Source organism: Pelophylax lessonae (assembly GCF_965119305.1).
Source record: "Pelophylax lessonae genome assembly, chromosome: 2".
NCBI classification, from domain to species: Eukaryota; Metazoa; Chordata; class Amphibia; order Anura; family Ranidae; genus Pelophylax; species Pelophylax lessonae.
Window position 1 is genome coordinate 60,835,338 of NC_138769.1, and position 144,179 is coordinate 60,979,516.

Here is a 144,179-nt window from a genome sequence, read left to right on the forward strand (position 1 = left end):
ATTGCCCATGCTTGCTCCCGAGCCCTGCTCTCTGTGTCCATAAGACACAGAGAGTAGGGGTTAGCCCTGTCCCCCACTCCCTCTTCACTGGCTGTGATTGACAGCAGTGGGAGCCAATGGCTCCTGCTGCTGCATCTCAGCCAATGAGGAGGGAGAGATCTGGGAGAGCCGCTGCACTCATAGAATGCATGAAGGTAAAAAACATTCAGCCTTTAGAACCACTTTAAAGGCATAGGCTGCTCCTTGACTCTGCGCTCATTTCTGCTGTTTCCTATCTGTTTGAAACAAAGGAAATTGCCATCACCAATGGGATGAGTGACTCCACTGTGTTTTAGTAAAGAGGTAAAGGGCTTCCATTGTGTGGGCTCTTTCTTCTCCTTACCCTAAAATGGGAAGGTCTTCTGGAAATGAACAAATGCTAGATAAATCTGCTTTGCAGTTTTATTGCCGTAAGGCCTGATGAACATATAGAACAAGCTACTGAGCAGTGCTAGTTAACCTCCCTGGCAGTCTGATTATGTCAAAGCGGTACATTGTTTTGCATGGAAATATGTTGTTTTATATTTTAGGCCTGTAATTCTTAGGAATAACTCACTTAAATCTGTCCAAACAAGAGTGTAGTAGACACCCTGGGTATGATAAAGTTTGAAACACGAAATCATAAATTGTAATGTAATAATAATAAATGTCATCAAATTCTTCATTGTTTTCGAAGTGGAGATATTTGATTATGAGGGAGAATCTGTACTCTGACATGACTGTGCCAAAGAATGGAGTGGCAAGTAATGTATTGGATGTCCAATACCACTTCTGCAGCCTCAAGCCTTTCCATAAATATTTTGTATAGATTCTTCTTTAAGATCATTAAAGCTTTTTACCTGTCACAAGCAAGTAAGCTTATTTACTCTATTACTCTATGACTTAAAGCCCAATTGGGTAGGCAGGAAACATGTCAGAGGATGTGGTGTGTAGAGTGGTGCAAGGCTGAGGCCAACTTACGCATGTTAACCATATAGACTGGATAGGATTAAGCTGCTATTTTTCTAAGAAAGCTAACACACTACTGAATGTTGATATTTTCAGCCAGCACCCCATTCCTGAGTGCCAGTAAGACTATGTAAACTCTCCTTTTTTGCTTAGAGCAGCACTAGAGGCATTAGCACGCTATTTCAATAGGTTTTATACTCATATTATGCATGCCTGCCTTTACATGCACATGAATCTAATGGCATCTCAGTCTTAGTCTGTGGGGTTAAATACTGAGTTGGCCCACCCTTTGCAGCTATAACAGCTTCAACTCTTCTGGGAAGGCTGTCCACAATGTTTAGGAGTGTGTCTATGGGAATGTTTGACCATTCTTCCAGAAGCACATTTGTGAGGTCAGGCACTGATGTAGATGAGAAGGCCTTGCTCAGAGACTGCACTTTAATTCATCCCAAAGGTGTTCTATCGGGTTGAAATCAGGACTCTGTGCAGGCCAGTCAAGTTTCTCCACCCCAAACTCACTCATCCATGTCTTTATGGATCTTGCTTGTGCACTAGTGTGCAGTCATGTTGGAACAGAAAGTGGCCATCCGCAAACTGTTCCCACAAAGTTTAGAAATAAAATTGTCCAAAATGTCTTGGTATGCTGGCTAGAAATAAAGGGCAAAGCCCAACCCCTGAATAAAAAAACCCCCACACCATAATCCCCCCTCCACTGAATGATTTGAACCAGTGCACAAAGCAAGGTCCATAAAAGACATGGATGAGCGAGTTTAGGGTGGAGGAATTTGACTGGCTTACACAGAGTCCTGACCTTAGCCCGATAGAACACCTTTGGGATGAAATAGAGCAGAGGCCGTGAGACAGGTCTTCTCATTCACATCAGTACCTGACCTCACAAATGTGCTTCTGGAAGAATGATCAAACATTCACATAGACACACTCCTAAACCTTGTGGACAGCCTTCCCAAATAAGTTGAAGCTGTTATAGCTGCAAAGGGTGGGCAACTCAATATTGAACCCTACGGACGAAGACTGTAATGCCAATAAAGTGCATGTGTGTGTAAAGGCAGGCGTCCCAATACGTTTGGTAATATAATGTATTATAATATTATAGCTGGTTATGTCGAACCCCAGGCAGACACTTTCCCAGAGTGCCCAACACCCTTGGGTAGCTGTACTCCCTGCCATGCATGCCTGTTTGATTAGAAGAGCTGCTGTTTAATTTTATTGAAAGCGGATATTTTGATATTAATGTTTTTACACAAAAATTGATTTATTTATTACGCTGCAAGCTCTGCTATTACAACACAGCTGGAAATGTGAAGCACTGCTGGGATCAATGTTTAATTAAAAAGGCACTACTGATTAATTTTATAAATAGTCAAGCTTTTACAATTAATGTTTTTATGTGTGGGTTATTTATTGTTGGGCACTCTTTGTTATTGCACCATGATTGGGGATTGGAGACCCTGCTGGGACCAATGTTTCCTATGTATAAAAAAAAGTTTTCATTTTGTTAAAAAAAAAAAACATATCCAATAAAAAAAAAAATAACATTTTAAATCAAGCCGTAATGGCAAAGTCACACCAGTCCCATTGTAAAAATAAGGCAAAGGCTTTCCTTCTTATAGGACTTATTCATCACACTGATAAAACATAAAATGGAAGACCATCGAGTCTGCTTGTTTTTTTTTTTTTTTGCTTTTTCGTCTAAGTATAGATCTATGTTTGTCCCATGTATGTTTGAAGCCATTTACTGTTCTTCTAGAAGTTTATTCCAAGTATCAACTACCCTTTTAGTAAAATAATACTTTCTAAAATGTGGTTTTAACTTTCCTCCAGTTAGTTTGAGGTCATACCCCCGTGTTCTTGATTTTGATTTTATATTGCCCTCCGATTTGTGTTTAACTGCCCTCCTGAACCTTATTCACCCCCTTAATGTATTTAATGCCGGGTTCACATATGTGGGAATTGGAAGTGGGTTTCCCGGCATCCAATTCGAATGACATGCCAGTGTGACTATCTCTCCATGGAGCCAATTCACACAGCTCTGGGGCGGCCGTGGACCACATTCCAAAAGGGTTCTATGTGTGTTTGGGTACGGTTCAGGTGCAAATTCAGACCTGATTCACACCTAAACCAGTGAAGAGGAATGCACCAGATCCCATGCTGGGAACCATGGCGGTACATAAGTGAACCCGGCCTCAAGGTTTCAATCACGTCTTCCCTTTCCTTTCTTTCCTCCAGACTGGACATATTAAGTTCCTAAAGTCACTCTCGATATGCTTTATTCCCCCGACCTTTTTCCCTTTTTGTTACTCATCTCTGGACTTGTTCTATTTTATCAATCCAAGCTGTCCAATAAATTATTGATCCAAGCTGTCCAATAAAAATGCTGCAGTGGAGGCTCTCCCCTCGCTGCAGCGTCATAGAAGGGGGCATCTGTCTAAAAGACAAATGTTTCCTTCCAGCCCAGCCCTCTTACCTACAAGGAAAATACATGGGTTTATGTGTATAAGGTTTACCCATAATCCCATGTTTTTCTCACACAGTTAAGTGGGAGAATCTGCTGCTGGTGAAAATGTACTTTTAAACAAGCAAAATAATATCTTACTATGCTATATGTTATAATATAATTTATTTATTTACTGGGAAATTACTGGTTTGAAGTTATAAGTAATGCGTCAGTTAAGCCACCTGCTTGAGTACAGTTTTTGAAAATACAGTAAACTACCTTAAAAACAATACAGTACATAATAATTATTTGTATAATACTTACTTATGGTAAATAACCACTTGTAACCCAGGCCAATTCTGACACTTCTCTCCTACATGTAAAAATCATAATTTTTTGCTAGAAAATTACTCAGAACCCCCAAACATTATATATATATATATATATATATATATATATATATATATATATATATATATATATATACTGTATATGTATATATTAACAGACATCCCAGGGAAAAAAATGGTGGTCATTGCAACTTTTTATGTCACACGGTATTTGCACAGCAAGTTTTTTAAACGTGTTTTTTTAAAAAAAAAAAACTGTTTCATGAATTTAAAAAAAAGTAACACTAAAGTTAGCCTGATTTTGCTGTACAATGTGAAAGATGATGTTACGTCAAGTAAATAGATACCTAACATGTCATGCTTTAACATTGTGCACACTTGTGGAATGGTGACAAACTTCAGTACTCCATAGGCAGCGCTTTAAACATTTTTACAGGTTACATGTTTAGAGTTACAGAAGAGGTCTCATGCTAGAATTATTGCTCCCGCTCTAACGTTCGCGGCAATACCTCACATGTGTGGTTTGATTCTGGCTCTGATACTAGCCTAGTGCCTCACCAGCCACTTCTGGCTCTGATACTAGCCAGTGCCTCACCAGCCACTGACCTCCTCGCATGTCCCTGCTGTGTGTATGCACAGTGAGTTCTCGGAGGAGCATGAGATGACAGGGGCGGTTTGCCTAGGACAGGACACAGGTGAGCTGTGTCGTTGATGCTCATTATCATAGTGACTCTGTACAGCATTGTCTATTGGAGCTGTATAGTGTGTGCTGGGGGCAGACTGAATCTGTATTAGGACAGACCTGAAGTGTGGATATGGGGTGGGCACTTCAAGTCACTGCTGTGTCATCTATTCTCTGCAGTCTCTGACCATCTCCTGTATCATGCCCGCACAGTCTCTGACCATCTCCTGTATCATGCCCGCACAGTCTCTAACCATCTCCTGTATTATGGCCACACAGTCTCTGACTATCTCTTGTATCATGTCTGTACAGTCTCTGACCATCTCCTGCAATAAGGCTGCACAGTCTCTGACCATCACCTGAATCATGTCCACACAGTCTCTGACCATCTCCTGTATTATGGCCATACAGTCTCTGACCATCTCTTGTATCATGTCTACACAGTCTCTGACCATCTCTTGTATCATGTCTACACAGTCTCTGACCATCTCTTGTATTATGGCCGCACAGTCTCTGATCATCTCTTGTATGAGGGCTGCACAGTCTCTGACCATCTCCTGAATCATGTCCGCACAGTCTCTGACCATCTCCTGTATTATGGCTGCACAGACTCTGACCATCTCCTGAATCATGTTCGCACAGTCTCTGACCATCTGCTGTATTATGGATGCACAATCTCTGACCATCTCTTGTATCATGTCTGCACAGTCTCTGACCATCTCTTGTATCCTGTCTGCACAGTCTCTGACCATCTCTTGTATATTGGCCGCACAGTCTCTGACCATCTATTGTATCATGTCCACACAGTCTCGGACCATCTCCTGTATTATGGCAGCACAGTCTCTGACCATGTCCTCTATCATGTCTGCGCAGTCTCTGACCCTCTCCTGTATTATGGCCGCACAGTCTCTGATCATCTCCTGTTTCCTGTTCACACAGTCTTTGACCATCTCTTGTCAGAGAGATGGTCAGAGACTGTACAGACATGATACAAGAGATGGTCAAAGACTGTATGGACACGAAACAAGAGATAGTCAGACTGTGGGGCCATAATACAGGAGATGGTCAGAGACTGTGCGGACATGATACAAGAGATGGTCAGAGACTGTGCAGATATGATACAGGAGATGGTCAGAGAATGTGTGGCCATAACACAGGAGATAGTCAGAGACAGTGCGAACATGATACAGGAGATGATGAGACACTGTGCAGCCATAATACAGCAGATGATCAGAGACTGTGGGGACACGATACAAGAGATGGTTAGAGACATTTACGGACATGATCCAAGAGATGGTCAGATACTATGCGGACATGATACAAGAGATGGTCAGTCTCTTACCATCTCTTGTTTCGTGTCCACACAGTCTTTGACCATCTCTTGTATCATGTCTGTACAGTCTCTGACCATCTCTTGTATCATGTCCGCACAGTCTCTGACAATCTCTTGTATCATGTCCGCAAAGTCTTTAACCATCTCTTGTATCGTGTCCCCACAGTCTCTGATCATCTCCTGTATTATGGCTGCACAGTCTCTCACCATCTCCTGTATCATGTTCACACTGTCTCTGACTATCTCCTGTGTTATGGCCACACAGTCTCTGACCATCTCCTGTATCACGTCAACACAGTCTTTGACCATCTCCTGTATTATGGCCACACAGTCTCTGACCATCTCTTGTATCATGTGAAACAAAGAAACTATCAGCGCAAATAACGATCAGTGATTAAACAGTGTATCCGTGATACAATAATGTAAAATATAAAATGTCATAAAGTGCTAAAAAGGTGCACAAATCCGGCTGCATACACTTAGTTGTGCCAACACCTCACAAACAGGAACAATAAAAATGATATATAATAGTGATGCACCAGAAATACTGTGAAATATATAGAGGATAAATGTGCAAAAATCGTGCATAATCAAATGGTGTCCATAGGTAAATCCTTAGTGTTGCAAATCATCAGTGCAAACAAAGAAAGTCCATTCAATAAATCCTGTTCCCAAATGAAAAACACCTCAGTGAGTGACAAGATCCCTTCAACATATGAGATGGCCTCTCACCTTAATGATAGACCCGGATACACGGGTCAATACCAGCTTGTTGTCCTCAAACAGGAGACAAGTTTAGGGAGGCTATGACCAGCCTCTTACCACCAGGCATCATATGGCATATAAGGGAATAAAAAGGAGATCTAGTGCTCTCTGTTTCAAAAGCTTATCAAAATTTATTAGCCAAGTAATAGCTGTACTCACAAAATGAGGCACTCGGCAGTGCATGCTTGTCAGACTAGGAAGAGATGCAGCGTCAGGTGCGCAGGCTCCGCCCCCCCTACGCATTACATCAGAATGCCTTCACAGCATTGACTTCCTCGGTAGGGGTCGGGGTCTTCTGGCCAAGGACCAGGAAGTCAACGCTGCGAAGGCATTCTGATGTAACGCGTATGGGGGCGGAGCCTGCTTACCTGACACGAAATGGTATTGGGCAAGCATTCCTGTCCTTTCGGAGGGATCTAGAGCAGCGGTCGCCAACCAGTGGTCCACAAGTACATTTTGGTGGTCCCCAGGGGTTTGGACGCAAATCAACTTTGTAAACCTCCCAATGTTGTTTCTAGTGTTGTACTCAATATGCGCTCACAGCAGGGCCAGCCCTACAATGGGTCCCAGTGGGTCCATTGGACCCAGGCGGCAGTTGAGCAGGGGCGGCCGCTGTCCGGCCGCCACCTCTACATCCCACCAGAAAGTCTAGAAACTAGTCAGTGTTTTTGCGGCTGCGGATGGGAATGTACAAAATACACTGGTCCGGCTGCAGCACCGTCTCTGTCTCAGCTCCACAGTTTATCTCCCACTATGCTGCTGGCTGGGGAGCAGATGAGCGGGACGAGTGGCAACGGCATTGGTTTGGAGCAGCGTGGGTGGGCGGGCTGTGGGCATGGCTTGTGGGGTGGAGCCAGGGCGGGGCATGGGTTAGAGAGCAGAACAGGTTTCCAGGCAGCATATAGCACAGCACACAGCACACACCACTTACTTACCACCAGTGCTGCAAGAAGGCTCGGGCACACCACTTTGCCAGCTGGTGAGTGAGTTCTAATAAATATAGGTAATGTGAGTGGCTGGTTTAATTTGTTGTTTTTTTTTAATGTCCAAAATAAAATTCAACCCACACTATGATGTCAAATCAATCAAGTAATACAAATTGCATTCAGCAGCGCTTCCATATGTCTGCACATATCAAGTGTAAATGACTAGAAAGTCCCCAATATTGAGTATAGTCATTGAACAATAAGAACAGAAACCATCATGAAAGTTGTAGTCCATATATTGCTGAAAGAAATTTCAAATCAGCTCAATAAATGTAGCTTGACCATCAGTGGTACTCCCAGTGCTCATATGGGTAAGATTATACTGTATCCTCCACCACACCATCAGTGCCCATTTAATATTGGGGACTTTCTAGTCATTTACACTTGATATGTGCAGACATATGGAAGCGATGCTGAATGCAATTTGTATTACTGGTTTAATGAAAGAAATGACTGGGACATAACCATACCAGGGTACTCTTTATACAGAAGAGACAGAGAAGGCAAGAAAGGAGGAGGAGTGGCCCTGTATGTGAAAGATAGCATTAAATCTAACCTAATACAAGTTGGCGAGGCCAACATAGAGTCAGTTTGGGTTACGTTGCAGTTTGCTAATCATGCAGTAACTCGTGTAGGTGTGATATATAGACCACCTGGTCAAGTTAAAGAACTAGATGATCTACTAGTTGAAGAAATAGCTAAAATGACAATGAAAGGAGAAGTTATCATTATGGGAGATTTCAATCTTCCAGATATAAACTGGAAAACCAAAATAGCAAGTTCTACCAGGAGTACAGATATTCTAAATTCCCTACTGGGGTTGTCTCTGCAACAAGTGGTTGAGGAGCCAACCCGGAGGGAGGCCATTTTGGATTTGGTATTCACAAATGGGGATTCGGTATATGATGTCATTGTAGGTGAAACCTTGGAATCTAGTGATCACCAGTCAGTGTGGTTTAATATAAGAACTGTGAAAGAGTCACACCACACAAAAACAAAAGTTTTAGATTTTAGAAAAACAGACTTTTCAAAAATAAAATTAGTCATAAATGAGTCCTTATCAGACTGGAACGGATTACATGGAGTCCAGGAGAAATGGGACTACTTAAAAGGTGCATTATTGAAGGCAACAGAAAAAGAGACCACTGTGGTACTCAGCAGAAGTGGCCCAAATCATTAAAATAAAAAGCTAGCATTTTGTAATTATAAAAAAACCCAGAGCAATGAAGATAAGGAAATCTACAAGATTAGGCAGAAAGAAGCCAAGCAAGTTATAAGAACTTCTAAAGCACAGGCAGAAGAAAAACTAGCTCAGTCTATGAAAAAGGGGGATAAGACATTCTTCAGATATATAAATGAAAAAAGGAAATTAAAACAAGGAATAACTAAATTAAAAACAAAGGACGGAAGGTATGTAGAAGAGAATAAAGGGCTAGCCGACTGCCTTAATGAATACTTCTGTTCAGTTTTTACAGAAGAAAAAGAAGGAGAAGGACCTCCACTTGAAAGGATGACTAATGAATCATTTGATGCATGTGTCTTTACAGAGGAAGACGTTCTAAGATTGCTGTCTAAAGTGAAGACAAATAAGTCACAGGGTCCTGATGAGATACACCCAAAATTATTAAAAGAGCTTAGTGGTGAGCTGGCAAAACCATTAACAGATTTATTTAACCAATCATTAGTAACAGGAGTCGTCCCGGAAGATTGGAAATTGGCAAATGTCGTGCCCATTCACAAGAAAGGTAGTAGGGAGGAATCGAGCAACTATAGACCAGTGAGTCTGACATCAATAGTAGGCAAATTAATGGAAACCCTATTAAAGGATAGGATTGTGGAACATCTTAAATCCCACGGATTGCAAGATGAAAAACAACATGGGTTTACTTCAGGGAGATCATGTCAAACAAATCTTATAGATTTTTTTGACTGGGTGACTAAAATAATAGACGGTGGAGGTGCAGTAGACATTGCATATCTAGATTTTAGTAAGGCTTTTGACACTGTCCCACATAGAAGACTTATCAAAAAACTGCAGTCATTGAGCATGGACTCCCATATTGTTGAGTGGATTAGGCAGTGGCTGAGTGACAGACAGCAGAGGGTTGTAGTCAATGGAGAACATTCAGAACAAGGTCATGTTACCAGTGGGGTACCTCAGGGATCTGTACTGGGACCAATTTTGTTTAATATCTTCATAAGTGATATTGCAAAAGGCCTCGATGGTAAGGTTTGTCTTTTTGCTGATGACACAAAGATATGTAACAGGGTTGATGTTCCTGGAGGGAAACGCCAAATGGAAAAGGATTTAGGAAAACTAGAAGAATGGTCAGAACTCTGGCAACTGAAATTTAATGTGGATAAGTGCAAGATAATGCACCTGGGGCGTAAAAACCCAAGGGCAGAATATAGAATATTTGACACAGTCCTGACCTCAGTATCTGAGGAAAGGGATTTAGGAGTAATTATTTCAGAAGACTTAAAGGTGGGAAGACAATGTAATAGAGCAGCAAATACAGTGAAGGAGTTTAAGCATGCATGGGATAGGCATAAGGCTATCCTTCATATAAGATAGGGCCAGGGACTATTCATAGGATTCAGATATATTGGGTAGACTAGATGGGCCAAATGGTTCTTATCTGCCGACACATTCTATGTTTCTATGTTTCTATTAAGTGATTGATTTGACATCATAGTGTGGGTTGCATTTTATTTTGGATATTGGATATTTTACAGCAGCTGCTATTAGTGTGATTATATCATATGTTTATAATTTAACATTTATTTGGCTTTTTAGCGCTGGCAGACTCTTTGTCGGTTGTATATCAACAACCAATTTTTTTGTTTTTTTTTTAATGTGTTTACTCAGCTCCTCAGGGCAAGTTTCTCCCACTTGCCGACCGCACTGTAGCCGATTGACGGCTACAGCGCAGCCGGCTAATTCTGGGGGGCCATCATATAGTGGCCCCCGTTTGCACACGTGGAAGTGTCTGATGGCTGGGTCCACAGGACCTAGCGCATCACGGATCCGGGTAAAGGGCAATGACAGCGGCCCTTTACCACCGATGCAACACGAGTGGAGAGAGAGACACCGCAGCAGCATGAGCTGAACCGGCAATGACGCCGGTTTGTTGACAAGGGATCACACGGCCCTTTACTGCGTGATCGCTCCACCCAATGATGGAGCGATCACTTTTCAACAAACCGGCGTCATTACCGGTTCAGCTCATGCTGCTGCAGTGTCTCTCTCTCCTCTCCTCACACACTGCATCTGCATAAATCTTACTTCCTGATAAATGTAATTTTAGTTTTAATAATCATGGATGGATGTGGAGGCCTTTTGGTGGACGTGATTTTTATTTATTTTTTTTTGGGGGGGGCAGCATTTCATGCTTGGACCCAGGCAGCACGTTGACTTGAGCCAGCCCTGGCTGACAGTCAATAATGTCAGCGTGCATTGATACCTGATGCCTCCTCTGCAGTTTCAGCTCCTATGAACTCAGAGGGGGGCGCCGGGAGTAGTGCAGAGAGCAGGAGGTGAAGAAGGAGGGGACTTCCAATGGCAGTGCTGGTCACAGACTGTGGGAGGGAGCACAGGGCTGGATAAAGAGGGGAAATTCAATGATGAATCTGTGTAAGGCAGCAGTGTGATGCAGAGCGCTGGGGGGGGGGAGCAGAGGGGGGCAGAGAGCTGAAGCATTGTGTATATAAGGCAGAAGTGTGATCCAGGGGAAGGGGGGCAGAGAGCCAGAGCATTGGGAGCATAAGGCATGCAAAGTTCATGTTAGTGGTCCGTGAGATTCAAAAACGTGAATTTAGTGGTCTGTGAGGTTTGCAACACAATCACCCATGAGAATAAAAATGCAAATTATCGATAAGCGATATTTATTGGTACAGCAGTGCCAGGCTAATGACAGCTTCCAAGTTCGGCGGCTGGGTGGGGGGAACACACACACAGACTGGAGTCAGACTCGACTGTGCTGTGTGTGCCTGTTCCCATGGAGGTAGACAGGCATTCCTGCAGTTGTGGGCTCCCCCTCCACGGCCCAAGTGACCTGACAGCAGCGCAGGTCCGACATGCCAAGTTCGGCGGCGGGATGCACATGGGAATCGGGACTAATGCTGGGCTGGGTTGCTGGGCAAGTGGTGCCAGCGTGCCCATTCGGTAAGATGGCCCTGATAAAGGAAGAGCTGGGGCAATCTACCCACAGAATATGCAGCAAATCCTTTTCTCCTCATTCTTTATATACTATTTCTATCTGATTTTATGAAGAAGGAAGTGACCTCAGTGTGATAATAGATTCTCCAGAAATGTGATTTCCACCTAGGTGAAATATCTGAAGGGAGTGTGGAACAGTATCGCCCATAGGAAAATCTCCAATTCTTTAAAATTCAGTTTAAAACACCCTGCTCATACAGCAACAATTAGTTTTACATTGACACCTATACTTACTGTATATGCTTATACAAATCCTTCCCTCTGTTTTTTGCCTGTATCTGTACACTGTGCTAGCTATGCTTCACATTGGCCCTGTGATGCCTCTCACTGCTCCCCCCTACCTTCTTCTTTGTGCTTCCTCTCACTGCCCCCCTACCTTTTGCTTTGTGCTTCCTCTCACTGCCCCCCTACCTTCTTTTTTGTGCTTCCTTTCACTGCTCCCCCTACCCTCTGCTTTGTGCTTCTTCTCACTGCCCCCACCACCCCACCGTCTGCTTTGTGTTGCCTCTCAATGCTCCCCCCTACCTTCTGCTTTGTGCCTCCTCTTACTGCTCCAGCCTACCTTCTGCTTCGTGCTTCCTCTTAATGCTCCCCGTTACCTTCTGCTTTGTGCTTCCTCTCACTGCCCCCCCCCACCGTTTGCTTTGTGTTGCCTCTAAATGCCCCCCCCCCCTACCTTCTGCTTTGTGCTTCGCCTCCTCTTACTGCTCCACCCTACCTTCTGCTTCGTGCTTCCTCTCACTGCCCCCCCTACTTTCTGCTTTGTAACTGTAAGGCCACTGTCCTTTCACTAACCCTTGGGGTCTATTTATAAAACATATGCTGTGTGAATATCCCAGGCAAATGAATGTATAATCCTTGTAATTTGTGTTATATGTTTACTTCTTATGATTGTAATCTCCATCTAGTGGCCATAATGTAGTATGTTTCTGCAAAGCCCCTTGTCCGGAAAATACTATACTAGGACCACTAAATGGAAGTGATGATTATAGCAAAAAACATATTACACAAATGACTGGAGTTTTTCTTAAAAAATACTTGCAGCATTACCACAGTGTTTTTTTTTTATCAATAGACCCCTAACTGTTCCATAGCAGGAGCATTGCTGGGGTCAGTCAGTAGCCATTGGTTCATCATTAAAGGGATTGTAAAGGCAGAAGTTTTTTTTATCTTAATGCATTCTATGCATTAAGATAAAAAAAACCTTCTGTGTGCAGTAACCCCCCTCAGCTCCCCTAATACTTACCTGAGCCTTTCTTTATCCAGTGATGTAGCAGGAGTCTCTAAGCTGCCTGGGGCTCCCCTCCTCATTGACTGAGACAACAGTACGGCGCAATTGGCTCCCGCTGCTGTCAATCAAAATCATTCAGCCAATCAATAGAGAGAGGGGGCAGGGCAGGGTAGTGACTCTGTGTTTGAATGGGCACAGAGAGCTGTGACTCGGCTTGGGTGCCCCCATAGTAAGCTGCTTGCTGTGCGGGCACTCAACAGGAGGGAGGGGCCAGAAGCACAAAAGAGGAACCTGAGAAGAGGAGGATCCAGGCTGCTCTGTGCAAAATCAAATGCATAGAGCAGGTAAGTATAACACGTTTGTTATTTTATTTTTTATTGTTTTAAACAAGACTTTACAATCTCTTTAACGGCAATGCAGATAATAAACAGGTATTTCTCATTTATTCTCTATTTTTCTGTAACTTATTGTCATACATCTAATTAACAAGATGTACAATTTAAATACTGTAAATATTTTAGGGTATAAAATATGATCAAACAACCTCATCTAAAGACCACAAACAGAATTGTAGATCTAAGTTTTTGCAATGCAAAACTTTACATAAGTGCGTATGGAAATATAACTTCCTGAACTTTGAATAACTGGTGTTTTCTATAATTGTGTATACTATGTTTGGTATGCTTGTACCTGTCATTTGCTTGACCTAAAAACTTTAATAAAAACTATTTGACATAAGTATCAGTTTTGGATAAACTTGCATTTTAAGACTTTACATTGCTCAATAGTGTTGAGCGAACACGGACTGTATTATTCGTGTTCGTACCGAATAATTGGATTTTTTGTACACGGACACGGACACTTTACTGTATGTTCGGGTAAAAATCCGTGTTCGGTCGTTTTATTTCCGGGTTTTGCATGCTTTGGCGCTCTTTTCATGGCGGGCTTTCAACAGCCAATCAACAATCGTTTAACTGGTGTGCCTTAAGCCATCCCAGCCATGCCTGCAAATGTCTCAGTAGCTGTGATTGGCCGTCTGAAGCATGTGACCAAGTCTTTATAAGTTCGAGGCAGCCGCAGCGGCGTCATTATGCTGCTTAGATTCAGGGACAGAGCACACATCAACGTGCTGGCTGCTGATTAGGGAAAGATAGGCAGGAAAAAACCATTTGTGTCCGGATAGAATTGAGGGACAGGTCGGAGTGTTTAGGCAGGGCGAGTTGTAGGCATTTTAGGGATAGAGTCTGCTGAATTATATAGGGTCAGTGTCTTCTACAAACTACAATCGATATTGCTGTGTGGGGGGTGGGGTCTGCACTCAATCCTGATCTACGATCTCTTCTCAATCCTGTTAGGGACAGAGTCTGCTGAATTTTAGGGAAACTGTGTTCTACAAACTACAATCGATATTGCTGTGTGGTGTGGGATTGGAGATAGGCAGGTGTCAGTGATCCACATCCATTTTTCTGTGTGTGAGCTGCAGTGAACACAATCTTTTTGGGCTGCAGTGAACACAATCTTTTTGGGCTGCAGTGAACACAATCTTTTTGGGCTGCAGTGAACACAATCTTTTTGGGCTGCAGTGAACACAATCTTTTTGGGGTGCAGTGAACAAAATCTTTTTGGGGTGCAGTGAACACAATCCTTTTTGGTGTGCAGTGAACACAATCTTTGTGGGGTGCAGTGAACAAAATCCTTTGTGGGGTGCAGTGAACACAATCTTTTTGGGGTGCAGTGAACAAAATCCTTTTTGGGGTGCAGTGAACAACATCCTTTTTGGGGTGCAGTGAACACAATCTTTTTGGGGTGCAGTGAACAAAATCCTTTGTGGGGTGCAGTGAACACAATCTTTTTGGGGTGCAGTGAACACAATCTTTTTGGGGTGGAGTGAACAACATCCTTTTTGGGGTGCAGTGAACAAAATCCTTTTTGGGGTGCAGTGAACAAAATCATTTTTGGGGTGCAGTGAACACAATCTTTTTGGGGTGCAGTGAACACAATCTTTGTGGGGTGCAGTGAACACAATCTTTTTGGGGTGGAGTGAACAACATCCTTTTTGGGGTGCAGTGAACAACATCCTTTTTGGGGTGCAGTGAACACAATCTTTTTGGGGTGCAGTGAACACAATCTTTGTGGGGTACAGTGAACAGAATCTTTGTGGGGTGCAGTGAACACAATCTTTGGGGGGTACAGTGAACACAATCTTTGTGAGGTGCAGTGAACACAATCTTTGTGGGGTGCAGTGAACACAATCATTGTGGGGTGCAGTGAACTCAATCTTTGTGGGGTACAGTGAACACAATCTCATACTGAAGGTTTGAGGGTGCTGCCTGTTCCATACTCCCCCTACTCCTCATCTAGCCTTTTAGGGGTACAAACAATAGTAATTGGGGCCTAGTGTGGTTGTGTACGTGTGATATACATACACTTTTTTGGGATCATATTTTCTATTCCGCTATTTAATCAAAAACCTTTGGGGATCAGTTAAATTGGGGGATAGTCTGTGTTGGTACGTGTGAGAGAGATCCACCTTTCCAAGTTGTTGGGGTTCATCTCATACTTCTGAAGGTTTGAGGGTGCTGCCTGTTCCATACTCCCCCTACTCCTAGCCTTTTAGGGGTACAAACAATAGTAATTGGGGCCTAGTGTGGTTGTGTACGTGTGATATACATACACTTTTTTGGGATCATATTTTCTATTCCGCTATTTAATCAAAAACCTTTGGGGATCAGTTAAATTGGGGGATAGTCTGTGTTGGTACGTGTGAGAGAGATCCACCTTTCCAAGTTGTTGGGGTTCATCTCATACTTCTGAAGGTTTGAGGGTGCTGCCTGTTCCATACCCCCCCTACTCCTAGCCTTTTAGGGGTACAAACAATAGTAATTGGGGCCTAGTGTGGTTGTGTACGTGTGATATACATACACTTTTTTGGGATCATATTTTCTATTCCGCTATTTAATCAAAAACCTTTGGGGATCAGTTAAATTGGGGGATAGTCTGTGTTGGTACGTGTGAGAGAGATCCACCTTTCCAAGTTGTTGGGGTTCATCTCATACTTCTGAAGGTTTGAGGGTGCTGCCTGTTCCATACTCCCCCTACTCCTAGCCTTTTAGGGGTACAAACAATAGTAATTGGGGCCTAGTGTGGTTGTGTACGTGTGATATACATACACTTTTTTGGGATCATATTTTCTATTCCGCTATTTAATCAAAAACCTTTGGGGATCAGTTAAATTGGGGGATAGTCTGTGTTGGTACGTGTGAGAGAGATCCACCTTTCCAAGTTGTTGAGGTTCATCTCATACTTCTGAAGGTTTGAGGGTGCTGCCTGTTCCATACTCCCCCTACTCCTAGCCTTTTAGGGGTACAAACAATAGTAATTGGGGCCTAGTGTGGTTGTGTACGTGTGATATACATACACTTTTTTGGGATCATATTTTCTATTCCGCTATTTAATCAAAAACCTTTGGGGATCAGTTAAATTGGGGGATAGTCTGTGTTGGTACGTGTGAGAGAGATCCACCTTTCCAAGTTGTTGGGGTTCATCTCATACTTCTGAAGGTTTGAGGGTGCTGCCTGTTCCATACTCCCCCTACTCCTAGCCTTTTAGGGGTACAAACAATAGTAATTGGGGCCTAGTGTGGTTGTGTACGTGTGATATACATACACTTTTTTGGGATCATATTTTCTATTCCGCTATTTAATCAAAAACCTTTGGGGATCAGTTAAATTGGGGGATAGTCTGTGTTGGTACGTGTGAGAGAGATCCACCTTTCCAAGTTGTTGGGGTTCATCTCATACTTCTGAAGGTTTGAGGGTGCTGCCTGTTCCATACCCCCCCTACTCCTAGCCTTTTAGGGGTACAAACAATAGTAATTGGGGCCTAGTGTGGTTGTGTACGTGTGATATACATACACTTTTTTGGGATCATATTTTCTATTCCGCTATTTAATCAAAAACCTTTGGGGATCAGTTAAATTGGGGGATAGTCTGTGTTGGTACGTGTGAGAGAGATCCACCTTTCCAAGTTGTTGGGGTTCATCTCATACTTCTGAAGGTTTGAGGGTGCTGCCTGTTCCATACTCCCCCTACTCCTAGCCTTTTAGGGGTACAAACAATAGTAATTGGGGCCTAGTGTGGTTGTGTACGTGTGATATACATACACTTTTTTGGGATCATATTTTCTATTCCGCTATTTAATCAAAAACCTTTGGGGATCAGTTAAATTGGGGGATAGTCTGTGTTGGTACGTGTGAGAGAGATCCACCTTTCCAAGTTGTTGAGGTTCATCTCATACTTCTGAAGGTTTGAGGGTGCTGCCTGTTCCATACTCCCCCTACTCCTAGCCTTTTAGGGGTACAAACAATAGTAATTGGGGCCTAGTGTGGTTGTGTACGTGTGATATACATACACTTTTTTGGGATCATATTTTCTATTCCGCTATTTAATCAAAAACCTTTGGGGATCAGTTAAATTGGGGGATAGTCTGTGTTGGTACGTGTGAGAGAGATCCACCTTTCCAAGTTGTTGGGGTTCATCTCATACTTCTGAAGGTTTGAGGGTGCTGCCTGTTCCATACTCCCCCTACTCCTAGCCTTTTAGGGGTACAAACAATAGTAATTGGGGCCTAGTGTGGTTGTGTACGTGTGATATACATACACTTTTTTTGGATCATATTTTCTATTCCGCTATTTAATCAAAAACCTTTGGGGATCAGTTAAATTGGGGGATAGTCTGTGTTGGTACGTGTGAGAGAGATCCACCTTTCCAAGTTGTTGAGGTTCATCTCATACTTCTGAAGGTTTGAGGGTGCTGCCTGTTCCATACCCCCCCTACTCCTCATCTAGCCTTTTAGGGGTACAAACAATAGTAATTGGGGCCTAGTGTGGTTGTGTACGTGTGATATACATACACTTTTTTTGGATCATATTTTCTATTCCGCTATTCAATAAAAACCTTTCTAGGGCAAGATCTTAAATTACAGAAATATGAGGAGACCGTCAAATAAGGGCCGTGGCCTGGGTCGTGGTGCTGCTGGTAGAGCTCCTGTTGCAAGGAGAGGACATGGTCGATCTGTGCCAGCTACACGCACAAGTAAAACACCTTCCTCAAGTGTGAGTAGGCGACAGAACCTGCATCAGTATTTGGTAGGGCATCAAACGCCCCTAGAAGTGATGAGGCCAGAACAAGTTGAGGCGATAGTAGATTGGTTTGCTGCTGACAGTGCCTCCAGTTCCTTCACATTGTCTCCCACCCAGTCTACTGCAGAAAGGTCAGAGTTGGCACCTGCAGCCAATGTCCAACCGTCTTTCACCTCACCCCCTTGCAAATCAGGCCAGCAGTCTGAGCCCCAAGCCATACAGCAGTCTCTTATTCTTTTTGAGGACTCTGTCAGCAGGGTTTCCCAGGGCCATCCACCTAGCCCTGCCCCAGAAGTGGAAGAGATTGAGTGCAGCGATGCCCAACCACTTATTTCTCAAGATGAGTACATGCAAGGATCATCGCAGCACGTCTCCGATGATGACGAAACGCAGGTGCCAACTGCTGCGGCGTTCAGCATTGTGGAGACCGACAAGGAGGGCAGGGGTGAAGACTGGGTGGAAGATGATGTGGAGGACGATGAGGTCCTCGACCCCACATGGAATGAACGTCATGCAGGTGAACTGAGTAGTTTGGAGGAAGAGGCGGTGGTCGCACAGAGCCACCAGCACAGCAGAAGAGGGAGCAGGGTGCAGAAGCGGAGCGGCCGTGCCCTAGACACTACGCCCGCTACTGCCCAACGCAGCAAGGGAACGAGCGCACCAAAGTCAGCTCAAAGGAGTTCTCTAGCGTGGAAGTTCTTTAGAAAATGTGCTGATGACAGGACACGAGTGGTTTGCACCCTGTGCAATCAGAGCTTGAAGCGAGGCATGAACCTTCTCAACCTGAGCACAACCTGCATGATCAGGCATCTAAGTGCAAAGCACGAGCTGCAGTGGAGTACACACCTTCAAAACCAAGAAACGTCTCTGGCTCATCCTGCTTCCTCTTCTGCTGCAGTCTCGGCCGCTCCAGCCACATCTGTAGTGATACCGGCACCTGCCACCCCGCAAACAGACGATCTGTCAGCAACACCACCACCTGGGTCACCAACAACCATCTCCACAATGTCCCGTGGAAGCGTTCAGCTTTCCATCTCCCAAACACTTGAGAGGAAGAGGAAGTACCCCCCTACCCACCCGCGATCCCTGGCCCTGAATGCCAGCATTTCAAAATTATTGGCCTTTGAAATGCTGTCATTCCGTCTGGTGGAGACGCACAGTTTTAAAAACCTTATGTCGGTGGCTGTCCCACAGTACGTCGTGCCCAGCCGCCACTACTTTTCCAGGCAAGCCATCCCTTCCCTGCACAACCAAGTGGGGGAAAAAATCAGGTGTGCACTGCGCAACGCCATCTGTGCCAAGGTCCACCTAACTACGGATACGTGGACCAGTAAGCACGGTCAGGGGCGTTATATCTCCCTAACGGCACACTGGGTAAATGCAGTGGCGGATGGGCCTGAGGCGGATAGCAATTTGGCGCATGTCCTTCCACCACCGAGGATTGCAGGGCGCTTCAGTTTGCCTCCTGTTCCTAACTCCTCCTACTCCGCTTCCTCATCCTCTACCGCCTCCTCATCCGGACAGCGTAACACCTTCACCACCAACTTCAGCACGGCCAGGGGTAAACGACAGCAGGCAGTTTTACAACTTGCCTGTTTGGGGGACAAACCACACACCGCGCAGGAGTTGTGGAGGAGCATGGAACAGCAGACAAATGAGTGGTTGCTGCCAGCGAGCCTCAAGCCCGGCCTGGTGGTGTGCGATAACGGGCGAAATCTCATAGCAGCTCTGGGCCTAGCCGGTTTGACGCACATCCCTTGCCTGGCGCATGTGCTGAATTTGGTGGTGCAGAGGTTCCTTAAAAACTACCCCGATATGTCAGAGCTGCTGCAGAAAGTGCGGGCCGTTTGTGCGCACTTTCGGCGTTCTCACCCTGCTGCTGCTCGCCTGGCAGCGCTGCAGCGTAACTTCGGCCTTCCCGCTCACCGCCTCATATGTGACGTGCCCACAAGGTGGAACTCCACCTTGCACATGCTGGAAAGACTGTGCGAGCAGCAGCAGGCCATAGTGGAGTTTCAGCTGCAGCACGCACGCGTGAGTCGCTCTGCGGAACAGCACCACTTCACCACCAATAACTGGGCCTCCATGCGAGACCTGTGTGCCTTGTTGCGCTGTTTTGAGTACTCCACCAACATGGCCAGTGGCAATGACGCCGTTCTCAGCTTAACTATCCCACTTCTATGCCTCCTTGAAAAAACAATTCGGGCGATGATGGAAGAGGATGTGGCACAGGATGAGGAGGAGGAGGAGGATGAAGAGGTAACATTTCCAAGGCTTTCAGGGCAGTCATTCGCAAGGGGCTCCGAGGGTGGGTTCCTGCACACGCAAACGCCAGGGACGCAATTGTCCAGCAGGGGCACAGTTCTGGAGGATGAGGAGGATGAGGAGGAGGAGGAGCTGGAGGAGGAGATGGAACCATGTTCACAGCAGGGTGGCACCCAGGCCAGCTCATGGCCATCACTGGTGCGTGGCTGGGGGGATACAGAGGACACGGACCATACACCTCCCACAGAGGACAGCCTTTCGTTGCCTCTGGGCAGCCTGGCACACATGAGCGATTACATGCTGCAGTGTCTCCACAACGACCGCCGAGTTGCCCACATTCTAACTTGTGCTGATTACTGGGTGGCCACGCTGCTGGATCCCCGTTACAAGGACAACGTACCGTCCTTAATTCACTCACTGGAGCGCGATCGCAAGATGCGCGAGTACAAGCGCACGCTGGTAGACGCCATGCTGCTGGCATTCCCATCTGACAGCGGGGCCACAGTGGAAGCACAAGGCAGAGGAGGAGGAGGAGGAGGTCGCCAACGCAACCAGGGCACCGCCAGCACCTCAGAAGGCAGGGTTAGCATGGCCGAAATGTGGAAAAGCTTTGTCAGCACGCCACAACAAACAGCAGCACCAGCAGCTCAGATGGAACGTCTTAGCAGGAGGCAGCATTTTACCAACATGGTGGAGCAGTATGTGTGCACACGCCTACATGTAGTGAATGACGGGTCTGCCCCCTTCAACTTCTGGGTCTCCAAATTGGGCACATGGCCTGAGCTTGCCCTTTACGCCTTGGAGGTGCTGGCGTGCCCTGCAGCCAGTGTATTATCTGAACGGGTATTTAGCACGGCTGGGGGCGTTATAACAGACAAGCGCAGCCGCCTGTCCAGAGACAATGTGGACAAGCTCACGTTCATTAAAATGAACCAGGCATGGATCCCACGGGACTTTTCCGTACCTTATGCAGAATAGCAATGGATACCGACCTTACCCACCCATTGTTCCATTTTTGCTCTTTCTCACTCTTTTGGGGTGTACCCTCATTTAAAATTTGTGAAAAGAAGCAGTGTTGGCTACCTCGTCCTCCTCCTCAGGGCCAGATTAATGTAGGGGCTATTGGAGCTGCAGCTCCAGGCCCCTACCTTTTATATAGGCCCCGGGTTGGCCATATTCACTGTTACCGCTCTTCTGTCACTTGTAAACACAGAAGTCTGGCTTCTATGCTCGCTTCCCCAGGCAGCACCCTCAGAACCTCCCCACACAGCGTGAAGGCCGGACAAGGAGGGACAGTTGGCGATGCATGGATGTGTTTATGGGCTTCAGAGACAGCATCCCATGTTGAATTAGGCATGCATGGCTGCACCCTTCCTCCTCTGGGTGCATGGCAAGGCACGGCCCTAAGGCCCTTCAAAATCCTCAGCACCAAGCCCATGATGCTGTTAATCCGGCCCTGGTCCTCCTCCACCGCCGCTTCCACCTACACCGCCCATAGGTGTGCGCAGCCTATTGCATTAAGGTGTGCACCCCAAAGTTGAAATACACATGCATGTGTTTGCCAGCAGGGAGAGTAATGTATCGGGGCCATGTACCTGTAGGCAAGGAGAAATAGAGCAGAGCAGGTCCCAGGGAGATCTTTCCCATCTCCTCACTGGCAATGCTATGTGCCCTAGGTGATTAGGGTGTGCCCAGGCACACCCAGCACACCCTGTGCGCACGCCTATGTCACCGCCACATCCACCACCACCTCAACCTCCCTCCTACTCCATATGGGCCTCGTCCTTCAGAGATGAAGAAGAACATTGTTTTATTTTTCTGTTTTTTTTTTGTTGTTTTAAGTTATTTCCCTATCCACATTTGTTTGCAGAGCACTTGCCATGCTCTTAATTACGTTTTGCTGCCATTTGCAGCACTCTAGCCCTTTCCTTTGGTGTTTTAGAGCCATTTTAGTGCCTTAAAGTTCGGGTCCCCATTGACTTCAATGGGGTTCGGTGTCCGGGAAAAGTTCGGTAAAAGTCCGGGACACGGACCCGGACTTTTTTTTAAAGTTCGGCCGAACCCGTCGAACACGGACATCTAGGTGTCCGCTCAACCCTATTGCTCAATTAACTTCCACACTAAGAATGAGTTGGCATATTCCCTAGATGCATAAATACATGATTAAAGTTTGGTAGACATTCAAAAAAAAAAAAAAACTTTGCAAATATTGCAAAGGTGTAATAAATAACCAGTGAGGGTTTCAGTAGTCGGCACAGGGCCACTGATGTTAGAAAATTTATTGAAGAGTTCTAAAATAAATTTTCCAAGCAGCCAGAAGCAAAACACAATTTTTACAAACAGCTGAAAATCACTACATGAGAATAAGAGAGAAAATGGCAAAAGTCAAGTTGTTGTTTGTTGTGCGGCAAAGGCCCACTGCGCTGTGTTCTGGAAGCATGGAAGCGCTCAGCGCTCTTTTTAAGCAGCAGATACAGATTGCTGCCCACCTCACCAAATGAATCAACCTGATTAGCTGTCGAGTGGAAACTGCTGAGGACCCAGTGCTGAGCGGTCACCTTTACACATAACAGAACAGGAAAATTACAGTCTGAAAAAACGCTCAGACACTTATACCAAAATAGCCAAGCCGGTCATTTTCATGAGTGTAGCTTAACACAATCTCATGGCCTCTCAACCTTGCCAGGCAGCATTTCCCACTTGACATGGATAATGCCAAAGAAAAAAAATATGCTACACTGACTTAGTATGTCCTGTATGGTACTGGGCAGTTGTAGGAAAATAAAATCCATAGTCACAAGTGTATTCTCTTATGGAGCTAACCGAGCATATGCAGGGACACAATCAAAAAAAAGTTGTATTTGTTGAAACTGATATTACCTTTTTGTCATATTTTAGCAGCATATTGTGCCATGCTTAATAGAAAGCTTAGAGATATCACATTCACTGTAAATCTAATGCCTAATGTATTCATTCATATAATAATACATTTTTCATTAACCACTTAAGGACCAGGCCTATTTCTGACACTTGTTTACAAGTTAAAATCAATTTTTTTTATATTTAAAAAAAAATTATATATTTATATATATATATATATATATATATATATTTTTTTTTTTATAGAATATTACTTGGAACCTCCAAAACATATTTTTTTTAACAGAGACCCTAGAGAATATAATTGAGATAATTGCAATATTTTATGTCACACCGTATTTGTGCAGCGGTCTTACAAACGCAATTTGTTTTTGAAAAAATACACTTTTTTAAATTAAAAAATAAGAAAACAGTAAAGTTAGCCCAATTTTTTTCCATGATGTGAAATATAATGTTATCTTAAGTAAACAGATACCCAACATGTCATGCTTCAAAATTGCGCATGCTCGTAGAATGGAAACAAACATTGGTACTTAAAAATCTCCATAGGCGATGTTTTAAAAATTTCTACAGGTTACCAGTTTAGAGTTACGGAGGAGGTCTAGTACTATAATTTCTGTTCTTGCTCTAACGATCGTGGTGATACCTCACATGTGTAGTTTGAACACAGTTTACACTATGCGTTCCCTTCTGCGCACGAGCTCGGAGGAACGGGGTGCTTTAAACTGATTTATTTTTTTCTAATTTATTTTACCTTTTATTTTTTATTTTTACACTGTCTTTAAAAAAAAAAAAAAATTGATCACTTTTATACCTATTACAAGGAATGTAAATATCCCTTGTAATAGAAATAAGCAGGACAGGACCTCTTTAATGTGAGATCTGGGGTCAAAAAGACCTCAGATCTCACATCTACGCCAAAAAAAAAAAATCGATCCATCATGAAAAAAAATGGGCCTTTTAAGGCCATTGGGAGGAAGCGACGTACGACATCGCTCCGGTCCTCCAAGGCCAAAGAGTCGATTGGGGGCCAGCTTGATCACTTTTATGTGAAAGAGCTATCTGCTGCCATAACCCTGGTATTTAACATCAAAGTAGCGAAGTAAAACTGCCACGGGTGGTCCGGAAGTGGTTAATAATAATAATGTTAATAATTTATATTGTGTCATCATCTACAACTGTGCTGTACAAAATGATATGCATACCTAATGGCATGCGGTTTGAAACCCAGTACAACATGCAACACAACTGCTTTTTTGCACAACTTCACTTTAACTAAAATGTTTTACTTGTCCCAGCAGCCTATGAAAACAAAAAAATATAATGAATTACCTTTTTTTTACAGAGATGTCTAGTTTCCAGCAATTGTACCAGCACCCTCCTTGTTCTGAGCACCTCCTGTTGTGCTCTGAATAATCTTCTCTTGTTTGAAGGGTTGCTCATGTAGCCTAGTGATGATAAGGTCTCCCATTTCTAAATAGCACTACCTAGTGATGACCAAGAAGGGCTTATCTACATTCTGTAGATAGATACAATTATTTACTACTACTTATGTACTATTTACATACAATTTTTGCAAAAAACATTGAAATAAAAAACATTCATACTTGTGTAGGGCTACAGCCACAGAAGCCACTCAATTTGATGGAGTCCCTGTTCTGCCATGACTCAAGTTGTTCAGTCCCCACTGACAAACCTGTGTAATTTAGGCATTATTTTGCTACCACTCTATAATAATGCACAGAAAATAAGTCACAAGTAGTGATGGACGAACATCGGCCGGGGCGGTTTGCGAACGTCATCCGCAAATTTTCTCAAAAGTCCGCAAACCGCAAGTTCGCGGCGGGCCCCATTGACTTTAATGGGAGGCAAACTTTAAAAACCTTTAGGTCATATTTGCAGCCACAAAAGACGTACTAGCTGTGCACAAATAGTCTCCGCACATGGACAATGTCATAACAGAAGTATTGCAATTGAAAAAGTTGCCCTAAATGTATTTATTTTTTTTACAGCAAAAAATAATTGTATTATTTTTTCATAAATCAGCCAGAACTGACAGCAGCCGGTATTAAATACGTGTCTAATACATATAGGGTCCACTCACACATTTGTAAAATGGGTCCGCATCCATTCCTCAATTTGGCGGAACCTTTACAGACCCATTGTTTTTCATTTCCAGTCTGAAAAATTAGGCATTAACACAGGATAAAGAAGTAAGTGTCGGCCATTCCAGGCTCCAAAATGTAGCCCACATGCGTTTACCTGACAGCTAAGAACGTAGTATTCTGTGGCTGAAGGTACATTAGGCATTCACAGGATACAGAAGTAAGTGTTGGCCATAAAAGGCCCCAAAAATTAGCCCACATGGGTTTAACTGACAGCTAAGAACGTAGTGTATTTGATGGCTAGATGTACATTAGGCATTCACACAGTATACAGAAGTAAGTGTCGGCCTGTATAGGCCCCAAAAATTAGCTCACAAGGGTTTAACTGACAGTAAAGAATGTAGTACAGTATTTGATGGCTAGAGGTACATTAGGCATTCACACAGGATACAGAAGTAAGTGTCGGCCTGTATAGGCCCCAAAAATTAGCCCACATGGGTTTAACTCACAGCTAAGAACGTAGTGTATTTGATGGCTAGAGGTACATTAGACATTCACACAGGCTACAGAAGTAAGTGTCGGCCTGTATAGGCCCCAAAAATTAGCCCACATGGGTTTAACTCACAGCTAAGAACGTAGTGTATTTGAGGGCTAGAGGTACATTAGACATTCACACAGTATACAGAAGTAAGTGTCGGCCTGTATAGGCCCCAAAAATTTGCTCACATGGGTTTAACTGACAGCAAAGAATATAGTGTATTTGATGACTAGAGGTACATTAGGCATTCACAGTATACAGAAGTAAGTGTCGGCCTGTATAGGCCCCAAAAATTAGCCATTCAATGGACATGAAATGCCTTTTATGCCGCTGTATGTAGCGAAGCCAAGGACCAGGAATTGCTGTGGGTGGATGGCGGTCTGGCGGATATTTGTGGCCTGGCATGAGGAATTTCAATGAAACGTGGTCTACTGGTCACATGTGTTGAATTCCTCAGAGATCCATGCCTCATTAATTTTTATAAATGTGAGGTAGTCTACACTGTCATGAGCTAGGCGAGTGCGCTTATCAGTCACGATCCCCCCTGCTGCGCTGAACGTCCTTTTGGACAGGACACTGGACGGGGGGGCAAGCCAACAGTTCCATTGCAAATTGTGCAAGCTCTGGCCAGAGGTCAAGCCTGCCCACCCAGTAGTCCAGGGGTTCATCACTCCTCAGAGCGTCCACATCGGCCGTTAACCCGATATAGTCGGACACCTGTCGGACACCTTTTTTTACGCTCCAACATTTGGGCCTCAGAAGCCTGCCTTTTTCAAGAACAACATGACGACAGGATCATCGAAGGTGGAGTGGAGGACAAATGTGAGGAGAGAGGAGAAGGAGAATAGGCTGGACGGTGAAGGCCTGGAGTGTGGCTTTGTGGGTTCTGACGGTGTTGCTCCCACTGGGCTCGGTGATGGGATTTCGGGTGCCTTCTTAAGGCGGTTGTCCCTAGATGAGTGTTGGGCTTACCGCGACTTATGCGTTGACTGCAAAGGCTGCAGATGGCAACACTGTTGTCAGCAACGGACACATTAAAAAAAGCCCACACTGCGGAGCCATGTGCCGGCGTCCTGGGAGCGCCAGATATGACTGTACATGGTTGATGGCTTGCTCCTGATACATTTGCAGTCTGCTTTGTACCTCTTGTGCAAAGCAAGTTCTGCCTGCCTCTCCTCCCTATCTGCTAGTCCGTCAGATCGCCAGTTCTACAAATAATTGGCCAGTAACTGTTGTCACTGTGTGTAGCACAGTTAACACAGCAAAAGAGGCCAAATTTTTGCAGGACTAAAATACAATCTTAGAAAAGTATACTGTTAAATAACACCTCACTTCAATCTGTGGTATTGGAGGGCCACAGGTTTATTACAACAGTTCTACAAATAATTGGCCAGTAACTGTTGTCACTGTGTGTAGCACTGTTTACACAGCAAGAGGCCAAATTTTTGCAGGACTAAAATACACTCTTAGAAAATTATACTGTTAAATAACACCCCACTTCAATATGTGGTATTGGGGGGTCACTGGTCTATCACACCAGTTGTTCAAAAATTGGCCAGTGAGTTTGGCACTGTGTGTACCAGACTTAACTCAGCAAAAGAGGCAATATTGTTGCAGGACACAAATACACTTGTAAAAGTTTACTCAGATAACCCCCCTCTTCAATATGTGGTATTGGGGGGCCACTGGTCTATCACACCAGTTGTTCAAAAAATTGGCCAGTGAGTTTGGCACTGTGTATACCAGACTTAACTCAGCAAAAGAGGCAATATTGTTGCAGGACACAAATACACTTGTAAAAGTATACTCAGATAACACCCCGCTTCAATCTGTGGTATTGGGGGGGCCATTGGTCTATCACACCAGTTATAATACATTATAAGTGCTTTTGTCACTGTTTGTAGTATTGCTGCAGCAACAGTGCACAATAATACTACTAATCCACTATAATATGCTTTCTACAAAGTATATAATATACTGTGGACCCCCCCCCCCCTATATAGTGCACTGCACAGCAATACCAAAAAAATTGCAGCCCTTTAAATGACTTTTGTGGACATTAACAGATCGATTTGTGTGACGGCTGCCGATCTCTAACTGCCCATAAAGCACAGACTGGATACCTTTCCCTAACCGGAAAAGAGAGTGGACCTATACCAAAAATGGCAGCCCTTTAAATGACTTTTGTGGACATTAACAGAGCGATTTGTGTGACTGCAGTCAATCTCTAACTGCCCCTAAAGCACAGACTGGATACCTGTCCCTTACCTGAAAAGAGACTGGACCTATACCGAAATACCAGCCCTGAAAAGGACTTTTGTGGACATTAACAGAGCGATTTGTGTGACTGCTGCCGATCTCTAACTGCCCCTAAAGCAACGACTGGATATCTGCCCCTAACCTGAAAAGATACTAGTAGGCCTATACCAAAATACCAGCCCTGAAAAGGACTTTTGTGGATCTTAACAGAGCTATTTGTGTCTGGCAATCTCTCCCTGATGCATACAGCTGACCTCTCCCTACGCTGGCAAAAAGCAGAATGTGAAATGGCCGACAGCTCAGGTCTATTTATAGGGTAGGGGGCATGTCCATGTGCTGAAATGTTTTAATTGGCTGTCCCGTTCCACCTGATGGCTGTGTCATGGGTCAAAGTTCTTCTGAACGAAAAAGAAAATGGCGGCGCGGACATGTTCGCGAACATCGGCAAAAGTCAGACTTTTCGCGAATTTTCGAACAAGCAAAATTTGCAGCGAACCGACCGTCGGGCGAACCGCAAGGCCATCCCTACTAGTCACAAGCAACTTAGATTAATTAGATGTATTATGGCAAGGCAAGTAAGACAGTGCATTAATCAATAAACAGACAACCAAACACAATAAAAGATGCTGTACACATACTATGGCAATCAACTGAACTACAGAGATGCTAAACCGAATTTTGACTAATGCAAACAGGGTATAAATTGTCAGCAATAACTGACCCAAAAATAAATGTCTTATAGTGCACACTATGCATACAGCCCTAAGAGTGTATGTGTCCCTGAAAAGGGGTATCCCTTGAAGTAACTATGAAGTTTCTGGCGCTTAGTTTAGTAGTAGTAATCCGGCTATCATTGGGGCCTGTCTGTAACATGATGCACAGGAAGCTGCCCCTTTAAGACTGTACTCAATGGATGGCTGATGGGCTGTTAGGTAAGGAACAGTCTCCATTGGTGTTAACTGGGGGCAGTAAGTGATTAAGCTTGGTAATTCCGCTCACCACTCCTGGTATGCAACCAATCCGGTCTGAAACGCTTGGCAGTCAGCTACCCCAGAAAGCTAAGCCCTCACAATCAAGTCCTAAAGATCAGGTCCTCTCTGATGTGAGCACACATGGCAACAGTTCTCCCCAGCTCTGAACCCTAGACACAATAACTCCCTGTGGCTCAGTCTCTCAGCTCCCTGGGTGCTGAGAAGGACTCAAGGAGCCAATCACTGGTGCAGACGCACGTGGATCCAATGTCTGCCCAGCTCTGGTAACTGCACACAGGCACTAAGCATACTCTGCACAGTAGTTCTGTCCTCTCTCTGGTGTAGTATACAGACTCCAGCAGCAGGTCTGTACTCTCTGGCTCCCTGCACTAGGCTACCAAAACCTCTGGTGTCTTCTCCTCTTCCTGTTTGCAGAGAATAGTGGTCTTTGAAGTCCAAACCCCATAGCCTACATGTCTAGTTTCCCACTGATTGGTCCACTGTATTGCTGCTTGGAGGCAGCTGCGCCTTTCCCTGGTCTCAGAAGAGGAGGCACTCTGTCACTGTGCAGCAGCGGGGGGGGGGGGGTAGCAGGTACAGACACACACAGACTGTACCTGCTGGCTCAAAAGGAGATTACAAAATATCAATATGCATCATTTCATATTTACTTGAAATATTTTGTAGTTTGTATTTAAGACACATGTGTTGTAAATGTGGTGCCCGGAGGTGTCTGTGTCCAGGCCCAGAAGAACACAAGCTGTGATGAACTAGGAGTGCAGAGAGAGGGCACACAGAGGCAAATCCCATGGAACTTGATGCATGTTTTTTTATTGAGAAATTTGGTTGTATGAAAGGGGCGGCAATAGGTTACAGCACATTCAGACAGACAGTCCACAGAGTAGCAATATTGAGCAGCATGGATACACAGTTCGCGGGGGAAGCAATGGGGCACAGCACGGATGAAAAGTTCACAAGGTAGCAATACAGCACAGCATGGATAAACTGTACACGGGTAGTTACTGTATATGGCTTAGCAAGGGGAGATGATCCTCAGGCCGGTAATATAGCATAGCAAGGGGAGATGATCCTCAGGGCATTACTATGGCACAACAATGGTTAATAGTCTATGGAGTGGAAAAGTGGCACAACAAAGAAAAACAGTCCATGAGGCAGCAATAAGGCACAGCAAGGGGAACTTTTGTACAGGGTAGCAAGAAGGAACAGCAAGGATAAATAAGGAGTTGAAGGGTTCAAAGATTCATGCTCCAGAAGTCCAACTGTCCTGGGTAGAGGGTGTGGTGGTCTTGGCATCAGGGGGATCCAGGCTGGGCACTCCGTGGAGGACTCTTTACACACAGCAAAGAGGGCAGGCTGGCCAATCAGTGGATGACCCTGGGCACAGAGCAGAGAGGGTAGGCAGGCCACTCTGTGGAGGGCACACAGCAGGGAGGGCAATCCACTGGGGACTCTGGGCACACAGCAGGGAGGGCAGGCAGGACAATCCATTGAGAACTTTGGGCACACAGTAGTCTTGGACTCCCATGTTGTCATATAGAGAGGGATGATTAATAATTATTATTATAAAATTAATCTCTGCAGCAATAAGTTCAACGATTCTTTCCCAGAGCCACAGCGCCAATATGTTGTGATATATAGATGAGGAGTGATAATTATTGTTAGAAAAATTGTTGCTGAGGCAAGATTAGCTGGCATGAAATGCAAATTCCTCAAATCCAAAAATTTATTTTCCCGCAGCAACTTGGTTCACCCAAAGCGACACATTTATTGGATTTCAGAACATTCCACAAGGTACTTGTAACAGATGACAAAATACAGCAGAGTATTTGTAAATATTACAATGAACAGCAGCCTCCAGAGTCCCATTTGACATTCGTGTTCAAGGAGGAGGAGGCAGTCAGTCAATGTGAGGCCCTATGCGAACAGTCAGTGAGCAGTTCTGTACCTGGAGCTTCAGGAGAAAGGCAGGTTCATGGGCAGGATTCCTCCAGCAGATTTCCTCAAGTCCAGCTTTCTTTAGACCCCCCAGCCAAAACATCTGCAGAGGCCTAGCATCAGTAACATCTCTGAAACAGACACATGAATGCTGCCTGAGGAATAAAGAGCTCTGATCAGATCCTCCAAATATGTACGGTATCTTCTCCCCAATCACACCTCCTGTGCCAGCCTCCTAGGGGTGGGTTAAAGTAAAAAAAATGATTCATAATCCAGTGACTGACTCTTCCATACAGACCTTCTTCAAAATCACGTACAGGCTTAAAGGCTGCCCTGCCGCAGTAAATGTATGTGGGGCAGTCCTTAGGTGGTTAAAGTGAGTGCTTATAATCTCAGCTTAGTAACTGTATAAAAGACACCTGTCCACAAAAGCAATCAATCAGATTCCAATATCTTCACCATGGCCAAGACCAAAGAATTGTCCAAGGATGTCAGGGACAAGATTGTAGACCTACACAAGGTTGGATTGGGCTACAAGACCATCGCCAAGCAGCTTGGTTTGAAGGTGACAACAGTTTTATTTGTAAATGGAAGAAACACAAACTAACTCAATCTCCCTCGGTCTGGGACTCCATGCAAGATCTCACCTCGTGGACTTTTAATGATCATTAGAATGGTAAGGAATCAGCCCAGAACTACAGGGGAGAATATTGTCAATGATCTCAAGGCAGCTGGGACTATAGTCACCAAGAAAACAATTGGTAACACACTAGGCTGTGAAGGACTGAAATCCTGCAGCACCTGCAAGGTCCCCTGCTCAAGAAAGCACATGTACAAGCCCATCTGAAGTTTTCTAATAAACATCTGAATGATTCAGTGGAGAACTGGGTGAAAGTGTTGTGGTCAGATAAGACCAAAATCGAGCTCTTTGGCATAAACTCAACTCACCGTGCCTGGAGGAGGCAGGATTCTGCCTATGACCCCAAGAACACCATCCCCACTGTCAAACATGGAGGTGGAAATATTATGCTTTGGGGTGTTTTTCTGCTAAGGGGACATGACAACTTCACCACATCAAAGGGATGATGGACGGGGCAATGTACTGTCAAATCCTGGGTGAAAACCTACTTCCCTCAGCCAGGGCATTGAAAAGGGGTCGTGGATGGGTATTCCAGCATTACAATGACCCAAAACACAAGGCCAAGGCAACAAAGGAGTGGCTAAAGTAGAAGCACATTAAGGTCTTGGAATGGTCTAGTCAGTTTCTAGACCTTAATCTCATAGAAAATATGTGGAGGGAGCTGAAGGTTCGAGTTACCAAACATCAGCCTCGAAACCTAGACATACATTACTAAGTCATGTTTTGTGAAGGGGCCAAATACTTATTTCACTCATTATCATTATTATTTATTTATTTTATTTTTTAACAATCAAGTTTATTGAAAACATGGAGTACAGTACAGAAATAAAAAAACACGTTATAAGCCAAGGTCACACATGTCAAAACTGTGCAGGAACTATTGCATCACAAAGCTTGAACAAACTGACGTAGCGAAGCAATTGAAGCATACAATAGTCAAGTGTAATATACAGGAGATTAACAAAATAGTGCATAGGCATATGAGAAAAATCTAATAGAAACATAAGATCCTAGGATCAGACAAAACAACGAGCAATTAGCTCTAAAGGGATCGGTTCTGTTAAACAGGCTGAAACAAATTGTCCTCAGAGTTTAAAGATCTATGTTCAAACATTCATACTGAGCTATCAGGACTAGCAGGCGTAGAAACTATCATAACTAAAGCTCAATGAGCTGCACCAGTCCAATTACTGAGCAGGGCTGAAGAAGCACATCGAGGCTACAGTACTAGGTGTAAGAGTACAGTAAGAGATAGAGTATCAAACCTTTTCTTTTGAAAGTCCAAACAGAGCTCCTCTCTCAGATTCCCTTCTGAGTCTCAGGCCAGAGCATTTCTGTGCTCTCTTTCTGTTCATTTAACCACCTCCCACCCGGCCACTACACATATACGGCCGGGTGGGAGTCTCGTCCTTCTGATCGGACGTTCCGGAACATCCTGCAGAAGGAGCGAGATCGCGCCACCGCGGGCACGCGCAGCGGCGCAATTTCGATGTGCCTGTGCCCCTCGGACACATAGCAACAAGTTTTGGCAGGAGGGCCCTGTGATTGGCCCTCCTGATCACATGACGGCTGTGTCCAATCACAAATTGTCCTCAGGGTTTAAAGATCTATGTTCAAACATTCATACTGAGCTATCAGGACTAGCAGGCGTAGAAACTATCATAACTAAAGCTCAATGAGCTGCACCAGTCCAATTACTGAGCAGGGCTGAAGAAGCACATCGAGGCTACAGTACTAGGTGTAAGAGTACAGTAAGAGATAGAGTAGGTAAAGAGTGAGGAAGACAGGAGTCAGAAAGGGTGAGGAATATGAGGGGGCCGGCTCAGGGTAAACCGGGAAAAGATAGGGCATGTTGTGGAGAAGTCTGGGATTCAAGCCAAGGATTCCAGCGGGATAGGAATCCGGGAATTCTGTCATTTGCAAGTGCGCTTACCCTTTCCATTTCACAAATTTCCGAGACTTTCCTCAGCCAATCTGGGACAGAGGGAACAGTGGTGGATTTCCAATGCAAGGGGATAAGGGATCTGGCTGCGTTAATAAGGTGAATGAGCAAGGAGTTCTTGTAGTTGTGGAGTGGTATTGAGCTGAGGTGCAGTAGGCAGAGTTCAGGAGAGAGGGTAACCTCCTCATCTACAATGGACGAGCATAGTGTCTGAATTTTTTGCCAGTAGTTGGAGATGGGCGGGCAGGACCACCAGATATGGATTAAAGTGCCTTTTCTCTTGGCCGCATCTTCAACAGGTATCATCAGAAGCAGGGTACCATCTCTTAATTTTATCAGGTGTGGCATACCACTGTCAGAGTAGTTTGTAAGCAGTTTCCTGCATTTTCGTGCTTAGTGAGCACTTGTGCGTAAGTGTGCAAACCCGTTTCCATTGAGCCTCCGAAATAGGGGTGTTCAACGAGGAGCTCCATCTCTCTCTGAATCTGTCCTGACCAGAATCAGTGTGTTTCTGTAGCCAAGCATAGGTCTGGGAGATAGTCTTCTCAACTCGATCTCCCAGGTGACAGCAGTTTTCAAAGTCACTTAAGGGTCTGCTCACTAGGAGCTTTCTGTTGCAAGAGGTAATTATTATTATTATTATTATTATTATACAGGATTTATATAGCGCCAACAGTTTGCGCAGCACTTTACAATGTGAGGGAAGACAATACAGTTACAATACAATTCAATACAGGAGGAATTAGAGGACTCTGCTCGTCAGAGCTCATTAAAATGCAAATCAATTTATAACTTTTATGAAATGTGTTTTCTGGATTTTTTGTTTGCTATTCTGTCTCTCACTGTTAAAATAAACCTACCATATCAAATACTTTTCCCCCTCACTGTGTATATATATATCTCGTGTGGGAGATTAGCTCACAGGGATCAGTAAGGCCAGCATGCAGGTAATTTCTTTAAAGTCTGGTGGGTTGCCAGCTTTATTTAGCAGAGGTTTGCAAATATGCAAAAACAACAAAACAGTAAAATAAATCCTTGCCGTCCGGCACTAAACTAAACAACAGTTTTTCTCACTATACCATGGGGGGCTGGTCCCCATCACCCACAAAAACAGATGGTAAATCAAACCTTTTCTTTTGAAAGTCCAAACAGAGCTCCTCTCTCAGATTCCCTTCTGAGTCTCAGGCCAGAGCATTTCTGTGCTCTCTTTCTGTTCATTTAACCACCTACCACTCGGCCAGTGTATATATATGGCCGGGTGGGAGTCTCGTCCTTCTGATCAGACGTTCCGGAACGTCCTGCAGAAGGAGCGAGATCGCGCCACCGCGGGCACGCGCAGCGGCGCGATCTCGATGTGCCTGTGTCCCTCGGACATATAGCAACAAGTTTTGGCAGAAGGGCCCTGTGATTGGCTCTCCTGATCACATGACGGCTGTGTCCAATCACAGCTGTCATGTAATGTAAATACAGCCGTTGTAACAGCTTTGATCTCTTCTTCTCCTCACACAGATCCTGTCAGTGAGGAGAAGAATAGAGGATCTGTGCTCACTGATCACAGGGGGGTTCTGTGCTGGCATTTAGAACATTGATTACCAGTGCAGCCCTGAGGGGGGGGTGCCACTAGAGCCACCAGGGATGCCCACCCATGACCACCAGGGATACCCACCATGGCCACCAGGGATGGCAATTAGGGCTCAGTGCTGCCCACCAGTGCCCATTATTGCCATCTATCAGTGCTGCCCACCAGTGCCCATTATTGCCCTCCAGTGCTGCCTATCAGTGCCCATCAGTGCCGATCAGTGCCGCCTATCAGTGCCACCTATCAGTGCCCATCAGTGCCGCCTATCAGTGCTGCCTATCAGTGCCCATCAGCGCTGCCTATCCGTGCCCACCAATGCTGCATATAAATGCTACCTATCAGTGCCACATATCAGTGCCCATCAGTGCTGCATATCAGTGCTACCTATCAGTGCCCATCAGTGCTGCATATCAGTGCCACCCCATCAGTGCCACCCCATCAGTGCCTCCTCATCACTGCCTGTCAGTGCGGCCTCATCAGTGCTCATCAGTGCAGGAAAAAACGTATCTATTTACAAAATTTTACAACATAAACAAAAAACGTTTTTTTTTTTTTTTTTTCAAACGTTTTGGTCTTTTTTTATTTGTGCACCAAAAAAGAAAAAAACCTTGCGGTGATCAAATACCATCAAAAGAAAGCTCTATTTGTGGGAAAAAAATGACATAAATGTGGTTTAGGTACAGTGTTGCATGACCGCGCAATTGTCATTCAAAATGCAACAGCGCTAAAAGCTGAAAATTGGCCTGGGAAGGAAGGGGGTGTAACTGCCCTGTATTGAGGTGATTAAAGTCCACCTGAGCAAGGACTCAGGTTACCCACAATCTCTGGACCGGAACCTAGCCTTTCACAGAGGTTGGAAAAACCCGGGCTGAATTCCGCTTCAGTCTCTCACTACAGAACGTATGCAAGGTAAAATATAGTGATTATCTACTACCTCACCTCGCATACCGTCACAATATATATATATATATATATATATATATATATATATATATATATACACACACACACACACATATATATATATACACAGTATCTCACAAAAGTGACTACACACCTCACATTTTTGTAAATGTAGCACCCTCCTAGGTAGGTGCTAGTGAGCGAGTATAGTTTTGAGCTCTGCCTGCTTACCAGAGGAGCTGCAGGTCATCTATATTGCTCACTGCCTATCAGGGAGCAGGATCTATTGTTGAGGTCTGCTCATTGTGCTCAGTATGCAATTTATTCAGTCTGAAGAGTGTTTCACGCTGGTCCAATAGGGAGGCATATTGGACAGTAGAAGAAAACCTGACGAATGGGTGCATAGGCTTTTGATACAGTCCTGGTGATTCCCAGAGGGCAGGTCGCCTCGGTGCATTCAGGGATAATGTATAAAAGCCAGGAGCACATGTGCTGTGGGGTCTTTGGCTGGAGAGCAGAGTCCCGGAGGGAGGGGGTGGCTGCCTCCTCATCTGTAGTGGTCAAATGTGGTCGCAGGAGTTCATCCTGAGGGCCAGAGGAGCAGTGGAAAGGAGCTGAACCCAGAGGTCCAAAAGAGCTGACTGAAAGGGGAGACACTGGAGACCCTGGGACTACAGTATCGAGAGAACAGGGACTCATGCCAAGGGGCCTGACCTGAGGGGAGCTACCCCTGCTTGTAGGACAGTCAGTGGACGGGTGTCGGCCGAAGAAGGCAGAGAGATACTAGGGAGAGTGTCCTGAAGATAACTAGTTGTTCACCAAGTCATCTTAAGGATAAGAGGCTTAATCCACATTCATCCAAAGTGGCAGGATGAATCAACAGCCTGGCTGTTCCAAATCTATAATAAAGCAGAGAAGATAGGAGTCCTCAATCACTGTGAACAGTTAAAGTTAGAGTATCCCACTCTTTCCTTCTCCTATCCCTATTTTACAATAAACCACAAAACAATCAAATACCCCTGGATTGATTATTGGAGTGTGAGCCAAGGAGAATGAAGGGCTTGTCTTTACTTATGGTGGGGTGCTGGTAACCAGGGGCAACCTACAGAGTCAATATCAAGCAGTCCCTACGGGGGCAGTGCTACATTTGGGGGCTCGTCCGGGATGTACACCTCGGTTACAGAAACAGTTGCTAACGGCAATGGCGGAGCAGTCGCACCAAGTAACAAAATGTCTTTCCAAGTAATGTGCTGGAGTGTCAGTAAAGAAAGTAATGTCTGCTCTACAGTGATCAGTCGAAGTGTGTTGATAAGTCATGATTGCAGCAGTGGTTGCCATGGGCAACAAATGGACATTTACCAAAGAAACAGTATGTTTTCCCAAGTAAACTGCTGGAGGGTTGATGGAGCAGGAATATGCTGTATTGTACAAGAGAACTGTGTCTTCTTTACAGTAATTGGTGCAAGTGTAATTTCAAATGTTGATGGAGAAAGCAGTAACTCGGGACTCAGGGATCGGTGTGTTGGGGGTCATGTCTGTACATGTACTGAGGAAAGTGTTGGCCGTCCAGTTAATGAAAGCGGGACAGGAAAGCACGCACTAAAGAGATGTGCCTTACAGGAGGAGCCACCACCAGAGAGTCAGCTAGTCTGGAGTCGTGGGCGAAGTCGCCGTCCACGAACTGCCAATTTTGAGTGGAGGAGGAGAGCTGAGACATCACTTCCGCCTTTGGGTGTAGCTGAGGAGCAGACACATGTGTGGAGGAGCAAGATGGTGGATGCCGGAGAGAGCATGTTGGTGGAGTACCTTGAGAGCGAGTGGAATCACCAGATTGGATCCTGTGAGACACAGGAGTGCGATTAGTGCCCATTCGAAGACTGGCGTCGTGCAGCGGAGGGTACAAGGAGCATCTTGGGCTGGTATGTAGCCAATGCTTGAATATGTCTATGCAGCTGCAGGCATGGAGCCCGTGTGGGCATTGTGGTGACATGCTAATGCAGGCGGTGCAGAGTGATTGTCGGCTCAGAAGATTGAGTGTGAGCTGGGAGACAGGAGTCACTCGAGAGTTGCTGGCGCCTATGGTGGGCAGAGAAAGAGGAGTGTTGAGAGCACTGCTGGAGCCGGGACCAGCGGCGCAGACCTACACCACTGTATGCCAGGCCAGGGAGACCTGCATCTGGGAGGTTAGATGCACCCAGGTTGTGCAGGCCAAATCGTGGCCGCAAGAAGGGCCAGCAATCCCTGCAAAGGCAGAATCTGTTGCTCTAAAAGTGGCAGAGGGGAATCAATGGGCTCCTGAGAGGAAGGCCTCTATTGCGTCCAGTGAGGAAGAGGCTGGAGCCATTGATCACCCCGTTTCATTGGTCACCCCTTTTCCAGTGTTGATTTTGGTCCCTGGAAGAGGGTATCGATGTATGGAAATCTGAAGAGGAAACTGAATGAGACTGGGGAACAGAGAAGAGGAGCAGCTCTGCAAGACCCAGTTCACTCAATGATGAGACTGAGGGGGTGGTGGTGCGTATGCAACATGACAGGAACTTGGGGTTCTGTGAGGCCTATGCCACGAGGGTCCCAGATCTATCCCCACCTCGCACCTACACCCGGGCTCTGGATCAGAATGAGGCCTAGGCCAGTCTCATCAGAAGAGAGGAGACCCTATACACCCCACCTGGGAGAGAAGACAGACAAAAGTTTCCCAGGTTCTCTAGATGTCAACGCCTAATACAGAAGAAGGTGGCCCTGGAATATGGGTATGACTACACCTACACTCCTCGGGAGATTATGGAGGAGATCAAGGCCAGGAGAGAGGGATGGTGCGATGAGACAGTTTGGGATTTCCTGTACGTTCCCAAGCCATATTGCAATCGGAAGAGGCCAGAGATGTGGGACATTTTCCTATCTGTGAAGGCTAATTGGAACCTAAGACAGTCCATTCATATTGGTCTGGTGGAAGGCCCATTGGCCAGGCTTGGGCTGTTCAGGGTCCGGACTTGCAGGGAAGACCTTTTGGATACCTCATCCTGATTACTACTCTTAAGGATGCAGAGTTCTCACCCTGCTGGAGAGTTAATTGTGTTACAGGGCTGGTTGGCCTGGATGTCCATTAAAAAGGGCCTAGAGGTTCCTGGACCCTCTTTCTTCCCCACCCAACCCCCCACCCCCTACTCCACCCTTCTCCTTCTATAACGCTTTCAGACCCACACAATAATTAGACTTATCATTACCACATCGAATAAGCTAGACAGAGATGCATACAATGGTTGACAACGCTCGTCCTAGTAACCAAGCGTAGCACTCTTTCTTGACAACTACACATATTCCATGCACACTTGACAGCTCTTCTCTTATAGTCCTTAACTCCACTACACAGTGGAATCCCCACTTTAATGAAGACCTCTTGCCTGTTCTTAGCCTTTACCTACGATCACAACGTTACCCACATTTACTCAACTCTCTTAAGTACGTCTCATTAGTCCTTTGGTGCATGGAATTCTACAGAGCTGCTACCCGATGTTTACTTTTTGATGTTATAATGCGATTTTGCCAACTTTTCTACACTTATTATGGCTTGTCGACTTGTTATAAGAGGTTATATTGTTTTAATATCATTCTCTGTACTATTTCATGTTATGCTATATATTTTCAATAAAATGTTGGAAATTAAAAAGGGCTTAGAGAGCCTGAAGAAAGTTCACCAGAAACAAATTGTTGTTGTTAGGGCCGAAAGCCCTATTTCCAAATCCCCTTTCCCTTCTATCCTTGCAAGAGGAATTGGGAATCAACAGAACAACTATCACTGTGCAGTTTTTCATATGGAGGAGGGCCGACCCTCTAACCCATAAAGACTTTCTGTTCAGAGAACTTTGGTAGGCACTTAGCTTTGTGCCCCAGTTGCTACAAGAAGCCATATCCACTGGATATTCAGTCAAGATCCGTTGGGCTAATGGGCCAGGATCACTAGTTGCTAAAGGGACACTTTGTGAAGAGTTTGGGCCAACGGGCCAGGATGGTTGAAGTACAGAAGAAGAGGACACTTTACAAAGATACTTTGCTCAAAGGACACTTTGTGAAGATCCTGTTAGGCCAGTGGGAAGAACTTTGGGAGTTGCTACCTTGGGAGAAGAAGGTAGAGGCTCATTGTCTCTTCAGAAAAGGGGTGCTAGAGTAAAAGGCCCCTTGAAGAGATTTGCAAAAACCACAAGTAAAGCAAAGTTTGCTCAGACTCCAGCAAAATAGCTTATCGCAGAAGAGTATGTGTTACGTCGGTGTTACAGAAGAAGAGGACACTGGACACCAGTCGGGTGGACTCCACATTTCTTTATTCTGAACTTGTGGGTCTGACCATAATAGGAAAGACAGAGAGTCAGTGCCCTAGTGTCTGAGAGGGACTGTGCCTATTATTTAATCAACAACATGGTTCTTAGTAGGAACCAATGGTGAAAGCGTTAGATAGTCAGCTTGGCAGGACTTGTTTATTGTCTATTTTAGGTAATCAACAGAACGTTGAGTCAAGCGTGCCCTTAGGGGGCCTGGTGTGATGAAGATCTCTATGAGGATGTTGCAGTTAGGGATATTGTGGTGAGAAGGTCACCTCTGAGGAGAGGGCAGTCTCACCGTGAGTAGGTAACACTGTACAAATTTGTGTTTAACTTCTGTTTCCTTTGCAGGCTTGCTTAGGACTTCCGGGTCTGGATAGGCCCTCCACTGTTTAATGCAAATTTCTATACAATGTAGATATTGTATTTAGTTAGCTAGATAGGGTCATGCCTTTTACCTGTCAAGCAGATTTTTGTTTGGTGGGGGGTGCATTGGTTTATATGCACCTTGTATGTGTACAAAAATGTGTGAATATTTGTACAGCAGAGATATATATTTTCCAGCACTGCCTTAACCCTCTTGGGCATTGAGTTCACCAGAGCTTCACAGTTTGCCACTGGCATCCTCCTGTTCCACTCCTCCATGACGACATCACAGAGCTGGTGGATGTTAGAGACCTTGCACTCCTACGCCTTCCATTTGAGCATGCCCCACAGATGCTCAATAGGGTTTAGATCTGGAAACATGCTTGTCCAGTCCATCACCTTTCACCTGAGCTTCTTTATCAAGGCAGTGGTTGTCCTGGAAGTGTGTTTGGGGTTGTTATGTTGGAATATTGCCCTGCGGCCCAGTCTCCGAAGGGAGGGGATCGTGCTCTGCTACAGTATGTCACAGTATATGTTGGCATTCATGGTTTCTCAATGAACTGTTTCCAGTGCAGGCAGCACTCATGCAGCCCCAGACCATGACACTCCCACCACCATGCTTGACTGTAGGCAAGACACACTTGACACCATCTTAACCAAATAAGTTTATCTTGGTCTCATCAGACCACGGGACATGTTTGCAGTAATTCATGTCCTTAGTCTGCTTGTCTTCAGCAAACAGTTTTCGGGCTTTCTTGTGCATTATCTTAAGAAGAAGCTTCCTTCTTTGATGACAGCCAAGCAGATTAATTTGATGCAGTGTGCGGCATATGGTCTGAGCACTGACAGGCTGACCCCCCACTCCTTCAACCGATGCAGCAATGCTGGCAGCGCTCATACATCTATTTCCCAAAGACAACCTCTGGATATGACTCTGAGCATGTGCACTCAACTTCTTTGGTTGACCATGGCCTGTTCTGTGAAACCTGTCCTGTTAAACCGCTGTATGGTCTTGGCCACTGTGCTGCAGCTAAGTTTCAGGGTCTTGGCAATCTTCTTATAGCCTAGGCCATCTTTATGTAGAGCAACAATTCTTTTTTCAGATCCTCAGAGAGTTCTTTGCTATGAGGGGCCATGTTGAACTTCCAGCGACTAGTATGAGAAGAGTGAGAGCGATAACACCACATTTAACACACCTGCTCCCTATTCACACCTGAGACCTTGAAACACTAACGAGTCACATGACACCGGGGAGGAAAAATGGCTAATTGGGCCCAATTTGGACATTTTCACTTAGGGGTGTATTCACTTTTGTTGCCAGCCGTATATACAATAATGATTGTGTGTTGAGTTTTTTTGAAGGGACCGCAAATTTACACTGTTATACAAGCTGGACACTCACTACTTTACATTGTAGCAAAGTGTTATTTCTTCAGTGTTGTCACATGAAAAGATATAATAAAATATTTACAAGAATGTAAGGAGTGTACTTAATTTTGTGAGATACTGTGTATATATATATATATATATATATACACTGCTCATAAATATTAAAGGAACACGTTTTAATCAGAGTATAGCATCAAGTCAATTAAACTCCTGGGATATTGCTCTGGTCAGTAAAGTAGAGGGGGTTGTTAATCAGTTTCAGCTGCTTTGGTGTTAATGAAATTAACAGAGGTGCATTAGATGGGAATTGAACACCAGAATTGTCTGGTCGGCCCCTGGCACCCTATACTTTTCACAGATGAGAGCTTTTCACAGACCCTGAGCACATGTGACAGACGTGAAAGGTTCTGGAGAAGCCATGGAGAATGTTATGCTGCCTGTAACATCATTCAGAATGATCGGTTTGGTGGTGGGTCAGTGATGGTCTGCGACATTGTCAGGCAGGCATAGAAGCACGTTGGGGCAAAACAAATTACCGAGTACCATTTTTGAGTTGCTACAATGAAATTTCAGCAAAATAGACTAGCCTGCTGTATATTTTTTTCACTTTGATTTTCGGGGTGTCTTTGAATTCAAAGTTTATAATTTTAATTTCTATCAAACAATGTGGCATCCTTTTGTTCTGAACACATTACCCAGTCAGTATCAGTATAGATATACAGCATTGTATTTTTCCCCATTGAGATTTGATGTGTTTTCAAAGTGTTCCTTTATTTTTTTTGAGCAATGTATACATATATATATATTCTAAAAGAAAGCTTAGCATTTTAAATGCTTCATACTGCTCCTGTATACAATGCAGAAGCAATTGTGACAGGAAGTCAGGTAAATCTGTGGATGTAGTCACAGACAGGAGATACATTTCCACCTGGTTTAGAAAATTCACCAATTACTATAGGGTGTCGGCTGCAGAGGTAGCCAGGACGGCTTAAAGAGGTTGTAAACTTGTTTAAAATTTTTTTTTTTTTTTTTACAACCTGCAAGAGAAAGACATAATGAGCTAGTATGCATCGCATACTAGCTCATTATGAAATACTTACCTTAGAACGAGCCCCCGCCGTGCCGCTCTCTTACCTGTATGACGGGCGACATGACATGTCGCTCGTCTTCCGGGATCGCGGCATCCGGTCATCTGATTGGCCGGAGCCGCGGTGACGTCACTCCCGCGCACGCGCGCGGGAGCCGACGGTCACGGCACGGGGCTCTGAAGGAACGGCACGATCAGCCGTTCCTTCAGAGCGCATGCGCCAGTGACGTCACTGGCTGCATTAAAGGTAAATATCTCCTAAACGGTACATGTTTAGGAGATATTTACAGTACCTATAGGTAAGCCTTATCATAGGCTTACCTATAGGTACAACTTCCTGAGGAGGGTTTACTTCCTCTTTAAGGAAGTTGAAAGGCCTTCAGCTGTTCGGAATAAGGAAGTTAAGGCCTCTATAATTTGTCCAAAGGAAGTCTATTGATTGCTGCCTCCTGACGCTGTGTGAGCTGGGGAGAGGAGGACAGTCAGATGTGTGCCTCCCGACGCTGTGTGAGCATGGGAGAAGGAATGCCCCCTGAAGCTGTGTGAGCATGGGGAAGACCTCCTGGAGCGATGTGCGCTGAGGAGGGTAAAAAGTGTGAAGACTTCTCAAGGTGAGAAAATGAACTATTTCTATGTGGAAGAAATAAATGAACTGTTTGCTATGTGAAGAGACAAACAAAGGGACATGTTCAATGGACATTGGTTGTGTGAAGAAAAAACATGGACTATGGAGTGTCTGCTGTAGGATCAGCAAAGTTTGCCCAACAGTAGGTTGGAGACAGACTTCGTAGGTAGGTTCCTGTATGTGAGAAGGTAGCCGCCCACAGTGGCAAGGATTTATTTTGTGTTTTATTTTATTTTGGATGTTTTTGACGCTTGCACTTGTGTGAAGTAAATTGCAAGAATAAACCAAACTGTTGTTTGCAACCACTTCTCGGCTATCTCCCTGTGTAAACGCACCCCCCCAAGGGGTCATCCACACCCGCCACCGAGCTAATCCCCCACACAATGCTATCATGATCTTGTGTAATGTATAATCTTTATCACTACACTGGAGAATGTGAAAGGTTTTTGAGGTACAACATGTGATCTCTATAGGGCTTTACCTGTGATAAACCTCACACCATGCCTCATGACAGGAATATTCCTGGGTGTTGACTTAAAGCAAGATTAAAGAAAAACATTTGACTCAAAATAATGGCATGATGGCTAAGTGAATCTGGCTACAGGGCAAGCAGCCAAGGAATTTGTGATGTTGCTGCATTCAAAACCTATACGATACATCATTACCAAACCACACAGTAAAAACCCAATAAATGTTTTTTTCCATAAAAGATAGAACCCCCTGGTCTATTCTAGGAAATTAAAGCTAATCAGAAAGTGTAGTTTGCAATGCATTATAAAACAGGAAAAACATAACAACTGCTTTCTTAATGTACTCAGTGGAACCCAATGAGTGAAACATATGTTGCTAACAGCTACTGTTGCTTATTCTCTTTTCCAAGTTTTTTTTTTTGTTTGTTCTTTTCCAAGTACTGTTGCTTATTTTAATGTATGTAGATAAAGCATTCCAAGTCATATGAAGCACAATAAGCAGCTCTTACTGCTGTACCAGCAAATGCATAGGATATATCCTTCTAAGGAGTGTAAAACAGGGGCCATTTGAAAAGGGAGTTTTACTGTCCTACAATCTAGGACAACACTGACCTTTGACATATATTGTGTAGTTACAGAGATGGATATTAACTTCTATTTAAAAAGCAGAATAGCTATAATCAACTGTTCAATATTGCAAAGAACATTTTACAAGAACAGCTTTTTTTTTTTAACGGGAATGTAGATGCGGGGAAGTTGCTTTGTACACGGGCAGATAGGCCGACTGGTTTGAGATGATGGAAAGGCAACGGTAACTCAAATAACCACTCATTACAACCAAGATATGCAGAATACCATCTCTGAATGCACAACACATCGAACCTTGAAGCAGATGGGCTACAGCATCTATTTTCTTAGCACACTTTGGGCCCCTTAGTACCAATTGAGCATCTTTAAACGGCCTACCTAAGTATTGTTGCTGACCAGGACCATGTCCATCCCTTTATGACTAAAGTGTACCCATCTTCTGATGGCTACTTCCGGCGGCATACTGTACTATGTCACAATGCTCAAATCATTTGAAATTGGTTTTTTGAACATGACAATGAGTTCACTGTACTCAAATGGCCTCTTCAGTCACCAGATATCAGTCCAAATGAGCATCCTTTGGGATGTGGTGTATCGGGAGATTTGCATCATGGATGTGCAGGCAACAAATCTGCAGCAACTATATGATGCTATCATGTCAATATGCACCAAAATCTCTGAGGAATGCTTCCAACACCTTGTTGAATCTATGCCACAAATACATAGTTACATAGTTACATAATTAGTGAGGTTGAAAAAAGACATCAGTCCATCCAGTTCAACCTATGATGTGTGTGTGTTTGCTTTTAACCGTACATTGTGTACCCCTGTATGTTGTGGTCTCCAAGGTGCCCATCTAATAGTTTTTTGAAACTATCAATGCTCCCAGCTGATACGACTGCTTGTGGAAGAGAATTCCACATCCTTACCGCTCTTACAGTGAAGAACCCCTTACGCATTTTAAGGTTAAACCGCCTTTCCTCTAGTTTTAGTGAATGGCCATGTGTCTTATTGTATCTCCTCTCTCTGAATAGTTTGTTCCTTATGCTAGGGTCGCCAGTACAGTATTTGTACATTGATATCATATCCCCCCTCAATCGTCTCTTCTCCAGAGAGAATAAGTTCAGTGCTTGTAGTCTTTCCTCATAGCTGATGTCCTCCATTCCCCTAATTATTTTTGTTGCCCTTCTCTGGACTCTTTCCAATTCCAGCACATCCTTCCTGAGGACCGGTGCCCAGAACTGGACAGCATACTCCAAATGTGGCCGGACCAGAGTCTTGTAGAGCGGGAGAATAATCTCTTTATTTCTGGAGTGAATGCCCTTTTTTATACATCCCAGTATTCTGTTGGCTTTGCTTGCAGCGGCTTGGCATTGCATCCCACTGCCAAGCCTGTTGTCTATCAGTACCCCCAAGTCCTTTTCCATCCTAGACTCACCCAGAGGTTCCCCCCCTAGTGAGTAGCTTGCTTTCTGGTTTCTGGCCCCCAAGTGCATTACTTTACATTTTTCAACATTAAACCTCATCTGCCATATAGTTGCCCACCCCGTTATTTTGTTCAGGTCCACTTGTAAGGTTTTCACATCCTGCATAGAAGATATTGGCATGCTTAGTTTAATATCATCCGCAAATACTGAGATTGTACTAGATATCCCCTCCTCTAGATAATTTATGAATAAATTAAACAGGATTGGTCCCAGGACAGAACCCTGGGGGACCCCACTTTCCACACCCGCCCAATCCGAGTACTCCCCATTAATCACCACCCTCTGGACTCTCCCCTGGAGCCAGTTCTCTATCCAGGTACTCACCCTATGGTCCATACCTACCTTCCTTAGTTTGTACAGTAAGCGTTTGTGGGGAACGGTGTCAAAGGCCTTTGCAAAGTCCAGATACACCACATCCACAGGCTTCCCTTTATCTAGGTGGCAGCTCACTTCATCGTAGAAGGTTAATAGATTGGTTTGGCAAGAACGATTTTTCATGAATCCATGCTGATTACTACTAATAATACAGTTTTCATTACTAAAGTCTTGTATGTGGTCCCTTAACATCCCCTCCAAAATCTTGCAGACTACAGATGTTAGGCTGACCGGCCTATAGTTACCCGGGATACATCTCGGCCCCTTTTTAAATATTGGTACCACGTTGGCTTTTTTCCAATCAGCTGGCACCATACCCGTCTGTAAACTATCCTTAAAGATCAAGAATAATGGTCTGGCAATCACCTGGCTGAGCTCTTTCAGAACCCTCGGGTGCAAGCCATCCGGTCCCGGTGATTTATTTATGTTAAGTTTCTCTAGTTTAGATTTAAGTCTATCTTCTGTTAGCCATGGCGGTATTTCCTGAGGCGTGTTGTTTAGTTCGGTCTTACAAGCTAGGTTCGTGTAGCCCCCCGATTCTTTTGTGAAGACTGAAGAGAAGAAATTATTTAACACTTCCGCCTTTTCTCTGTCCTCAGTGGCCATATTTTCTTTGTCATCTTTTATGGGGCCAATGTGTTCTGGCCTCGCTTTCTTACTGTTTATATACTTAAAAAACTTCTTGGGGTTCTTTTTACTCTCCTCCGCTATATGTCTCTCGTGTTCTATTTTAGCCGCCCTGATTTCATCTTTACATTTCTTATTACACTCTTTGTAATGCTTAAATGCTGCCAATGACCCCTCAGCCTTGTATTTTTTGAAGGCCTTTTCTTTAGCACTAATATGCATTTTTATGTTGGAGTTTAGCCACCCAGGGTTTAGCTTTGCTCTTTTAAATTTATTTCCCTTTGGAATGCACTGGCCAATCCCCTTGTTAAGTATGCTCTTGAAGCACTCCCATTTTTCCTCCGTGTTCTTTGTTCCCAGGGTTCTATCCCAATTGATATTTTCTAGCAGCGAGCGCAGTTTTGGGAAATTGGCTCTTTTGAAATTCAGCGTCTTAATATTACCCTTGTGCTTCCTATTACTGTAATTAATACTGAAACTTATTGACTTATGGTCACTGTTTCCTAAGTTGGCCCGTATTTCTATATCCGTGAGCAGGTCTGTATTGTTAGTAATCAGTAGGTCAAGTACCGCATTGCTTCTTGCCGGTGCATTCACCATCTGACCCATGAAATTGTCCTGCAAAACATTTAGGAACTGCCGAGCCTTGGCTGATTGTGCGGTTCCTTCTGCCCAGTCTATATCAGGATAATTAAAGTCCCCCATTATAATGACATTTCCCATCCTTGCTGCCAATCCTATCTGTAAAATGAGGTCCGCCTCCCCCTCCTCCCTCTGGTTGGGGGGCCTATAGCATACGCCCAATATTACCTTCCCCACCATACCTTCCCTTTGAAGCTCTACCCATATGGATTCTGCCTCGTCCTTAGCTCCATTATTAATATCATCCCTCATATTTACCTGTATACTGTTCTTAATATACAAACATACTCCTCCCCCTTTTTTACCTTCTCTATCTCTGCGATAAAGGGAATACCCCTGAATGGTCGCCATCCAGTCATGAGAGCTGTCAAACCAAGTCTCAGTTATCCCCACAAAATCTAAGTCCTCCTCAAACATCAGCAGCTCCAGCTCTCCCATCTTGTTGGCCTGGCTTCTGGCATTGGTATACAAACCTCGTAATTTTGACCGGTTACAAATATCCTCATTTGATGTTTTTAGGCTGCTCTTGTGATTTTTCCTCATACCCCCCCTGGGTATAGGAGCTCCGAACACCCTACTGCTAATGCCCCCATTTCTGCCCTCTGAATCTTGCTTTCCACTGGCTAATTCTACATCTGTACCCTCCCCCCCCATTCCCTAGTTTAAAAGCCCCTCTAACTTTTTGGCCATCCTCGCACCCAGTACGGCTGCACCCACCCCATTTAGGTGCAATCCGTCCCTACCAAAGAGCCGGTGGCCGGCTGAGAAGTCGGCCCAGTTCTCCAGGAACCCGAAACCCTCCTTACTACACCAGCTCCTCAGCCACTCGTTAACTTCCCTAATCTCCCGCTGCCTCTCTGGTGTGGCTCGAGGTACAGGTAGTATTTCGGAAAATACTACCTTGGAGGTCCTTCTCCTCAACTTAGCGCCTAAGTCCCTGAAATCTTTTAGGACTCTCCATCTTCCTCTGCCTATGTCATTGGTACCCACGTGTACCATGACAGCTGGGTCTTCCCCAGCCCCACCCAATAATCTGTTCACCCGATCCGTGATGATTAAGGCGGTTCTGAAGGCAAAAAGGGGTCCAACCTGGTACTAGCAAAGTGTACCTAATAAAGTGGCTGGTGAGTGTATATGCACCTGTGCAATGGAGCACAATAGGTGGGATGAAAAATGGAAACACTGACCCGAATATTAGCACATATGCACTCTGTACAAAGCACATCCCTGATCTCTGTACATAACACATTCCTGGTCATTATTGCCTCTTTAAGATCCTCCCACTGCAACTTGGACACACCCACCATTTGATGCAGTTTAGCGGGGGGTGGCATGGTTGAGATCCCGCAACTATTCTCTGAGGAAAAAAGCCCTGATTGCAAGAAGTTTATGTTTCTGCTCAAGATATAACACCAATATCATATTTTTAACGGTCGCTGCAATATTTTAAAAACCATTTTGTGGGAGAAAAGGTGAGTACAGAACATTTCAATCAGTGTAGTGAATCAATCACTTGTCACTGGTGACTCATCTTTTTAGCAGAGCTAGGAAGAGGAGATTTCTGTGTTGAGGCTCTGGAGAGTTTTATTAGTAGACTATATAAAGGAGGTTAACCTTGAAAGTCAATACAAGGTACCACCTAGTTCCAATCCTTCAAAATGCATTTTCCAAATTTCTACTGTATGGCACCACAAGAGCCAGAATGGGAGTAAATTGCACCACACTGTGCTTTATCATTATCTTTAGGAATGTAGAAATAGTTAAGAATTGCATCCTGTAAGTGCTTAGATTTTAGGCCCCATGGGTACCCTGGAGTAGCATTTTGGCAAATAAAACCCACAGATTGGCATTGAGTATATAAAATGGCATTGGCAAGGTTAGTGTACTTTGATAACAGTTGTAAAAAGTTTACATTAAAGCTGATGGCAGGATATTTGACTATAGCTGCCTGCAGACATAAGATGATATTTGTGGAATCTCAACACTATGTCTGTACACACTTGCTAACCTTTCCAGGCATGCCCTGGTCAATTGAGACTTTCCTAATTGATCAATGCTGTTTTTGCCGAAGATAAGCCAGAACCAGAAAATGTCTGATCATTGCTAATCTCCCCTCTTCCAAAAACACAAAAAATACATTGATCCAAACATGCAGGTTTATAGGCATATAATTCATACAAAAGATTTATTTAGCATTCTGATCATACCCGAATGTCTCATCACCAACTCATGTCCATATGTAAATTCTGACTAGTAGAAAATGCCATCCATAAAAAAGATAAATACGTCTGATGATGTATTCATATAATTTGTGAATCTAAGTAGGCTTTTTTTGCCCAAAAGGTAGGCTTACATTTTAAAATGCATTTACTTTGCTCCATTTAAATTATTTTCTTTCTAAACATTTTCCATAACTCAATAATATCTTCATTAGAAAAATAGGGTGCTCAGACCTTTTTCGATGGCGTACATTAAATCAAACTAATTTCATTTCTCATTTTCATTCTTTGTGGCCATGAAGAGCACAAAGTAAATGGAGCAAAGACTTTAAAAAGTTTTGGTGGCAAGCAGCATTCTCATTATTTAGAAAGTAACACATGGTTTTTAATAAAGAATAGATAAAACTTTATTTCATGGCAAAATAGCAGCATTTCATTAGCCGTGATTGAAAATTATAACAAAGTAGTCATTAGCATTTTGCACTGTTGTGAGGTTAAGATCAAGTCAGCAGTAAAATATTTAAACCTAATTATGCAAATTTAAAACACTGAGCTGTGACTCAAATCAACAGTGTTACAATTAATACATTTGCACTCGATTTCGTAAACCATGCATACTTTATTGTTCTATAATAACAATGTGTCATAAAGACTTTACCTAATGATGTGAGTGGTGCCCATTATCAGCCAGTGTAAAGATGTTTAGAGAAGAAACTTGGATATGAAATTAAGGCTATAAAAATATTTGGGGTTAATTCCAAGAGCAGTGCAAAGTTAGCCAACCACTTTAAATTTATATGATCTTACTTGCAACTTGCAGTCTACGTTTTATAGAAATCGAATCTATATTCCGTATAATGAATTATCAGTGATACCATATTTTGAGTTATTATTGTAGTGTACAATGTAATCCTTAATATGACATACACATTTTACACGCTTTCTCTTCCATAGTTTTTGGTTTTACCCTAAATATATTATTTTGTACTTTAGCCACTAAAGGGAGCCCTCAGTGTCTCAGTTCAATTGATCTGTGTCTCTTTTGATTGGTTTCAAAGGGTCAATCAACTTTACACCTAAAGCCTACCATTAACGGTTCGAATCTCACCTGGTTCAGCAGGGACCAGCCGAGATTTGAACCATGTATGGGAAGGCTGATTGTACACATACATACATCAACTTGGGTACAACCAGCATGCCAGATTTTTACATGCGATCATTGCCGGGGGGGTGGGGGGCTATAACCATTAGCAATAATCACTGTGTTCTCCCGACAAGGACAGCTCCCTGTGCCCTCCCGGCAGGAGAACACATTTACTCCCCGGGAGGGATACCCCCATCAACATTGATGTTGACATTGTGTTGATGGGGAAATCGAGTGATTGCAGAAAATAAATCTGATCATTTATCATGCTTAACTACAGCTTTGCTATCACTAACCACCTGCCTACAGTGCACTTCCATCCCCTTCCTGCCCAGGCCATTTTTCAGCTTTCATTGCTGTCACACTTTGAATGACAATTGCGTGGTCATGCAACACTGTACCCATATGAAATCTTTATAATTTTTTGGGGTCAAATAGAGCTTTCTTTTGATAATATTTAATCACCTCTGGATTTTTGTTTTTTCTAAACAAACGAAAAAAGACCGAAAATGTTGAAAAAAAAATTTAACAAATTTTGCAAAGTAATTTTTCACCTTCACTAATGAGGCTGCACTGATAGGCACTTATAGGCTGTACTGATGGGCACTGATGAAGCTGCACTAATATGCGGCACTGATGTTCACTGATAAGCTGCACTGATGGGCACTGATAGGTGGCACTGATAGACAGCACAGAGGGCCACTGATAGGCACTTATAGGTGGCAATGATGGGCACTGATAAACAGCACTGATGAGGAGGCACTGATAGTTGGCATTGATGGGCACTGATAGGCAGTCCTGATGGGCACTGATTGGCACTTATGAGGCTGCACTGGTAATTAGGGTACTGATGATCATTGCCCTGATTATCAGTGTAGATGTCCCCTGTGAGAATCGCAGCATGTGAAGAGAAGACTGACAATAACCGGCAAGTCTGTTTACACTGTGATCACTGTGGACACGGCTGATCACATGGTAAAGGGCCGCTGCGATTGACCCTTTACCTCTACATGTGATTAGCTGTGTCCAAAAGACACATTGATCACAGAGAGCGCTTGTAGGCGTGGGGGGGGGGCAGGTTTCTTAGAGGACATGGATAGCAAAATTGAGTCAGGATGAGCGCTGCAGCCATTCTCATAAAGCCTTGTATTTTATCAATGAATACCATGGAAGGGATGTACCGCTGCTGGAACACAATGCACAAGGCAGCTGTGTTTTCCATAGTTAACCTTGTCTGTACTGTGCAGGCAGATCTTCATTATCAATTGATTTGAACACTGTCAATGGGTTAAAGGTTTAGAGGCTGGTCTTTTCTGCATTGTATGTTAATGAGGACAAACTTGGGACAGTCTCACTCAAACATTGCTCAAAAAAACTTAAAGTCAGCCATGACACCTCCTCCTGAGAAACATCTAAACAGGTAAGAAAATGTTTTATTTATGTATTTATTTTTTTTAGGCATGCTGTGTGAATGGGAGCACATAACAAACATATAGTGGGGTTTTCTCAAATTTGATTGCAAAAGGGAAAATCTGGTTTAAGCTAATTATATGTGGCTCCAACTTTAGCTGATTCCTGCTGAATTGTCCATAATTCAACTCAAGGATGGCCCTATTAAAAAATCAAAAGATCCAAGTGAAAATGTGTCAGCCGAACAGTAGTTACATCCTATCAGATAGTCCTTGTTCAGTTATTCAAACAGTCACAAATGGTAAACCTGCTTGAATAGACACAGCTAGAGATTTATCGGTAGGTAACAACAAGCATCTTTTATTTCATACCAGCAATTAATTCTCATTTCTAAAATCAAATGATTTATTGGTAAGCAAGCATATGTGTTTGTATTTAGACAGTTACTTTGAGCAGATGTTATGGATATGCTTCAACCTTCTAATTTTGAGTATTTTTGCTATTTACATGAGCTAAATACGTACACAAAATGTAACAGCGATGAAACCTGTGTAACAAAAAGCATAAATGCAGACATATTATATGAGAATAATTGACTACTGTAAAAAAATACAGAAAAGTATAAAGCCTAGATCACATGGTTTGTCACAACTAGGAGAATTGTGGGCGTTTCACATGATTAGAAACCACAAAGAGTCTATTGTTTTCAATTAGACAGACTCTGGTTGGAAGACCTATAGTGAGATCATAGGGTGTGCAAGACAGAAAATGGAAATAGAGCAAAAATGGCAAAGTGTGTTTTAAATGTGGTGCAGGAAATGCGCCCGGAACACCCTATTCTTGTGTGAACGGGCTCTGAGAGGAATCACCACACAGAGTTATGTGAACACTGTTTATATATATTGCAGAAACTGAAAAGGCACAGACAATACAGTTAAAGCAATAGTACTACATACAGTATGTTGTAAACTACATACAGTAGTTCTTCAGGTAGAAAATGTAGTGTTTATCATCAAGGCAGTTTTCCAGCAGTGTCCTGGACACATTTACAGATAACAGAATGCCAGCTGAGCACTTCCCTTGGAGAGGTGATGGTATAACTGAGTTATACTAAGATCTCCAAAAGTCCCTGCTGATATCTGCCTGCCAGTGGGAAACTGTCCTGAGAAGCTGACAGAGAAAAAACTCTGTTTTATTCCCTTGCAATATGCTATACAAATTTGACTTCTTCGGGAAGAGTCAATTTTGAAGTTCAGCTTTGTTTCCCTGCATGTTATAGCCCTTATAGTAATTTCTGTATGTGTTGGCCAAGCTCCTCCACCTATTCGTAGGTGCAGCATGATGCGGTGGCAGAAAACACACAGAACCCTGGTGCAGTAACAGGAATATAGTAAAACAGATGTCCAGCAAAACAAACAGACCCGGTGGGAAGGCATCCCAACTGGGAGCACCCACAAGTTGTAACAGTAAAGTGTCAGAAGAGTAGTGGACCAGAGGTGCTGGCAGCGTATGTCTCGAGGAGTGGAATGCGGCCTCACTAGTCTGCAACCAACGGGAAAACTTTCAGGAAGCATGGAGTGTCCCTGCACTTTCCCTACTCCTCTGGAGCCTTGACACTAAGCACTGTCCCTGACAGACGGTGACCTATCCCTACTTTAGCCACTCGTAAAATGCACATCAAACCCAGTAGCTACAGTCTTAAATATAGACTCTGCCTGGCCCAAGATGGCCACCAAAGTTACATGGGGTGCCAGTATCCAATCAGATAGCTGGCTTCCTGTGACTGAGGAAGCCTATGACTCGAGGAGTGGAATGCAGCCTGGCCAGTCTGCACCCAATGGGATAACTTTCAGGAAGGATGGAGTGTCCTGTCACTTTCCCTACTCCTCCGGAGCCTTGACGCTAAGCACTATCCCTGACAAACGGGGGACATATCCCTACTCTAGCCACTCATAAAATGCACATCAAACCCAGTAGCTAGGGTATTAAATAGACTCTGCCTGACAAAAGATGGCCACCTGACCCAAGATGGCCACCAAAGTTACATCGGGTGCCAGTGTCCAATTGGATAGCTGGCTCCTTGTGACCGAGGAAACCATTGAGGAACTAGGTTCCTCTCAATGCCATCCTACACTTGCATTGCCGCTGCGGACAAGCCCCACTTGCAGTGGAAAAGATAGACCTCCCAACATAACTTTTTACATAGCTGCTGTAAGAGAAGCTCAGTTGGAACCATAAGGCCATTATGTGTTCCTGCTCATACTTATGAGTAAAGGCTCAAAACGGGCATTAGCGTGCATGTGCAAACGTATTAGCATGTGCAAAAGAAGAAATGTGCATATGCACATACACGTAAGTACACGTGCACACACTGGCACCAAACAGCCTATTTAGGCTGGACTGTGGTATGAACAGATTGCTGAGGGGTCTTCAGTTAGTTCCTGTTTTACCTGTGCCTTGACCGGCTACATCTGCCTACCCATGCTTGACCCGGCTTGCCCTTGACCAATCTCAGGATTCCTGCCTGCCTATTGTGACCTCGATTTGTACTCTAAATCTGCTCCTGTCTTGTGCTTCTGTGCCTCTCTGCCCAACTGTGTACCACCTCTGGCCTGACTCTTCCTCTATGGTATGTTCATGTACCTTTGCTGCCTGACTGTTGATGACCTTTTGGCTTGTGTCCTGGCTACGCTCCTGCCTGCTGATCAAGCTTCACCATGTTCCATTCCCTGGTTCCTGCCTGGTGATCCATGATCATCTGCTTCCTGCAAACCTCAGCTGGCACATCCTGGTATACCGGCCCTCGTGCCACTCTTTTCCTCACACTTCCTGTCATCGCTACCAGGGGTTTTGGACAAGAGAAGCCCCCTCTACTGCTCGATCTCCACCAGGTATTTGACAGCTGCTGGGTTGCTGACATCACATCCAACTTGGTGGCACCCAGCAGCAGCCTCAGAGCTTGTGGCTGTCTACACAAGGGTGCCTTTTAAAAGGTAAATAGAATGCATGATATATGCTTAAAGCAAATATAAACTTATGGGAAGATTGTTGTTGAAATGAATCTGGTTCTGGCAACAAGATCTCTTTAACCCTTTAACCCCTTCACGACTGAGTAACACATATTGGATATGTGACATCTGGGAAACGGGCTTTATTCCTGGGCTCTGCATATACTGTATGCGCTCCTGTATTTGCACCAGGGCCGGAGTGGGACTAATTTTCAGCCCTGGAGTTTCATACCTTAGACCGGCCCACTTTAGTTCAGGACTGACTATATTAAAAATAATGTAATTAAAACCTCAGAATATAAGTTTGCAATGGCGCACTGTTCTCTACAGCCTTGTAATTCATTGTATTTTTCAAAAAAACTGTGGAATGGCAGAGCCAGCAGAGCATGCATTGATTATAGTAAAGCGTCAGCGAGATGGTAGAGCCAGAAGGGCATACATAGACTATAGCATAGTGTCAGTGAGATGGCAGAGCCACCAGTGCATACATAGACTATAATGCAGTGTCAGCGAGATGGTAGAGCCAGCAGGGCATAGACTATAGCACAGTGTCAGTGTGTGAGATGACAGAGCCACCAGGGCATACATAGATTATAATGCAGTGTCAGTGAGATGGCAGAGCCACCAGGGCATACATAGACTATAATGCAGTGTCAGTGAGATGGTAGATCCACCAGGGCATACATAGACTATAGCATAGTGTCAGTGAGATAGCAGAGCCACCAGGGCATACATAGAATATAGCACAGTGTCAGTGAGATGGCAGAGCCAGCAGGGCATAGACTATAGCACAGTGTCAGTGAGATAGCAGAGCCACCAGGGCATACATAGACTATAGCACAGTGTCATTGAGATGGCAGAGCCACCAGGGCATACATAGACTATAGTACAGTGTCAGTGAGATGGCAGAGCCAGCAGGGCATAGACTATAGCACAGTGTCAGTGAGATGGCAGAGCCAGCAGGGCATAGACTATAGCACAGTGTCAGTGAGATGGCAGAGCCAGCAGGGCTTCGACTATAGCGCAGTGTCAGTGAGATGGCAGAGCCAGCAGGGCATACATAGATTATAGCACAGTGTCAGTGAGATGGCAGAGCCACCAGGGCATACATAGACTATAGTACAGTGTCAGTGAGATGGCAGAGCCAGCAGGGCATACATAGATTATAATGCAGTGTCAGCGAGATGGTAGAGCCAGCAGGGCATACATAGACTATAGCGCAGTGTCAGTGAGATGGCAGAGCCACCAGGGTATACATAGAATATAGCAGGGCATACATAGATTATAATGCAGTGTCAGTGAGATGGTAGAGCCACCAGGGCATACATAGACTATAGCACAGTGTCAGTGAGATGGCAGAGCCACCAGGGCATACATAGAATATAGCAGGGCATTCCTAGATTATAATGCAGTGTCAGCGAGATGGCAGAGCCACCAGGGCATACATAGACTATAGCATAGTGTCAGTGGGATGGCAGAGCCAGCAGGGCATAAATAGACTATAGCGCAGTGTCAGTGAGATGGCAGAGCCAGCAGGGCATAGACTATAGCACAGTGTCAGTGAGATGGCAGAGCCACCAGGGCATACATAGAATATAGCAGGGCATACATAGATTATAGTGCAGAGCCAGCAGGGCATCTCGCTGGCACTGCACTATAATCTATGTATGCCCTGCTATATTCTATGTATGCTCTGGTGGCTCTGCCATCTCACTGACGTTGCGCTATAGTCTATGTATGTCCTGGTGGCTCTGCCATCTCACTGACACTGTGCTACAGTCTATGCCCTGCTGGCTCTGCCATCTCACTGACACTGTGCTACAGTCTATGCCCTGCTGGCTCTGCCATCTCACTGACACTGTGCTATAGTCTATGCTCTGGTGGCTCTGCCATCTCACTGACGTTGCGCCATATTCTATGTATGCCCTGGTGGCTCTGCCATCTCACTGACATTGCGCTATAGCCTATGTATGCCCTGCTGGCTCTGACATCTCATTGACACTGTACGGTATTATATAGTACAGTGTCAATGAGATGTCAGAGCCAGCAGGGCATACATAGGCTATAGCGCAATGTCAGTGAGATGGCAGAGCCAGCAGAGCATACATAGGTTATACAGTAGTGCGTGTGGTGACAGTGGAATACATCTCAGGCGGGTGTTCAGGTGGCTCTTTAATACCCCTCCCCTGCACAAAAAGCATCCAACATCTCCCCTCAGATAACACAGGCTGGGCCGCCATCATCCCCCCACCTAATCCCCTTCCAACCCCCCAGTGTCACTCACAGCTGGCCCGGTACTCCTCTCCCCATCTGCTATCTCTCTATTTCCGCCTCCTCCTGCGTCATCACTGGCCCACACGGAACACCAGCGGCATCTCGCTACTAGAGCGAAGGCTGGAGGCTGCGCTAACCTCCAATCCCGCATTCATCCCTGTGTGCTCTCTCCAGAGTGGAGGCCTCTAGAGGCTGGATGAAGAGACTGGCATAATGCCGTAATTCTCCCATTGACCGGTGTTCCGTGAGAATTACCTACCCCGTGAAAATTACCTACCCCTCGTCACTTCCGGCCAGAAAGAGCTGAGCAGCGCAGCACTGCGCATGCTCAGAGCCCCGGATACGTGATGGAAGAACAGAGGAGCTTACTAGTGCGCATGCGCACTAGTATGAAACGATCACGGTGTACCGTGAGAAAAACCTACCGACGCGGCGCTTACATAAAACAGCTGTGCGGCAATACGAATCATCTCCGCTCCTGTCCCGGTCACTTCCCTGCTCTCGGCAAGTAACTATAAAAGCGGCTTTCGGCTCCGTGATTTATGTTTTCATACAGCCGCTGCCGCTTTTATATTTACTATCCGAGATCAGGGAAGTGACCGGGACAGGAGCGGAGATGATTCGTATTGCAGCCCAGCTGTTTTAATGTAACCGCCGCATTACATACAGTGCGGAGAACCGGAAGTGACGAGGGGTAGGTAATTCTCACGGGTAGGTAATTCTCACGGAACACCGGCAGAAGGATTTAGAGTTAAGGAAAAAAAAACAGTAACGGGCAGCCCAATTGGCAGGTATGAAAGACCAGCCCACCGGGAATTCTCCCGGTGCTCCCAATCAGCCAATACGGGCCTGATTTGCACTGTAAGTTTTCCTTATTACACATTCCCAGCACTGAAACTGAGCTGGTACTGAGTGCTCTGTGTCTTGTACTTATGATCGGAAGCTGGGAGAAACGACTCTCGATCACACGATCACTGTAATCACTGTAATAGCCTGTGATTCACTATCACAGTGATCATTAATTCTACAGCCCACACCTGTGTTGTTTCTCTTCTGTGAAGAGGAAAAGATATTACATTGTACCTAGTCTAGTGAGTGTCAGTACCAGTGTAATGCCCCGTACACACGTTCCGATAATCATACGATAAAACTCGCTTTCGACCTGATTGCACGTTAATCTCATCGTTAGTACACAGCTTTTGACAGCCGATCACGACAGTTCATCCAACAAAATCCGAAGGGACAAACAGGAAAACTTCTGTCGTACGATAGCCCCGCGAATGACAATCGTTTCATCAGTACACTATGCGCTCGCTAAAAATCGATCGACAAACACCGCGCATGATCAGAAACACTAAAATAGCACGGAAAAAGCCTGGCTGCCATTGTTTTTGTTTTGCACCATCTGATACGTAGCTAAGCAACCAGGAAGCTTTTCCAGAATCGTACAACAAAAATCATATGGTTTGTACGCATTGTTGAATTCGATGTTAGTATCATGCAACAATATGCGAACGATAAGTCGTCCGATTATCTGAACGTGTGTACGGGGCTTAAGTGTCAGTCAGTTAGCGTCAGTGTAAGTGGCAATTAGTAGCAGTGTGTCAGGGTCAGTGTCAATGTGTCAAAGAAATGCATGCTAGTGTTTCTTGGTCCTACTACGGACACAAAGAACAAATTATACACTTAAATATGATATGGCTGCAATCACCAGGAATAGACATGTAGCGTTACCCCTGCAAGAGCCGCTTTAATAATTGTGCCCGGGTCTCTCACTGAATGATCCACAGCCAGTTACACTTTATTTTCATACAGCCAGGTGCACACACTCTTCCACTCGTCCCCAATACCCTGTCTAGGGGATGTGTTTTTTATTTTATTTTGGAGAACTTGGAAAGAAGAAGGGAATTAGTAGGATACTAGAAATTAACTATTCACAAGCGAGGACAACTTCTTCAATAGAATTGAGTGGCAGATGTTTAGTAATGATGTCGCAAACCTAAATTTCGCCGAACCGGCGAACCGGGCGAACCGCCATAGACTTCAATAGGCAGGCGAATTTTAAAACACACAGGGACTCTTTCTGGCCACAATAGTGATGGAAAAGTTGTTTCAAGGGGACTAACACCTGGACTGTGGCATGCCGGAGGGGGATCCATGGCAAAACTCCCATGGAAAATTACGTAGTTGACGCAGAGTCGGGTTTTGATCCATAAAGGGCATAAATCACCTAACGCATGAGCCTACAGGCATTGCGCATGAGCGTCCAGTAACGTGGCAAAAAAATACCCAGCTCCACAGAGGCTGTCCTAGCACCCCGGTCATACAAATACTCGTTGACCGCTTTTTCTTGTTGGAGCAGGCGGTCGAACATTAGCAGTGTTGAATTCCAACGTGTCGGGCTGTCGCAAATCAAGCGCCTCACTGGCATGTTGTTTCGCCGCTGAATATCTGCAAAGTGCGCCATGGCCGTGTAGGAACGCCTGAAATGGCCACACACCTTCCTGGCCTGCTTGAGGACGTCCTGTAAGCCTGGGTACTTCTGCACAAAGCGTTGTACAATCAGATTCAACACATGTGCCATGCACGGCACATGTGTCAACTTGCCCAAATTCAATGCCGCCAACAAATTGCTTCCGTTGTCACACACCACTTTGCTGATCTCCAGTTGGTGCGGGGTCAGCCACTGATCCACCTGTGCGTTTAGGGCGGACAGTAGTGCTGCTCCGGTGTGACTCTCTGCTTTCAGGCAAGCCAACCCCAAGACAGCGTAACACTGTCGTATCCGGCATGTGGAATAGCCCCTGGGGAGCTGGGGGGGGTGCAGTTGGTGTGGAGCAAGACGCAACAGCAGAAGAGGACTCAGCCGAGGAGGTTAGCAAAGAGGATGGAGTAGGAGGAGTAGAGGAGGTGGCAGCAGGCCTGCCTGCAAGTCGTGGCGGTTTCACCAACTCCTCTGCAGCAGAGCCACGCATTCCATGCTTGGCAGCTGCCAGCAGGTTTACCAAATGCGCAGTGTAAGTGATATACCTGCCCTGACCGTGCTTTGCAGACCAGCTATCAGTGGTCAGATGGACCCTTGCCCCAACACTGTGTGCCAGACGTGACATGATTTCATTTTCCACAATAGAGTACAGGTTGGGGATTGCCTTTTGTGAAAAATAATTTCGGCCGGGTACCTTCCACTGCGGTGTCCCAATAGCGACAAATTTTTTGAAGGCCTTGTATGGTAAAAGCTGGCGGGCTAAGAGTTCAGACAAGCCAGCTGTCAGACGCCGGGCAACGGGGTGACTCTGTGAGATTGGCTTCTTACGCTCAAACATTTCCTTGACAGACACCTGACTGTGGGCAGGTGAGCAGGAACTGCTGAAGGTGAGAGGCGGAGGGGCGGGTTGTTGATAGGGGGCATGGAGGACAGCAGTGGTTGACGTGGCTGAAGATGCTGGACCAGGAGGAGGATGGTGGCTTTCAGTTTGTACGCTGCTTTTACTCATGTGTTGATCCCATAGGCGTTTGTGATGCGAGATCATGTGCCTTCGCAAAGCAGTTGTACCTAGGTGGGTGTTGGACTTCCCACGACTCAGTTTCTTTGGACACAGGTTACAAATGGCATCGCTGATATCAGAGGCAGACACACAAAAAAAATGCCACACTGCTGAGCTTTGCAAGGACGGCATTCTGGTGGTGGCAACAGCTTGCGTTGATTGGCGTGCTGTCTGGCTGACCCCGGGTGCCGAATCTACATGCTGTCTGACTGCGCCACTAGCTCCTTGCGATGACCTCCTCCCCCTGCTTCCAACTCGTCTCCTCCTCTCTGTCTCCCCATCTGAACTTTCCCCCTCTTCTTCTGCTCTTCGAGCAGGCACCCAGGTGACATCCACAGACACATCGTCATCATCAGCCGCTTCACTTGACAACTCAGCAAAGGCAGCAGCAGCAGGTACAACATCATCATCATCATCACAATGTACGTCCATGTGTATAATGCTGCCTGACTGAGACATATCCCCGTTATCTACATCCTCTGGCACTAATAGTTGCGCATCACTTATTTCTTCCAACTGATGTGAAAATAACTCCTCTGACGGATCAAGTGAAGCGGCTGTGGTGCTAGTGTTGGTGGTGGTGCCGGCGGGCTGGCGAGTGGTAAATTGAGAGGTGCCCGAAGCTGAGCTGGAGGAGGATGGTGCATTAAGGTTCCGAGCGGAAGCTGTAGACGATTGGGTGTCCTGTGTAAGCCAGTCAACTATGTCCTCAGAATTTTTTGAGTTCAGGGTCTGTGGTGGCCTCTGAACACTGGGCATTATTCTAGGGCCTAAGGAAATCACAGCACCACGACCACGACGGCCCTTGCGGGGTGGCCTGCCTCTGCCTGTCATTTTTTTTTTTAATGTGTTGTACTATGAGTGCAAGGTGCTGTGCCACCCTATAGGAGTGTTGGGCAGTGGGTACAGTACACTCTGTGGACCTGACAGTCACTGGCAGCCCAGGCAACTGCAATTATAAAAAAATATATATATTTTTAATTTGCAAGCTGCTGTGCGACCGTATATATCAGTGGTGGGTGGGCAGTGGCACAGTACACTCTCTGTGGACCTGACAGTCACTGGCAGCCCAGGCAACTGCAATTATAAAAAAATATATATATTTTTAATTTGCAAGCTGCTGTGCCACCGTATATATCAGTGGTGGGTGGGCAGTGGCACAGTACACTCTCTGTGGACCTGACAGTCACTGGCACCCAGGCAACTGCAATTATAAAAAAAATATATATTTTTTTACTTTGCAAGCTGCTGTGCCACCGTATATATCAGTGGTGGGTGGGCAGTGGCACAGTACACTCTCTGTGGACCTGACAGTCACTGGCAGCCCAGACAACTGCAATTATAAAAAAATATATATATTTTTAATTTGCAAGCTGCTGTGCCACCGTATATATCAGTGGTGGGTGGGCACGCAGTGGCACTGCAGTGGGCACAGTACACTCTGTGGACCTGACAGTCACTGGCACCCAGGCAACTGCAATTATAAAAAAAATATATATATTTTTACTTTGCAAGCTGCTGTGCCACCGTATATATATCAGTGGTGGGTGGGCACGCAGTGGCACTACAGTGGGCACAGTACACTCTGTGGACCTGACAGTCACTGGCAGCCCAGGCAACTGCAATAATAAAAAATGTATATATTTTTTTTTAATTTGCAACAAGATGCTGTGCCACCGTATATATATCAGTGGTGGGCAGTGCACTGCAGTGGGTACAGTACACTCTGTGGACCTGACACAGCACTCACTGCAATTATGACAGAGGAAAAAAAAATATTTTTTAAAATGCACGGTACTGTGCCTGTGCCACCCGAAATGAGTGTGGTGTGCACACAGTACAGTCTGTGGTGGGTCTGTGGCCTCTCACACACAGCGGGCAGGCAACTGCAGTGTACAATATATATATATATTGTAAGGGATTAGCTCGGTGGTAGGCGTGGATGACCCCTTTGGGGGTGCGTTTTCACAGAGAGATAGCCGAGCAGAGGTTGAAAACAAGACTGATTTATTCATGCAATTTACTTCACACAATTGCAAGCGTCAAAACAGCCAAAATAAAATAAAAGACAAAATAAATCCTTGCCTCTGTGGGCGGCTACCTTCTCACGCTGGAACCTACCTAAGAAGTCTTCCCAACCTACTGTTGGGCCGACACTGCTGATCCTACAGCAGACACTCAAATGTCCATTTGTTTGCTTTTCACACAGCACAAACATTGTCCATTGAACATGTCCCTTTGTTTTCTTTCACACAGCACATGTTCATTTATAACAGGATCCTTTACTCTTCAGATTCTTCACATTGAACACAGTTCATTTAACAGGTCCCTTTACTCTTCACACTCTTCACATGGAACACTTTGTCTTCTCACCTTTGAGACGTCTTCACTCGTGGTTACCCTCCTTAGCTTCACATCGCTGTAGGGGGTCTTCTCCCATGCTCACCAGCTTGTCGGGAGGCACACATCCGACTGTCCCCCTCTCCCAGCCCACACGGCGACAGGAGGCAGCAGTCCTTCTCCCATGCCCACACGGCGTCGGGAGGTACACGTATGTCTGTCCTCCTCTCCCAGCCCACACGGCGACAGGAGGCAGCACTCAATAGATTTTCTCTGGACAAATTATAGAGGCCTTGATCTCCTCATTCTGAACAGCTGAATGGTTTTCAACTTCCTGCTGGCTCTTTTTGCAGCCAACACCCTATAGTATCAGTGAACTTTTCAAAGCAGGTGGGAATGTGTCTCCTCTCAGTGACTACATTCCCAGATTTAGCTGACTTCCTGTCACATACCCCCCCCTCTTGTTTCAACCCTAGGGTTGGGACACATATTTCCAGGCACGCATGTGTCAGGCACTGCTGACTCACTGATAAGCCTCCTATTATCCTCAAGCTTCCGGATGAAACTGTTTCTGTCATCTTCACTGACAGATTTCTCATAAATGCCACACAGTTTGTCTCTCATCTCATATACACATTCTTCAACTGCATTTTTGGCATAATTTTGCTCCTTCTCGTTTCTGTCATCTTCATTGACAGCTTTCTCATAAATGTCAGACAGCTTGTCCCTCATAACCGTCTGTCCAATCCACCATGGAGGACCGTGATCCATAGGCAACTCAATTGGGCTAGTCTTAATGTCTTCAACATTCTTAAGACGCCTCTCTCTGCAATCCATAAATGTTTTCCACAAAACTTTGAGAACCTTTGCTTCACTAAGCTTTGTTCCAAGTAGGGACTCTTGACATCCCTCTGTGACTTGAGTTGCCTCTCCATACAGCTGTACACAATCATTGACTTTTTGTTGTAAAAGGGAATGATTTTCCTTCTTGAGCTTTGCTTGCTCTAAGATGCTGTGCAGAGGATTTTCCAATTGAGACAACAGGCTGTCACACATTTCTTCAAAGTGACCCCTGTTCCTTTTCCCAGAGATATCAATATCATTCAAACATTTCATATTCATAGGCAGATCTGAAGCATTTGCACTCATCAACTTCTTAAACTTTTCGCCCTCCTGAGCGAGTCGCAGTAAAGGCCTACTATTTGATTTGATATTCAGTTTATATTTCTTGCCAAACTCTTCACAGAAGTAGCCAACCAGAACATCATCAACTTTCCTTCCACCAACATAGGGGTTAAAGGCAACAACACAGTTGAACCCAGCGATCTGGGTGGTATCCATTATAGACCTCCTCTCTGCATCAGTGAAGAAGCATGGAACTGCAACACATTCTTTTACAGGTTTCTTCAATGCACTTTCTGCTGAACTATTTGACCGCTCAAGGTCACCTAGTTCTTTTTCTCTATCTGAATTCCACATGGAATGCATCTCAAGATCACGATCAAACTTCTGCCACCCGTCTTTCACCAGTTCCATTTTGGAAACACTCCCTGAAAGGCACTTATTCATTTGCTTCACGTTTTCACCAACAGCCTTAGTTTTCCCCACTAGGTTTTCAGCCTGAACTGAGAAATCATCACATTTCTTACTCAGCTCCTTTGTTTGCTGAAGTTCTAATGATACATTTTCCAATGCTTGAAGTTTTTGAAGGAACGGTTTATTCCAAAGGGGTGATTCAAGCCACATGTCATCACATTTCTGAGGCTCACTCAGGACAGACCCCAAAACACTGATCCTTTTAAAAACTGCATCAGGCACACTATCCCCTCTTTGGGACAGATCCTCTGTTGCCTGGAATTCCTCTTCCAGTTCCTGCAACGGAATCTTCATCTCTTCTACTTGCTGTTCTAAGGCTCGCTTAGACTTTTCTAGCTCCTGAACGCTTTTCACAACATCATCCTTGGAGCGGACCAAATCTTCCATCTCTGTACACAGCTGTTTGTTAACTCTTTCTAGTTTAACATTACACTCTAGAGCTTCCTCCAAAGAGCGAGCCAAGAACAGGGCTTTGCTCTCGTTATCACGCGCCTCCGCTTCTGCGCGGTCGCGTTCTTCTGCATATTTTGCAGACACAGTCTTCTCTTCACCAAGCATCTGATCAAACTTCTTTTTCACATCTTCAACACACTGTAATGAACCAACGCTTTCTTCCATGCGTTTTTTCATATCCGCTATCTGAGCTTGCAATGTTGCGACTTGCTCTGATAGGTTTTTCTTTGCTTCCGCCTCCTCTTTTAATTGTTCCAGGAAGCCATTTTTCTCATCTTCCATTTGTTTGAGCTTTGTGCTAAAACTCAGCCTTTTACACCTCTCTTCCTGTAAGAGTTCCTGCGTGTCTTGCAGCTGCGATTCCAAGATAGAAAAATCTTCCGCAATTTCTCTAGATTTGCTGTCTGCTTGAGAAAGCCGATTTGTGACACTGTCCAACTCAACCTGCAATCGGTTTGCCTTCTCTAACAGCTTAGCACACAATCGGTCACCTTCTGACACCTTGACTTGCGATTCCAGAAGCCGTGCCTCTACTTTTTCCCTCTTATGTTCACAATCTCCTTTTCCCTGCATAAGAGCCTTCACCTCATTGGCTAGTTTCTGGGAATGAGACTGTAATTCTGCCACACAGGCTTCTTTCTCCTTTAACTGCTGCTGGAAACGTTGGGCTTCACCTTTCCAACTTTCACAGTCTGCACGTAATTCATCTACCACATTGCTCAAAGTGGTGAGCTCATACACAGTACTCAGTAATTTAGCCTCTCTTTCACTTTTCTCGTTGTCGCTGAGAGACAATGTCGTTTTCAGAGCGACATTCTGTTCCTGCGACTCCTGCAGGTCTATTTTTGTAACTTCCAAACACTGAAGACTTTTTTCCAGCTGATTACGCAACTCCAACATTTCACACATACTTTGCTTCTGCAAAGTCTGAATTTCAATTTCCTTTTCCATGAGGATGGTATCTTTCTCCTTTATAGTGTCTTGACATTTTTGCAACTCGACCAAAAGAAGAGCAGTGGATTCTTCCCACTGTAACACATGAGACTTGAGTAGTTCATTCATTTCCTGCAAGTTTCTATGCTCCATTTTAAGCAATTCCAAGGCTTGTTCCTTTTCTTCCATTTTCCGTTGCAAGGCATCCAACTCAGCCCTGCACACATACTCGGTTTCTTCCAAACCGATGGCCTCCATTGGCTGCTGGCGTCTCTGTTTCCAGCCTGCCATGCTCTCTTGATGAGCCTTTTGTTGAGCTGCAAAGCTCCGCTGAAAATCCGCATTTGCCTGCTGTTGAGCTGCATTTGCCTGCTGTTGAGCTGTATTTGATATAATCAGTTGTTTCAACATCTCCTCCATTTTGAGCTTACTTTTCATCTGAGCACACTGCGTCTCCATAGCAGTTTCATCAGTGTTGCTAGGGACAACAACCTTCCTCTTTAGTAGACTCTCTTTAGGCATGGATGGGGCTGGTTCAGACGGTAACATCCCCTCCATCCATAGAATCCGGTCTCTCATTTCATCTATCTTTGCATTCTTCAGGCGTTTTGAACGCCCCATCTTCAATAACTCCACAAACAAATTTTTCACAGTCCAGCAAAAAATTTTCAGACCACTGTCTCTTTAACACATGTAGTTTTTCTCTCTCTTGCAAGATCTCTTTTCCTGCACACACAGTTTGTGCGGTCCCTTGCACCAGACACAACAAAGTTCATCAAAAATGTTGAGACCGCTGTCTCTTTAAAACACGTTTTTTTTTTTTTTTTTTTTCTTTCAGGATCTTCTCTCCTGCACACATAGATTGTGCAATCTCATGCACCAGACAAAGTTCATCAAACATGTGCACTTCCTTGCAGGGATCTCTGCTTATGCCCACTGCATACCTCCACCATATGTAAGGGATTAGCTCGGTGGTAGGCGTGGATGACCCCTTTGGGGGTGCGTTTTCACAGAGAGATAGCCGAGCAGAGGTTGAAAACAAGACTGATTTATTCATGCAATTTACTTCACACAATTGCAAGCGTCAAAACAGCCAAAATAAAATAAAAGACAAAATAAATCCTTGCCTCTGTGGGCGGCTACCTTCTCACGCTGGAACCTACCTAAGAAGTCTTCCCAACCTACTGTTGGGCCGACACTGCTGATCCTACAGCAGACACTCAAATGTCCATTTGTTTGCTTTTCACACAGCACAAACATTGTCCATTGAACATGTCCCTTTGTTTTCTTTCACACAGCACATGTTCATTTATAACAGGATCCTTTACTCTTCAGATTCTTCACATTGAACACAGTTCATTTAACAGGTCCCTTTACTCTTCACACTCTTCACATGGAACACTTTGTCTTCTCACCTTTGAGACGTCTTCACTCGTGGTTACCCTCCTTAGCTTCACATCGCTGTAGGGGGTCTTCTCCCATGCTCACCAGCTTGTCGGGAGGCACACATCCGACTGTCCCCCTCTCCCAGCCCACACGGCGACAGGAGGCAGCAGTCCTTCTCCCATGCCCACACGGCGTCGGGAGGTACACGTATGTCTGTCCTCCTCTCCCAGCCCACACGGCGACAGGAGGCAGCACTCAATAGATTTTCTCTGGACAAATTATAGAGGCCTTGATCTCCTCATTCTGAACAGCTGAATGGTTTTCAACTTCCTGCTGGCTCTTTTTGCAGCCAACACCCTATAGTATCAGTGAACTTTTCAAAGCAGGTGGGAATGTGTCTCCTCTCAGTGACTACATTCCCAGATTTAGCTGACTTCCTGTCACAATATATATATATATATATATATATATATATATATATATATAAAAAGAAAAAAACTCAATTACCAGCCCTTAAAAGGGCTTTTGGGGACACAAGATATATATATATATATATATATATATATATATATATATATATAAAAAATCCTCAATTACCAGCCCTTAAAAGGGCTTTTGGGGACACTAGATATATATATATATATATATATATATATATATATATATATATAAAAATTACACAAATACCAGCCCTTAGAAGGGCTTTTTGGGGTGCTGTCAGGAATAGGATGCTGTCCTTACAGCAGTAGTGGACCAAGAACACTGACTAGAAGGACCAGGAACACTGACAACTGTTCCTAGCTATTAACAGCAGCAGCAGCAGCTCTCCCTGCTCTCACTAACACACACTGCTTCAGAATGATCTAAGATGGATGCTGCCCTTGCTTATTTATAGGAGGTGGGAGGGTGTGGGAGGGAGGTATGCTGATTGGCTGGAAATGTTCCTGCTGACTGTGAAGTTCAGGGTCAAAGTTTGCCTCAATGATGTATTATAGGGGGCGGACCGAACATCGCATATGTTCGCCCGCAGCGGCGAACGCGAACATGCTAAGTTCGCTGGGGAACTGTCCGCCGGCGAATAGTTCGGTACACCTCTAATGTTTAGTAGCACTATGCAGCAGGCTGTACAGAATAAAGCAAGTCCCTTTGTAGCAGAAGGAATCTAGTATACCTTGCTTCTTCAAGACACTAGCCAGTATCCCTTTTAGCTTACACCCAGTAAGCTGACTTATGCTGACTAGCACAAAGAGGGAGGTTTTAGCAACAACAGTCTCTAGGATTCTTTTAGGGGGTCTATATTCACAAGGCCCTGGACACAGGTCACCTTCCTCCGTGATACCAGATAAGATGTGCGGACATCCTCCCTCAGTCAGCTTGCAAGAGAACCATGGGTTGTAGCTTCAGTGTTTCAGGCCCTCAGGTCTCCTACCTGAGGCCGCATGGCAGTCTGTGCTGGGGAGAGGCAACAGCCCTCTCCCCACCTGTGACTCTCCCTGTAGAGGAGGGCTGGACTGAACCACGAGCCCATGTGCTCCTCAGATAAAAATACAGTCACCAAGTATACCTTGGGGCTCATCCCCTTCCAATTGGCCAGGGCTGTAAAGACATCTGATGCTCTCATCTGCTAGATTTCCAATCACTATCCAGTAAACTCCATTGCTACTGAATCAGTATGAAACCTCCAGACAGCATGAGCAGCACCAGAGCACACTGAGCAGCCTCTGCTAAACAATCTCAGCTCTCTGTTAAGCAGAAAGCACATCATTTTTCCTGGCTGTCTCCCTGTTAAGCAGAGAAACCAAAAACTATATACACTATCTCTATCACCTAACTAGGAGGGCGCTACAGACACATTTATTGTGCAGGTTTTTTTAGTGGTTTTATACAGTTAAATATAAAAAATGTATGTTTTACTATTTGGGGACAGTTTTCCTTTGCTAATAAAACAAAACCAGGAGATATCCATTAACATTAACCACCAATCCCAATCTGTTGAAAAAAAAAAACAAAAAAAACAAGGCATAATTTAGCTGGATACACTAAGTAGTTACAATTAGGGTTGAGCGGACACCTAGATGTCCGTGTTCGACGGGTTCGGCCGAACTTTAAAAAAAAGTCCGGGTCCGTGTCCCGGACTTTTACCGAACTTTTCCCGGACACCGAACCCCATTGAAGTCAATGGGGACCCGAACTTTAAGGCACTAAAATGGCTCTAAAACACCAAAGGAAAGGGCTAGAGTGCTGCAAATGGCAGCAAAACGTAATTAAGAGCATGGCAAGTGCTCTGCAAACAAATGTGGATAGGGAAATAACTTAAAACAACAAAAAAAAAACAGAAAAATAAAACAATGTTCTTCTTCATCTCTGAAGGACGAGGCCCATATGGAGTAGGAGGGAGTTTGAGGTGGTGGTGGATGTGGCGGTGACATAGGCATGCGCACAGGGTGTGCCGGGTGTGCCTGGGCACACCCTAATCACCTAGGGCACATAGCATTTCCAGTGAGGAGATGGGAAAGATCTCCCTCGGACCTGCTCTGCTCTATTTCTCTTTGCCTACAGGTACATGGCCCCGATACATTACTCTCCCTGCTGGCAAACACATGCATGTGTATTTCAACTTTGGGGTGCACACCTTAATGCAATAGGCTGCGCACACCTTTGGGTGGTGTAGGTGGAAGCGGCGGTGGAGGAGGACCAGGGCCGGATTAAGAGCATCATGGGCTTGGTGCTGAGGATTTTGAAGGGCCTTAAGGGCCGTGCCTTGGCATGCACCCAGAGGAGGAAGGGTGCAGCCATGCATGCCTAATTCAACATGGGATGCTGTCTCTGAAGCCCATAAACACATCCATGCATCGGCAACTGTCCCTCCTTGTCCGGCCTTCGCGCTGTGTGGGGAGGTTCTGAGGGTGCTGCCTGGGGAAGCGAGCATAGAAGCCAGACTTCTGTGTTTACAAGTGACAGAAGAGCGGTAACAGTGAATATGGCCAACCCGGGGCCTATATAAAAGGTAGGGGCCTGCATGGAGCTGCAGCTCCAATAGCCCCTACGTTAATCTGGCCCTGAGGAGGAGGACGAGGTAGCCAACACTGCTTCTTTTCACAAATTTTAAATGAGGGTACACCCCAAAAGAGTGAGAAAGAGCAAAAATGGAACAATGGCTGGGTAAGGTCGGTATCCATTGCTATTCTGCACAAGGTACGGAAAAGTCCCGTGGGATCCATGCCTGGTTCATTTTAATGAACGTGAGCTTGTCCACATTGTCTCTGGACAGGCGGCTGCGCTTGTCTGTTATAACGCCCCCAGCCGTGCTAAATACCCGTTCAGATAATACACTGGCTGCAGGGCACGCCAGCACCTCCAAGGCGTAAAGGGCAAGCTCAGGCCATGTGCCCAATTTGGAGACCCAGAAGTTGAAGGGGGCAGACCCCTCATTCACTACATGTAGGCGTGTGCACACATACTGCTCCACCATGTTGGTAAAATGCTGCCTCCTGCTAAGACGTTCCATCTGAGCTGCTGGTGCTGCTGTTTGTTGTGGCGTGCTGACAAAGCTTTTCCACATTTCGGCCATGCTAACCCTGCCTTCTGAGGTGCTGGCGGTGCCCTGGTTGCGTTGGCGACCTCCTCCTCCTCCTCCTCTGCCTTGTGCTTCCACTGCGGCCCCGCTGTCAGATGGGAATGCCAGCAGCATGGCGTCTACCAGCGTGCGCTTGTACTCGCGCATCTTGCGATCGCGCTCCAGTGAGTGAATTAAGGACGGTACGTTGTCCTTGTAACGGGGATCCAGCAGCGTGGCCACCCAGTAATCAGCACAAGTTAGAATGTGGGCAACTCGGCGGTCGTTGTGGAGACACTGCAGCATGTAATCGCTCATGTGTGCCAGGCTGCCCAGAGGCAACGAAAGGCTGTCCTCTGTGGGAGGTGTATCGTCCGTGTCCTCTGTATCCCCCCAGCCACGCACCAGTGATGGCCATGAGCTGGCCTGGGTGCCACCCTGCTGTGAACATGGTTCCATCTCCTCCTCCAGCTCCTCATCCTCCAGAACTGTGCCCCTTCTGGACAATTGTGTCCCTGGCATTTGTGTGTGCAGGAACCCACCCTCGGAGCCCCTTGCGAATGACTGCCCTGAAAGCCTTGGAAATGTTACCTCTTCATCCTCCTCCTCCTCATCCTGTGCCACATCCTCTTCCATCATCGCCCGAATTGTTTTTTCAAGGAGGCATAGAAGTGGGATAGTTAAGCTGAGAACGGCGTCATTGCCACTGGCCATGTTGGTGGAGTACTCAAAACTGCGCAACAAGGCACACAGGTCTCGCATGGAGGCCCAGTTATTGGTGGTGAAGTGGTGCTGTTCCGCAGAGCGACTCACGCGTGCGTGCTGCAGCTGAAACTCCACTATGGCCTGCTGCTGCTCGCACAGTCTTTCCAGCATGTGCAAGGTGGAGTTCCACCTTGTGGGCACGTCACATATGAGGCGGTGAGCGGGAAGGCCGAAGTTACGCTGCAGCGCTGCCAGGCGAGCAGCAGCAGGGTGAGAACGCCGAAAGTGCGCACAAACGGCCCGCACTTTCTGCAGCAGCTCTGACATATCGGGGTAGTTTTTAAGGAACCTCTGCACCACCAAATTCAGCACATGCGCCAGGCAAGGGATGTGCGTCAAACCGGCTAGGCCCAGAGCTGCTATGAGATTTCTCCCGTTATCGCACACCACCAGGCCGGGCTTGAGGCTCGCTGGCAGCAACCACTCATTTGTCTGCTGTTCCATGCTCCTCCACAACTCCTGCGCGGTGTGTGGTTTGTCCCCCAAACAGGCAAGTTGTAAAACTGCCTGCTGTCGTTTACCCCTGGCCGTGCTGAAGTTGGTGGTGAAGGTGTTGTGTTTGTGAAAGATTGTGTTCACTGCACCCCACAAAGATTGTGTTCACTGCACCCCACAAAGGATTTTGTTCACTGCACCCCAAAAAGATTGTGTTCACTGTACCCCCCAAAGATTGTGTTCACTGCACCCCACAAAGGATTTTGTTCACTGCACCCCAAAAAGATTGTGTTCACTGTACCCCCCAAAGATTGTGTTCACTGTACCCCACAAAGATTGTGTTCACTGCACCCCACAAAGGATTTTGTTCACTGCACCCCAAAAAGGATGTTGTTCACTGCACCCCAAAAAGGATTTTGTTCACTGCACCCCAAAAAGATTGTGTTCACTGCACCCCACAAAGATTGTGTTCACTGCACCCCACAAAGGATTTTGTTCACTGCACCCCAAAAAGGATGTTGTTCACTGCACCCCAAAAAGGATTTTGTTCACTGCACCCCAAAAAGATTGTGTTCACTGCACCCCACAAAGATTGTGTTCACTGCACCCCACAAAGGATTTTGTTCACTGCACCCCAAAAAGATTGTGTTCACTGTACCCCCCAAAGATTGTGTTCACTGCACCCCACAAAGGATTTTGTTCACTGCACCCCAAAAAGATTGTGTTCACTGTACCCCCCAAAGATTGTGTTCACTGCACCCCACAAAGATTGTGTTCACTGCACCCCACAAAGTATTTTGTTCACTGCACCCCAAAAAGATTGTGTTCACTGCACCCCAAAAAGGATTTTGTTCACTGCACCCCAAAAAGGATGTTGTTCACTGCACCCCAAAAAGGATTTTGTTCACTGCACCCCAAAAAGATTGTGTTCACTGCACCCCACAAAGGATTTTGTTCACTGCACCCCAAAAAGATTGTGTTCACTGCACCCCAAAAAGGATTTTGTTCACTGCACCCCAAAAAGGATGTTGTTCACTGCACCCCAAAAAGGATTTTGTTCACTCCACCCCAAAAAGATTGTGTTCACTGCACCCCACAAAGATTGTGTTCACTGCACCCCAAAAAGGATTTTGTTCACTGCACCCCAAAAAGATTGTGTTCACTGTACCCCCCAAAAATTGTGTTCACTGCACCCCACAAAGATTCTGTTCACTGTACCCCACAAAGATTGTGTTCACTGCACCCCACAAAGGATTTTGTTCACTGCACCCCAAAAAGATTGTGTTCACTGCACCCCAAAAAGGATGTTGTTCACTGCACCCCAAAAAGGATTTTGTTCACTGCACCCCAAAAAGATTGTGTTCACTGCACCCCACAAAGATTGTGTTCACTGCACCCCACAAAGGATTTTGTTCACTGCACCCCAAAAAGATTGTGTTCACTGCACCCCAAAAAGGATTTTGTTCACTGCACCCCAAAAAGGATGTTGTTCACTGCACCCCAAAAAGAATTTTGTTCACTCCACCCCAAAAAGATTGTGTTCACTGCACCCCACAAAGATTGTGTTCACTGCACCCCAAAAAGGATTTTGTTCACTGCACCCCAAAAAGATTGTGTTCACTGCACCCCACAAAGATTGTGTTCACTGCACCCCAAAAAGGATGTTGTTCACTGCACCCCAAAAAGATTGTGTTCACTGCACCCCACAAAGATTGTGTTCACTGCACCCCACAAAGGATTTTGTTCACTGCACCCCAAAAAGATTGTGTTCACTGCACCCCAAAAAGGATTTTGTTCACTGCACCCCAAAAAGATTTTGTTCACTGCACCCCAAAAAGGACGTTGTTCACTGCACCCCAAAAAGATTGTGTTCACTGCAGCCCAAAAAGATTGTGTTCACTGCAGCTCACACACAGAAAAATGGATGTGGATCACTGACACCTGCCTATCTCCTATCCCACACCACACAGCAATATCGATTGTAGTTTGTAGAACACAGTTTCCCTAAAATTCAGCAGCAGCCTCTCCCTAACAGGATTGAGAAGAGATCGTAGATCGGGACTAAGTGCAGACCCCACACAGCAATATGGATTGTAGTTTGTAGAACACTCTGACCCTAAAATTCAGCAGCATCCTCTCCCTAACAGGATTGAGAAGAGATCGTAGATCAGGATTGAGTGCAGACCCCACCCCCCACACAGCAATATCGATTGTAGTTTGTAGAAGACACTGACCCTATAATTCAGCAGACTCTATCCCTAAAATGCCTACAACTCGCCCTGCCTAAACACTCCGACCTGTCCCTCAATTCTATCCGGACACAAATGGTTTTTTCCTGCCTATCTTTCCCTAATCAGCAGCCAGCACGTTGATGTGTGCTCTGTCCCTGATATAAGCAGCATAATGACGCCGCTGCGGCTGCCTCGAACTTATAAAGACTTGGTCACATGCTTCAGACGGCCAATCACAGCTACTGAGACATTTGCAGGCATGGCTGGGATGGCTTAAGGCACACCAGTTAAACGATTGTTGATTGGCTGTTGAAAGCCCGCCATGAAAAGAGCGCCAAAGCATGCAAAACCCGGAAATAAAACGACCGAACACGGATTTTTACCCGAACATACAGTAAAGTGTCCGTGTCCGTGTTCGGGTACAAAAAATCCAATTATTCGGTACGAACACAAATAATACAGTCCGTGTTCGCTCAACACTAGTTACAATGATTTGTACAGTTCTACTATATTAGGGCGTTAAAGTTTGTTTTTATCTTCATCATGAATGTAAATAAAGAATATTGGAGAATTTCATTGGGCATTTCATTTATTCCACAGAATTAAAGCCAGAAAAGCACTGTTAGATTTAAAACTGTGTATTAAATTCAAATGATTAGAATAGAATAAAATATGAAAGCACACTTCTTCTATTGTGTTGGATATCAGAGAAACGATAATTGAAAAAAATAACAGGACCTTGTAACAATGAACTTATGGGAATGTGTAAGACACTGACAGAATAAAAAAAAATAATCTGGCAGAAATGTTTTTTCCTGAGTATAAATGAAATCCTTGCTACATTTCAAACCTCTGAAAAGTGAAAAAATAAAAGGATTATTTAGAGTGTGAAAAAATGTCAACTGTATAAAGTATTGTTGTTAATAGTTTGCATTAAAAATTACAGGTCCTTTTAAAGCTAAAGGCACAACGGTTTATTATATATGTGTAGCGCTATTTTGGTCACTCTTGGCAGCTACTGGGGTATGATGACGCCACCTGTGTAGTATTTAGGAGCAGAGTCTATATAATCTGTGTGATCAGGACAGGATTTATAATAAGCGCCAGTGCCTCCACTCAATCAGGACTTGTGATTAGCAAGTGAAATCCCAATTGAGAAAACATATCCATATAGACAGTAATCCACACAGCAGAGTGTTTAAATGTCCATGTATTGAAGAAATAACATTCAGTAAGCCATACAACATAAGAAATTCTCCTCAGGAACATGAAATCATCAGCAGTGTCTCTGTGTGTCTCCGTGAGGGGATGTTACAGCACTTACAGTCTGTTCTCCAGCAGGAAAAATGTCTGTGTCTCCTCATGTCTCTCTTTTCCCCAGTCTTACCCAGAAAACCTTGCTCTGCCCTTTTTGATGACCTCATCCTTCTTGCAGAGAAAGAAAGAGAGCACAGCAGCCATATTGACAAAGGGCAAAAACAAACACTGCATAACAGGAATACACACTTGAAAGATGGGCAAAGAAATTATCACATCACTACATATGATAAATACACATTATATATATCCTCTCTGGACCATAGCAACTGTTTAGTTTGCAGACAGAAGTTCTCAGAATCCTCACCCCTCTTCACACATGCGGTATTTCTCTCACTTCTATCACACAGATATACATGGTATCTGAAGTCACGAACATTGTTTTTAAGATATGTATACCTATGTAAAAAAGCAATTTTGGATAAACTTCTATAGATCACAGGAGTTAGTTCTGCATTCCTATATCTCATTTTCAGCAAATAGCGGGCTAAAGTGAGCATGGGGGGGGGGGGGTCTCTGCTCACTGAAGGCTGTGAAACGAGTGATCAGCTGTCTTTAATCGCTCATTTCGTGGTGCAGAGCCAGATCAGATCGATGCTGCATCCACCTATCTGAGCATATTTTTTTTTTTTTGTCTAAATCCTGAACTTCTCTTCTAAGGTCCAGAAGCAGTTAGATTTACCAGTGAGCCAAATCCCCCAGATTTAACCTTACTGAAATGAATCTGTGCAAAGTACAAAAATGCCACAATAACATAACTGCAGTTAAAGAATATGTAAACTCGGCATTTGATATTCCTGACATGTGCCTGCTGTACCATGTACTGTACTTGTATGAGAAAGTATCCTGTTCTATTTGCATTGCTTCCTTTAAGTGAAACCCCTGGTGTTCCTGCCAGTCCCTCTGCTTTCCTTCATAAACTGATCACACTACGCAGGAGAACACAATGTGCTCAGTTCTCTAGCTATGTTGGGAACTCAGTGTACTCTGCTCCAATAATATACTGTACATATACACAAATGTTTTGCCTTTTATTTCTATTTTAAACTGAAGGTGTTGCTTCACAAGGTGGAGGTTTACAATCACTTTACCTGACAGTATAAGCAAAAACTGATTTGCCTACCCTCCCTTACCCCTATCTAATTTATAATCCCCTTCAGATGTTCACTTACCTAGCCATGCCCTAACAGTAAGCCTCCATTCACATTATAGCATTTTTTAGTTTGTTTCCTAATGCTCAACCTGTAGAATCCCATTCTTTCTGATTGTCCGTATTTACACTCCATTGCCCTACGCACTACAGCCTACACTCAAGAATGTATATCAGCTTTTTTTAGCATTTTTTACTGTTTTTGGCCCTATAGACTTCAATAGGAGCACCGATAAGAGCACAATACATGTTTTTTCAATTGTGTTTACACCTGAAGAACTCCCCTCTACTCTAGAACTCCTCTCAATTTAAAACTGCTCTCTTTCCATTGTCTAGTTCAGGAAATAAACACCTGAAGCTTGATACATGTGCAAAATGTTCAAAATCACCAGGAATACATTCTGCTTATTTTCTGCTTAGGTGTAAATTCCTGCTAACTCCCCATGAAATTTAAAAGGGATGTACCCGTCCCCACTAGAGATGCTAGGAGCATTGTGCCATTCAATTGTAAATGGCGTTACTGGATAGGAATAACCAGACCAGCTCCAGAGAAGTAAACACCTGGTGTAAACACCTGAGGAGGCCATCATTGTCAAAGAGGAGTACAACGTAAGTAAGCACCTGGGTGAGGGTTTCCAAGGTTAGGTTAGGTTAAATGGCTAAGGAGGGTAAGCAAGAGGGGTTTCAAATAAAACTGAGTTGGTCCTTTCAATTCAGTCCTACCCCAAGTCCAAAGGATCATTTTAAACCAAATATGACTATATCCAGTTCTTACCCTGTAAAAACCATCATCTAACCATCATTGTGACTCTGCTGAAGGCTGTTTCCTGATTCCTCTCAATGACTCACCTGTATTGTGCTCATTCATTTTTTCCTGTTTTATTATTCCTAAGCCTTTGTTTAATATTTTTTACGAAGTCATTGTTTAGACTACTCTGTTCCAACTAAGCAAGAAAATTTTTGTCAAAACGCACTCCTCCCCATACATCTCCAAACCATTTTTCAAACATGCAATTTAATTAATTAGGATGAATGCACCAGGAAATGGCATCCAGAATATACCGCTATAGGTACTCAATATCTATTCTGGGTTTTCCTTTGTTTTATCCAGGAATCATTTATGATTAATAAAGAACCTGGCCTACTGACAATGAAGGAATAAGGTACATTTTTTTCCCAACTGTGTTTTTGACAATTTATTCTCAGTAGATTAATGCTGTACTGTACCAAACATACCACTGCAATAGGGGAAAGTTGAATCCAAAGCAACAAACACTCAACTCCCCTTCTGCCCTTACTACCGTATATTCTATTCCTATATAGCAAGCAATTGAGCTGCAAGTTTAAAAATGACTTGCTAAGCCATTGCTAGACTTGCAAGGCTTCTAACGTTTGTTGCCCAATTGCAGAAAGTCCGCATTGCATGACTCTAGATCAACTTTCTTTGCAAACATTGTGTAAGTCTGCTGCAAGTTCTGGTTCAGTTATGTTGTGCAATAGTCATCCCATTACAGGGGTCACTTTGAGTTGCGGAGCTCTTGCTGTAGACTCACCACAGCTAGAGACTTGCCACGCAAATTTGCTGAAAATTGGAAAAGTATCAACTAGAATTGTGCTTCAGGTGCTCTGCAAGTGTACAGCTTGCCAGTGAAAATGTGCAGCAAGTTAACAAGACCTACAATTCAACACTGTCGCAAATTTGTGACAGGTTATCCTTGCTAACCTGGCTCCAGAGTGCTAGAAAATGATGGACCACCTTTAGAGCAATGAGTTGTGCAAATAGTGAGTTTCTCAAAGTTCTTACTGACCCCTACATCACAATTTGCAGACTCACTTATTAGGTCAATCAATCATAGGTGATTTCACTGTGGGGACAAGGGGCATATCTAACCGTATCCACTAATATATCAAAAATTTGTTAAAACATCCCTAAATATATTTTACATAATACTTACATTTAAGGTCTGTCAGTATGATTTTAATTGGAAGAAGAAGGGGCAGCTCTGCGGCACACTAAGGCTTTATATCATTACACAGTTTACAGGGAGCTGGCAGAGAGAAGGGAGGAGCACAAGGCTGAAATGTTCAGGGTGCTGCTGCCACTCCTTGATACAAATCAAAGATTAAGTGGTCCTTGACCAAGCTATATTGTTTTCACTGCAGTAAAGAAAAGTGAGTTTAGAACCAAGATATACTGTCTGACAGGAGGGTCTGAATGAGAAGACTGGTTGGACATAATTATAAATTTTGTGGGTAAGCAAGTTTATACATACATATAATAAGGAAACTGTGAATTTAGTGATTTATTCCACTACCACTTAGAACAGCTACATTTATTATAAAAATTTACCTGAATCTAGGCCCTTTTTGGTGCCTCTTCCAGGAGTGAAGACCAATAATCAGAAGCTCTTCATGTTGTGACATAACATATCACCATTGAAAGACTTCAGGACCTCGTGAGGGCTCCTTGTGGATCCTGGAAGGTTCCCTGTGATGGACACCTCTGGCAACCAAGGGGTAGCATACATGTCACGTACCTGGTGGAGGCCAAACTGATGAGAGGGCAATCCCTTACCTCTCCTGTCCTGTTCTCCCCCTGAGATTGATGGCAGGGTTAGACAGGACATGGAGCAACATGAGCAATGATAGAACAATCTGGCCAACAGAAGAGCTGGATCTTGTGGTGAGGTAGAAGATGAGGAGCAGGAAACTCATGCAGTCAGGCAGTAAAGATACAGATTCAGGAAACCAGAGCTTAAACAGGAACCAGGCTAAGGTTAGTTTCAAATGAGTAGGAACAAGCAAGAACAGTAAGCAGGATGTGGAGTCAAGCCATTGGTCGGGTACCAGAGGAGTCAAGATCAGGCGATGACAGAACATAAGCCAGTAAAACACAGAAGCAAGCAGGGTCTGATCACAGATCACAGGAGCTGACCACCACTTACACATGATTCTGGGCCTTGGAGTGCTATTAATAGGCTATTGGCTACCAAGTCAATTCAAACATACAGGTCCGTGCATGGCTCTAACTTTGTGCACAGGTCTGTCGACATTTCTGTGTGCTCTCTAGGCACAGGCATGAACCTTGTTTTCCTAATGGTTAACATTATACCAGTAGCACATCAACATAAACACTGCCAAAAGAACACTCCCACATTATATACAGTATTAGAGGAAATTTCAGAACCCAGCCAGTCCTTTAACCCTGATTTCAGGTCTAGTGTTTTTTTTTTTTTTTTAATATAAAATCTTATTATTATCTAAAGGGGTGTGGGGTAGGAGCAGGTAGTGGTTTTATTGATTTAACCTAAGGTAAGCTTGGACCAGTGTAAGTATGTACAGTATATGCCATACCTGTGGTACCCCATGGAAGCTGGAATTCGCTGTAGTAGGCACCACTACTACAGTGATCTCTACTAGCTTTCAAGTTTCGCGCTGTGCTGCTGCATTGTGAACACAGGAGGTAACTCGCTTGCCACAGGAGCAATTCATGGAACACTGAACTTTCTCAATGAATGCAAAGCATTCTCTGATTGGACAAGGTGGAAAGGTAGGGTGACGATGTCTCAATTTCCACCTCAACCAATTAGAGAACACTTTGAGAACCCATTAAGAAAATGCAAAGTGTTCTCTGAATGGCAACTGTGCCAAGCAAGAAACCTCCTGTGTTCAGCAAGCAGCAGAGAAGACGATTGGCATGGGACCTGGAAGCTTGAGACAATTACAGCAGTCGCAGTGCCTGCTACAGTGACTTCTAGCATTCAAGAAGGTCCCACCAGTATGGCACATACATACCTGCATTGGCCCAAACTGGACCATGTAAAAATTTTCATACCTGCCATTGAACTTTAGGTGCAACTTTTAATAATAACTCAAACAGATCATGTCTCTAACATGTAAAGGGATATTGTGGATGCAATATTTCAAAAAAAATTGAGATTCGGTATACAGTATCTGACAAAAGTGAGTACACCCCTCACATTTTTGTAAATATCTTATTATATACTGTATTTTCATGTGACAACACTGAAGAAATGACACTTTGCTACAATGTAAAGTAGTGAGTGTACAGCTTGTATAACAGTGTTAATTTGCTGTCCCCTCAAAATAACTCAACACACAGCCATTCATGTCTAAACCGCTGGCAACAAAAGTGACTACACCCCTAAGTGAAAGTGTAAAATCGGGTCCAATTAGCCATTTTTCCTCCCTGATGTCATGTGACTCGTTAGTGTTACAAGGTCTCAGGTGTGAATGCAAGAAGCAGGTGTGTTAAATTTGATGTTATCGATCTCACTCTCTCATACTGGTCACTGGAAGTTCATCATGGCACCTCATGGCAAAGAACTCTCTGAGGATCTGAAAAAAGAATTGTTGCTCTACATTAGGATTGCTTAGGCTATAAGAAGATTGTCAAGACCCTGAAACTGAGCTGCAGCACGGTGGCCAAGACCATACAGCAGTTTAACAGGACAGGTTCCACTCAGAACAGGCCTTGCCATGGTCTACCAAAGATATTGAGTGCACGTACTCAGCGTCATATCCAGAGGTTGTCTTTGGGAAATAGACTACTGAGTGCTGCCAGCATTGCTGCAGAGGTTGAAGGGGTGGGGGGACAACCTGTCAGTGCTCAGACCATACATCGCACACTGCATCAAATTGGTCTGCATGGCTGTCGTCCCAGAAGGAAGCCTCTTCTAAAGATAATGCACATGAAAGCCAGCAAACAGTTTGCTGAAAACAAGTAGACTAAGGCACATGGATTACTGGGACCATGTCCTGTGGTCTGATGAGACCAAGATAAACGTATTTGGTTCAGATGGTATCAAGCCTGTGTGGTGGCAACCAGGTGAGGAGTACAAAGACAAATGTGTCTTGACTACAGTCAAGCATGGTGGTGGGACTTTCATGGTCTGGGGTTGCATGAGTGCTACTGGGGAGCTACAGTTAATTAAGGGAACCATGAATGCCAACATGTACTGTGACATACTGAAGCAGAGCATGATCCCCTTCCTTCGGAGACTGGGCCACAGGGTAGTAGTCCAGCATGATAATCGACCCCAAACACACCTCCAAGAGGAACACTGCCTTGGTAAAGAAACTGAGGGTAAAGGTGATGGAATGGTTAAGCATGTCTCCAGACCTAAACCCTATTGAGCATCTGTGGTGCATCTTCAAACGGAATGTCGAGGAGCACAAGGTCTCTAAAATCCACCAGCTCCGTGATGTTGTCATGGAGGAGTGGAAGAGGACTCCAGTGGCAACCTGTGAAGCTCTGGTGAACTCCATGCCCAAGAGGGTTAAGGCAGTGCTGGAAAATAATGGTGGCCACACAAAATATTGACACTTTGGGCCCAATTTGGACATTTTTTTGCTAGGGGTGTACTCACTTTTGTTGCCAGTGGTTTAGACATTAATGGCTGTGTGTTGAGTTATTTTGAGGGGACAGCAAATTTACACTGTTATGCAAGCTCTACTTTACATTGTAGCAAAGTGTAATTTCTTCAGTGTTGTCACATGAAAAATATAATAAAATATTTACAAAAATGTGAGGTATGTACTCACTTTTGTGAGATACTGTATGTAGATGCCTACAGAACAAAAGTAGCTAGGGATCTGCAATAACCTTCAACTACAATTAGATTATGTCAAAGGTTTGATTTCCTCAAAATAATTGATTTGATTTTAAAACAATTTATAATATATTTCATTTTGTGCATGATCATCACTTTGCACGTGCGTGTCTCATGGCTGCTCTTTCTTGCATAAGACACTAGGGTTTTTAAGGCATAGAACATTTTAAATTGTGGAAGCTACCTTTCAGTCTGATCTCTCAGGATCTTGCCTGAGGAAGTGACATACTGTAAGCATTTTTCATTTGCAGCTAGAACTCATGCCAGCTACTCAATTACCTAGCAGTCTATTTGATACTTAGTAAATGACACATTATTATCTCACCTAGCAAGAGCTTGAAACTTCCTCCACAGATTAATGGCTGTAGCAGCCACAAGATTATTATTAATGTAACTGTATTTTACCTTGCTTCATAGTGATTTGTTTCTCTATGCAAAGTTATAAATCTCTGCAGCTGAGTTTATGTAAAGTTTTGGAGGTAAGAAGTGGAAAAGTTAGGATAACAGCTTAAATAGAATAGCATTGCCTCTTTTTTGTGAGTGTGTGTGTTTACTGTGTATACTTGAAGTGCATTTCTACTTTGGTAGTCAAGTCTAAGAAAACCCCACTACATGCTTGTTAAGTATACCAATTCAAACAGCATAGATAATATACACTGCTCAAAAAATTAAAGGAATGCTTTTTAATCAGAGTACAGCATCAAGTCAATTAAACTCCTGGGATATTCATCTGGTCAGTTAAGTAGCGGAGGGGGGTTGTTAATCAGTTTCTGCTGCTTTGGTGTTAATGAAATTAACAACAGGTTGACTAGATGGGCAACAATGAGACAACCCCCAAAACCCTCAAAACAGGAATGGTTTTACAGGTGGAGGCCACTGAAATATTTTCCCTACTCATTTTTCTGACTGTTTTTCACTAGTTTTGCATTTGGCTAGTGTCAGTGTCACTACTGATAGCATGAGGCAATACCTGGACCCTATAGAGGTTGCACAGGCAGACCAACTCCTCCAGGATGGCACATCAATATGTGTCATTGCCAGAAGGTTTACTGTGTCTCCCAATCTTGGGAGATTATACACATATGTATAAATCCCCTTGAGGCTGATTTCAGTTTATAGTAAATGGTGCAGTTGTGATGTATACTTAAAATAAATTAACTTTGTGGAAATTACCTTTATCCCAAAAACAATCTTGACTTCTAGCAAGTCTGGGTGCATGGTGTAGCAATTTTTGTCCATGCATTTTTAAACATTGAGTTGTGAACATCTGTTGGCTGAGAGAGGTTACGTGTGAAATCTGTCAAATTTTTTTTCCATATTTGTGTGAGCTCATGAAAAGTTATTAATCACTTTCCAGAAGTTATAGGTTTTGGTTACATTGATATTCTGTAATAATATCCTTTGACTGTATTTCGTACATTACCTGTGTGATACATATTATTGATTTTTTGTGTTTACTACTAGTTATATTTTGACATTATTCTGCACTGATTTTATTATATATATATATATATATTTGCACAAAATTGTATTCATCTTGTCTTGGAGTGAGAGAGAGAAGGGGTGAGAGAGGGTAAGTGTGATAGAAGGGGTGAGGGGAGGCAAGAAAGAGGGGGATGAGAGAGAGAGGGGGAAGAGGGGGTTGAGAAAGAGCAAGACAAAGGGGGGAGGGGGAAAGAGAAGGGGAAAGAAGAGGGGGGGGGGGAAGGGGGAAAAAAGGGGGGGAACAAAGGCGGGGGAAGAGAAGCAGGGGGAAGAGAAGCAGGGGGAAGAGAGGTGGGGGAAGAAAGGGGGAAGAGAAGATTGAGGGAGCTGAGAGACTAGAGAGGGTGGAGAGAGGGGGATGAGAGAGGGGTGAGAGAGGGGCGAAGGGGGGGGAGAGGAGGATGAGAGAGGGGTGAGAGATAGAGAGAAAGGAGGGTGAGAGAGAGGAGCATGGGAGAGGGGTGAAAGGAGGGGTGAGAGAGGGGGGGGAGAGAGGGAGAGAGGGGGGTTGGGTGAGAAAGAGTGGGTGGGAGAGAGAGGTGGGTGTCTGCAGTCTCTTCCTCCTATGTCCCTCTGTCCCAGTCCGTGTCTGCAGGTAGGTGTGTGATGCCCAATACCTTCCTGCCAGCAGTAGGAGGACATTCAATGACCATCAGCAGTAATTCTGGTGATGATGGGGGTGCTGTGCTGCTCTCCCTCCAGCGGATCCATTACGCATCACGTCCTCGTCTTCTGGGCCCCCTGTGAGCCTATCCTCCGGGCTGCCCTTGCTGCTCACCATCCCCTTGGCCTCCGACTGTGAGGCTGCCCACTCACTGTGGAGATCATGGTACTCGGAGCTGGCTGCTCTCATCCTGCCCCTTGCTCCAAGGCCTTTGCTGCCTGCGGCCTCCTACCTGCTCCCCACCACTGGACCTGGACTCCATGACCCGATGGGTCAGTCCACCCCTGCCTCTATCTCAAAACGTGGAGTGAAGTTGGATGCCCGGCTGACCACCGAACCTGGACTCCTGGAACCCAAATTCCCCCCCCACGCTACACCACACACGGAGCCCCCGACTGACATATGCTCTAGGCCGGCGCCTTCCTTGCCTATAGGTAGCGCCAGCCCTGGTTAGGGCCAATGTAACTATGCATGTGCCATACCTGGCCCCGCTACTACAATGATTACCATTGGCTTTTGGGTTTTTCATTAAAAGCAATTCATTCTCTAATTGGGCATCCATTTACAAATCACCTTTGCTTTCATTAAGAAAACTCAATGCAAGCAACTTTCTGTCTTCTCTAAGCAGAAGGGCAGCCACTCAGCATGGGACATGGAAACCAATTGCAATTACCGCAGTAGCAGAGCCTACTACAGTGATTTCCAGCTTCCACAGGGATCCAACAAGTATGGTGAATACAAATATACACTGATGTCAAAGCTGGACCAATGTATCTATGTAAAAATATGTGGTAATGTTTAGAATGTGTGTGTGGGGAGGTTATTTCTGGTCCCATGTGCTGGTGGAGGGTCTCATCCATTAATTCATAAGTGGTACAATTATAAAGTAATAATAGTGAAAGTGGAAGGTGTGCAAAACAAAAGTGAAAAATTGGAAAGCAGCACTAGACAGGTTTAAATAATGAGGAATAGACAAACAAATAGTGCGCTAACAATAGTAATTGATAAAATTCAATGAAATACTAAAAAGGATATGAAAAATGTGAATTTCATATAAACGTGTCTAAACTCCAGTTGTAGGAAGCAATAAATGGTCCCCAACTCCAGTCCGTACGTGAATAAAAAATACAGTATCCCAACATAGGTTCAAAATAACAACTCAGAATAAAACGTGCACGGCCGCCTGCAGAACAGTCCATGACATGTGGTGACGCAGCTAGCCCCCTCCGACGCGTTTCAACTTAGGAGTCGTCTACTGGGAACGGAGCTCTTCACAACACTTGAGAGACTATTTTCAATTTATTTTTATATTTTGAATACATTGATACCCTAAATTAACATCTGCCACATAGATTAAGACAATTGTGGTTTAGTTGAGATAGGAAAGGTTGGGGTTAATGCATTTCATGGGATTAGACTCCTGAGGCTTGGACATCACGCTGCCAGTTTAGTCTGTTTGCTCAGCTTTGTACATACATCAGCTCCCTCCCATCAATTCACTGCTTATTGATCACTTGAACTGACACACTTGAATACCTAATACTATGCTATGTGACAATCCTCAGCCCTCAGAGTTGACTGATTCCTTCATGCTAATGTAAAAGATAGGAGGTCCTGAGTAAGTGGTAATCCCGCGAAATGCGTTGACTCCAACTTTTTACTATCTCAACTAAGCCACAATGGTCTTTATCCCTTTTGGCAAATGTAATTGAGGGTATCATTGTACACATGCATATAGGAAAAAATATGTTTTTATTGAAGATGTTTTTATTGGACAAAATAAAGTTTTGTATACCTTTTTATATGAACAATGTGATAAGTTTTTCCATCTATGTAAAAATAGTCATGCCTGGAATTCAGCTTTAACCATTTTTCAGGACAGACTGTGTTCAAGACTGTTCACAACTGATATTGGCGATTTGCCAGCACAGTACAGACAGGGTTATTTATGACAAACACAGTTCCCCACAAACAAAAGAACTAGCAGAAATTTTTAGTGCTGCAGTTTCCAGAAAATAAATCTAAAAAAGGTAAGTTATGATTTTTGGGTCATTGTAAAGGTAAATTAAAAACAAAAACAAACAAACATGTCTATACTTACCTGTGTGTGAGTGGTTGCAAACCTCCTCTTTTCGGGTCTCCCGCTTTTGCTTCTAGCCCCTCCCCTTTGTCCAGAGCCCAATTGGGGCAATCGTGTGTGCTCGTACCTGAGAGCTGTTGCTGCATCCATTGACACAGAGTGGGACTTGGCCCTGCCCCCCGCTCCCTCATCAATGGCTTTGATTGACAGCGTTAGGAACCAATGGCTACCTGTGCCCCATCAAATCCTGCGAGGCCCGAAAGTGAGGGGACTGAAGAGCTGCAGATGTGCATAACGCTGGATCAAATGAGGGCTCAAGTAAAAGGGGGGTGAGGGGGAATGCTGACACCTGAACAGTTTAGGGTGGAGGAACTTGACTGGCCTTCACCCAGTCCTGACCTCAACCTGATGGAAAACCTTTGGGATGAATTAGAGCAGAGATTGCGAGCCAGGCTTTCTCATCCAAGATCAGTGCCTGACCTCACAAATGCGCTTCCAGAAGAATGGTCGAGCATTCCCATAGACACACTCCTAAACCTTGTGGACAGGCAGCCTTCCCAGAAGAGTTGAAGCTGTTAAAGCTGCAAAGGGTGGGCCAACTCAATATTGAACCCTACGGACTAAGACTGGGATGCTATTAAAGTTCATGTGTGTGTAAAGGCAGGCGTCCCAATACGTTTGGTAATATAGTGTATAATTTTTTTGAATGGGAAGCTAATGTTTTTGAGTTACGGAGCCCACTGTCTGTGTTCTAGATGTGATACTTGCCACATTTCCCAGCTGAACATAGCCACAACCTAATAGATGTTTTTTTTTTTTTTTTTTGTACAGCATTAGCTGGTTTCTTTTTATTCTTCAGTGAGACTTAATTCTATCTTAAAAAAAAAAAAAAAAAGAACAATTTATTCAGAAAAATATATTTGTTTGTCTCTTATTTTGTGACAATTACTGTGAGCAGATGTTGCTGATATGCATCAGCCAACTCATTTTCTTGAAGTGTTATGACTATGAACATAATCTAAATAAATACAAAAATGTAATAGAAATGAAGGCTGTGTAGGCAAAGAGCGAAACTGTAGAGGTAATAACGTGAGAACTTCTATACCGTTGTCTAATCTAACATTGTGTAAACCATGTGCGACTATAAAACAGAGCCAAAATGTACTACTAATATCAATGCTACTACTAACAACAATGACATTAATAATACTAGCAATAATAAAAATAATAAAAGAGAGTTAAAGTAATCTAAACTGTGACATTTTAACCACTTTACCATCGGAGGATTTTGCTGTCTTCCGTCCAGGCCACTTTTTGCGATTCGGCGCTGTGCGAATTTAACTGACAATTGCGCGGTCGTGCGACGCCGTACCCAAACGAAATTTACGTCCTTTTTTTCCCACAAACAGAGCTTTCTTTTGGTGGTATTTGATTTTTACTTTTTGCACTATAAACAAAAAAAGAGCGTTTATTTTGAAAAAATAACAATATTTTTCCCATTTTTTTATATGAAATTCCCCCCCAAAAAAATGTAAAAATCAAATTTTTTTTAAATTTTTGGCCAATTTGTTTTCTGCTACATATGTTTGGTAAAAAAAATCACGATAAGCGTATTTTGATTGGTTTGCGCAAAAGTTATTGCGTTTACTAACTACGGGAAAGATTTCTGTCATTTTTGGTGTTTTTTTTTTTTAACGCGTAATGGCGGCGATCTGCGATTTTTTTTGCGGGACTGCGACATTGCGGCGGACAGATCGGACCCTTGACTGACATTTTTGACACTTTTGGGGATACCAGTAACATTACTGCAGTAATCAGTGCTATATATATGCACTGTTACTGTAAAAATGACACTGGCAGTGAAGGGGTTAATTTTATTGGAGAGGGAGGGGTTAATGTATGCCTGGTGCTTACTGACGTATGGGAGGGGAGGTGACTTTGTGAGACAGGGACTTTGTGAGACAGCTATGCTGAACACTCCGATCTGTCACTCCCTGTCACTATGGAGATCCCCGATGATCGGGTAAGAGCAGCGGCAATCGCCGCTGCTCCTCCCCTGGCCCGACTCCCGCTGTGAATGAAAACAGCGGGAGCATGCCTCCGGCGGCGCGCGAGCGCCGCCTACAGGGGTAGGAGTCCAGCGACGTAGGTCTACGTCGCTGGACGGGATCGTGGCAAAGTGCCGCAGTAGCCTCCATGTGAGCGTAGGTAAAGTGGTTAAATAACAAAATAATTTTTAACCACTTTAAAACCGGGCCTATTTTTGACAATTGGTGTTTACAAGCTAAAATATTTTTTTTTTTTTTGCTAGAAAACTACTTAGAACCCCCAAACATTTTATATTTTTTTTAGCAGAGACCCTAGTGAACAAAATGGAGATCATTTCAATATTTTTTATCACACCGTATTTGCGCAGCGGTCTTCCAAACGCAATTTTTTTGTAAAAAATTCACTTTTTTGAATTAAAAAATAAGAAAACAGTAAAGTTAGCCACATTTTTTTCCATAATGTGAAAGATAATGCTACGCTGAGTAAATAGCTACCCAACATGTCATGCTTCAAAATTGCGCACGCTCGCGGAATGGCGACAAACTTTGGTACTTAAGAATCCCCATAGGCGACATTTTAAAAATGTCTACAGGTTACCAGCTTAGAGTTACAGAGGAAGTCTGGGGCTCAAATTATTGCTCTTGCTCTAACAATCACGGCGATACATCACATGTGTGGTTTGAACACCGTTTACATATGTGGGCGGGGCTTCCATAAGCATTCGCTTCTGCACGCAAGCTAAAGGGGACAGGGCGCTTTAATTTTTTTTCCCCTATTTATTTTATTTATTATTTTTTATTTTTACACAGTTTTAAAAAAAAAATAAAAAATGTGATCATTTTTATTCCTATTACAAGGAATGTAAACATTCCTTGTAATAGAAATAGGCACGACAGGACCTCTTTATTGTGAGATCTAGGGTCAAAAAGACCTCAGACCTCATAAGTACACTAAAAAAGAAAAAAAAAAGGTTTAAAAAATGTTTAGCTCTTTAAACCTGTTGCTAGGCAACAATATTTGATGTCGCTCTGGTCCTCCAAGACCATAGAGTCGAGTGGGGGCCATCTTGCCTTCACTCGACTTCCTGTCTAAGAGGTCCGGGACCGGATCATTTTTCCCGCTGCCGGCGGGTGCGGTAAGCGGGGAAAATGACCGGGACGTGGCGGGAAGGGGGGAGCACCTCCTCCGCGGCACCATAAGGGTGATCCCGCGGCAAATCAGCCGCAGGGACCACCCTTACCTGAAAGCCGGCCGTTTTCAAAAATACTGGAGTTATGGCAGCTTTGGTGGTTTTAAGAGCATCATGGATTAAGAGCATCATGGGCTTGGTGCTGAGGATTTTGAAGGGCCTTAAGGGCCGTGCCTTGGCATGCACCCAGAGGAGGAAGGGTGCAGCCATGCATGCCTAATTCCACATGGGATGCTGTCTCTGAAGCCCTACCGACACAAACTATCCCGCAATTTAATTGATCCCCAAAGGTTTTTATTGAATAGCGGAATAGGAAATATGATCAAAAAAAGTGTATGTATCTCACACGTACAAAACCACACTAGGCCCCAATTACTATTGTTTGTACCCCTAAAAGGCTGAATGAGGAGTAGGAGGAGTATGGAACAGGCAGCACCCTCAAATCTTCAGAAGTATGAGATGAACCCCAAAAACTTGGAAAGGTGGATCTCACACGTACCAACACAGACTATGCCGCAATTTAATTGATCCCCAAAGGTTTTTATTGAATAGCGGAATAGGAAATATGATCAAAAGAAGTGTATGTATCTCACACATACAAAACCACACTAGGCCCCAATTACTATTGTTTGTACCCCTAAAAGGCTGAATGAGGAGTAGGAGGAGTATGGAACAGGCAGCACCCTCAAATCTTCAGAAGTATGAGATGAACCCCAAAAACCCCAAATATCATTCAGCTCTGCTGCAGGCCACAATTTAATTTTTTTTAACCCAAGGCTGTATATTGAATAGTGGAATAGAAAAAAAGTGTATGATTTCTGAAACCACTCAATATTAGCACATGTGAACTGAACACAGCAGTGTATGATCAGTCACTCAGCACAGCACAGCTGAAGGAAAAATGCTGCACACAGTGCCTGATAGAAAAATACTTTTCTCCCTCCTCCTCAGTGGGCAAAAAAGATTGTGTTCACTGCACCCCAAAAAGATTGTGTTCACTGCATCCCAAAAAGATTGTGTTCACTGCACCCCAAAAAGATTGTGTTCACTGTACCCCAAAAAGATTGTGTTCACTGCACCCCAAAAAGATTGTGTTCACTGCAGCCCACACACAGCAAAATGGATGTGGACCACTGACACCTGCCTATCTCCTATCCCACACCACACAGCAATATCGATTGTAGTTTGTAGAACACACTGTCTGACCCTAAAAATCAGCAGACTCTGTCCCTAAAAGGATTGATAAAATCGTAGATCGGTCACTGCAAACCCCACCCCACACAGCAATATCGATTGTAGTTTGTAGAACACACTGACCCTAAAAATCAGCAGACTCTCTCCCTAAAATGCCTACAACTCGCCCTGCCTAACACACTCCGACCTGTCCCTCAATTCTATCCGGTGTAATGTTCCGGTACCTTTGGTACCCTAAATTACACTTTCCACAAGTGTATGCACCCCACCATTTACTTTTGGAAAGGTGCGCATACACCTTTAAGACTGGAGCTGTCATCACCCAGCGCCGGACTAGATGGCTATTTAAAGCGCCGGTTCTCACTCACATGTGTTCGTTCAAACACCCTTACCTGGATGCTAACCTTGCTTGAAGCTTCCATGCTTGCAAGCTTACTTCGCTGACGGAACCTCGCTGCGCTGATCCCTGTATCCCGCTACTGGATCATCCGCCTCTCCTGAACCACCCTTCGGCTGTATCGCTAATAGTGCTAAGTACCCCGCAGGGGAATTCTCTATAAACTTATACTAAGCTTACACTATCTAGCTCTGCATAGTAAAGACTAGCTCTTGAGACTACTGCTACTTTTCTGCACTGGGTTGATCTCTTTTGTATGTCCACCTGCTATTCTATCATCTGCTATCATACAACATTGCTAAACCTTCCTGCATCCATCTGCTACTGTCTCACCTTCAAGTGTCTATCACCTACCACCTCCACTCAACCTATCCCTCAACCTTCATCATTGTGTTACCACATATATAAAGTCACGCTAGGAACCAGCTTGCTAATTGTGTGTATTTACTGGCTTAAATAAGACCTTCCACACATGATGAGTCATTGAGGTTGGGAATGGTATCTCAGCATATCTCTTACATGACTACTGACGTGGAACTATTTCTGCAGCTGAAAATCCACACCATATAAGAAACGCAGGAGCGTTACATCTGGACACAAATGTTTTTTTTTTTTCCTGTCTGTCCCTAATCAGCAGCCAGCACCCCAAAAAGATTGTGTTCACTGCACCCCAAAAAGATTGTGTTTACTGCAGCCCAAAAAGATTGTGTTCACTGCAGCCCACACACAGCAAAATGGATGTGGACCACTGACACCTGCCTATCTCCTATCCCACCCCACACAGCAATATCGATTGTAGTTTGTAGAACACACTGACCCTAAAAATCAGCAGACTCTCTCCCTAAAAGGATTGATAAGATCGTAGATCGGTCACTGCAAACCCCACCCCACACAGCAATATCGATTGTAGTTTGTAGAACACACTGACCCTAAAAATCAGCAGACTCTGTCCCTAAAAGGATTGCTGAGATCGTAGATCGGTCACTGCAAACCCCACCCCACACAGCAATTTTGATTGTAGTTTGTAGAACACACTGTCTGACCCTAAAAATCAGCAGACTCTGTCCCTAAAAGGATTGCTAAGATCGTAGATCGGTCACTGCAAACCCCACCCCACACAGCAATATCGATTGTAGTTTGTAGAACGCACTGTCTGACCCTAAAAATCAGCAGACTCTGTCCCTAAAAGGATTGCTAAGATCGTAGATCGGTCACTGCAAACCCCACCCCACACAGCAATATCGATTGTAGTTTGTAGAACACACTGACCCTAAAAATCAGCAGACTCTCTCCTCTCTCCCTAAAATGCCTACAACTCGCCCTGCCTAACACACTCCGACCTGTCCCTCAATTCTATCCGGACACAAATGTTTTTTTTTTCCTGTCTGTCCCTAATCATCAGGCAGCACGTTGATGTGTGCTCTCTCCCTGAACTAAACAGCAGAATGACGCCGCAGCGGCGCTGCCTCGAACTTATAAAGACTTGGTCACATGCTTCAGACGGCCAATCACAGCTACTGATACATTTGTAGGCATGGCTGGGATGGCTTAGGCACACCAGTTAAACGCTTGTTGATTGGCTGTTGAAAGCCCGCCATGAAAAGAGCGCCAAAGCATGCAAAACCCGGAAATAAAACGACCGAACACGGATTTTTACCCGAATATACAGTAAAGTTTTCGGGTCCGTGTTCGGGTAACAAAAATCCAATTATTCGGTACGAACACGAATAATACAGTCCGTGTTCGCTCAACCCTATTCCTAAATTATCATAACTGTACAGGATTGCTTGTAAAAGTTTCATATTGCCCCTTTATTTAGTTTTACCTACCTTGCCTGATTTTAATTAAAGTGGAAATTGGTGGTGAAAAGGCACTTACAGTCTCCTGTTTTGCCAACTAGCAGAAAAATTCTACTAGTCCTCTTCCTCTGCAGATTTCTTCCTGCCACTGGGCAGTTCTTAAAGCGGAGTTCCGGCCTCAAATACCTTTTTTAACTAAACATACCCCTATAATACTAATCCATCGCCTTTTACAGAACTGCTATTCTCATACTTACAAGATGTACAGTATTGGTTTTTAATCAAAATCTTACTTTTAAAAACGCTGTCTGGGCGCGGCCATCTTGGATGTGGGCATCTGAAGCCGCAGTATAATTTGCTGTGTCCTTTTTCCTGATTCCAGGGAGTGTTCTGGGAGTTCTTCCTGATTCCAGCCTCCTGGGAGTGATGACAAACAGCTCCCAGGATGCAATGCAAAGGCAGAAGTAAATGTCGGTGGCCGTGGCCACAGAGGGGGGAGAAGGAGGAAGTACAATCAAAAATGCCCTGAAAATAAGGTAAGGAACCCCCGACAAAAATTGAAAATGTCCAATTGTTAATCAGCATAGTGAGCACTCCAGGAATCACTAAAGTTGCAAAATAGGCCGGAACTCCACTTTAATGATGAAATATAAGGCTTTATTTACATGGCCATAAAGATATTACTGATATTATTACACGTGTTTTCTAGTAAACAAGTAACTGTGTAATGATCAGTAAAAATATTTGTGTATAGATACATATAGGCCTTGTTCACATAGGGGCGATCCGACTTCGGGTGGCGACCTCCGAGGTTGCGGTGCGAGCAGCGCGCCGCAACCTCGGAGAGGCCGCCACGGACTTCATAACATTGAAGTCTATGGCGGTCGCCTCCGGGTCGCCCCAAAGAAGCTCCGGACCCTTTTTCTAAGTCGGAGCGACTTGTTTTTTTTTTTTTTTTTTTTTTTTTTTTTTTTTTTTTTTAAAGCCCGTAGCGTGTGAAACACACTCAAAAGACTTCACCCGGTGCATAAAAAAGTGCACACACACAAACGTGAGGAACACAAAAAGTGCACAGGGTGTGCGAACAAAGTGGTCTTCCCTCCGAAGAGGTAGGACCCGAACCTCGATCCCCCGGGGCGCAAGACTCCTGACAGGGATTTGAGGTACTCATGGTCTGTCTGGCCGGAACCAGACTGACCCCGTTCTTCAGGGGGACTGCCGAAACAGCCCCCACCGAGTACTAAGTGGGGCTCCCCCGAAGGGAGACCCCATGAGAGAGGGCGGACCAAGCCAAAAGGCCATATCCACCCCCTCCCAAGACTCAAGGTAGGGCCCGAGGACCCACACCCTACAAGTCGTGCAAAGTGAAAAAAGGTGATAGAAAGGTGACAAACCACAAAGAAAAGGCACACACAAACAAAAAGGTGGGGGAGGGGAAGTGGAGAGGTGAATTAGTGCCCTTGTGAAAATACAAAGGCAGGCCTTCCGGCCGGAATAAAAATTCCTCTGGTCGAAGCCAAAAGGCCTTGCCCAAGAGGCAGGTGCTTAAAAAAGTGTGCGTAGGTGCAGTGACCATGGTGCCGAAAAACTCAAGGCGAGCTGCCCCTCACCAGTGAGAATTAAGGCACCCCTGGGCTGCCACCCCAGGGGCACATACACTACGGGCTTTTTCTACCCCGGCCCAAAGGCCAGACCAAGCGTAGCCCTATCCTACCAGGAGGCATCAGAACTTTGGACAGCTTAGGGAGAGCCTGCCTTCAACTGGGGACAAGCCTTTTGCAAGGCCAGATTCAACCCAGGAGGAAAGGCTCCCCCACCGCCACCGCCGTTCCTTACCAATCACATCCAGGAGCAGTACTAACTGGCCGCAGATCCAGTTTTCTCGCTCCCTTCAAACTGGTAGGGGCGGACCCATTCAAATCAGAAGGCAACGGACCCATCCGGCTTTCTCTGACAGTGCCTACTTCCCGGTCCCCCAGTGACGTCTGGAGCGCCCCGGTTCATTTCAGCCCCTGCCGATACTAACCATCAGGGTCCATACCAACTGATAAGAACAGATACTACACTTGATCTTAGCCAAAAGGCCGAGAAGCGATGTGTCACTCCTATTAGAACGGGTCCGCAGCTTCCCTATGGAAGGCGACCTATGGCAACCTGTGAGGCGACCAGGTCGCCTCACAGGTCGCCTTAGTGTGAACGGGGGCTGAAACACGTAAAGACACAAATGTGTACACAGTGATAATTTATTTTACCCTTTGTTTAGACTTAATTTATATGCTTACAAACACACATACATGCGTTTATATGCATAAGCATATAATGAACTGAATGCAATGCAGTACAATGTAACTGAGTTCAGATCTGTAACAGCCGTGTGAATAAAGGTTGAAGTTGTGTCTAGTTTATAGACACCAAATATATCAAGCCTGAAGATTGCATGTGCCAAAACAAGGGTACTCAAAAATTGTCCATAGCTAACATTTTAAGGTCTTACTAAACCCAGGAGCTTGCATTTACTATATCTGATTTCCCACAGTACACAGAACATGGAAATGCAGTTATTATAGTAAATATAAACTGCTAAATACCTTTTCTCATTAGCAGTATATAGCAGTCTTGTGACTCCTATCAGTTCCTAGTAAAGCTAGTAGGAGGAGTTTTCATTCTCCCCTCATCCTTTGTCTGGATAGTGCTGATTGGCCGTGTGCTGATCACATGCACTCTCCCAAGGAAAAAAAAAAAAACTCTCTAGCAATACACACTAAACTGAGCATGTGCAGCCTGACTCCATAGACTCTGTTCTATGAGATGGGTTGGAGTCAGTTAACCACTTTACCACCGGAGGATTTTGCTGTCTTACGTCCAGGCCACTTTTTGCGATTCGGCACTGTGCGACTTTACCTGACAACTGCGCGGTCATGCAACGCCGTACCCAAACAACATTTACGTCCTTTTTTCCCACAAATAGAGCTTTCTTTTGGTGGTATTTGATCACCTGTGCGATTTTTACTTTTTGCGCTATAAATAAAAAAAGAGCATACATTTTGAAAAAATAACAATATTTTTCACATTTTTTTATATGAAATTCCCCCCCAAAAAAAATGTAAAAATCAAAATGTTTTTAAATTTTTGGCCAATTTGTTTTCTGCTACCTATGTTTGGTAAAAAAAAATCACAATAAGCGTATTTTGATTGGTTTGCGTAAAAGTTATTAGTTATTGCGTTTACTAACTAAGGGAAAGATTTCTGTAATTTTTGGTGTTTTTTTTTTTTTTAACGAGTAATGGCGGGATCTGCAATTTTTTTGCGGGACTGCGACATTGCGGCGGACAGATCAGACCCTTGACTGACATTTTTGACACTTTTGGGGGTACCAGTGACATTACTACAGTAATCAGTGCTATACATATGCACTGTTACTGTAAAAATGACACTGGCAGGGAAGGGGTTAATTTTATTGGAGAGGGAGGGGTTAATGTATGCCTGGTGCTTACTAACGTATGTGGGGGGAGGTGAGTGAGTAACACAGGGACAGATCGCAAGTTCAGCTATGCTGAACCCTGCAATCTGACCCTGCCTGTCACTTAGTAGATCCGCCCGCTTTGTTTACACAAGCGGGCGGATCTCCAGACTCCATTCGTCGACGATCAGGAAAGAGCGGCGGTGATCACCGCCGCTCCTCCCCTGGCCCGACTCCCGCTGTGACTGAATACAGCGGGAGGAGTCCAGTGACGTAGGTCTACGTCGCTGGACGGGAACGAGCCACTTTGCCGCAGTACAGTTAACGTGACTGGTCGGCAAGTGGTTAAAGAAGAGGATAATCAGAGAAGACATGATCACACAGCCTTTATACACAATGCAGAGGATTAACCCCTTAGGTTCCACAGTGAGTATAACAAGCATACACGCTGATTTTACTGTTGTGGGATTAGTAACACTGAAGTGATATTAAAGTCTTGTTTTGTTTTTGTCTAAAAACCTGTTCTGTATAATGGTTTGCTATGGTGTAACAGGGTAGCCCCGATCCTCCTCTTCTCGGGTTCCTTGCTGGTGCTCCTGGCCCCTCTCTCCTGCCGAGTGACCCCCACAGCAAGCAGCTTTCTATGAGCTGAGCTGCTGCCCAATGTTTCCTTTCAGACACAGATTCCAGGCTCGGCCCACCCCCTCTCTTTCTCCTCAGTGGCTCTCAGCTAATGAGGAGGGAGAGTCCCAGACAGCCAAGGCTTTCATGCAACGTTGCTGAATCGAGATGGCGCCCAGGTAAGTATTAGGGGGGGGCTGAGAGGGCTGCTGCACACAGCAGGTTTTTTATCTTAATGCATAGAATGCATTAAGATTTAAAAAAAGCCTTCTGCCCTTAGAACCGCTTTAAAAGCCTTTATCTGTCATTTATTTAGAATAAATCATGAAAGATGGCCCTAGAATTATTGTTCTGGCGTGCATAGCAATACCTAATATATGTAGCATAAATTTTGTTTCCATACCTAGGCGCACCCAACATGTGCATTTATGGAAAAATGTGCAGGTACGTGTGGTGGTAGGGGATAGGGATGATCGAACTTTTGAAAAGTTCGGTTCGACCAGAACACCCGAACTTCACGAAAGTTCGGTTCGGATTTCAGAACCCCATTGAAATCAATGGGACCCGAACTTCTGTAATCAAAAAACACCATTTTTAAGCCCTAAAACCCAATAAATGCCCCTAAAAAGTGCCTAGGGTTCTGGGTCATGCCCCAGGGACTATTAATCACACAAAAAAAAGTTCTTAAAAATTGTCGTTTTTGATAGATAGCCAATTATTGAAAAAAAAAAAAAAAAAAAGAGATTTCTTTGGATTTAGTGTCTGGGGGGTCTAAAAGTTGTACCTGTGAAGTTTCAGCTCTGTAGCATGTCCAGAACCAGAATTACAGCATACCAAACCTTCAAAAATGACTTTTTTGCTTAACCGCACCTTTCTTTTGCTCCTAATCAACGGCTCAGCCAATGTGTATGATGGGGACATAATGCAGTGCACTGGGAACAAGATTAGAGGTTTTTTTGGAAAAAGGTGCTGTCTCTTTAAATGTGCATATAATTAACGGGTGTATTTCCACAATGGGGCTTTTATTACCAAATGTTTCAAGAAGTCCAAAGATGTATGTAATTGCACTTTATTTCATGTAAAATGGTGTTTGGTGCACTTTAACTTGAAATCTCACAAGAAACAGACATATATGCACGGATACATTGAGGGTTAGGGGTAGGGGCCACAATGTAGTGCAGAGTGAACAAGATTAGAGATGTTTTGGATGAATACTGTTGTCTCTTGACTTTGAATAGAAGTAAAGGATGCTTAAAAATTGGGCATTTGGTGGTGCGGACGATGCCTTGACACCATATCCCTATGAAAGTGCTGGTAATGAAAGCAATAATTGCCTTTGTAAGGAAAAAAATTACAATGATATGCATCTGTGTGACAGGTGCGCAAAAATTGTTGTTTGGGTGTTGGCGGAGCCATACCACTGTAAGCCCAAAGAGCTGGTGTTGAAGAAGGCGTAAAAATTATGAAGGTGTGCACCTGTGGAACAGGTGCGCAAACATGGTAGTTTTGGTGTTGGCGGAGCCTCCCCACCATAACCCCAAAGAGCTGGCTTTGAAGGAGGCCCAAAAATTGTAAAGGTGTGCACCTGTGGAACAGGTTCGCAAACATGGTAGTTTTTGTTTAGCATAGCCTCCCCACCTTAACCCCAAAGAGCTGGTGTTGAAGGAGGCCCAAAAATTGTAAAGGTGTGCACCTGTGGAACAGGTTCGCAAACATGGTAGTTTTTGTTTAGCATAGCCTCCCCACCTTAACCCCAAAGAGCTGGTGTTGAAGGAGGCCCAAAAATTGTAAAGGTGTGCACCTGTGGAACAGGTTCGCAAACATGGTAGTTTTTGTTTAGCATAGCCTCCCCACCTTAACCCCAAAGAGCTGGTGTTGAAGGAGGCCCAAAAATTGTAAAGGTGTGCACCTGTGGAACAGGTTCGCAAACATGGTAGTTTTTGTTTAGCATAGCCTCCCCACCTTAACCCCAAAGAGCTGGTGTTGAAGGAGGCCCAAAAATTGTAAAGGTGTGCACCTGTGGAACAGGTTCGCAAACATGGTAGTTTTTGTTTAGCATAGCCTCCCCACCTTAACCCCAAAGAGCTGGTGTTGAAGGAGGCCCAAAAATTGTAAAGGTGTGCACCTGTGGAACAGGTGCGCAAACATTGTCGTTTTTGTTTTAGCATAGCCTCCCCACCTTAACCCCAAAGAGCTGGTGTTGAAGGAGGCCCAAAAATTGTAAAGGTGTGCACCTGTGGAACAGGTTCGCAAACATGGTAGTTTTTGTTTTAGCATAGCCTCCCCACCTTAACCCCAAAGAGCTGGTGTTGAAGGAGGCCCAAAAATTGTAAAGGTGTGCACCTGTGGAACAGGTTCGCAAACATGGTAGTTTTTGTTTAGCATAGCCTCCCCACCTTAACCCCAAAGAGCTGGTGTTGAAGGAGGCCCAAAAATTGTAAAGGTGTGCACCTGTGGAACAGGTGCGCAAACATTGTCGTTTTTGTTTAGCATAGCCTCCCCATCTTAACCCCAAAGAGCTGGTGTTGAAGGAGGCCCAAAAATTGTAAAGGTGTGCACCTGTGGAACAGGTGCGCAAACATTGTCGTTTTTGTTTTAGCATAGCCTCCCCACCTTAACCCCAAAGAGCTGGCGTTGAAGGAGGCCCAAAAATTGTAAAGGTGTGCACCTGTGGAACAGGTGCGCAAACATTGTCGTTTTTGTTTTAGCATAGCCTCCCCACCTTAACCCCAAAGAGCTGGTGTTGAAGGAGGCCCAAAAATTGTAAAGGTGTGCACCTGTGGAACAGGTGCGCAAACATTGTCGTTTTTGTTTTAGCATAGCCTCCCCACCTTAACCCCAAAGAGCTGGTGTTGAAGGAGGCCCAAAAATTGTAAAGGTGTGCACCTGTGGAACAGGTGCGCAAACATTGTCGTTTTTGTTTTAGCATAGCCTCCCCACCTTAACCCCAAAGAGCTGGTGTTGAAGGAGGCCCAAAAATTGTAAAGGTGTGCACCTGTGGAACAGGTGCGCAAACATTGTCGTTTTTGTCATAACCAAAATGAGGTTCTGTGAACGTAAAGAGAATGAGAGGAGGGTTTGAGGGTGGCACCATGGTCCAGGCTTAAACTGAGGCTCAACTGCCACATCACAACGATAGCCTAGTCTACAAGGTCTGCATCAGGTGCATCAAAGCTTGATATCCACGACTGATTCATCTTAATGAATGTCAAACGGTCGACTGAGTCGGTGGAGAGTCTAGTTCGATGGTCTGTGACGAATCCTCCTGCTGCGCTGAATGCCCGTTCCGATAGGACACTGGAAGCAGGGCAGGCCAACAACTCCATGGCATACTGGGCCAGTTCTGGCCAGTGGTCTAATCTTAAGACCCAGTATGCCAGTGGATCGGATTCGTCACATGAAAAGCCCTCTGTGTCACTTTGTGCCCTCACGTAATCGTCCACCATGTGATGCAGACGCTGTCGATGCGATGTGGCAGCTGAGAGGCCTGGGCGGTGAGGACTAAAAAAAGACCGAAAGGCATCCGTCAACCGCACGCCTTCTCCAACGCTCCTCTCGTGACCACCAGTAGAATCCATGGTAGGTTGTCCCCGCCCCTGCACCCTACGGGAGTCGGGGAACATGTTCACCAGATTCCTCTTGAGACTGTCCTCAAGGGATTTGATCCTGTGGACTCTATGGGTGGATGGGAAAAGCTCCGAGACTTTACACTTGTACCGGGGGTCAAGTAGGGTGGCCAACCAATAGTGGTTAGTCTCTTTAATGGCCTTGATTCTGGGGTCCTTTCGCAGGCTCTGGAGCATGATGTTTCCCATGCGTCGCAAATTAGCGAAGGCCTGAGAAGCTGACTCCTCGGGGTCACTCATAACGACATTATCTTCAACGGGCTCCTCCTCCTCCCAGCCACGTACTACTCCAAAGTGTCCCGAGGGAGTCAAACTAGGCCTTGCAGATTGCCGCATGTCTTCCTCCTCCTCCTCCTCAAACCCTGCAAAAGTTCCCGCAGAATCGTCCTCCTCCTCCTCTTCCACCCCTGGATCCTGCTCGGGCCTCTGGGAGCTAGGCATAATGGGGTCAGGATTCTCAGGATAAAGGGGGCCTTGAGAGGCAAGGAAGTCCTCCTCTTCCTCCTGCTGCTCTGCCTCCAGTGCCCTGTCCATAATGCCACGCAGAGTGTGCTCCAACAAAAACAGTACCGGTAGGGTGTCACTGATGCATGCGCTGTCCCGGCTGACCATCCTTGTGGCCTCCTCAAATGGCGAGAGGACAGCGCATGCATCCTTAATCAAAAGCCACTGCCGTGGTGAAAAGAAGCCCAGGCGCGCAGAGCCAGTGCTGGTGCCGTACTCGCATAGGTATTCATTGAGGGCCCTCTGCTGCGTGTACAGGCGCTGCAGCATAGCCAAGGTGGAGTTCCAGCGGGTGGGCATGTCACAGATGAGGCGGTGTACCGGCAGGTGAAACTCGCGCTGCACTTCGGCCAAACGTGCAGTGGCACTGTACGACCGCCTGAAGTGACTGCACACCCTTCTTGCCATCCTTAGCACATCCTGCATTCCCGGGTACGAGTTCAAAAACCGCTGTACCACGAGATTCAGGACATGCGCCAGGCATGGCACATGGGTTAACTTTCCCTGACGAAGGGCGGCCAGGAGGTTTGACCCATTATCAGTAACCACCATCCCTGGCTGCAGCTGGCGTGGTGTCAACCACCTCTGGGCCTGTGCCTGCAGAGCCCCAAGAATCTGAGGGGCAGTGTGCTGCCTGTCCCCTAGACACACAAGCTGCAGCACTGCGTGACACCTTTTGGCCTGAGACATAGAATAGCCCTTTGAACGTTTACGTGGTATCTCATCATATTCAAAGGACCATTCTGCAGAGGAGGGCATGGAGGAGGTAGAGGAGGAGGAGCAGGAGGGGGTAGAAGTGATCGATCTACCCGGATCAGCGACACCACCAGCTGTTTGCAGACGTGGGGGCAACACTGGCTGCAGCACCGAGCCCTGGCTACAATCCCTTCCACTGGCAAGCAGTGTCACCCAGTGAGCAGTGACAGAAATGTACCGTCCCTGCCCATGTTTGCTTGACCAAGTGTCAGCCGTCAAGTGTATCTTACGGCTGACTGACTTGGCCAGGGATGACACTACATTGCCTTCCACATGTTGGTATAGGGATGGCAGGGCCTTACGGGAAAAGTAATGCCGACTTGGCACCTGCCACTGTGGAACTGCACATTTTGCGAAGTCACGGAAGGGAGCAGACTCTACCAGGTTAAATGGTAATAGTTGCAGAGCCAGTAGTTTAGCCAAACTACTGTTTAGACGCTGGGCATGTGGGTGGCGGGGAGTATACATTTTTTTTCGTTCCAGCATGTGTGGAATCGAAATTTGGCGTCTAGATGATACAGCTGGTGGTGTGCTGGAGGTAGATGCGACACTGCCTGCTATATCATCATCCCTGCCAGTGGAGGCTGCCAACAGGTGACGAGTGACTATAGCAGGGCCAGGAACAGACTGATGTGCAGGTGGAGCAGGTGGAGCAGATGGAGCATGAGGAGGAGCGCGAGGAGAACTAGGAGGCCGACTGACCAATCTTTGGCCCTTTTGTGGGTTCTTTAAATGCTCCTGCCAACGGGCCGAGTGGTGGGTTGTCAAATGCCTGTTTAGGCAGCTTGTACCCAGGTGGTTGACATTTTTGCCACGTTTTATACCCTTCTTACAAATCTTGCAGATCGCAACTGTTTTATCTGCATGGGATGTCTCAAAAAAGGCCCAGCAAGATGAGGTGTGTATAGTGGCCCGGGAGACAACAGGTGCGGCCTTAGATGGAGTAGGCCGTCTGCTCTCCCCTCTTGCTTGCTCTGCCTCCTCCTCAACCTCAGACCCAACATCTGACTCCATCAAAGACTGAGCATCAGGCCTGGCCTGGGAGACAACAGGTGCGGCCTTAGATGGAGCGGGCCGTCTGCTCTCCCCTCTTGTTTGCTCTGCCTCCTCCTCAACCTCAGACCCAACATCTGATTCTATCAAAGACTGAGCATCAGGCCTGGCCTGGGAGACAACAGGTGCGGCCTTAGATGGAGCGGGCCGTCTGCTCTCCCCTCTTGTTTGCTCTGCCTCCTCCTCAAACTCAGACCCAACATCAGACTCCATAAAGGACTGAGCATCAGGCTGGAGTAGATGGCCGACACTGTGGTCAAACAGCTCAGCTGACTCCTCTGCCATGTCTGAAATTGGGTCTAAGGGAGGACATGAGGTGGACATGGACTCATCTGTATTTGTTCTGACAACTGCAGAAGACTGACCACTTTTCTCTGCCTGGGTCACTGTAGTTGCAGATGATGCCGATGATGAGGGTTTGTTCATATAGTCCACCACCTCCTGTACATACTGTGGACGTATAGCTTGGCCACTGCCGGAGAACAATCCAAATGGTGGCCTGGCTGAGGACTGACCACCACGTCCACCCCTGCCTCTAGACACCCTAGAAGCTGTGCCCCTTTCCGCAGCAGGGCCACGTATGCCTTTTCTTGGTCTACCAGGCATATTTGTCACTGATGCGTTGGCAACTGTGTGCGGTGAAAAACGCACACTGCTATGCGACCCACAGTTGTCGCTGGATACAGCACAGCAGTTGCGGTTCACGCACAGTAGCAAAGCCTTTTGCACAGTGGACCTAACGCTTTGAACAACAGGCGTTAGGTTGTCACTGATGCGTTGGCAACTGTGTGCGGTGAAAAACGCACACTGCTATGCGACCCACAGTTGTCGCTGGATACAGCACAGCAGTTGCGTGTCACGCACAGTTGCAAAGGCTTTTGTACAGTGCACCTAACGCTTTGAACAACAGGCGTTAAGTTGTCACTGATGCGTTGGCAACTGTGTGCGGTGAAAAACGCACACTGCTATGCGACCCACAGTTGTCGCTGGATACAGCACAGCAGTTGCGGTTCACGCACAGTAGCAAAGCCTTTTGCACAGTGGACCTAACGCTTTGAACAACAGGCGTTAGGTTGTCACTGATGCGTTGGCAACTGTGTGCGGTGAAAAACGCACACTGCTATGCGACCCACAGTTGTCGCTGGATACAGCACAGCAGTTGCGGTTCACGCACAGTAGCAAAGCCTTTTGCACAGTGGACCTAACGCTTTGAACAACAGGCGTTAGGTTGTCACTGATGCGTTGGCAACTGTGTGCGGTGAAAAACGCACACTGCTATGCGACCCACAGTTGTCGCTGGATACAGCACAGCAGTTGCGTGTCACGCACAGTTGCAAAGGCTTTTGTACAGTGCACCTAACGCTTTGAACAACAGGCGTTAAGTTGTCACTGATGCGTTGGCAACTGTGTGCGGTGAAAAACGCACACTGCTATGCGACCCACAGTTGTCGCTGGATACAGCACAGCAGTTGCGGTTCACGCACAGTAGCAAAGCCTTTTGCAAAGTGGACCTAACGCTTTGAACAACAGGCGTTAGGTTGTCACTGATGCGTTGGCAACTGTGTGCGGTGAAAAACGCACACTGCTATGCGACCCACAGTTGTCGCTGGATACAGCACAGCAGTTGCGTGTCACGCACAGTTGCAAAGGCTTTTGTACAGTGCACCTAACGCTTTGAACAACAGGCGTTAAGTTGTCACTGTATTTTGCTGCCTAGCAAGCACGTATACCTGCTGTGATACAGCAGCACTGTGCCACGTGCTCACTAAACAGAACCCTCACACTTTCCCTACAGAAACTAAATTTTCAAATCTAACTAATGTAGTACAAAGTTCCCTAACTACACTAGATATCCCTTTCCACTAAATAGAAAGCTCCATACAGCAGAAGACTGACACTGTCCCTTAAGTTTTTTTTTTTTTTTTTTTTTTTTTTAACTCTAAGAACCAGCACAATCGCTGTATCTAACTACACTGGCTGTAAGCTAAATACAATTCTGCTATATGGAGCTTTAGAACCACTCGATATGTAGGAAATGTAGTGTAGCAAGCAGGAGTCAGACAGAACTGCTTCAACTCTCTTCAACAGGCTCTGGATAACTGTGCTAGGGGTTAGGCGGGGCCATCTTATATAGTGTGGGGCGTATTCACTCCTGATTGGCCTCTGGTCCCCGTAGTCACTCCAATCACGTTCCTAGGAGACTCCTGCCCCCTCATTGGCTTTTGCAGACGTTTCTGGGCCAATCACGGGCTTTTAAAGCCCAGTTCCTGTCCCAGTGCATTTTGGGCGGTTCTGGTGGCCGAATACCGAACTTTTGCCGCAAAAAGTTCGGTATTCGGCCGAATATCGAACATCCAATGTTCGGGTCGAACCGATGGTCGACCCGAACCGTTCGATCATCCCTAGTAGGGGAGTGGCTCTTTTTAAAATTTACTATACTGTTCACACAGTAGTTTAAACTTTTTTCACTTACCTTTACTGCTATTGCTCCTCTCCTGCAGCTGCGGCACCCTCCTTGTCTCCATTCCCCCTTGTCTCAGCAGTTAGCAGCACAGAGGAGGACAGAATTCCTCCGCCAGATCCTTCACTTCTCCGTGCAGCTGCAGGGAGGCTTGTGTCTGCCAGCCCCCGTATTAGTATTCGGCAGCATAGAGGAGGACAGAACTCCTGCTACAGATCCTGTACCTCTTTGTGCAACTGCAGCACCCCCTTTTTTCCGCCTTCCCTGGTCTCAGCTAATCTAATCTTATAGATACAACTGGCCCTTTGAGGGTGCCCAACCCAGATAGCAAGGATAACTTTCCACAAATTTGTGGCATTGTTCAATTGTAAGTCTGTTAACTTGCTGCACATTTTAACTGGCAAGTTGTACACTTGCAGAGAACTTGAAGCACAAGTTCTAGTTGACACTTTTCCAATTTGTAGCAAATTTGCGTGGCAAGTCTCTTGCAAGAGAAAAGTTGCAGTGGTGAGTCTACAGCAAGAGCTCTGCAAGTCTACAGCAGGAAAATTCAGCCACAGTGACCCCTGTGGTGGGATGACTATTGCACAACATAACTGAACCAGAACTTGAAGCAGATTTACAGGATGTTTTCAAAGAAAGTTGTTCTGGATTCATGCCATGCGGACTTGCTGAAATTGTGCAAAAAAATTGTGAAGTGTGGCAAGTCTAGCAATAGCTTAGCAGGTCATTTTCAAACTTGAAACACAATTGCTTGCTATTTGGGATAAAGCTGATGTGGCCCATAATGAAATTGAGTTCCCCTGCCGTAGACGCAAGTGTGAATATATTACTGCACTACTACACATATGTCGGGATGCTTTTAGTTCCCTATATACGGTATTATGCAAGTACATTTGCTTTTGTGTTGGAAGCAATAAATAATTCCTTACAGAGACTAGGGATGATTGAACTTTTCAAAAGTTCGGTTCGACCAGAACACCTGAACTTCCCGAAAGTTCGGCCCGGATTTCAGAACCCCATTGAAATCAATGGGACCCGAACTTTGGTAATCAAAAAACACAATTTTGAAGCCCTAAAACCCAATAAATGCCCCTAAAAAGTGCATAGGGTTCTGGGTCATGCCCCAGGGACTATTAATCACACAAAAAAAAGTTCTTAAAAATTGTCATTTTTGATAGAGAGCCAATTATTGAAAAAATTATTAAAAAAAAAAGAGATTTCTTTGGATTTGGTGTCTGGGGGGTCTAAAAAGTGTACCTGTGAAGTTTAAGCTCTGTAGCATGTCCAGAACCAGAAAAAAAAAAAGATTGTTTGTATTAGAATCAATATAGAACAGGGATATGGCTCCGCTATTTTCACACCTTGCCGGTTTTGTAGCAAGCGTTTTTTTGAGCATTTTTTGGGGGACTTTGGAGGCAGGCAAAACATCTGAACTTCTGTGTAAGGGTATATATACACACACCCATGTCTGTATATATACACATACAGTATATAGGTGTGAAAGTAGCAGAACACTATGCTTGCGCTAATGAAATAATTAACACCAATATGTCTCCGCTCCTATCTTCAGCCCAGGTCATTCTGGGGCAGCAACAACAAGAGAAGGGCGCACCAACCTCGTGCATTACCACTAAAAAAGTTTATTAAAATCAAAAAAAAGGTAGCATACATTGTACTCACAAACGTAAGATGTGTACACGCATATAAGAAATAAGGACCAATCGCCTCCAGGATACTCCTATACTGATGGATGACGTGACTTTTCTTTCAGAGGAAACACTGATGTAAGAGGGGACACTGATGTAACCGAGGAACTAATGTAAGGGGGGACTTTGAAGTAAGAGGGCATGTAATGCAAGGTGGGGCATTGATGTAAGTCGGGGCTATGGTGGAAGGGGGGCACTGAGTCAAGGAGGACTTTGATGTAAAAAGGGATTCTGAAGATAGGAGGGACTGTGGCATTAGGGGGTATTCTAACGTAATGGGGGAAACTGATGCAAAGAGGGATTCTAAAGTAATGGGGGACTCTGTAGCAAAGGTGAAACTGGTGTAAGGTGAGGCATTGATGCAAGCGGGGAAACTGATATAAGGAGAAACATTGATGTAAGAGGGGACACCCATGTAAGGTGGACATTGATGTAAGAGGGGACACCCATGTAAGGTGGACATTGATGTAAGAGGGGACACCCATTTAAGGTGGACATTGATGTAAGAGGGGACACCCATTTAGGGTGGACATTGATGTAAGAGGGGACACCCATTTAAGGTGGACATTGATGTAAGAGGGGACACCCATTTAAGGTGGACATTGATGTAAGAGGGGACACCCATTTGGGGTGGACATTGATGTAAGAGGGGACACCCTTTTAAGGTGGATATTGATGTAAGAGGGGACACCCATTTAAGGTGGACATTGATGTAAGAGGGCACACCCATGGAAGGTGTACATTGATGTAAGTGGGGACACCCATGTAAGGTGGACATTGATATAAGAGGGGAAACCCATTTAAGGTGGATATTGATGTAAGAGGGGACACCCATTTAACCACTTAAGCCCCGGAGGATTTGGCTGCTAAACGACCAGAGGGTATTTTGCGATTCGGCACTGCGTGACTTTAACGGACAATTGCGCGGTCGTGCGACGCTGTACCTAAACGAATTTGGCGTCCTTTTTTTCCCACAAACAGAGCTTTCTTTTGGCGGTATTTGATCACCTGTGCGATTTTTTGATCACGCGCTATAAACAAAAAAAGAGCGTAAATTTTGCAAAAATAGCAATATTTTTCCCTTTTTTTTATATGAAATTCCCCCAAAAAAAAATGTAAAAATCAAAATTTTTTAATATTTTCGGCCAATTTGTTTTATGCTACCTATGTTTGGTAAAAAAAATCGCAAAAAGCGTATTTTGATTGGTTTGCGCAAAAGTTATTGCGTTTACTAACAAAGGGAAAGATTTTTGTCATTTTTGTTGTTTTTTTTTTTAACGCGTAATGGCGGCGATCTGCGATTTTTTTTGCGGTACTGCGACATTGCGGCGGAAAGATCGGACCCTTGACTGCCATTTTTGACACTTTTGGGGTTACCAGTGACATTTCTACAGTAATCAGTGCTATATATATGCACTGTTACGGTAAAAATACACTGGTAGTGAAGGGGTTAACTTTATTTGAGAGGGAGGGGCTGTGTGTGTCCCTAGGGGCGTGATTCTAACTGTGATTGGCTGTGGCTTCAACTGTATGCAGAGTGATCAATGGATCTACATAGTAGATCCATGTGATCAGCTCTCATACAGAGAGGAGAATGACACACACAAGCTTGTTTACACAAGCTGCCTGACTTTCTCCCTCTCCCCCGCCGATCGCAGAGTGGCCGGCGGCGATCGGGTCCGCCGGTCACACGCGCGGGGGGGTCCGTGACCACGCGGGAGCGGGAGCGCGCCTCCGGCGGCGCGCGCTCGCTCCCTAAACCCTCACAGGCGAGCGACGTAGACCTACGTCACTTTGCCTGTGAGGGGCTGACCGCCGCCGTAGATAGTCGTGCGGCGGTCGGCAAGTGGTTAAGGTGGATATTGATGTAAGAGGGGACACCCATTTAAGGTGGATATTGATGTAAGAGGGGACACCCATTTAAGGTGGATATTGATGTAAGAGGGGACACCCATTTAAGGTGGACATTGATGTAAGAGGGGACACCCATTTAAGGTGAACTATGATGTAAGAGGGGACACCCATTTAAGATGGACATTGATGTAAGAGGGGACACCATTGAAGGGTGGACATTTATGTAAGAGGGGACCCCGATGTAAGGTGAACATTGATGTAAGAGGGGACACTGATGTAAGGTGGACATTTATGTAAGAGGGGACCCCGATGTAAGGTGAACATTGATGTAAGAGGGGACACCCATGTAAGGTGGACATTGATGTAAGAGGGGACACCCATGTAAGGTGGACATTGATGTAAGAGGAGACACCGATGAAGGGTGGACATTGATGTAAGAGGGGACACCGTTGAAGGGTGGACATTGATGTAAGAGGGGACACCGATGTAATGTGGACATTGATGTAAGAGGGGACACCAATGTAAGGTGGACATTGATGTAAGAGGGGACACCGATGAAGGGGGGACATTGATGGAAGAGGGGACACCAATGTAAGGTGGACATTGATATAAGAGGGGACACTGATGTAAGGTGGACATTTATGTAAGAGGGGACCCCGATGTAAGGTGAACATTGATGTAAGAGGGGACACCCATGTAAGGTGGACATTGATGTAAGAGGGGACACCCATGTAAGGTGGACATTGATGTAAGAGGAGACACCGATGAAAGGTGGACATTGATGTAAGAGGGGACACCGATGAAGGGTGGACATTGATGTAAGAGGGGACACTGATGTAAGGTGGACATTGATGTAAGAGGCTACACCGATGAAGGGTGGACATTGATTTAAGAGGGGACACCGATGTAAGGTGGACATTGATGTAAGAGGGGACACCAATGTAAGGTGAACATTGATGTAAGAGGGGACACCGATGTAAGGTGGACATTAATGTAAGGGGAAACATTGATGCAAGAGGGGACACTGATGTGGGGGTGGGGGGGGGGCTGATACAATGGGGGACTTCTGTGTGAATGGAGGACCTCATAAGTAAGGGTGGACTTCTTATGTTAGGGGGACAAAGGGGACTGATGTGAATGGAGGGAGGTGGGGCTCTTAATGGTGGACTCCTGAAGTGAGGGGAGGGCTCCTGATGTGAAGGTTGCTCAGTAGTCTGAGATTCTTCTGTAAGGTATGCTGAAAAGCATATCTAACAGGAGGAGCTTTAGGGTAAACAGTTTTTTCTATGAACAGGCAGCCGCTCAGCACAAAGCACTTTCCAGATGCTGAGGCTGCAGAGAAAGGGAATCTCTGTCCTCAGTCCATTAGTCTGTCTCTAAAGTGAGACATATGGCGTCTGTTTAGACCCATGATATTTCCCCAAAGCCCACCAACAGGGCTCCTAAAAGATGGTAATAAATAACTAAAAAATTATATTATAAAAAATAATTTAAAAAATGTGTTCTTACCTGCTACACTTAGTCTGGCGCCCCCTTGTGTTCCCTTATATGTGTTCCTCTATATTTTTGGTTTTGGCTTTAATACTGCTTTAAGTGCATTGCAGCACTAACATGTTCACAACAATTATGTACCACAGAGGTGGATGGGGGCCATTCTGTATGTGCGCTGGGGCATGTCAAAGCTCCTAAGAATTGAGCTGCGTCTTTAGAGGCCTAATTTGACGCTTGTCTGCATTCGTTAGAGGATACACAGTAGGAGAACAGAAAACTGCATTATGTGCTCAGCATCAAGAGCAGGTTTTACAGAAAGCAAAGAACACAAAAAGCATCTATTACTGTATGAACAACACAAATCTCTTCAATGTCTTATCATCATCTTGAATTTAAAGATGGCCAGAATTACAAATTGACATTTGATGGCAAATATAATTGTTTGGTGCTATATGAAAGTATTTGTCCTATCACCTTCAAAGTATAATTGCAGTTTTGCTAAACAATATGCAGAAGATAAAACACTAGCATGGCCCTATGCTTAACATATATGTGAACCCTTACCTAGGAACCTGGAGGTGAAGAAACAACATTACACTGATCTTCCTATTAAATGGCTGTGTGGGGAGGCACAGGGTATCAGCCTGAGTTTGACCATTAGAAGACAGACAGGCTGTTCTTCTAGCACAGCCAGAAAACTGATCACACTCAGATGGATCTGTTCTTATGCCTAGCATGGTCAGCTTGAAAGAGGAAAGCAGGGGGACTGGTGGGATCACCAGGTATTTCACACAAAGGAAGCAATACAAAGAGAACAGGATCGTTTTTAACACAAGTACATGGTACAGCATATCAGGAATAAAATGTTAGGGTAACATATTCTTTAAAGCATTAATAAACCCCAAAATAAAAATGTACTATATTGCATTTTACCTATTCTTAGATGTGGTGGCTGCAGTAGTTTCTTTTTTTTTTTTTCATTTATTTTCAATTCTTGATCTGGCAGTTTGCTATTTTTTTTTTAAATATATTATAGCCTTGTGAGCTGCTATGCGATTCCTGTGATAAGCTGTGCACACTCTCATGTATGTGTCGCAATTACCAAATATCTATTTTTTGTTCAGTGCTATTTTTCCAAATACCAATAAACACTATTCAAAAAAGGAAAAAAAAAAATATATATATATATACACACACACACACCAAAACTTTTTATCAATTTTTTTTGGTATATATATTTTTTTTCTTTTTTTGAATAGTAGTATTTTAAAGGTATTTGGAAAAATAGCACTGCACAAAAAATAGATATCTATTATTTTATTTTTTTAAAAGCGGAACTATAGCTTGCAAAACTTACTTTTAACGGTCCGATATCCCTTGCTGACATCTTCTACCCAATTTCCTCTGGGTGTTGGGCTGCAGCCGTTTCTTTGGCCGATGTAGGATGATTACACTCCTGCATGCAGAGGAGTTCAGTCATTCCAGCACACAGGATCTGTGCCAGAATGTAAACTGAGCTGTGCTTGTGCAGCTCAGTGTACATTTCAAGGAAGACTGTGACCAGATAGGTAGGTATATTTTATTGCAGAAAAGACTTTGCATGTGTCTTCTACAATAAAAAGTCAGCCTGTTCGCAATCTTCAAAATCAGGACTTTAGTTCTGCTAAGCCCAAGCTGTTGAGCAAAACTGGCAGTTGGAGGGTTGAGGCAAACCATTTGCCACTGACAGTGTGCTTGCAATGGTCAACTTTTTGTTCATTTATGTAAAACCCTTTAACCCAAAAAGAATAAAATAAATTTGTTGCTGTAATTGTAACATTTTAGCTGGAGTTAAACTTTATTTTTTTGTTTGCAAAATCCTTCTGCAATTTAAATCTGCTAGGCATCTAACACTACACTGTCCCCAGACTGACAATTCTGCCGTCCAAAGGTGTCTTTGTTTGCTCCTCCATCCAGAGTGGATACATCATAAAACAGGAAGTGTGTTACTGGCAGGATCACCAGAGGCTGCTGGGACAACTACAAATGTGTCAACTTTAATGAAAGTTCAGTTATAATTCAAAGATGAAAATTATTTTTTGTACGGTGATAAAGGATTGACAATGACTGTAGCATTGAATGTATTTTTTTAAGTATTCTAGGAACTTTATACAGCAGCCAATTCAGAAGACAGAAAAATGAAACAAAAATACATGATCTACCATATCTGGCTGCACTATGAAGAGTAGTGGACATTCTTTAACAACCTGCCAAGTGGATCAAACATTCGCTAGTCATTTGAGTCTCTTTACATTTAGGATATATCTCCATAATATGTCTATTGCATTCCATATAGACTGGAGAGGACTGTCGAGGAAGATGATCCATTTAAATGTGTTTGAGAACAAGAAATATACATTACAGGAGCAGTCTAAATCCATCTAATCGACTCAAAAGCTCTCAATGTCATACAAAGCCAAGGAGGGGAAGGATAAAATCCTTTTTAAGTAGTATAAATGACCAGCCGCAATCATTTTAATTCTCCTCAGTTCATCTGATAAGTGTTGAAGTTGTCAAGCAGATAAGGCTTTCATCTACATTGTTAGAAAAGTGATCCTAGTGCTATATATACATATTCATACATTATAGATTTAAAAAAATAAAATAATATATATGCAGTATATATATATATATATATATATATATATATATATATATATATATATATATATTTACACATACATACAGTATACAGGTACATCTCATAAAATTAGTATTTCATCAAAAAGTAAATTTTTTTCAGTAATTCAATTCAAAAGGGGAATCTCATGTATTTTTATATAAATTACGCCCAAAGTGATATATTTTAAGCATTTCTTTCTTTTAATTTTGATGATTATGGCTTACATACAGAATATTTAATACAGAAATGTTGGCTTACTGAAAAGTATGCCCATGTACAGTATGGTATGCACTCAATACTTGGTCGGGGCTCCTTTTGCATGAATTACTGCATCAATGCGGCATGGCATGGAGCCTGTGGCACTGCTGAGGTGTTTTGGAAGCCCAGGCTGTTTGAACAGTGAAAACAGAATGGTGTAGCGCTAGATTATGAATGACAAACACCTATACTGAATCAAAGTATGATGTTAACATGTACAGTCCAAAAAATGAACACTAAAAAAGTCCACAAAGGAAGATATTGGCTGAAACAGATTCCCAGGAAAGGAAAAGCTCCAAACAAATGAAGAAAGGTCAAGATCAGGTGTGCCCAGGAGTAGAAATGAATCCACCAGACAATATAGTGAGAGATGGCTCCTTACCAAATAGCTCTTGCCACTAGATTATTGGTGGCTGAACGCTCATATGAAAGAGAGATCCTTCAATGTAGTGGAATGGCAGATAGCTGCCATAACCCTGGTATTTTTTTAAACGGTGGACGGTTGGCTTTCCGATAAGGGTGGTCCCAGCGGTGGATTCACCGTGGGATCACCCTTCCGGGATGGCGGAAGAGGGCCCCCCCCCCCCCTCCCGCCGCATTCCGGTCCTTTTCCCCGCTTACCGGACCCGCCGGCAGCGGGGAAAACGATCCGGGCCCAGATCCTCACAGACAGGATGTCGAGTGAGGGCAAGCTTGCCCTCACTCGACTCTATGGTCTTGGAGGACCGGAGCTACGGAAAATGTTGTTGCCTAGCAACCGGTTTAAAGGTCCTTTTTTTTTTTTCATTTTATATAATAATTTTTTTTTTTTTTCTATCTTTTAGTGTACTTGTGAGATCTGAGGACTTTTGACCCCAGATCTCACAAAAAAGAGGTCCTGTCGTGCCTATTTCTGTTACGAGGAATGTTTACATTCCTTTTAATAGAAATAAAAATGATCAATTTTTTTTTTTTTAAATGGTGTAAAAATAAAAAATAATAAATAAAATAAATAGTAAAAAAAAAAAAAATTAAAGCGCCCTGTCCCCGTGAGCTCGCGCGCAGAAGAGAACGCATACATAAACCCCGCCCACATATGTAAACGGTGTTCAAACCACACATGTGAGGTATCGCCGCGATCTTTAGAGCAAGGGGAATAATTTGAGCCCTAGACCTCCTCTGTAACTCAAAGATGGCAACCCGTAGAAACCCCAGTTGTGATCAAATACCACCAAAAAAAAGCTCTATTTGTGTGAAAAAAATGATAAAAATTTTGTTTGGTTACAGTGTAGCATGACTGAGCAATTGTCATTCAAAGTGTGAGAGTGCTGAAAGCTGAAAATTGGTCTGGGCAGGAAGGGTGTCTAACTGCTCTTTATGGAAGTGGTTAAAGAACGTAGAGGTGACAAGTTTCCCATTCTGAACCTTAATATCCAAGTCCAGAAAGTGCAACTTGGAAGCACTGATTTCAAACTCCAGTCGAATACCCCTGTTATTCTGGTTTAAACATTCAAAGAACGCGCATAGGGAATCAGAGTCTCCATCCCATATGATGAATATATCGTCCATGTAGCGTTTCCATAATCGCAGTTGCGACGGGGGCCATGTCCAGATAACATCCTCCTCCCAGTAGGCCATAAATAAATTGGCCAAACTGGGAGCAAACTTGGCCCCCATCGCAACGCCACAATTTTGTAAATAGAAACTGCCACCAAACCAGAAGTAATTGTGACTGGTTGAAAAAGTAAGGAGAGACGTCAGAAACTCCTTCTGCAACAAGGGGAGGGAGTCGTCAGCATTAAGAAAATGCCGCACAGCCTCCAGTCCATGTTCGTGTGAGATGATGGTATACAAAGAGGCCACGTCTGCCATGGCCAAAAGGTATCCATCATCCCACACAAACTCCTCAAGTGTGGTAAGCACCTGAGTAGTATCCCTGAGGTAAGAAGTGGTGTTAATCACATACGGTTGTAAATATTCATCTACATACTTGTCTATCCTGGACAGGACAGAGTCAAATCCACTTATGATGGGACGTCCAGGGTGTTTGGTTTGATTTTTGTGGATTTTAGGCAAGTAGTAGATGACAGGGATTCTAGGAGTGGCTGGGATCAGAAAAGCTCTTTCCTTTTTGTTTAAAATACCCAAACTGAAACCTTCATCCACCAATAACTTCAGATCAGCCTTATACTTACTGGTAGGATTAGATGCCAGTGGGATATAGGTGGAGCGGTCTGAGAGGAGTCTATTCATCTCTTGGATATACTCACTCTTGTCCAAAAGGACAATACCACCCCCCCTTATTTTTTATTTCCATGGTTATACACTGGATACCCCTGTGACTTATGATTGGTTGTCCCCGGAGAGAGTGACCTATGCTCTGGCCTGGCCATTCCACTACATTTAAGGATCTCTCTTTCATATGAGCGTTCAGCCACCAATAATCTAGTGGCAAGAGCTATTTGGTAAGGAGCCATCTCTCACTATATTGTCTGGTGGATTCATTTCTACTCCTGGGCACACCTGATCTTGACCTTTCTTCATTTGTTTGGAGCTTTTCCTTTCCTGGGAATCTGTTTCAGCCAATATCTTCCTTTGTGGACTTTTTTAGTGTTCATTTTTTGGACTGTACATGTTAACATCATACTTTGATTCAGTATAGGTGTTTGTCATTCATAATCTAGCGCTACACCATTCTGTTTTTATTATTTTATTTTGAACTTGTACTATTGTTTCAGGTGTTAGCTGCTTCTCCTAAAGCACAGTGTTTTTTCTGTTTTTATATGTTTGAATAGCGGCCTTCAGCTCGTTTGCATTGCTGGGTCTGGTGTTTCTCATCTTCCTCTTGACAATACCCCACAGATTCCCTATGGGGTTTAGGTCAGGCGAGTTTTCTGGCCAATCAAGCACAGTGATACCATGATCATTAAACCAGCTATTGGTACTTTTGCCAGGTGCCAAGTCCTGCTGGAAAATTAAATCAGCATCCCCATTAAGCTGGTCAGCAGAGGGAATCATAAAGAGCTGTAGAATTTCCTGGTAGACTGCTGCGCTGACTTTGGACTTGATAAAAGACAGTGGACCAACACCAGCGGATGACATGGCTCTCCAAATATATTTTGAGACCTGGAGCCTGGAGATCCGGGTGGAATAAAATCTCCAATTCTGGGTCCAGGTTTTGTAAACAGCCAGCACACTGATTGCACAGGTGTGTGCAATGCTCAGAGACCTGAGTATGGTTCTGGGCTCCACCCCAGCAGACAGAGAAGGTTTTTTGCCCAGGAGTCAGGGGGGCTCCACCTAGGAGAGAGGTGGAAACCAGAGAAGCAAGGGGCTGCTAAGTGTATGGTCCAAATGTTTGTGAGAGGAGGGTCTGTAGGACACAGACAAGGCCCTGATGAGTAAGGCCAAAACTGCAGGTCTGAAGGTGCAAGCCAGGAGGGCTGAATGACATTTGTTTTTCAATGGAAAAGGATTGCTGAATACCTGTGAGGGAAACTCAGGTTTTGTTTTTTTCTTTTATTCCTTTAATAAAAATGAGCAAGAAGAGACCTTAAAAATAAGAAAAGGAAGTCCTTGAAAGCTCTTCTGTTTGATGCTAGTTCTCAAAAAATTGTATATATATGTATATATATGTATATATATATATATATATATATATATATATATATATATATATATACACATATATATATACTTTATCTAACGGAAGGTTTTGCAAGCAAACCGACAGCAGGAGTCATAATGACAAGCTAAAAAAAACACATCCTGAAAAATGTCCACCCTAATCCTAATACAATTTCCACAACACCTTGACTGTTGGATTCCCCCTGCTGCCTCTCATGGGGGTCCCCTACTGGCCCTGGGCCCTTGGGCAGTGCCCGAGTGTCTGGATAGTTAATCTACCCCTGCTGAGTACAGACAAACCAAAATCTACCCAGTTCAGCAGAGACCAGCTGGATTTGGATCTATGTGTGGGAACTGTGCTGTTTGACAGAGGTTTATTGATAGAATGGACGCACTGGAAGGTTTTCAGAGATCAGCTGCTGCAGCCACTGATCAGTGTATTCTGACAGCAGAGATTCCTGCTGTCCGAATACAATGCGACGGCGAGGGATTCTTCCATCTAGCTCACTTGTGTAGATGGAGGAATCCAATTTTATTTTGGTTAGACCACCAGCTGAACAAAAAATAACTCTGCTGTCTATGGCCCTGGTAGATTCACACTCTCTATTTGTGCTGATGAGCATTGTCACTGGGACCACAAATCATGTCATCATAACAGAAACAGAGAGGAAATCTTCAAATGAGAACAATTACTCTGATCTAAAATCCGTTTTACTTCACTTTTTGGAGATCTCTTCTAAGGGCACATTCACACTTGTGGTTGAGGGGGCAGTAAAAGAAGGAAGCTGAACCATATTCTTACCTCCTCCAACTGCTCCCCCTTAAGCTGCAAAGGCACCAGAAAGGGGTGTACACATGCTGCAGCAGAAATTATACCCCCTGTCATGTCATCCATTCAAGTGAAGGGCCACTCTAGTAGGGTAGAGCGGCATTTAGATGTCAAAACAGGTGGGAAGTAGGCAGCAAATTGCCTCCTCACTGCCTGTCAAACAGCTCTAGAAACAGATCCGAGTGCAGATTTCTTTTCAGAGGAGTATCAGTCCATGCAACATGTGTTAAAGAGGAAGTAAAGCACTGCATTTTATTTTTCTGACCTGCATCGCATACTAGCAGATTATGTCAAACTTACCTGCAAACAAAGCCCTCGTTGTCACTGCTGGAGGCCACATGTATCTTCACCCGTCTTCCCTCTGGCTGTGTGACTGACTGTAGCTATGTGACATCACTCTCACGCATGCGTCTGGGAGCCCCCGGTCACGGCACAGGGCTCTGAAGAAACGGCACAAGTGGCCATTCCTTCAGAGCGCATGCACCGATGACATCATCAGCTGCATTTACCCTAAATATATCCTAAGCGGTGCACATTTAGGAGATATTTACAGTACTTATAGGTAAGCCTTATTATAGATGGAAGTTTAAGGAGCCCTTGCCTCCTTTTTGTATTTTAATCCAGTAGTGAAGAAATATCTTCCCAAAAAGCAGAGAGAGTGGAAAAAAAACAAATCCAAAACTAAAAAAAAAGTTTGGGTTTTAGATACTTGAACTTTTTTGGAGCACAGAGATCTATATGCTATTAAAGCAAATCTTTAATTTTTTATCACGACTAAAATGCACCACTAAAGCTGGCCATATACTGTGCAGCTTTTAACCAGTTCCTTGTACCATGCTAAAATGTGCTTTATGGGTGGTTCTGATGGTTCTCTCCCATGTAACATCCTACGAATGAAAAATCTAAAGCCCCATACACAGGAGTCAAAATTTGGCCGACAATTTTCGTCCGACGACCGATCTGCCGATTTTCGGCTTGTTAGCATGATGTTTCCGGCAACCGACTCCGACTTTTCGGCCGAAAAAATTCTGGTGTGCAGGCTATAAAATTGTTGTCCTCCGTCAAAACACGTCCGATTTCCGGGCAGTCAGTACAGATTTTGACAGGGAAAAATCTTATAAACAAGACTGGGCATGCTCAGAGAAGAAAGAACACAAAGAAAGCAAACCAACACATGACATCACTTCTGATGTAGAATTCTGTCGGTCGACAAAATTCGTGTGCAGTCTAGAGCATATTCCAACCAACAAAACACCACTCTGTGTAAAGGATTGTTAATTAAACAGCAGCTGTATCCAATCCGAAGCAGCTGCTGTTCAGGTATTCTAACAGCCGCTGTCAGTGGCTGTCTAAATACAATAGCCCAGCAGGGGGGGGTTTCATCCATCCATGCTGTATAGAACAAATTAAGGAATCTGCTAGATTTATTTTGTTAAGCCTGCATCATTATAGCCAATATAAGAAATAAAAAGTCCTTCTGGTACCTGTGCCAAGGTCTTACAGCACAGGAAATTATTCCAGGGGTCATTAAATCAAAGTCTCAAACTATATAACTTACTGCCATAGTAATCTGTACACAGGACGCAGTATTTGGATCCCATACATGAAAAATTAAGTCTTAGAGACTAACAAATTAGAGCTAGTTATTCTTTATTGTCTGCTGTTTTTATTCACATCATTAGGTTTGCTTGAATTATAGAATATTGTCATATTATTATTTTGCATAAGCAAACATTTAATCAGGAAACATGAAAATTAACGGGAACGTACAAAGCTTGAGGTTACTATTCCCAGCGCTGTTCATCAAATTCTGCAGCTCTGCACTCTTTATATGTGATAGTCCTCTCCGCATTATAATTACACTAACCAAGTCTGGGGCTTGTGTAAATAGTCAATTTAAGCACTTCTTGGATGGCTTAATAGACATACACAAACAATGCACCGGGGGCATTTAAAAGGACTCATTGTAACATTCAGCTTCATGACTCATTGCTTAATTTCAATGATATGAGAAGCTGTTGGGATAAAATGAGGATTTTTAAAGATTGTCAGTTTGTGTTAAAATTTGTATTCTAATGAGTCCGCCTTGAAATAAAGCAAAGTTTATTAAGCCTGTATATCTGTCCAGAAAACAGAAAATACAGTAATAAGCGCAACGTAATTAAGCATAAATTTAAACTTTACACTTGCTAATGGAATAAAAGTTTTTTGTTTATATACCATATAATAGTTAAAGGAAAATATGATTTTATTATTTTTTTAAAATACAGAAATGCTAAAAAGACCAGTTTAGAACCTCAATCTCCATCCATTGGCACAGGCCCTTCTAAAGCAAAACGTATCACTCATTAAAGCAGTCTTCATAATTGACTGATTTAGGAGAGGATCCATCAATTCTTCCTTAACCACTTCAGCCGCAGAAGGTTTTACCCCCTTCCTGACCAGACCATTTTTTGTGATACGGCACTGCGTTGCTTTAACCACTTGCCGACCGCCGCAAGTATTTATATACTGCGGCGGTCAGCCCTTTGCAGGCAAAGTGACTTACCGGTACGTCACTAGCCTGTGAGCCAATAGGGGGCAAGCGCGCACCGCCGGAGGCACGCTCTTGCCCCCGCTCATTCACGGACCCCCCCCCGCGCGAGTGACCGGCGGACCCGATGTCCGCAGGTCACTCACAATCGTCAGTTACAGAGGGAAAAAGGCAGGCGGCTAATGTAAACACAGCCGCCTGTCATTCTCCCTTGTGTAACAGCAGAGATCAAACGGTCCTGCTATGTAGGACCGTTGATCTCTGCTGTTACATGAACAGCCACATCCCTGCACAGTTAGAAACACGCCCCTAGGGACACACTTAACCCTTCCTTCTCCAATAAAGTTAACCCCTTCCCTGCCAGTGTAATTTTTACAGTAACAGTGCATATGTATAGCACTGATTACTGTAGTAATGTCACTGGTACCCCCAAAAGTGTCAAAAATGTCAGTCAAGGGTCCGATCTGTCCACCGCAATGTCGCAGTCCCGCAAAAAAAGATTGCAGATCACCGCCATTACTCGTTAAAAAAAAAAACAACAAAAATGACAAAAATCTTTCCCGTAGTTAGTAAACGCAATAACTTTTGCGCAAACCAATCAAAATACGCTTATTGCGATTTTTTTTTTACCAAACATATGTAGCAGAAAACAAATTGGCCAAAAATGTTAAAAAATTTTGATTTTTACATTTTTTGGGGGGAATTTCATATAAAAAAATGTGAAAAATATTGTTATTTTTTCAAAATTTACGCTCTTTTTTTGTTTATAGCGCATGATAAAAAAAAACGCACAGGTGATCAAATACCACCAAAAGAAAGCTCTGTTTGTGGTAAAAAAAGGACGTAAATTTGTTTAGGCACAGTGTCACACGACCGCGCAATTGTCCATTAAAGTCACGCAGTGCCGAATCGCAAGATAGGGCCTGGTCAGGAAGGGGGTAAAATCTTCCGGGGCTTAAGTGGTTAACTGACAACTGCACGGTCGTGCGACACTGTACCAAAATAAAATTGATGTCTGTTTTTTCCCAAAAATAGAGATTTATTTTGGTGGTATTTGATCACCTCAGCATTTTTTTATTTTTTGCGATATAAACAAAAAAATACCAACAATTTTGAAAAAAAAAAAACAATATTTTTTACTTGGTGTTAAAAAACACACCCAATAAAAAAAATGTAAAAAAACCGAATTTCTTCATTAATTTAGTCCAACATGTATTTTGCTACATGTTTTTGGTAAAAAAAAAAAATCCCAATAAGCGTAAATTGATTGGTTGGCTACAAACTATGGGATAGATTTATGGAATTTTTGTATATTTTTTTTACTAGTAATGGGCATTGACATTGTGGCGGACATATCTGACACTAAGTGACACTTTTTGGGGACCAGTGACAACAGTACAGTGATCAGTGCTAAAAAAATGCACTATCATTGTATAAATGACACTGGCAGGGAAGGGGTTAACATCAGGGGCAATCAAAGGGTTAAGTGTGCTCCTAGGGAGTGCTTTCCAACTGTGGGGGGGGGCGGGGATGCTGTGACTGGAGGAAAACAGAGATCTGTGTTTCTGCGAAACACAAGATCCCCATTTTCCTCACTTATAGAACGGCGATCTCCTTGTTTACATAGGCAAACCAACGTTCTGCCTCTCCTCTGAACAATCACGACCACCAGACCCAATCATTGTGTCCAATCACAGCAGAAGCAGGTCCCCAGTGAAGCGCGGGCCCCAGACTTTGTGCACAAAATCACGTACATGTATCACGTATATGTGTATGATTTTGTGCAACTGGGCTGCCCTGCCACAGTATATATGCAGTAGGTGGTCTGGAAGCGGTTAAATGAACCCCTTTTGGACCTAAAGGATTTGCCCCCTTAATGACCAAGCCATTTTTTGTGATTCGGGACTACGTTATTTTAATGGACAATTGCGCGGTCGGGCGATGCTGTACCCAAAAAAAAATGTATGTCCTTTTTTTCCCACAAGTAGAGCTTTCTTTTGGTGGTATTTTATCACCTGTGTGATTTTTATTTTTTGCGCTATGAACAAAAAAAAAAAAAGCGACAATTCTGAAAAAAAAACCAATATTTTTCACTTTCTGCTATATAATATTCCAAAAAAAATTAAAAATCTATTTTTTTTTAACATTTTAGGCCAATTTGTTGTCTGCTACATATTTTTGGTTAAAAAAAAATCGCAATAAGCGATTGGTTTGCGCAAAATTAATCGCATCTCCTAACAGCGGGAAAGATTTATGTCATTTACCGTGACTGCGACATTGCGGCCAACAGATCGGACCCCTAACTGACATTGACACTTTTGGGGAACCAGTGACATTACTACAGTAATCAGGGCTAAAAATAAGCACTGTTACTGTAATAATGACACTAGCAGGGAAGGGGTTAACACATTGGGTGATCAAGGGGTTAAATGTGTACCCAGGGGAGTGTTTCTAACTGTATGGGGGCTGAACTTGGGAAATTACCATAGAGACCCGTGATCCTATATAGAAGGATCACAGGGGCTCTGTTATCATTCCAGAGAGAAGAACATTCAGCTGTGTTTACAACAGCTGATCATCCTTCTCTCTCAGCGGGGAGCGATTGTGGGTGGCAGGCAGCAATCTGAGACGCCTGCCCCGTGCATCGGAGTCCCCGCTGCCGAGTAGGTGCTGGAGCACGCCGGCAGTGGCACGCCTTTGCCCCTTAGCTGCAGGTGCATGACCGACGTAGAGCTACGTCGGTTCGCGCAGGAGGGGCTGCCTGCCACAGTAAAACTACAGCGGGCGGTCGAGAAGTAAAGTGATACTAAAGGTATTTTTTTTTTAAATAATAAACATGCCATACTTACCTGCTCTGTGCAATGGTTTTGCACACTTTTCTCAAGTTCCCACCAGCGCTCCCCTCCTTTCCCCTGATGAGTGCCCCCTCTGCAAGCTGCTTGCTATGGGTGCACTCATGCATGCTCTCTCCTAAGCCCATGTCCATGAGACACACGGAACAGGGCTCGGCCCTGTCCCCCGCTGCCTCCTCACTGACAGCCGCTACTGTCTCTGAGCCAATGAAGAGGCAGAGAGCCTTGAGAGCAGCTGCTCTTGTGCACATCGCTGGATCAAGATCAGGCTCAGTTAAGTTTTGGGGGGCTGAGGGGGGAGCTGCATTCTGAAGGGTTTTTTACCTTCTTGCATTGAATGCATGAAGGTGGAAAAGTGTTTTTTTTTTTTACAGCTTTGGACGTCTCACACCAATGATGTCACTTGGATCCCCAGGCGGGGGATGAGCTGTGTGCTTTTATGGCTGAATAAAAATGTAATGATATCACTGGTGCACAGCTTCTCTTTTTGAGCATCTTCATGGAGCAAGGATAGGCTCCCTAGGCTGGCACCCACTTTTGTTTGTAGGTTTGTAGTGGAGGAGGCTTACAGTGGAGACTTCTGCATTACTTACTGAGAGTGGGGGTGTATTTGCAATTTCTGTCAAGTTTTTGTATTTATCTGTGGCCACACCGAGGTTCTCCTTCACTTCCTGTGCCTATGACACCTGCCATGTGACCACTATGCTTCTATCCTTCAGTCTGTGGACCAGGGCTGTGAGTGGGATAATTACAAACAAATGCTGAATTGTAAAGGTGATGCCCACATCCCTATAGTCTAAAATGTATGTACAGGTCCCCTCTGGGGGGATTTTTTAGGGCATAAATCAAAAACAGTTGAAAAAATGTACACATTTTATTGCATGTATCTTACATAGACATAAATATAATCAGCAAATAAAAAGAATGCGGTTATGTGTAAATTGTTGTACAAACATAATCTAAATGAACTGTTGGTAACAGAAATAAACAACCAATGCTTTTCGAAAAATCAATGTTTTTTTTTCTTCTTCAGGGGTATAAGGCTACATATTACATTAATTCAGTTAGAACCGTACAACAATGGAAAACCACATGGATAAAGTGTATAGCACTGGTTGTTTAACCGCAGTCTGCAACTCAAGAGGTCATCCTAGGAGGAACCCACGTCCCAAAAGCTCACCCTAACCACAAGGGGTACAGTCTAAAGGGACCCAATTGTATGAATGGATCTTTAGTAACCCCCATAAATGAAGGGAGTATATCCCATTTCATATAGGTGACCCATAGAGATCAACAAAAGACGTGGCATAGCCAAAAAGTCGCAGAGCAGACTGAACCAGGAGGGGCACTATCAAAGTGCAACATAAATCTGAGTGTTGAGAGATTTAAGGTCCTTCCCGGTCTGGCGCTTGCCTGGCTGGAAGGTCAGTTCCAATTAATGTGGGCACGCTCCCAGAACTACATCTGCCAAAAGTCCTTTTTCAGTGTGTGGGCATGCAGGGATCAAGACAGCAGCACAGTTTTGATGCAAATAAATGAATGTATGCATGTGATGTGGACAGAGAAGGTGGGAGATAGGAGGAATTCTGTAGTCCAGCAGGCAGGGCTGGTTGAGGTTTCAATCCAGCAAACACTGAATTGTGCAAACAGGACGTTGGGAGCACACTGGATTTTTTGCAGATAAACAGTTATTTTTCTGGTCTTTCAGTATTTTAAAGGGCTAAAACAAGCTTAAATGACAATTTAGAAATAGATTGATTTGTTTTTGCCCTGACATACATTTTAAATATTAATATTTTCTGTATGCTCATATTGGTTCCTACATTACTTTAGTAGCCTTTTTCTGTATTAGGTAAACTGATGCTTTAAGGAGCCAATTATTTTGGTCTACAAGCACGCTCTTGTAATTTGGCCATATTTAACAGCAAAGTAAAACCTTCGACTATATATCAAACCAGCGCCTGCATGAGGAATGCCAGTCTTTAATAGCATCTGTGCCAGGTATCTGTTTGTGATCTATTACCATATATACCAAGCTATATTTTCCACCGCCATCTGCCACATGGGATACTTCACCGTAAAGACTATTTAAAATCATCAACAGCTTGGTAATAGCTTCCTGAAGGCAATAGCACCTCAAGAGCTAACGTACTGATTAATGCCATAGACCATGCAAGTAAAAAAAAAAAAAAAGATTCCTAAAATGAAAGGGATCTCTGTGGATTTGTGAAAGCCAAGCAAGCAGCAATGCCACTTTAACAAATTCCTGTTGATTTTAAAATGACATGTACTGTAATAAAGTCATTTTTCAAATGTTCAATAATTTAGTAGTGATGCCCAAAACATTATCCAAGGCCAATTTGCAAGACTATCATTTATTATATCTGAAAAAAAAAAAAAATGGAGTATTTAAATCTCTTGGTTGCCATTCTGCTGCGGAGGTGTCCTTTAATCATTCCATTTGCAGAGTGAACATCCACATTCTGCAGATGTTACAGGAAGTGTAAGTGCAATTATTACATAGGAATGGAGTTCTGAAATGCTTCTCAGTGGGATGTTCGGTTATAAATCATAGAAAGCACACTGTGTGTGTTTAGCCTTGTTCTCTAGTTATACAATCTCACCCAGCACTCATTCTTTCTCAACTCTCTTTTTTCCCCCATTCTGAATAATATTTCTTATCCCCCTTTGTGTATCTCTTAGTTAAAACAATTCTTCAACTGCATAACCTGCTTCATATAACCAACTAATGATTTTGATACTTTATGTGCAAATAATGGGCTTGTATGCAGACTCAACACTTGACAACCTTAGCAAAGTATACTGTCCATAAAAAAGAGTTGTCCCAGATGGTGAGTGACCCATGATTGCCATCATCCCATAAGACATTAGAAATACACATTGGTTGTTCTCCTCTTAATGGGGGATTTTTAAGGCAATCAAAAGAAAAAGAAAAAAACAAGAATGAATCTAAAAATATGAATGTTTATTAAAAACTAGTTAAATAATAATGATACAAGCATTAAATAACCACATAACCTAATCCTGATCATGTGGTCAAACTGGAAGAAACCACAGTTGACCATGAGCAGATAGAACCACATATAATACTCAATTAAAAATATTAACAAAATGAGAAAAGGGGAATGCATGACTCCCACCATGGGGAATGAACCCCCAAGGGGGGGGGGAGTTGTGAATCCAACGCGTTTCGAAATAATTAGCGAACTTTTCACTTTCAGTTCAAATCTTCATCAGGGATATATACATGTTGTTATCTCCTTTCAAGGAAAAATAAAAGAAGAAAAGACAAACAAAGAAAGAAAAAAATATATATGTATTACATCACTGATTGAAACAGAATGGCCATAGACGTGAATCCTCCACCCATTAGCACATGAACTGTTACCCACCTGGCTTCTTGTCTTAGCATAATTCATCCATATTTTCTTCCAAGAGAATGTCAAAATCCAAATACCGTAGTGGACTCAAACAAGGAGAGGGGAGGGAGAAGCCAAATGCCGATCCACACCAAATATGATGGATGAGCTCCTAATCCCAGTAGGGCCAAGAGGTGCGAGGTTAGAGGGACCCCAAAAAAGGTGTGGTGCCTTAAAACAAAGAAAAAATGCAATATTGGTATTCTAACAAATGGGAGAAAGAATTGACTGGTAGTCTAAAGGGAATCAGAATGGCCACTCCCAGCAAAGCCTTGTTTATTATTTATGGAGTCTCCTCTAATCCCTGGGTGAGGATGGTCCAGAAGGTGGAGAGATAGCTATAAGTACTCTGGAGTCTGGCCAAGTGAAAGCAGAGTCCAGGGTCCAGTGGCCTAGAGGGGACCCTGTGCTGGGGGGCTCTGCCTCCAGGCAGAAGGAGACAGAAGAAAGGAGCCAGAGAGGATGAGGGAGAGCAGCAGAGGAAGCCTCATACCCTTTCAAGATCAGCTAGGCTTAGCTGAATCACCCTGGGAGCTATTGGGACCTGTCCTGCAGGAGACCTTTTCAGCATGAGCTACAGGATATTTCAAAGGGACTATGTGAGTAGCTTCAAGAACTACACCCCAGAGCCTAGAGCCATTCAGAGCCAGCATAACTACCCTACACCTCATAGTTGGGGATTTCAAGGAGAAGCCAGATGCCTTGACAGTTTTCACAGAAGCAAAGCACCTGCATTTAGTGTTGTTGAACTTATTTCTTTATCAGTCAAGCTGAACCATATATCCTACGGGAGGACAGCTGTGTTTTTTTGATAGTGGAGACAGTCCCAAGTTCTCAAGGTATATTCAACTACAGTTCTGGGCATCCCATATCTTCCTATTCCCATTTAAGTTTATTCCCCAATAAACTAAAAACAAAACACTCTGGACTGGTTTTGGGCTACTACGTGAATGCTTGAAAATTCCTGTTGCCTGGCTGTGCTTGAAAAGGAGGACCCAAAAATCCAGTGGCCCTTAAGGGGGTAGCTCTATATGAGGAATGTTGGGATGGATTAAATTATTAACCGAGAAAAATAGTGCAACACTACATTAAAAATGAACACAATGTATGTATAATAAATACAAACCCGATTCCAAAAAAGTTGGGACACTGTGCAAATTGTGAATAAAAACAGAATGCAATGATGTGGAAGTTTCAAATTTCAATATTGTTTTCAGAATACAACATAGATGACATATCAAATGTTTAAACTGAGAAAATGGATCATTTTAAGGGAAAAATAAGTTGATTTTAAATTTCATGGCATCAGCACATTTCAAAAACAGTTGGGACAAGGCCATGTTTACCACTGTGTGGCATCCCCTCTTCTTTTTTTAACAGTTTGCAAATTTCTGGGGATTGAGGAGACAAGTTGCTCAAGTTTAGGAATAGGAATGTTGTCCCATTCTTGTCGAATACAGGCTTCTAGTTGCTCAACTGTCTTAGGTCTTCTTTGTCGCATCTTCCTCTTTATGATGTGCCAAATGTTTTCTATGGGTGAAAGATCTGGACTGCAGGCTGGCCATTGCAGTACCCGGATCCTTCTTCTACGCAGCCATGATGTTGTAATTGATGGAGTATGTGGTCTGGCATTGTCATGTTGGAAAATGCAAGGTCTTCCCTGAAAGAGATGACGTCTGGATGGGAGCATATGTTGTTCTAGAACTTGTATATACCTTTCAGCATTGATGGTGCCTTTCCAGATGTGTAAGCTGCCCATGCCACACGCACTCATGCAACCCCATACCATCAGAGATGCAGGATTCTGAACTGAGCGCTGATAACAACTTGGGTTGTCCTTGTCCTCTTTAGTCTGGATGACATGGCATCCCAGTTTTCCAAAAAGAACTTTTAATTTTGATTCGTCTGACCACAGAACAGTTTTCCCCTTTGCCACAGTCCATTTTAAATGAGCCTTGGCCCAGAAAAAATGCTTGCGCTTCTGGATCATGTTTAGATATGGCTTCTTTTTTGGCCTATAGAGTTTTAACCGGCAACGGCGAATGGCACGGTGGATTATTTTCACCAACAATGTTTTCTGGAAATATTCCTGAGGCCATGTTGTGATTTCCATTGCAGTAGCATTCCTGTATGTGATGCAGTGCCGTCTAAGGGCCCGAAGATCACAGGCATCCAGTATGGTTTTCTGGCCTGGACCCTTACGCACAGAGATTGTTCCAGATTCTCTGAATCTTTGGATGATATTATGCACTGTAGATGATGATAACTTCAAACTCTTTGCAATTTTTCTCTGAGAAACTCCTTTCTGATATTGCTCCACTATTTTCTGCCGCAGCATTGGGGGAATTGGTGATCCTCTGCCCATCTTGACTTCTGAGAGACACTGCCACTCTTAGAGGCTCTTTTTATACCCAATCATGTTGCCAATTGACCTAATATGTTGCAAATTGGTGCTCCAGCTGTTCCTTATATGTACATATACCTTGTATGGCCTCTTATTGCTACCTGTCCCAACTCTTTTGGAATGTGTAGTTCTCATGAAATCCAAAATGAGCCAATATTTGGCATGACATTTCAAAATGTCTCACTTTCAACATTTGATATGTTATCTATATTATATTGTGAATAAAATACAAGTTTATGAGATTTGTAACATTTTTTTACTTACAATTATTCACAATTTGAACAGTGCCCCAACTTTTTTGGAATCGGGTTTGTAAATAAATTCTAAATAAATAAAAAAATAGGCCCAATGAATCACACGCTGAGCAGACCTAACTCACAGATTCTGCTCTCTGGTAGGCAGAAAGCAATATAGATTTCCCTGCTGCTACTCTGATAGGCAGACAGAGCAAAAACTATACTCTTTCACTACCACCTACCTAAGAGGGTGCTACACACACAATTGCTGCTACAAAGACTCAGTAAGAAATATGTAGTGCTTTTTCTATTTTTTTAGTTCTTTGTTGTGTTTTTTTTTTTCATATATTTTTATGTTTAATCAGTGTGTACTACCGTGGTTCTGTGAGACATGACATTTCATTCCATTGTATGTTTTCACATGGAATGACAATAAGATTTAACTTTACTTGACTTCTGGTATTCAATGGCAAATGCCAATCGAGCTTCACAGTGCCAGGCAGTGAGCACAGGGCCCACTAGAGGATATCGGGCCCTCAGGCCACCCTCATGACGTCTGTTTCTGATTGCTTGGTCAGAGACAATCACACCAGTGGCCCGCTGGAGGTCATTTTGTAGGGACTGGCAGTGTGGCAGTGCTCATCCTGTTTCCCCTTGCACAAAGGAGCAGATATGTCATGGTCTTACCTTCTTGCTGTTCTCCTTCGTTTGACATGTGCTGGCGGCCATCTTGGTTTCTGGGTTTCTTGTAGCCTCCCACCCTGCGGCTCCTCCTTCCCACTGGGAGGAGCTGGATGCCTAGCTCATATATATAGGAGGTCTGTGGCTTCAGTTCCCTGCTTGGTCCTCCTGTGTTCACATGCTTCTAAGACTGCTGCTGCTTCTGGTTCCTGTTCCTGGCTTCGTCTGACTACCCTGCTGGTTCCTGATTCTGGCTTCGTCTGACTACCCTGCTGGTTCCTGATCCTGGTTTCGTCTGACTACCCTGCTGGTTCCTGATCCCGGCTTCGTCTGACCACCCTCCTGGTTCCTGACCCCTGGCTTCGCAAAGACTCTGCATCGGTTTCGCCATCCGTTTGGACTTTTGCTTTATAGCTTGTTTTTCAATAAAGCTTTCTTATTTTCACTTATCTGTTGTTGTACGTCTGGTTCATGGTTCCGTGACATTAGGACCAAGCCATGAATTCTGACGTACAGGGCCATCCTCGCTACCCACGCTGGTTGCCAGACTTGATCAGCAGGATCACCTGTTGGGTCGGTTCGCCGTGGCGTTGCAAACCCTGCTTGAACGCACGGTACCACAGGCCATGAATTCTGACGGTACAGGGCCATCCTCACTACCCACGCTGGTTGCCAGACTTGATCAGCAGGATCACCTGTTGGGTCAGTTCGCCGTGGCGTTGCAAACCCTGCTTGAACGCACGGCTCATTTCGCTCCCGTTGCCGATGGGTCGGTTGTCGCTCCTGGTCCCGCTCCTACTGCCGCTCCGGTTGTTGCGCCAGAGTCTACCCCGACACCTGTTGTTGCGCCTGCGGTGTTTCGGGGTATGTCCGGTTCTGCCCCCCTTCCACAGCGCTTTGGGGGAGAGCCAACTCAGTGCCGAGGTTTCCTTAACCAGGTGGGCATTTATTTCGAGTTGCTGCCACATGCCTTTCCTACTGAGAGATCAAAGGTGGGCTTCTTAATCTCGCTGCTCTCGGACAAGGCCTTGGCCTGGGCCAGCCCTTTATGGGAGAACAACAATCCGGTGGTTGCCGAGTTTTCCGGTTTTGTTGCTTCTCTTCGGAAGGTATTCGATGTGCCGGCTCGTGCTGCCTCTGCTGCGAAGCTCCTTATGTCCATCAGACAGGGTTCACGATCCGTAGCTGAATACGCCATTGAGTTTCGTACCCTGGCAGCAGAGGTGGGCTGGAATAATGAGGCTCTGGTCGCTGCTTTCTCTCATGGTCTCTCGGATGCCTTGAAGGATGAGGTTGCAGCTAAGGACCTACCAGTGGAGCTCGAGTCTCTTATTTCTTTCCTGATTTTGATTGACACCAGACTCAGGGAGAGACCTTCCTTTAAGGAGAGTCTGCGGAGGCCTCCTAACAGATTGGCGCCTACCTTTGCTGTCCCACCCGTGCCTCCCTCTCCTCCCACGCCTCCTGGGGATGACTTGTCTGGGGGTGAACCCATGCAGCTGGGGTTTGCTCACCTGTCCGAGGGGGAGAGGGTACTCCGGAGACGCGAGGGCCGATGCATGTACTGTGGTCTCGGTGGGCATTTTCGGTTGGCATGTTCGAACCGTCCGGGAAACGCTCGCACCTGAGATCCTGTCGGGGGCAGATCTTGGGTGGAGTCTCCTCATCACCGGTTTCCCGTGTTGACAAACCACTGATCACTGTTGTCCTCTCCTGGGTCGGGGGCTCGGTGACGACCCAGGCGTTGGTGGACTCTGGTGCTGGTGGTTTGTTCATTGATAGTGTGTTCGCTGCCGCCAATTCCATTCCTCTGCAGGCTCGAGGTTCTCCTCTGGCTCTTGAGGCGATAGACGGGAGACCCCTTCTGCCGCCACACGTGACTCATGAGACCCTTCCAGTGGGGTTAGCCATTGGTGCCGTCCACAGAGAGTCGGTCTGCTTCCAGGTTATTTCGTCTCCACACTACTCGGTGGTCTTGGGGTACCCCTGGCTCCAGAAGCATAATCCGATTTTCGATTGGAGATCGGCCGAGATCCTCTCGTGGTCACCGCAGTGTGGGGCTAGTTGCATCCATGGGCCTGTCAAGTTGCTGTGTACTTCCTCGGACTCTCTGTTGCCCCCTGAATACGAGGAGTACCGGGATGTATTCGATAAGGTGCGCGCGGTTGCCCTACCTCCGCACCGCCCATACGATTGTGCCATCGGGTTACAATCTGGTGCCGTTCCTCCTCGTGGCAAAGTCTATCCACTGTCGGTAGCGGAGAATGAGGCCATAGAGGAGTACGTGAGGGAGGCGCTTTCACGCGGAATCCTCGTCCCCGGCAGGGGCTGGATTTTTCTTTGTGAAAAAGAAGGGCGGTGAGTTGAGGCCTTGCATCGATTACAGGGGTCTCAATCGCATCACGATCAAGAACGCTTACCCGATACCCTTAATTTCCGAGCTGTTCGATCGCCTTAAAGGGGCCACGGTCTTTACCAAACTCGACCTGAGGGCGGCATATAACCTCGTAAGGATCAAGGCGGGCGATGAGTGGAAGACCGCGTTTAACACCAGGACCGGTCATTATGAATCCTTGGTTATGCCCTTTGGGCTGTGCAATGCGCCCGCAGTCTTTCAGGAATTCATCAACGATGTTTTCCGTGACCTGTTGCAGCAGTGTGTGGTGGTCTATTTGGATGACATCTTGGTATATTCTGAGTCCATGGAGACCCACATTCTGGATGTCAAACGAGTGTTGCAACGGTTACGAGAGAACAAGCTGTTCGGTAAGCTTGAGAAATGCGAATTTCACCGATCCCAGGTAACCTTCTTAGGTTACATCATTTCCGCTGAGGGGTTCTCCATGGATCCTGAGAAGGTTTCGGCTGTCTTACAGTGGCCCCAGCCCAGTGGTCTTCGCTCCCTGCAGCGCTTTTTGGGCTTCGCCAATTATTATCGGAAGTTCATCAGGGACTTTTCCATGCTAGCCAAGCCTCTCACGGATCTGACCAGGAAGGGCAGTAATTCCCAGGTCTGGCCGCCCGAGGCCATCCGAGCTTTTGAGGCTCTAAAGTCCGCCTTTGTGTCGGCTCCGATTCTGTCGCATCCCAACCCTGGGTTGCCCTTTGTCCTCGAGGTGGACGCGTCTGAGACGGGAGTAGGCGCCCTTCTGTTTCAGCGTAGAACACCAGAGGGTCCTCTGCTTCCTTGTGGGTTTTACTCCCGGAAACTGTCTTCCGCGGAGTGCAACTACCAGATTGGTGACAGGGAGTTATTGGCCATCGTGCAGGCTCTTAAAGAATGGAGGCACTTGCTCGAGGGTTCGGTGGTTCCGGTCCTCATCCTGACGGACCACAAGAATCTGACCTACCTCTCTGAGGCCAAGAGATTGACACCACGTCAGGCCAGATGGGCTCTGTTCTTGTCACGTTTTAATTACGTGGTCTCCTACCTACCCGGTTCCAAGAACATCAGGGCGGATGCCTTATCACGGCAGTACTCCGACCTGTCCAGGGAGGAGTCGATTCCGACTTCGGTCATACCTCCGAATCAGATCCTGGCCGCCATTCGCACCAGCCTGACCTCTCCCCTGGGTGAGCAGATTTTGGCGGCTCAATCTGGTGCTCCCTCTGGGAGACCCAACGGCAGATGTTTTGTGCCTGAGGAGTTGCGCACTCGGTTGTTGCGAACCTACCATAACTCCAAGACCGTGGGGCATCCTGGAAAGAATCAGCTGTCCTGGGCTGTTTCACGTCTGTTCTGGTGGCCTTCCCTACGTTCCGACATCGCCGCATATGTAGCGGCATGCTCCGTTTGTGCCCAGAGTAAGTCCCCTCGGCACCTTCCGTTGGGCCTTCTGCAACCCTTAGCCACTGGGGAGCGCCCATGGTCACACCTGGGGATGGATTTCATTGTGGACCTCCCTGCATCCCGAGGCCATACGGTCATTCTCATGATTGTGGATCGGTTTTCCAAAATGTGCCACTGTGTTCCTCTCAAGAAGTTACCCTCTGCACAGGAGTTGGCCACGATTTTTGCCAGGGAGGTCTTCCGGTTGCACGGTTTGCCCAAGGAGATTGTGTCGGATCGGGGGAGTCAGTTTGTGTCCAGGTTCTGGCGCGCCTTTTGCTCCCAGTTGGGGATTCATCTCTCCTTCTCCTCGGCCTACCACCCTCAGTCCAATGGGGCCGCGGGACGATCCAATCAGGCCTTGGAGCAATTCCTTCGTTGCTATGTCTCCGATCACCAAGACAATTGGGTTGACCTCCTGCCTTGGGCTGAATTTGCCAGGAACACGGCGGTGAACTCTTCCTCTGGGACGTCTCCCTTCATGGCCAACTATGGGTTCCAACCTGCCGTGTTACCGGAGGTATTCTCTCCCCAGGATATTCCGGCTGTGGAGGATCACCTTTCCGTCCTACGTGCTTCTTGGGTACAGATCCAGAAGTCCCTTGAGGTCTCTGCGCAGCGCCAGAGACTCCAGGCTGATCGCAGACGAGCGCCTGCTCCTTCCTACCAGGCCGGAGACCGTGTATGGTTGTCCACCCGCAACCTCAACCTTCGAGTGCCCACTCCCAAGCTGGCGCCTTGCTTTGTTGGTCCCTTCCGAGTGCTTCGCAGGGTAAACCCGGTAGCCTATGCCCTTGCGCTTCCTCCTGGCATGCGGATCTCCAACGTGTTTCATGTCTCCCTGTTGAAGCCACTGGTGTGTAATCGTTTCACTTCCTCGGTTCCTCGGCCTCGTCCGGTCCGAGTGGGCAATCGTGAGGAGTATGAGGTGAGCAATATCCTGGACTCACGCCTGGTCCGCGGTCGGGTGCAGTTTTTGGTTCATTGGCGTGGTTATGGTCCAGAGGAGCGTTCCTGGGTTCCCTCCGCAGATGTCCATGCTCCTGCCTTGCTCCGAGCCTTCCACGCACGCTTCCCTCAGAAACCGTTCTTTACTCCGCGGAGGAGGGGCCCTTGAGGGGGAGGTACTGTCATGGTCTTACCTTCTTGCTGTTCTCCTTCGTTTGACATGTGCTGGTGGCCATCTTGGTTTCTGGGTTTCTTGTAGCCTCCCACCCTGCGGCTCCTCCTTCCCACTGGGAGGAGCTGGATGCCTAGCTCATATATATAGGAGGTCTGTGGCTTCAGTTCCCTGCTTGGTCCTCCTGTGTTCACATGCTTCTAAGACTGCTGCTGCTTCTGGTTCCTGTTCCTGGCTTCGTCTGACTACCCTGCTGGTTCCTGATTCTGGCTTCGTCTGACTACCCTGCTGGTTCCTGATCCTGGCTTCGTCTGACTACCCTGCTGGTTCCTGATCCCGGCTTCGTCTGACCACCCTCCTGGTTCCTGACCCCTGGCTTCGCAAAGACTCTGCATCGGTTTCGCCATCCGTTTGGACTTTTGCTTTATAGCTTGTTTTTCAATAAAGCTTTCTTATTTTCACTTATCTGTTGTTGTACGTCTGGTTCATGGTTCCGTGACAAGATACCAGTCCTGCTGATGGGTTAAGGATCTTCTATGGCCCCATCAAGCTCTCCTAGAGTAACTGCTTGCCTCCTAGAATCTCCTCCATGCTCTTGAGACTGTGCTGGGAGAAACAGCAAACCTGGCAATGGCACGTATTGATGTGCCATCCTGGAGGAGATGGGCTGCCTGTGCAACCTCTATAGGGTCCAGGTATCGCCTTATGCTTGTTGGAGATACAACAACTTTAAAGCTTAGCCTGTTATAGATTAACTGCAGTTCACAAATAGGACAGTAGATGTCGCTAATGCTAAGTGATATGCTATGCATTTTCTATGATGTGTATTTCCTGTATACTGCACTGTACTTGTTGGTTATCTCTTCCTGTCTGTTGTTCTTATTACAATGAGAAAGTGACATCTTTGATTCCTGTGTTATGTTCCAATAAAAAAGCCAGTTCCTGTTTACTCCACAATGTCTGATCTGAATGGACTCCGCTGCACCCAGTGATCGCACTCTGCAACAGGTTATGGGCCCAGGATCCGGATAAAGTCTTATGACCAGGTGCGGCCCAGGCAGAACAAAGCCTTGAATGGGACACAGTGTGACTGATGCGGAGATCGATATAAGGAAGCTTTCCAGTGACATCTCCAATAGACAAGTAAGACTGTTTATATATAAAGGAGGGAAAAATGGCCGGAAACTCAGAACTTAAACTCTCAGTGGCCAAGCTGAACAATGACAATTATCAGCTATGGAAGTTTAAAGTGGAAATGCTATTATCTAGAGATGACTTGTGGGAGGTTACCACCACAGAGAGGCCACAGGACAGTAATCAGGACTGGGACAAGAAAAACAGACAGGCACGGGCCACCATAAGCTTACTAGTGCAGGATGATCAGCTCATACATATATAGGCCATGAGGACACAGCGAAAGGCATGTGGGACATACTAAGAAGACTGCATGAAAGATCCAGTTTAAACAGCAAGCTGTTTCTACTGCGGAAACTTTACAGTATGAGACTTAGCAGAGAACAGGACATGCAGGCGCATAAAAATGCAATGCTGGAAGTGATTGCACAACTCAGATCAATCGGGGAGAATATAACAGACAGCCACGCAACAGTCATGTTGTTATGTAGTTTGCCCGATACATATACTACACTGATCAATGCACTGGAGACACGACCTGAGACAGATCTGACGCTAACATTTGTAAAAACCAGGCTCATAGATGAGTATCAGAGAAGAAAGGAATTAGTGCATGACTCCACAGAAACCGATACCAGAACCGCTCTTAAAGCTACAGATGCAAGGTTACACAGGAAAGAGACCAGAGTGTGTTTCAGATGTCACAAACAGGGACACATAAAGAAAGACTGTACTATATGGAAAGCAGAGCAAAGAAGACAGCGTCCATCTTATGCTAAACAAAAGGTCAAAGCCATAATCAATGATCCATGGGAAGGAAACTGGAATGCCACATTTAAAGCGACAGGCAACAATAAATGTCAAGGCTGGTGCATCGATTCGGGGGCAACCAGTCACATGACAAGTGATAGAAGTTTTTTCACAGAACTTGATCTGAACAACAAAAAAACGATTTATCTTGCAGATGGAAGCAAAATACATGCAGAAGGATATGGGCATGGAACCCTTGTATGCCCTGATGATGCGGGACACAATCTAGCCATACCAGTGAAAGATGTGCTTTATGTTCCTAATCTAGAAGGAGGACTCTTAACCCGTGAAGCGTCTAACAGCCAGAGGACTCACTGTAAAATTCCAAGGTGACAAGTGTTCAATCCTAAACGGCAACCAGACAATAGCAAGTGCCAAGCTGGATGATCATCTATATCACCTCGACATAGTGAAGGAAAAGGTGAGACTGTGTACACACAAGCACAACGACTGTATACATATATGGCACAGACGTCTAGGTCACAGACACCCAGAATGCATACAGGAACTACAGAGGAGGAATCTGACAAGGGATCTAACAATATCCCCTTGTCCAGTTACTGTTAAGTGTGAATGTTGCATTAAATCCAAAGCTACAAGAGCAACACTTCCCAAAGTCAGTCAGAAGAGAGCTTCAAGACCACTTGACTTAGTTCACAGTGATGTGTGTGGTCCCCTAAACCCACCTACACCTGGAGGCAAAAAGTACATACTGACTTTCATAGACGACTATTCAAGATACACAGTCACCTACCTAATGCAACACAAGAGTGAAGTTTTTGACAAATTACAAGACTATATAATAAAGACCAGTAACAAGTTTCAGAGGAAGCCTCTCATACTTCGGAGTGACAATGGAGGTGAATTCACAGGATATAAGATACAAGAATACTTAAAAGAGAATGGAATAGAACATCAAAAGACAGTTCCATATACACCAGAACAAAATGGAGTAGCTGAAAGAAAGAACAGAACTCTGACTGAAATGATCAGATGTATGCTGACAGACTCTGGACTACCACAAAAATACTGGGGTGAAGCAGCTATGACAGCTACATATTTGCAGAACAGACTTCTTTCCAGAACAATAGAGAAAACTCCATATGAACTTTGGCACAATGAGAAGCCAAATGTAAAACACCTAAGAGTTTTTGGATGCAAAGCATTCATCTACATACCTGAAGGAAAAACACACCAAACTCCAAAACAGAGCATTTGAATGTATCTTTGTTGGATACAGTGACAATGTCAAAGGTTACAGAATCCTAAATCCCAAAACAGACAAGGTTACCATTAGCAACAGCATAACTTTTGTTGAAGATTTCAGAGACAATGTAATGACAACAGTAGAAGCAAAAATAGAAGAGAAAACTGACATTGACCAGCCCATCTCTGTAACTTCTGAACAAACAGTTGAAGTGAGCGCAGACTCTACCAGTACTGAAGAGCAGATACAAGAAGGCTCAGACACAAAACTGAGACGTTCAACAAGAGAAAACAAGGGTAAACCACCTGTACGTCTCTTATTACTGTCAGTAGCCGTCACAAGGAAAATGCAAGTGAAACATTTTGATGTGAAAACCGCGTTTCTACATGGCGAGCTAACAGAAGATATTTACATGGAACAGCCGCCAGGGCTCAAAGATGAACAAAGGCCAGACCTAGTATGCAAACTTCGCAGGAGTATATATGGTCTAAAGCAAGCAGCCAGAGCGTGGAATATAAAAATAAATGAAGTGCTTACACATCAAAACTTTCTGAGGAGTAAAGCAGACCCCTGCTTATACACAAAGAAATTGGGAGACAGATGGATCTATATGCTTATTTATGTGGATGATATCCTGATTTGCTTTGAGCAAGAAGGGGATGAAGCAGAAATCCTAGAAAAATTAAATCAGAACTTCAACACCAAAGATCTTGGCAACATAAAGAATTACCTCGGCATCCAGATCGAGAGAGAGGAAGATGGCAGCTTTCTTCTGAACCAAAGACACAAAATACAAGAAATAATCGAAACATTTGGAATGGAAGACGCCAAACCAGTAAAGTCTCCTATGGAAACCAACTACCTAAAGGAGATGAATTGCCAAGATAACCCATTACCTACTAATACTCAATACAGGAAGGCAATAGGGAAATTGCTATATCTTACCACTGCTACAAGGCCAGACATTGCAGCAACTGTTGGAATCCTATGCAGAAAGGTTTCAATGCCAAGTCAAAAGGACTGGAATGCTGTAAAGCGAATCATTCGCTATCTTAAAGGGACTTCGCACTACAAGCTAAAGTTACCAGCAAGTGATGAAAGCACCTTAACTGGATATGTGGATGCTGACTGGGCAGGAGACACCAGCGACAGGAAATCTACCAGTGGCTACTTATTTTTTCTGTCAGGAGGTGCCATCAGTTGGACTAGTAAAAAGCAACTCTCTGTTTCACTATCGTCTACTGAAGCAGAATATGTTGCTGCAGCGCAGGCAAGTCAAGAAGTTATATGGCTGAGACAGCTATTAACAGATTTGGGTCAGCCACAGTTGGGACCAACAGAAATCTATGAGGACAATCAAGGATGCCTCGCACTTGCGCGCATGGAAGGAGTTAATTTAAGAACCAAGCACATTGATTTGAAGTTCCGCTTTCTTAGGGATCTTCAAGAGCAAGGTCTTCTTGAGTTAATTTATTGCCCAACCGAGGATATGACAGCAAATATCCTTACAAAGCCTCTGACCGCTGAAAGACACTCAAGGCTTACAAAGAAGATGGGTTTAATAGACTAAGCCTTAGCTGTTGAGAAGGGGTGTTGGAGATACAACAACTAGGACAGTAGATGTCGCTAATGCTAAGTGATATGCTATGCATTTTCTATGATGCGTATTTCCTGTATACTGCACTGTACTTGTTTGTTATCTCTTCCTGTCTGTTGTTCTTATTACAATGAGAAAGTGACATCTTTGATTCCTGTGTTATGTTCCAATAAAAAAGCCAGTTCCTGTTTACTCCACAATGTCTGATCTGAATGGACTCCGCTGCACCCAGTGATCGCACTCTGCAACAATGCTACCAGTAGTGACACTACTAGTAGTAGTGAAGATTTGTGAAAAACAGTCAGAAAAGATGAATAGGGTAAAACCATTCCTGTTTTGGAGGTCGTCTCATTGTTTTTCATAAAGTGTATCTGTTGTTAATTTCATTAACACCAAACCAGCTGAAACTGATTAGCAACCCCCTCTACTACTTAACTGACCAGATCAATATCCCAAGAGCCTAATTAACTTGACGCTATACTCTGAATTAAAAGTGTTCCTTTAATTTTTTTTGAGCAGTGTATTTACTGGGAGATGCAGCTGATGTTCTCATATAACCTTTACAGCAGGAGAATATTCACTATATTAGTTTGACACAAACCAACAACACTGATAATCTGTTTCTGCTAATGTTCCAGTCAGAACACATAAGTAAAAATCTAATTTGCTGCACCAGTTATCCTGCCTTATAATTTACTAAGAAGCTGGGTAATAAATAAGGACATAAATTAATTGGATCATTGCAGTGAAGTACTATTTGGAAATTTAAATACTGTATATGGTTTTTAAGAGCTACATGTAAGGAAATGGCATTTGCACCTTAGTTGACACCTAAGCAATTCAAACTACCTCCATTGAGAAAAACACATAAGAAGAAGTTATCTTCAGTGAAACGTATGGGTCAAATCATTTAATAGATTGGGAGATGCAGGCAGAAGCATTTTATGCAGTTTGGTTTATTACATAGTACTAACCACTGCACTCTGTGCTTTGCTGGTGTACAACAAAAGCAACCTACTATGAAGGCTGTATTGTATGTTTTATACTACAGACTCCTGCACTCTGTACTGTGTAATATACCTGGGCAACAGCATTCTGTTCTGTACTTTTTTTTTTTCCTTTTGCTATTTTTTTATTTTCATTGATTCAGTCACATAACAGGATTTACAGAAATTGAGCAGAAAGCAGTAATGACATGTGGATCTTATCAAGGCAAAGGGAACCAAACAAGTTCATCAAGGATACACCTACAGTATTTAAATCAACAAATAAAGTAAGGCGATAATGCCATTATGATCAAAGAAATATGTTATTATGTAATTCTAAAGCTATTTTTCAATATTTGTGCCAAACTTCAGTTCAGATTAACTCGACACTAAAGTGAAAAAACATCTATATTCCCCACCTGCAACACAAATGCTGAAAATGCGAATCATATTAATTTCCATACAAAAAAGAAAATATTAAACAAAAAATATATAAATAAAAATTATGCAAATAAAAAATGAAAAAATGTTCAAGTCCTGCGGAGTCCTGTATTGCTCCACTCAATTAATGAATCCCATCCACCGTGCTGTATATAAAAAAAACTTGAAGAGCTTATCCACTCCCAAACAAATGGTGCTCTACCACGTGTGATCTAATAATGCATTTATACATTGATAAACAATGCAGATACACTTACCAGAGCCCTCTGGTCATAAAGACCAATGTTGCCTTTTTGTTAAACCAATAGGACCAGATGTGACGATTACTCCATCTCTTGCAATCTCCACATGCACTTCCAACATATACAGCCGCTCTGCTGGACTTTCTGATGACGCCATTTGGATGAAATGCATTGAGGTCAGGTCGCTGCTTGTGTCGCATATAGGAGGTGACGTCACATCTAGGTGAAGTGGAGCAAACGCCGAGTGTCAGGAAAGGACGGCAGAGCAGCTGTTTATACAGTATCTCACAAAAGAGAGTACACCTCTCACATTTTTGTAAATATTTTATTATATCTTTTCAGGTGACAACACTGAAGAAATTACACTTTGCTACAATGTAAAGTAGTGATTGTACAGTTTATATAACAGTGTACATTTACTGTCCCCTCAAAATAACTCAACACACAACCACTGGCAACAAAAGTGAGTATGCCCCCTAAGGAAAAATGTACAAATTGGGCCCAAATAGCCATTTTCCCCTCCCCGGTGTCATGTGACTCGTTAGTGTTACAAGGTCTGGGCCACAGCGCAGTATTCAAACATGATAACGACCCAAAACACACCTCCAAGATGACCACTGCCTTGTTAAAGAAGCTGAGGGTAAAGGTGATGGACTGGCCAAGCATGTCTCCAGACCTAAACCTTACTGAGCATCTGTGGGGCATCCTCAAACAGAAGGTGAAGGAGTGCAAGGCCTCTAATATCCACCAGCTCCATAATGTCATCATGGAGGAGTGGAAGAGGACTCCAGTGGTAACCTGTGAAGCCCTGGTGAACTCCATGCCCAAGAGGGTTAAGACAGTTCTGGAAAATAATGGTGGCCACACAAAATATTGACACTTTGGGCCTTATTAAAACATTTCACTTAGGAGTGTACTCACTTTTGTTGCCAGCGGTTTAGACATTAATGGCTGTGAGTTGAGTTATTTTGAGCGGACAGCAAATTTACACTGTTATACAAGCTGTACACTCACTACTTTACATTGTAGCAAAGTGTAATTTCTTCAGTGTTGCCCAATGAAAAGATATAATAAAATATTAACATAAATGTGAGGGGTGTACTCACTTTTGTGAGATACTGTATATAGTGGTGGTTTGATCAGTTGTGAATAGACTGTGGATGCATATAGGCTGATTGAGCTGGTGCCAGTCTGGGCACTTTTAAATGTAAGCACAGTGTATTGGATGTGTTTTTAGGAAACAGGTTGTAATAAACCTATTGCGCGAACATGAGAACTTATATGTTGGAAGCGTGTGTGGAGGTTGCAAGAGATAGAGTAATCATCGCATCTGGTCCTATTGGTTTAACAAAAAGGCTATATTGGTC